This window comes from Micropterus salmoides, unplaced genomic scaffold (assembly GCF_014851395.1).
Source record: "Micropterus salmoides isolate LMB-PRFRI ecotype aquatic unplaced genomic scaffold, ASM1485139v1 Ms_hic_scaffold_20, whole genome shotgun sequence".
NCBI classification, from domain to species: Eukaryota; Metazoa; Chordata; class Actinopteri; order Centrarchiformes; family Centrarchidae; genus Micropterus; species Micropterus salmoides.
In genome coordinates, this window is record NW_024041151.1 from 18567432 (window position 1) to 18711610 (window position 144179).

General features: G+C 40.4%; 3 protein-coding genes across 7 annotated transcripts in view; 2 read left to right on the top strand and 1 right to left on the bottom strand.

The window, feature by feature from the left end:
• Nucleotides 1-236: 236 nt before the first annotated feature.
• Nucleotides 237-64521, top strand: LOC119914278 (rab GTPase-activating protein 1). The gene is given in 28 exon segments (XM_038733481.1): nt 237-371; nt 486-721; nt 2502-2531; nt 3791-4049; nt 4460-4673; nt 5808-5982; nt 10310-10470; nt 13586-13696; nt 15301-15367; nt 15453-15555; nt 16091-16112; nt 16114-16258; nt 16396-16564; nt 17583-17676; nt 19265-19415; nt 38072-38185; nt 40478-40552; nt 41124-41249; nt 41595-41738; nt 43278-43319; nt 43777-43905; nt 47410-47502; nt 48599-48709; nt 49104-49208; nt 50276-50359; nt 56066-56137; nt 59648-59845; nt 61536-64521. Coding segments are annotated over 27 exon segments (3270 nt in total). The 5' UTR covers nt 237-371; nt 486-568; the 3' UTR covers nt 61659-64521.
• Nucleotides 22361-32819, top strand: LOC119914282 (probable G-protein coupled receptor 21). Its single transcript, XM_038733488.1, has one exon. The coding sequence runs from the start codon at nt 27649-27651 to the stop codon at nt 28873-28875; it is 1227 nt and encodes a 408-aa protein (XP_038589416.1). The 5' UTR covers nt 22361-27648; the 3' UTR covers nt 28876-32819.
• An 11680-nt stretch (nt 64522-76201) lies between the features above and the next one.
• LOC119914280 (spermatid perinuclear RNA binding protein) overlaps nt 76202-144179 on the bottom strand; it is a 79287-nt gene continuing 11309 nt past the window's right edge. For 2 of the 5 annotated variants that reach the window (XM_038733484.1, XM_038733483.1), the window contains exons 2-19: nt 125627-125727; nt 107668-107861; nt 99966-100228; nt 98897-99065; nt 96364-96604; nt 93760-93872; nt 92782-92877; nt 92165-92276; nt 90762-90859; nt 89413-89518; nt 88496-88579; nt 87666-87874; nt 86247-86399; nt 85835-85969; nt 85140-85280; nt 84578-84707; nt 83879-83935; nt 76202-77021 (exon numbers count right to left, since the gene is read on the bottom strand). In XM_038733484.1, coding sequence (XP_038589412.1) covers nt 76927-77021; nt 83879-83935; nt 84578-84707; nt 85140-85280; nt 85835-85969; nt 86247-86399; nt 87666-87874; nt 88496-88579; nt 89413-89518; nt 90762-90859; nt 92165-92276; nt 92782-92877; nt 93760-93872; nt 96364-96604; nt 98897-99065; nt 99966-100228; nt 107668-107670 — 2205 coding nt within the window. In that variant the 5' untranslated portion in view covers nt 107671-107861; nt 125627-125727 and the 3' untranslated portion in view covers nt 76202-76926. Of the gene's footprint in view, nt 77022-79523; nt 80098-83878; nt 83936-84577; nt 84708-85139; nt 85281-85834; nt 85970-86246; nt 86400-87665; nt 87875-88495; nt 88580-89412; nt 89519-90761; nt 90860-92164; nt 92277-92781; nt 92878-93759; nt 93873-96363; nt 96605-98896; nt 99066-99965; nt 100229-107667; nt 107862-125626; nt 125728-144179 lie in introns of those variants that run through there. The other 3 variants (XM_038733485.1, XM_038733487.1, XM_038733486.1) reach the window with 3 other exon arrangements.

Below are 144179 nucleotides of genomic sequence, written 5' to 3' on the forward strand. Positions count from 1 at the left end.
GGACAATACTGACAGGAGACAGATGGGGGCTGTAGGAACAAGCTGGCTTGTTGCTTAATTCTTCACTTTCATATGCATGTTTCTGTTTCTAAGTGACACTTGCATCAACATGGCTTCACATTGCATCAAGCTATTTTGCAAATACCTCTCCTTTTATTCTGCTGAGATAGACACAATCCTCAGATGACCCACAGATGCCGTTTTCCTCTACTCCACTTTCTCTTGACTTAAGCTTTGCTTAACCTTTTGCACCCTCTATTTTCTCTTTATGCTCCCTTTGTCTGGCTTTTATAAAGCTGCCTCACAGTTTCCTTAAGGTGTTTAAAAGACCTCTAAAAGTGAATAATGAATGGCCTCACCATTTTTTAGGGGTAAGTTTCTAAGTAGCTGCGTTTCCAGTTGCCTTGAACAATGCTTTTCATGGATTTCATCACATCATGACTGTTTTTTGCTTCTTTTCTTTATTTATTTTTTTCTTTTTCTAGGTGATTTTGCTCATCATCTCCCACCACTTCCTCCTCCCGTCTTCCATTCATGAGCAGCGTGGCTGAGTTTAACAGCGGCAGCCATGGATGACAAGGGCTCGGTGGGGAAGATTAGCGTGTCTTCGGACTCAGTGTCCACTCTCAACAGTGAGGACTTTGTCCTTGTGTCCCGGCTAGGGGACGAGACACCCTCCTCCACTAACAATGGTAGTGATGATGAAAAGACAGGATTGAAGGTAAGGTTGGTTGGGTGTAGGTATGGATGGAAGCACAAGGGAGAGAAGGGAGACTTCAGAGAGCTGTGCTGGTCAAATCAGACTTTAGGTTCAGTGTCACTGGTCTATTGAGATTTTCAGTGATAACAAGCTCATGGGCATAAATTCTTTCCTAAGATGCTTCTTACTATGAATAACACAAGTATAGGCTAGTCACTACTGATAATACTGTAAAGCAATAATTCTTTTCAGAACACCAGTAGGATGACAGGCCATAGTGCGCTGCCTCCTGTCTGCACTCTTTTTTTGCAATAGTAATGACTTAGGAGAGTATCTCAGGACCCACAGTATGAATTACCAAAACATTTTGATGTTTATTTTATCTATACCTACTGTATTTGTCGTCAGTGTGTAACTTGTTAAATTTGCAGGTTAGGTGTCCCAGTCCATACATAGTCCATTGTTACCAGGTTGTGTTCATCACTCACATGTCAAGAGCTCTGGTCCATCTTTTAAAAAAGAATGCAGTCTCACACTCTAACAATAAGGCTAACAATTTATTGTTTTGCTTTTTCTACATTCTCACTCTACCTTCTTCTGATAGTTGTTTATAGGTGTGTGTTTTTTACCCTTTTAATTTGCTTCTTATGGCTAAGGAAGCCGTTAAAACCTTGTTAGCGTGTGCCCATCAACAGAAATTGAGAGCACGTTTTCACAGGCTTTGTTTCTAGTGAAGAACTTGCTCTCAGAATTACATTTATTTTCCGAGTTCTTCCCCTGTGAAATGTCACTATTATTGAAGTAGTATGGTTAGTGGAAAAAGAAAGGTGTCATCCTTGCAAATCAAGCAAGCATTTTTTTTGTGCGAGCTGAAAGTGTAAGACAAGCCAGCTCATATGTTTGTCATTCAGTGTCAGCAAGATGAATACTACCTAAAAAACATGTCCCATCTGCAGTCAGTCAGCATAAAGCATGTGCTATCGTACCCTGGTATGTCTGACATACAGTATGACCTATGCGATTCAATTCAGTGCTTCACTTAGCACCACTCAGCAGAAATTAGTTTACAAACAGTGTGGCGATGCAGCTGCGAGTGCTTTGGACTCATTGTCAGGGAAAATAATGGTGTTTTGTGACTACCCGGGTGTGTCTCCATAAAGAGAACCAAGACTTCCTGAGGAAAGACCTGTAGCTACCAGCCACCATCCCACGTGTGCCTAAGGGGTTCAAGTTCCTTTCCTCACCTCTCCTCTCCTGTCCTCTCTTCCCCTTCAGTGTCCTAGTTATCACATTTCTTTTTATTGAATTTACTTAAGTAGCTGTCTCACTTGTTCATTCTGTGTCTGTTAGTTTACATCATTACTGTACCCGTGTTTCTTTGTGGAGGAAGGAATTGTTGATTTGTATTTGTAAAGGTACCAGAAGATGGTGCCAGCAGAGCAAGGATGTTGCATATTCAGTTGATAGGAAGATGCAGATACACTTTTTTCCCCTGTCATTTGCTGCGCTTGGATATGAGAGAATATGGTTTTGCATATTTCATGAGTACAGAGTCTGTTAAAGGAAAACCGAGCAGTGGTATCAGTTTTGTGCAGCCTAGTGGCGGCCGTCTGTATGCTGTCCCACACACACCCACTGTTCTCAGTTTGTAGTGGTGAAATCACTCCATTTACTGACACCTGGTCATCCAGATATCATGTATTGGTTTTTCACCAACACACTCTCGTGCACATTTCCCTCCCAGTCAGCCCATCCAGTCAGAGAGGAGTCAGTGTGTCTAAACTTGTTGTTTGTTATGCAGGTGATTTCTGAGGAAGGGGTCAGCTTTAAGGTCAGTCTCTTCTCTCACTATCTCTCTCTCTCTCTCTCTCTCTCTCTCTCTCTCTCTCTCTCTCTCTCTCTCTCTGGACCTCTTTCTTGCTTGTACCTATTTTTCTCTCTTTCTATGATTGTGATTCCGTGGTGATTCTGTCTGTGATTATTTGTGCACTATGTATTTTTGCCGGCTGCTGTGATGCCCGTAGCCAGCCTCTTAAGTTTTGATGATGGTAGTGATAGACATTCTCTCATATAGGGCTGCAGTTGTACCTGACAACTGCCCAGGCATTTAGCATCTACTTGTAAATCACACGGCCCGCCACAGTTGAATGCGTAGTAGTGCAGTTATGTCAGATGTCTGAACCTAAATAGAGAATTGACTGGAGCTGCTCAACATCAGTCTTCAAATAATAATCTTTTTTCATTATGGCACTAGACCTATTGACACTATAGTTGTACTGTAGTATCCATCCTGCTTTAGGTACTTGTTTGAGTATAAGAGAAGTGAACAAATTATCATATGCCTCTACGGCACAAATATTATTTATGGCTGTCTATACATGGAGAGCCTTCTTGAATATTCCACCATCAATAATCACATATACCACAAAGGCTGATTTGTCTGTACCTATCCCTTATTGCTCAGAACAGCAGTGCCCTCTGCAGCTCAAGTCTGCTTTCCATTTCTTACCCAACATCAGGCTGTTGCCACAGCAAGCAGAAAATGGGGGCATTGCCTCTTTTTGTGGCATTCATGGTTTGCTCTTGGATTTTATTTGTTAGTTTTGGAATAAGCTCACATACTTAGTGTTGGCATGGCTCTTCTAATGTCTTGATGCAGGTATTTCACAACTCAAACTCACATACTTACTAATCACTAATATTGGATGAAGTTTAATGAAGATATATCGCTGACCACCAACATGAAACAAGGCATCTTTCCCCCCTTATACACACTTTATTTACCCACTGCGCATTTCTTCAAAGTGTAAGAGAAAAGAATTGTAATGTAGTTGATGTAGGCCTAAAGGTTAGCTTACATTTGACCCATATGTTATGGTAATCACTCAATGATTTTATTTTGTTTAAGTATTTGTTCTTGAGTTTTTTTAAATATGTTGCTTTTTTTGCTTCTATTTGTCCCTGCACCTTGATGTGGTTGTGTTCATGTCTGTTTCTATCTGTGTGTGTATGTGTGTTTGTTTATACTCCTGTGTGTGTGTGTGTGTGTGTGTGTGTGTGTGTGTGTGTGTGTGTGTGTGTGTGTGTCAGATTGTGGGGAATGGAAGTGAGCAGCAGCTCCAGAGGGAGTTAGAGGATGTCCTCATGGACCCATCGGTAGCTGACACTGGGCTCGGATCAGAAACAGGAATGGACAGCCTTGGTGCGGGCGACCATGGCCTTCTTCCCACTACAGCTTCACCTGTACCACTAGGCTCTGACCCTCTGAGCGCACCACCACCCAAGTTGGAGATGGTGCTTCCTGTTCAGATGGCTCAGGAGAGCGAGCTGAATGAGAGGTCGTACCGAGGTGAGCAATGATGTGACGTTTCTTATCCTCTTTTTTTGTGTCTTTCGAAGCTGACACAATGGCTCTTATCTTCTAAGACATAATATTACACCCAGACGTCTGAATCATACAGAATACCATAAATCTTTGCACTTCCCTCATTGCCTCTTTCTATCTTTGTAGCAGAGAACTCTTGCCGTTTTCTGTTCATTTACTTATCCCCTCTATGCATTTCTTGCATGCATTTCACTGATCTGCTTCACCTCATTTCACCTCATTTCTACTTTGCAGAAGACATCTCAAAAGAGGAATAATGTTGATGTACCATCATAAGATCATAATAGGAGTCATAAAATAATCAAATCATTTGGCTTTTCTTTCCTTTCCTCTACTCCTTTCCACTCCTCACCCAATCCATTGCCCCCTTACAGCAGATGAATCATCATCAGAGGGCAGTCCTTGCAGTCCCATCCCAGATGAGGACAGCGTTGTGTTCAGCCAGCTGACGTATCTGGGGTGTGCCTCAGTCAACGCCCCCCGCAGTGAGGTGGAGGCTCTCCGTATGATGAGTATCCTCAGAGGGCAGTGCCAAGTTCCCCTGGATGTCACACTGTCTGTGCCAGGCGTGTCAGAAGGCACTGTCAGGTAAGGGGAACATACAGTTGCTGGTCATATAATTAGAATATCATCAAAAGTTGATTTATTTCAGTAATTCCATTCAAAAAGTGAAACTTGTATAATGTATACATTCATTCCACACAGGCTGATATATTTCCAGTGTTCATTCCTTTTAATTTTGATGAATATAACTGACAACTAATGAAAACCTCAAAATCAGTAACTCAGAAAATTAGAATATTGTGAAAAGGTTCAATATTGTAGACACCTGGTGCCACACTCTAATCAGCTAATTAACTCAAAACACCTGCAAAGGCCTTTAAATGGTCTCTCAGTCTAGTTCTGTAGGCTACACAATCATAGTGTTTTCTGAGGTCCAAGGTCAACAGGAAGTTTTAGAGCACTTCATGCTTCCTGCGGCTGACCAACTTTATGGAGATGCAAATTTAATTTCCCAACAGGACTTGGCACCTGCACGCAGTGCCAAAGGTACCAGTACCTGGTTTAAGGTCCATGTTATCCCTGTTCTTAATTGGCCAGCAAACTCGCCTGACCTTAACCCTAACAATGTAGAAGAGCTGAAGGCCACTGTCAGAGCAACCTGGGCTCTCTTAACACCTGAACAGTGCCACAGACTGATCGTCTCCATGCCACGCCGCATTGCTGCAGTAATTCAGGCAAAAGGAGCCCCAACTAAGTATTGAGTGCTGTACATGCTCATACTTTTCATGTTCATACTTTTCAGTTGGCCAACATTTCTAAAAATCCTTTTTTTGTATTGGTCTTAAGTAATATTCTAATTTTCAGAGATACTGAATTTGGATTTTCATTAGTTGTCAGTTTTAATCATCACAATTAAATGAATAAACATTTGAATATATCAGTCTGTGTGTAATGAATGAATATAATATCCAAGTTTCACTTTTTGAATGGAATTATTGAAATAAATCAACTTTTTGATGATATTCTAATTATATGACCAGCACCTGTATGGATTATTAGTTCTAGTTCTACAGTGTACTGTTACCTACGTGTGTGTATATGGAAACGGTTACATGTCATACACACAGTTCCCAAACATGCATAACATATCTCATCTTGCAAAGGTGACTTGTAAGCTATCAGATTTTTATTCATTCATTTTTATTCATGTTCTAAAAGGTTGCTGGACCCCCACGGCAGTACGGAGATTGCCAACTACCCAATCTACAAGATTCTGTTCTGTGTGCGAGGCCATGATGGAACACCTGAGAGTGACTGCTTTGCTTTCACTGAGAGCCACTACAATGCTGAGATCTTCAGGATCCACGTGTTCCGCTGCCAAATCCAAGAAGCGGTGAGGAGTTAATCATTAATAGATTGATTACTGTTTATTTTATGTGTAACTACGTTTTCTGAAGATTAATTTGAAAGATAGTAGTATAAATTTCTGCACGAAATATATATATATATAGCTATAGCAATAGCCTAGTAATGATAATAGGCCTACTACTACTCCATTATAATAATAATAATGCCTGCAAGCTCACATTAGAAGTAGTCTGGTGCTACTGCCAATTATAACAATAGCCCCTAGTAATGATAAGCGTACCTACCTCTACTGATGATGATGATGATGATTATAATAATAATTAATAATAATAATAATCATAATAGTGTGGGCCTAAAATAATAGCCTAGCCTAGATCGATCGATCTATCTATCTGTCTATCTGTCTATGGTGGTGTAATAGGGGTGGCGCTGGGAAGGGGGGGGACGGGGACGGGGGGCCCAGCTGCAATAAACCAGCTTTGGGGGGGCCCAGCTTGCAAAGGTTGAGAACCCCTGCGTTAACACAAACTCACACATACAAAAAAACTGTAACAAGCAATGCAACTGCTGTTTAGACAGTCGACTAAAGGGGGAGCAAAAGCTCCCCTTATAAATCCTTTTCTTTTTGATTAACATGACACTCCACCCCTACACACATCTATTCTGTCCACTCATATACATATACTGTATGTGTACACACTGATATTGCCATCAGCATTCAGGTTGACCTTGTCTTAAATTGTTGATCTCCCTGTGGCATGTCCCTCTGGGTCCCTGTGTCAATGTGGGAGCTTCCTCAGTGGTCACCAAGTGAATATTTCATGCACTGCAGGCTGTGCTGCAATGCACATGTACACAAATACACGCAATGCCCCAAGCTAACTTATAGGAGAGAGGAAGTGTCATTACTTATATACAGTAGGTTCAGCCGAAATAAAAAAGAGAATCCATTCAGGAAACTGGGTTAAAGTGCTGCTTCAGTGTTCACTGAACTGATTTCTCCCTCATGGAGCACTCTCCTTCAATGTCACTAAGAGCCCCTGTACAGACAGTATTTTATCAGTCCCACATCAACCTACCATCCAATAGTACACATACACATACTGAGATAATTCCCAGTAGTAATGCAGTTCTTTACTTAGCAACCGGACATCTCTGTCTTCGGCTCCCTCTTCCCTCCCTCCTTCCTCTTGCACCCGCCCCTCTTTTCCTTCCAGACCCACAGCAACAAACCAATCTGCAAAGCCTCCAGTTTTTTTTTTTGGCATCTCATTTGCACAGTTAGTCTGGAGTGAGTCAGCCCATTGGTTGCTCTAGTTATGTTCCTCACAGTAGCCTCAAATCCACTGTAAATTACTCCCAAGACATCTTAAGCCACTGTATTTATTCATTAAGGAGTTTCACTTTATTTTGAAATATAGTTTTTGGACACCATAGCCATACTTAATAAATGCACATTTATTTACAAATTCTCCTCTTTTTAAAAATAAATGTTGTGATTCCATACCCAAATAAACCTCCTGATAAATGCTGAGGCAATCACAGCTGGACTAAAACAATTTACTTGTACAAACAATCAGCTGTATTTAATCAAATTGTGAAGAGCATCTGATACACTTAAAAAAAAAAACTTTTTATTTAAACATTTCAGTCATTTTACATACTAGCACTTTCTGACATAGGACTTCATAAATTCAGTGACAAGTAATCCAAAAAAAAAATTGGGAGGTGTTGGGGTGTGTCCACAGACAACTGCAGACCGTCATTCGCTCCATTGTGTAAACATTTTTCAGTCTCTGAACCCATTGAATTATGTTTAGTGGTTTATATGAATCATTCTTTACCCAGAATTTGAAAAATAAGACAATTTGGAAAAAAGAAACTATTAATATCCTTCTTCTACTGAAGTTATCACTGTTTTGTAATCATATGCTTTTTTGGACATTCTGCGTAATTTCTTTTTCTAAACAGACTTGTGGATTTTGGAGTGGAACTGTTCAAGCAAACCACCTCCTCAGTCCTACTTTGCCTTCTTTGTGCCAGACCTCCTAGTCAGGCCCCAAGGCTAGTTTCTAACAATTCCCAGTTTTCTGGTGTTGATACAGAGCCCTGCTGAGTCTTAATACCCGACACCTCCCCTTCCCTCCCATAAACTTGCTGCTCCCGTCCAGAGATGTTGTATATCTAGTGCGGTTTGATTCAAACCAGTACGGCTTCATTACATTAGTTTCACTCAAGCGATTTGGGGCTCCTAACACATTAAATCGCATGTTTAGGGAAACAAAAACAAATTGGGCACTGATAAATAAATCCAGATTGTTGCCGTGGCATCAGTTAAAAATATCTCAAAGCTTCATGTCAGTACGCAAGATGATGCTGCCAAGTAAGAAAAAGTAAGAATATCCTGAACGGGAAGTAAAAAATAACAATCTAACACAATACCTAACAAGTTCCAGATCCTTAAAGGCCACACTTTTTTTTGATAAAGGCTGATTCCAAATCCTGAACAACTTATGTAATTGCGTTTCATAAGAAATCTGAGGGTAAAAACAGTAACATTTAAACATTGTCTGTACAGTTTATTTGCATAAAAAGACAAAAATGGTTAAAACGTAATACTTCAACTTCAGTTACATTTTGATGACAGTACAACAACAACAAAAAAAAAACTTGTTACACTTGAAAAAATTTGAGTGGGATAAAACAACTTTCCTTGTAGATAGATATTGAAAAACATTTGTTTGACAACTTTTGTGGAATCAAGTTTTTCTAAATGTTAATACATTATTAACATTAACATTTAATACCTTATTTTGTCTTGACTGTAAGTTACAGTTTGGCCGAAGAACACACAAAACAAAAAAAGGCAGAATGTTTCTCTTCTTATAAGGGAAACACTCAAATATCAGCCTAAATTACCTGTCAGGACTGATACTTCTCCAGTACAGTATCTTCCACATCCAGATTGAACTCCTTCACACCACACAGAGAATAAAAGGCCATTGGCAGACATTTGAAACTGCTCCGATTTGACTCTAGCATTGATTAGAACAGAACAACTATTCTATTGTGTTATTTGTCATAATTTCGTCAATACAGGGGGTGACCCCCATCTAACTTTACTTGTTCCCCAACTCTTACATCCAGTCCCCCGTTGTTTCTCAATAAATAAACCCCCTAACATCCGTCTACTGCACAGAGAGCATAACAAAGGCTTTGTGTTGGAGAGGTTAGAAGCTGCTTCATGCTCTGGCCTTGAAAAAGCGAGTATTGTTATTTATTGATAACAGCAGTTTCCCCCACCATCTCTCAGTCACTAACCCCCAAGCTCTGCTGTTTACCCGAATTAGAGATGATCCAAAACCATTGTGCTGTGGGCCTCAAGTTGGGGGAGCGCTCTGTTTATTATCATACACACATGTCTGTGTAGCAATGATCAAAAATTAATTGAAATACTTTTTTTCTTGACTAAATCTAAAGCACCCAAATCAAAAGTCTTGTGAGTGAAAAATTACATTTTGTGAATGTAAATAAATCCTTTGCTCCTCTTTGGGGTTGGAGGTTTAGCAGATCCCTGCAGTCTCTGGAAGGAGTTGTCTCTGTTTAATGTTAATAGGAACAATACCTCCACTCTCTAATTCACAGGCAAGTATGAGTCAGTATGTTGATTAAAACTCAAAATGCTTAATGGGTTGGAGGGTCTTCTGTCAGTAGAGTAGTGGGTCATTAGGTAAGCGTTTTTATTACCCCATAGCACAAAATGGCAACACCAGATCTGCAGAGGTTTGATTGAGTTTTTAATCAATACTAATAGCTCAGTGATTACTTTGCCTGGTGTGGATATTTTTGGGTTCCAAAACTCTGTTTAATGGTCCACAAAACAATTCAGCTACAGAAGCTGCTAAACTTGCCAATGCCAAAAAACAAGTAACATACTACAGCATTTTACCAAACTGTCTATCTCTTCTAATGGGTTTCTACTTTAATTAGCTAACTGACTTGTCAATGTTGTCTGTGTCTATATCTTAAAGTACCGGGGGGAGGGAGGTGTGTTCATTTCAAGTGCTGTTGCAATTTCTACCATCTGTGAGTAGACTAAGGTTGTGAATGGCTGTTCAAACACAAATTAATAGCAGCTTGGAGGGAATGAGTTCCACTCGGAAAAGTAGTTGATGTGTTGAAAAAAAGAGTACTCTTGTTTTATTTCAAAATTACCTGTCAAATAACATTAACTCAAGCACTTTCTGCATCTGATTGGTTTTATAGTTATTAATTAATTATAATTTATAATTATAGTGACTTAATTTTGGTTATTGTGATAAAGTGTTTGTGTGTTTCCCATTCTCCTGCAGGTGAGTAGGATACTGTACAGCTTTGCCACAGCGTTTCGGCGGTCAGCTAAGAAGGCAGTTCTATCGTCTCAGCAGCCCGCTCCACTCACCCCTGACAGTGACTTGTTTACCTTCACCGTCAGCCTGGAAATCAAGGAGGATGATGGCAAGGGTACTTACAGGTGAGACGTACATTCACGCTTTATATATTTCAATGTTGGGAGATTGAAACCATCATTTATGATGCTTACACAGTTTTGTATGCTTTGAAAGCTGAATATGTAATACCATGTCTTGAAATACTTTGGAGTGTCACAGAAGTCAGGAAACATAGGGAACATTTTTCTGTGTATTGTGGCTTTTGTCGAGACAAATAATCTTCATGTATTGTAGATGTGGGCAGACTGTTCAGTCCGCATTCTGTATTAAACACCAGCTTTAACCGTCAAATCGAGCCCTTAATGAATGTCTTTCACAATGTATGTCATTGTGAAAAATATATAGAAACCTTGAACATCTTCATCTGTAACCATTTATTTGTGGCGGCGCCACCATTCCAACTAAATATGTAAGGAGCTTTGAATGAAAAGGGCCACCAAATGTCCTGAGGATCTTACCAAATTACCCGTGTCATGCACATTAAAAACAGGGACATGCAGACCTGGGGAATGAGTGTTGTTCAAATTAAGCACACTTTTGGATGACCCAGTTACAAAAGTCACAAACCTTTCCGGTGTTGACAGCTTATGGGGTTCATACTACTCACGAGGGAAGCATCATCTTATTGATTCATATACAAAAAGAATGTGTCAGTAAATCCATCCATCCATCCATCCATCCTCAACCGATTATCCTGCATACAGGGCCGCGGGTGTGTTAGTAAATAAAAATATCACTAAAGAGAATCACTGATGGAAAAAGAAGGACTGGGGAGCCCTTCCTGTCTCACAGTGGACTGATAATTTGACCACTTCTATTAATTACGATCTCACTCTTTTTCTCACGTTGATTAGAGAACACAACAGAAAGTTCCTGTGTTTGCTGCATTCAAACCCATCTTGTTTGACCTTTGCTTTATTTTGTTTTCCCTGAGTCACTTGCGTGTGTTCACAAATAGCCCTAGATATTTACTTGACTTATTTGGAAAACAAAACAAAAAAGACCAAATAAAAAATGCGAGGGGTTATTTTTAGCCAGCACAGATTTCCTCCTCATTAGCTCTTGGTTGATTATTTTTAGGATGCTGACTTCCAAGCAAACAGCTCCCACATGCAAGCACTCCTAGACTGTTGTTGTTTCCCTTGTGAATAAGCTATGGAGGGGCAGAAGTCATCTTATGTGGGGTGATGGCGCAATGGATTCAATCCCCCACTGTGACCCATCCACCATTGTGTTCCTGTACAAGACACTTAACCCTCGTTGCTCCAGAGGCGTGCGACCGCTAAATGAATAAATGTAAATGTAATGTGCATGTGTTCTCACTCGGTAAAAGAAATTGGAAGACTGTTAACTTACGTTTCAAGTCGCAGTGGATATTTTAAGCACGGACCAGGTAAAACAACAGTGAACACACAGAGTGTAGATGTTTGTTTCAGTTGTTTGATAGGCTACGTCATTAATATGCCGATGTGCGGCTCACCAGCTGCTGTGATAACAGATCACGGGTGAAAATATACGGAAAAAAGATGAGTTCTCTGTCTTTTAGGCGACTTTATAAAACATACTGATGATGGAGAAAATGGAGCAGACGGGGGGAGAGAGACAGAGAGAGGCGGGGCAAGCCGAGCGTTTACCTGAGGTGTAGGTGTGTGTGTCAGAGTGTGGGGAGAAGAGAATTCCGAGGCAGGTGCAAACCATACTTAAAAACATTAATAAAAATGTTCGTGGTTAAAACCTGCTTTCACAGGGTGGTATAATGTAAACATTTGAGATTTTTATTTGCTATGGGGTGGGGGTTTTACAATAACGATCGACATCATGATGTCTGTCAGTCTATCAGCCCATCCCTATAATGTATGTAGAATGATATCTGTAAAAAAAAATAAAGTAGAATATTTAAATCATCTTTGTATATAGAAGCCTGTTTGTCTGTAGTCAGAGGACATTACATTGTAAAACCATGACTCAGTCAGATAGTGTAGTTGACTAAGCTGGATCTGGCACATTAAATCCCTGCTCACAAAGTTTTTGTGATCTAAGCACTGCCTGAAACTATGGCAGGTTCCAAATGTTTGCAATAGATTTCAAATTGATTGATGTTTTTTTTTTTAACTCAAGAAACTCTACTTAAGGGTTTCTTCAGTGTTTCCTCAGGAATTTGTGTCAGTGAAGGTTTGGAGAATGTTGATTACTGTTCCTGTCTCAAAGCTCGTTCTTTTCCTGTTTGAAAATGGCTCTTACGCACACTTTTATTATGATAAATGGGTCTATTATGAACATGAGCCTTGGTCTTCTGGACTGGCTCTTATATTTCAGAACTCCTAATGGTTTGTCACTCTTCTACACCCCTCAGATCATCAAAACAATCCCTTTTAGCCATTCCACAGTCGTATGAAAACAATGGGTGATCGTGCCTTTTCAGTGGTGCCCCCGAGACTGTGTAATAAACTACCCCTGATTATCAGATCATCCCCCACCATCGAGAATTTTAAGTCTCATCTTAACATTCATTTTTTATTCTTTGGCATTTGAGTCTGTTTAGGGGAACCTTTGCTTAACTGTCTTGCAAGTGCCTTTTTGCCTATTGTATTGCTATATGTCATTAATGTTGTTTGGCCTGTTTTAATTTATCTGGTTTAATTGTTATTTATTCAACTGTAGAACTTTGTTCAGCACTTCGGTCAACTTTGGTTGTTTTTAAATTTGCTTTATTCCTTGACTTCATTTTTTCAGTCAGACTGATCTGAGCTGATTGACTGATTAGTGATACATCTGAGTAATCTTGTTGTCCAGCTGAAGAAACCCTCTAGTGCTTAAATTGGATGTGCTAGTTTGTGTGTAAACTGCAGGATTATTGTTTCTTTTCCAGTCCAGATAATTAAACAGGATAATTAAACTGGTTGTTTAATTAATCAATTAAATTATTCAATTAATTATTAATAATTAATTAATCAATTAAACAACCTGTCTTGTCAGCTTGTGGTCAAATAATACCTAAAATGTCTTTAATGTAATTCAGTTACTGTCTAATGATTTAAATGATATTTAAATCTGCCTTACTGTGTCACTGTCAAATGTATCACTGGGTTTTTCTCTTGCTGATAAAAAAATTTATGTTTCTTGTTTTCACATGTTCAGTGCTGTAGCAAAAGACAAGGACAAGCAGAGCTTCAAGCTGCGTGCAGGAATGGACAAGAAAATTGTAATTTATGTCCAGCAGACCTCCAACAAGGAACTGGCTATTGAGAGGTAAATAAAGCACAAACACAAGCACATGCAGTCACACACTCATTGCGCACACAGAAGACATCTTCAGAAAAGCTTAAGAGTAGCATCCACTAGTAAACTATAAAGTGCCATAGCATCACTTAATGTAAATTTTAGTTATTTAGTGTAAGGGTGCGTGTCCACCAAATGGTTTTTTTCTGACGCCAGCGTCTTTTTTTCAATTTATTCCAATGGGAGCGCTGTGTTTTTCCAAGCTGGTAAAAACTCCAGGAGCGCTGAGTGTTGAGCACTGAGTCTTGAGCACTGAGTTTTTTTTCTGGTCACTGAGAGTTGAAAAATGTTCAACTTTGGGAAAAACACTGCGCTCGTCACTATCACTTTTTACCCAGCCGTCCAATCACAGTGCAGGAGGGGCGGGACAAACACCGCACCGAGCACATCCGATCTTGAACGAAACGGTGTGCCTACTCGCCAAGACTTTTCCTCGCCGCAAAATCGCATGAATCCATGTGCACTCATGTTTCAGCCTTCTCTTTATTCAGAGCAAGGGCCAGAGCAAGTAGGCCTACATACTTTGTGGTGACATTTTTACATTCAATAAAATTAAGTAGCCTACCCTACTTGCAGCACATTGCCTCCATGGAAATTATGTATCATAGCAACCACAGCATCTTGAAAAAAACCCACTGCGCCTCCAAAACGCACCATAGCGTCCCAGCTAGGCGTTTTCAGAAGAGCAGGTGGCTGTTTTCAGCTGGCAAGAAACGCTTTGGTGGACACGGGGCCTTAGTGTATTAGGGTTCATTTAAACAGGCTGCTGGGTCCTTATGTTTAGTGCCCTTTTGAAGTTTCATATACCAAGAGAATCGTTTGGTATGTAGGCAGCACTACTTTCAGAAGATTTATTCTGCAGTACAACGACAGCCATATCTCTAAACATGATAAAAGCACGCAGGAACAATCTAGATTAATGTAACCAACTGAGGGAACAGAGGATGTCATTTTTTTGTCACTCTGGAATTGTCCTGTAAAAGGAAAATATTTAAGGAGAGAATCTGTCATGCATTTACTCAATTTGCTGCGGTTGAGATGTGTCTGCCTAAATGACGACCAGACATTCATGAGAAAGGAATCACTCAGATATATTTGATAAACACACACCGGCAAACATCTTTACATCCGCACGTCGGCTCAGCCCATGTCAGGTTTTAAGTGTTCCGGCACATTTGTGAGATGGTGATTGATGTGAGTCTGTCGCTGAGGCTCCCTTATTTTCCACGGTTTAATAAATCTGTTGAAATGTAAACATTCCTTCACTTTTTTTCATGGTGGTTTGTTATTGTTTGATGAACCCAGAGAAGGTAAGGATTGAAGTGCTGTGTTTAACATTCTCCATGTTCTGGTCTGTGTTAGAGGATCAGTCCAGGAAGCTATTTGCAGTCACATGTGATGGTTAAAAACTGGTTTTACTTTATAGGGAGATTTATTGTTCTGCATCTGGTTCGCGCTCTTGCTCTGTTCTTTATTCCCTCTCCCTTTTTTCTTACGTAATTCTATTAGTTTTCATTCTGCGTATGTATTTTCATGTTTATTGATGTGTGCTTTCTTGTATGTTTCCTCTCCAGGTGTTTCGGTCTCTTGCTCAGCCCAGGGAAAAATGTCAAGAACAGCGACATGCACCTGCTAGACCTGGTGGGGGACTGTTTTCATGTGTATGTGTGCGCTGTCGTGCAGTTGTGTGTGTTTGCTAACTTCTTCTCACTCGCGCCCCCTACAGGAGTCAATGGGAAAGAGCTCCGACGGGAAGTCATACATCATCACAGGAAGTTGGAACCCCAACACGCCTCAGTTCCAGGCTGTAAATGAGGAAACGCCCAAAGGTAACAGCCAAACATCTGTCGAAAATTCTAATAGAAATGAGTTTACAGTTATTATTTCCTTAGGCTAGTTGGTTGTTTATTGATTTGTGTTTTCCCACTAATGTTTGACACATGTCCAAACACTTTCCTCTGGTTGCACAAATCCTCGACTCAAGCTGTGAAAGAGCAAAATTATAGCTGCACTAAATAAGAATGGCAACTGTACTTTGCTGTTAAAAAATAATGTTGCATAGAACACATAAGCTACAATATTTGAGCAGACTGCAAATAAATATTGCTGGAAAATTGATGATGAATCACAGACAGCCACACTAATAGACCCAGGCTCTGTCTTTGTTCCATCTTTGTGCCTCATGCCGTTCATGCTACATCCACATTCAAACACAAAAAGTCTAATTCATTGTTCATTGTCACTCAGTTGTTCTCGTAAATAATTTTCAGTTTAAATATGTATTTGTTATAGGTGGGGTCATGAACTGAAGAGAACGAGTCACTTAGGGATAACATTTTAGCTGTTTTTTCTTTGTTTTTCTAGATAAATTCATGTACATGACGACAGGTGGACCTGGTGATTACAGAGGTTGAGGAGCCGGTCCGTTTTCTGCTGGAGACGAGGGTCAGAGTGTGCTCCCCAAATGACAGGCTGTTCTGGCCCTTCAGCAAGCGTAACTACACTGAGACCTTCTACCTTAAACTACGACAGGTATGTCAAGTCATGGCACAGTTTCCCATCCATGATTGAATCAACGCAAGCGATGGTGAATTGCTCTAAATATCAGCTGTGACCTGCAGTTTCTTAACACACTTTATCTGACGTCTTCTCAATGCATCTCTCCTCAGATGGAGCGTAAGGAGCGTAAGAGTCCTGCCTCTGACACACTGTATGAGGTGGTGAGTTTGGAAAGTGAGACTGAGAGAGAGAAACGGAAGACCACAGCTAGTCCCGGCATCCTGCCCACCGGGCCGGGTACCATGGTTCCTTCTCCACCTGAGGATGATGAAGAGGAAGGTGATTGGATGCTGTCTTACTTTTGTCACTCAGTATGAGATTTTTATTTTATTAAAGGCACAAGATATAGGGTAGCAAATAAATTATATTATGTAATTCATGATATAGCAAAAGGTATCATTTGTTATTGAAGCTATATAAAAATATTCTTTACAAAAATGACCACAGAAAACTACAGAAGAAGCCTGACTAGCAGAACCATATGAAAGTGGTTTGAACTTTTTGATCCTCTATATCATGTCAGACACAAGAACAGCCTTAAAAGCGGACACTGAGCTGGCAACATAATGTAACTTACGTTTTGCTGTTACTCTGGAGGGCTGAACAATTGTGGTATCCTCGGTCAGGACTGACCTCATTCAGAAGCATGCACCTCCTAAACACAACAATAAAAGTATCACTACCCAGCAGCATGAACTTAGACACAGTAAACAAGCATAAAACCCAGCTGAATTATGCTGCATACTTTCAGATATTTAGCGTTCAACATTTACAGCCCTGACTCCATGCTTTACATAGAAAATTAAGCCTCCACCCCCGTGGGGCTTTACCAGATATAGACTTGTGGTCCGCAGGAGTCAAAATCCCGTGGGAGGTCAGACACTGTGTTACAGAACTGTTTGTACTGTATCTGCACAGAGAACTTTGCTAGCAGTTGTGTGTGTATTTTTGTATTTTTTGTGTGAAGGTAGGAGTAAGTAGGTAATAGCAATGAGAATAAAAGGCAGAGAGCATAAATTAGGTAATTTTTGTACCCGCCTGTGTGCTAGTCTTTGATCTACTGGCCTTCTTGGTACAGTTTGGTCTCACTCTTGGACTGCATATCCATTGACTCCTCCTCTGTTGTTCTGAATATTTCTATACCATAGGTACATATAGATAGTACAGTTTTTCCACTGATAAGTATATAGTCATTTTTATTTACATGGAAATGGAGTATTTAAAGTGTAAATCTAAAGATGTAAGAAAGAAAAGGACAATAATGGATCTCACTTGTTTTTCACCTCTGTGTGTCCAGATAACGATGAGCCGTTACTCAGCGGGTCAGGTGACGTTTCCAAGGAGTGTGCAGAGAAGATTCTGGAGACCTGGGGAGACTTGTTATCTAAGTGGTAAGGCTTTGTTCCCTTGTTGTTCCTTTGTCCTTCTACTTTTATTGCTGTTGCAGTGAATGCACACACACACACACACACACACACACGCTTGTGGGGTTTAGCAGATGTACTGTATGTGAAAGAAAGGGCGGCAGGCAGGAGTTCTTGATAAGCAGCTTATTAAGATGGCTTCCCTCTCCCATTACTTCATTTGTTTTTAATCAAAAGCTTGTGATGAACTGAGTAGAAACTGCCTGGACTTTAATTAGCTGTAAGTTTAGGTCCACACACACACTGTCTTTCTTCATGTATATTCTTCAGGAGAATAGAATAATTTGGTTGAATTTGTATATATATATATATATATATATATATATATATGATTTGTTTTACCTTTATATATGTTCGTCTCAATATATCTAATTTCTTTCTTCATTACTTACTATATTTTGGTGCTTATAATGTCCTTTTTACAATACCAAAAATGTTGACCATTGGAAAACTGAATGTTTTGGAGGTATTTATGTCCCTCTGTAAAGATAATTCTTGAAGAGAGTAATCATAAGACTAGCCTGTCATAATGCCAGGCTTTGTGCAAATGATTGGTCATTTTTTGTGTGTGTTGTGCCATTGTGGGATGTAGTGCTCAGGGAGCACAGAAAGGCCAATCACAGAAAGCCCTTTAAATCTTATGCCCCTAAGGACCAGGCCTGGCATTACTTACGTCACATGCACGCACACAGCATGCACACAACACACACACACACACGTACACAGTATACTTTTGTTTCCCTTCTTGGTCTCAACAGAAAATGCCACTTATTGCATAACCTGATGCTCGGAACAAATAAACCAAAGAATCTCTGAAAATAGAGAGAGGGATAAATTAAGAAGGGGGGGTGGGGGGGTGAGAATCATCAGGGATTTTCTGTCAACTTCAGTCAGGCGACAGTTGGTAGGTAGATACAGCTGTGCCTCCAAGTTTACCTTCTCTCTCCATCTCTAATTCTGTCTTTGTTACTTGCTAGTGGGCCGGCAGATGCCTGAGTTCATTTCACACTGCGTACTGTGTAAATCACTCTCTGACATGGAGTGCTTCCCCAACAGCTTCAACATTTAAAATGTGAATATTAGGAAGGAAAGAATGCATTAAAATTTGCCTCTTGTATTGTTGCTGCTATTGTCTATTGTTTTCCAATCATGCTAAAAATAGTGCCAGGGTAAAATAAAGCAAAACTAATGTAGAAATGTGAGAGAAAAAAGTAGAGAGGTAAAGAGTGGTACACATTTTCTGTGCAAGAACAGCACATATTTTACATTCTGAAACATTCTGACTTTGAATGTATCCCTTGTTGGAAGTTGGACTGGCACCTTTGAAAGACTGCTATACATGTACAGGAAATCCTGTGGTGGTTGGTGATAAAACTCGCACTCATTGTCAGGATCTTAGCCCAGCAGAGGAAATATTGCAGATGCACTAATTGCATAATGAGGGCGTTATGAGCGTGCCATACTTTTACAATTGTTTGAATAAGCAGCACTAAATAATGTCACAATTAGTATGTCAACTACCATGGTTGATCCTTCCTCGCCTCCCTTCTCTCAGGCATATGAATTTATCAGTGCGTCCCAGACAGCTGCCAGCTTTGGTGCGGAGTGGCATTCCTGAGGCTCTCCGTGGGGAGGTGTGGCAGCTCCTGGCAGGCTGCCATAACAATGACCACCAGGTAGAAGAGTACCGCACGCTTATGACAAAGGTAAGAGCACACAAAAGGATTGTCTTTGTTAAAATCATCAGGACACACTAAATTCCCATGATCCCCTAATGTTGGTGGTGAATTGGAAAGCTGTCCTTCCACAAGATGATACATACAAAAGCTCCCCTAATTTTAGGATGCATCAGCCAGCTGTCCATCACCTTTGATGATTTCTTAATCTTTGTAGCCGTTTTAACTGATTGTTTTTACACTTTTGATCTCTTTAACTGAAACACATTTAATTCAAACCGATGTAATTTCTGTTTTTTTTTTGGTTTGTGCTGGCCTGAGCATGTGTTACTGTTATTGTCCTTGGCAACAGTTTGGTTAAGATTTACTTCTTTGAAAGTACACCTCTGGGGCCATTGATGGCACAGATAAGTTCTTCTCTCATGTGCTTCAAACATGTGATGGTAACCACTGCTGCTGCCCTGCAGTGCGTGCCAGCTGATTACTTTTGGTGTCATCCAAGTAAAAGGTTTATACATTTTATTCAAGAAGCCATTTGTCATGTGTTAATGGTTCTGTTAAAGCTAATAATCCGGAACTTTTTTGCCATCTTATAAACAAAGGAACTAATAATCTATGTAACTTCCTGTTTTTGAACATTAAATGTAGGCAATCATATTTTATGAGATTAGCTGTGTTTCTTTTAGCTGCAAAAGTCAAGAAAAATGTAACAAGAGTAAGAGACAAGTAATATCATGTGTGGAGTATTCAATCCAGTTTGCGAATTGAGCCTGGAACTTAATTATTATTATTTCGATAATGATAATTTCAAGGGGGGTATTTTTAACATTAGTTTTGTCATTTGCTAGTGCCTCTTCCTATGTGCCCTTTTCTGCAGACCTGTGTCAGAGAGTGTGAATGTTTGTCTGTTTGACCATGTGTGTAAGCACCAGAGGTGACTTAACCCTGCTGTAGATGGTTAGCTCCCCCTGTATGCTGAGAACAGTGTGTTAGTCTATGTCCTTTTTTTTTCTGGCCGCAGCTCTGTCCACTGTTCTTATGTAAAGGCAACATCCCCGGGCAGCAAACTGGGTCCCAGGTGGTGACAAGATGTTGGTCTTGCCCTTTCCTCCCTTCTCTGCTCCCACTCTCATTTTCTTCACCCTCCCTGACCAGAATTCTCTTCTTCTCTCCTCCCTCCCTTTCTCTTTTGCCATTTTTGCCTTTGTGCTTTTCTTTTATTTTGCCTTACATATCTGGCATGTGATGATTGCAACTTTGGATACTTCCAAGTTTAAAAAAAAGGATACACTCAGATAGAAGGTTTACACCAAATAAATAACTTTCACTCTGCCAACAATAGCAGCGGATCACAATGCTTCTGAATTGACCGCCTTTAGACAGAAAGTTGGAAAGGAATTTATTGCAGAAGCACCAAAGCATTCCAGGTTTGTACGTCAGCCAAAAAACACACAGAGAAAAGTGTGGAGAACACGTGCAACTAATCTGATACTGACAGATGATTTGCGTTTTTTTATTTAGTCTCTGTAGAGCAAGACTGGGCAAGGTAGCCAAGAACAGTTAAAGAGCAGAATGACTATAAATATGATGAGGAATGAGGAATGCATAGAGTAAGTTACATTGATTTTTTCCCACACTAGAAATAAGATGTGAAAAACAATGTGAATGCAAAATGTTGAAAAGAGTATTGACATGTATTGCATAACAGTACTTGGCACATTATATGTTTTAATTAAGAAAGAATTTTCTTGCACATGTTTGTATTGTTACTGGTACTAATTAACGCTCATCTTCTCATGTACTGATTCCTTATTATCCTTTTTAGCTCCTGTTGTAAAATGTATACATTGTGTACACAATGTGCTATACTCATATGCCAGCTCGTAATTTGTTTTCTGTGCTTTCTGTATTCAGCCTGTGACTGTGTGCATATCTTTGTGCTGTATTGCACTGTATACATATAGTGTCCTAACTAGTGCGCTCTTTTGTGCACTAATCCTGTCTGTGTTCATACCATATATCTGAATGCAGGGCATTGATTGAAGTGGAAACAGGACTAGGCCTTAGCCATTTAACCGATTCATTCATTATTGAGCCCTAATGAAGTCCTCAAAATAAAGATCCCTGCTGCCAAGTACTGGAAGAACCAGTCCAACTTTGAATGCTAACTAATTAACAATCGCATAGTAACTGATAAATTCGGCTGTTGTAGCCATGGCCCACATTTTGCATTAGCCCCATACTCTCAGTCACTGAGTTATTAAATTTGTCAAACAAATAATTGGTCTCAGCAGCATACTGGTCCAGGGCCAGCTGATTTTAATCAGGAGGATGTTACGAAATACAGCAGAGGACACATCAATATTGAGAGTTTCAGAAAGCTTGAGAGTTAGCTAGTTGCAACAGTAAGAGGAGCACAGCACAAGCAGATTAAATAGCTACGTGGGTGATGATTAACTGATTACTTACCTACTTTATTCAGTCATCTTGTCGTGGGTATGATGGAGTGATGAGGAAAGTAATATAGACAGATTGCTCTACGCTGGAAGGTAGTAACAACATAAAAATATGTCATTATAATTCTTCTCATGGCCTAGTACCAAATGTAAAGAGGCCTTGTGATTGGGCACCATTGTGCTAAACTATGTGGTCATGCACAGTTTGGGCATATTCACTGTTACTCTCCGTAAGAGGAGTAAACTGTTGATAATATAAACAAACAACATACACTGAATTACCAGCTTATTAGGTACACCTGTACAGTTGCATGACCCTTAATGGTGGTGTTGTATAATGAATTATGTTACTGCATGATTTAAAGATGATATTCAACCTCCATTTACTGCATGAGGGTGTTAGAGTGAGGGAATACAGTACAGAGTGTTATCATTTTTAGAACTGTCTCCTAAGGTGTGTATAAGAGCACACACACACACACACACACACACACACACACACACACACACACACACGCACCAGCTTCTTCGGAGAGCAAAAACAACATAACGATCTGTCTGCCTGCCTGTCTCTGTCTGACCCACAAAATGACCTGTCTGCCCACCTTGTGTCTGTCTTTATAATCATTTGTGTTTGTGTACACGTGACTCTGACTCTACCTAGACCTGTTTGTATTCCTGTCTACTTGTGTGTCTTCCTGCCTCTCTCTAACTGCCTGCTCATTTGTGTTTTGTCACAATGTCTGTAGGTTTATTTGTACATTGCTGTTCTAACCTCTGCTGGGCAGACAGTGAAATATTTTACTTTGAAGCCAGTTTCCCACATTAAAAAATATGCAGTGAATGCCAGAAGGTTCTGGCAGACAGACGACAGAAGGAAGTAACTTTCTACAGTAATGTGTTTGTTTGTCTGTGACTATGTTCTCACCACCCTTGCCTAAACTTGGTATTACTGTACTAGCATTAGGTTCATCGTAGAGACAAACCTCATTCATTCTCTCATATAAATGACAATGACAATATTAGCTGTCCATTTTCCATTCCTACCATGCATTCCTCTGATTAATAAATAAACTCAGCTGACCAGTTCTTTTTATGTTTTTGTTATATAACGCTGATATAAAAGTTGGCACAGTGTGACTGCTTATTTTTATATTTATATGAAAACAGAGCATAATTATCAGGATTATGAGCCTGCAGCTGGGTGGTGGTGGATGGTGGGTGTTAATTATAATCAGATGGATGTCAGCCAATGTGACAGTTGCAAGGTAAAGTATCATATTCTTTAAATAGTGAGTAGCTTAGCGTGTCAACAGAAAATCTATTCCATTTTTTGATGATTATACATGTTTTTAAGCAAAAATAAAAAAACATGAATTGCCACTTGATATTAAGCATTCATTGTATTCCATCACCACAGTAACAACAGCAATGTCAGTAAAGAGCAGTTAGTTAACTATTTAACCAATAATATGATTAGACATGAGAGAATATCAGCAGTATTAAGCTCTTTATCATTAATTATTGTAATTATCAGCTTGTTTCTTTCCCTTAAAATCAGATATGCTCTACACAAGTTTAGGACCATTGTGTTGTTGCCAGGTGCGTGTCAGCTACTGGATGCCTGGCCTTCAGAGGTTGACAAGCGATGAGGGGGCATTCGTTAGGCAGATACCAGGACTTAGTCATGCTCAGGTTGGCAACTGGGTGACAGTACATTATGCTTCCTTCTACCTCTTTCTCAAACCTCCATTTTCTTGTTGCTGTTTTTGTCCTTGCTATAGTGTGTTTCTTTCTCTCCTCCATCTCTTCCTCCTACAGTCTCATCTTTGATGAGCTCTGTGTTTCCTTTGACTCCCTTCCTCATCCCTTCCTCAATTTCCTCTCCTTCCTCCTCCAACCCTTTTTGTCGTACTGTCATCTATTTTTAGCTCCTCGTGTGGTGGGCAGAGGAGGTGCGTGAATGCATGGGAGTGTGTCTGGATTGCGGTGGAGAAAGGTGCAGGCTGTGTGTGTGTGTGTGTGGCTATGTGGGTATGTTTGGGTCTCCATCACGCTACACCAAATTGCCCTGCACGAGACAAACTCTGCAGTCTTCAGAAAGTCATTAGGATGAAAATGTAGAGCATGCAGCGCTACACACTGATGTTTCTAATTTTAGGACAGGATTCTGAGTAATTAAATGTAATCATCACATCATATAATCTAAAAATAACTCTAGCACAGGTTCAGGCGCTTTGCAGAAGGGCTGAAGGGGACTTGCTGGGGCTAACCTATTTAAGAAATAGTATAAAAAGTGTTCAGTTGAGTCCTAACCAGTTCTTTAGAGCTTAGCAGTAGAAAAAAACTGGCTCTTAATGTTGCCATGAGGAAGATTAAAAAATGTTTTGCGAGGTCATGCTACCTGGGTATAGCTGACTGTGACAAAGCAACTCTCATGCTAAGTGGAAGCGCAGCATCTGCTGATGCATGCAAAATCAGGAGCAGGTGCATATCTGTTAAAGGCTCTCAGGTAGGGCTGGACAATTAATTGAAAAGGTCACTTTGACCTACACTGTACATTTGCTGCCAGACTAACAACTGATTACTCACGTGCTTTCAGCGTCACTTTCTGCCACTCGCTCTCACATTCACTCATCCACTTGCTCATCCACTCACTTGCTATGCACACATATTACACTTCAGTTAAAAGACCTAACTCTGCTGCTCTTACAACAGCACCTGTCTCGTAGATGTCCTTTGATGAATGACGAAAGGAAGTTAGCAAAGCTCACAAAGTGGGCAGGTGAAAATCATTTGTTCCGCATTGATATTAAATAATTGAGTTAAAGTTTAGTAGGAGCAGTCATAATTCAGCAGCGGCGATTTGCAGAAATATATGAGAACCATGTCTCTTTAATATGCACGACAACATTAACTTATTAATTAACATTTAGATTGATGGATTTGTGAAATCTGTGAATAAATAAACCCAGCATTACTGTAGCATATTTACAGTACAAACCTTGTCAGTGAAATATGAGGGCAAAAATACCAACAACAAAATAATCGTTCAATAATTGTAATTAGGTGAAATGTAAAATGAATCGTGATTTTGATTTTAGGTGAAAGCTTGACTCTCTAGCCAAATGGACAGAAGGACATGTACACACATACACAAATACATGGACAAAGATAGTGTTCCAATGCAAACATTGTACAACATGAAAAGTATAAATGCAGTCTGAAAACGTTTGGATCTAGCTTGTACTGTGCTTACAGATAGTACATTGGACAAGAATATTTTTATGAGAAATGAAATAGTTGCCACTTAGTACTGTAGAGTTATAGAGAGACAGACATATGCACACACATTTGGAAAGAAAACAACAACAATAAAAAACACTTTTATATCGGAAAATACCCTAGGGGAATGGGGACAATTTGTGTAATTATACATTACATAAGTTATACAAGGTTTACACAGCACTAAAAAGTGTTTGTGAGCATTTCTTATTGTGCTGTTATTTAAATAATGTATTCATGTTGGTGGAATTGTTGTTAGTATTATATATAATGGTATTATTATTGTTAACGTTGTCCCCGTGACTTTCCTGCTGTGACTGGAAAAGTCCGGGAGGGGTTTCCGTAATGTTTTTGATCTTGACGTTTCCACATGATGTCATGTGATTGATGCCGTCCTCCACAAGTTTTAGCACAAATGCCTCAGGTATCCAGTTATTTGGGGTGGCGATGGTGCAATGGATAAGACTATGCCTTTGGTGTGAGCGACCCAGGTTCATATGAATATGACAGGTGCAGAGTAGTCTCAATTCTTACACATTGTACATTTTAGTCGCCAAATGTTAATTTTAGCATCATTACATTTTTATGTTATCTGAACTCGGCCGAACTTTCACCATGAATTGCGCCTAGAAGGCAGACCCAGTTGCTAATTACATAATTACTTGCTGTGTTAGTGAATCGGTTGCTAATTACACACAGCTGTGAGCCCAAATGAAATTATTTGTGCTGTGCTTTGATGTGTTGAAATCTTTCTCTCAGTTTCTTTAACTTTTATGTTGCTGCAGTTTGGTATTAGTAGATTACAAATGTGAAAATAACTAACTTAGTAAAAATCTATATTTTATTCAGTGTACGGTAGAGTGCCAGTATGAAAACAACCCAGAGAGCCAGTGAAAATGTGGTTAAGGCTTCCTTAATAAACACACAAGTAGAGAACATGTAAAACATCTGTTAATAACTGCGCATTTAACACCGTCCAACAAAGTTCTGCCCTGTTTCTGTGCTTTTTATTTATAGGAACAGATAATTCCACACACATAAAAGCTGATTAAACCATACCGCACATACTGTATGTTTAGTAGTTTCAACATACTAGGATGCACGCAGCTATAGGGGGACCTTTTGTCCTGTACTGTATGTCCTTGGTTTACAATCAGATAAGTAATAGGAATGTTTCCTGTAAACTGTACCCAGGCAAGCAGTTATTATTTCGCTAGAAACAAATACAATAACTTTCTGCACTGTAGAAAAGACAATGTCCGCATTCTTACAGCTCAAAATGTCCTATCCCTTGGGAATGAGATGAGAGGCTACTGAGATGGTTACAGTCGTAAGTCAGTTTTACAGGAGCTGTCTTAGAACTGATTGTTACTAATTTTAACAGTGTGATTGAGTATGTTTAACAGTATATTTGAATCCTGGGGTGACTATGAGAAACACCAGCAAAAAAAAAGAAAATGAGGAGGGATGTGAGGGCGGGGAAGGAGGCAGCCTCGTGCCCTTGCGATGGATCATTGGTTGGAGCCAGGGAAGGGGAGGGGCCTCAGAGCCACTGTTTCTGTAGAGAGAGAGGCAGAGAGAAAGAGGGAGAGAGACAGCAAAGGAGGATACATGAACAAGGGGGGTTCTCCCAGCATCGGTATGCCTGCCTACCTCATTTCTACTCCAACACAGTTGCTGCTCCTCTGGATTGAAATATCAGCTGAGGTGTGTTTGTATTTGTGTGTTTTTGAATATCATTCACCCCGCACACTGCCTTCATCCTCTAAGCTCACGGCAGCCTGCTGTGATCTTACTGCGAAGGACCAGACAGAAACTGAGCAAGAGGACATGGAAGAGTGGTGAAACGGGCCGAAGGAGAGGCAAGAAACAAGGACAAAGAAGAAGAAACTGGAAAGAGAAGCAGGAGGACAGAACAAAAAGGACAAATAAGCGCTTAATGTCTCCTTCCCTCATTACACAATGATGTCTTTTCACTGGAAGCCGTGTTGTGACTCTGTGGACTAAAGACAGATAAGAGAGAGCTTCAGTCTGCTTTCTGCAGCTACAGCAGATGTTGAAGGCATCTCTGACTTTATAGGGAGCGGAGGTATTTCAAGCATAGATTGGGCTGGAATTCCTTTAAACAAAGTCACACATCTTTTTATTTTTTCCTTTTTGTGCCTTCAGCGTGGAACTTTGCTTTACTGGGAAAAAAAGAAGAAGAAAAGGAATACACAGGTTCCTTTTCGTGCGTAATTCTGTTTTTACCCTGGTGGTTTTGTATCTTTTCATAAAACCACAACTGCCTACACTGAGGACAAACCCAGGGGGGGCTTGCTCACTGTTCTGTCTTTTCTATCCCTCCTGTATTTGAAATGGCAGATGGCAACAGTCTCATCATGGAATCGCAGCATGGGGATTTTTGTTTGGACTGAAACCATACAGCTGCTTTCAGAACTAGCCAGCTACCTGACAAAATAGTGGGTTCTTTGGTTCATCGTACCCTTGAAGGGCCCCTCAGACACGTATTCCTGCCCAAGATGATGAATTCCTCCCTGGATCCACTGAACCAAAGCTCTGCTGACCCCACAAACTTATCTACTCCCTTCTGCCTGCTTGAGATAGGCTATTCCCAAATTTTCTCCACCTGCCTCCTTGAAGTCTCTATCATACTTCTCCTCACTGTTCTCATTATTTCTGGCAACCTGGTGGTGATTTTTGTGTTTCACTGTGCCCCCCTGCTCAGCCAGCACACCACCAGTGCTTTCATCCAGACTATGGCGTATGCTGATCTGCTGGTGGGGGTCAGCTGCCTGTTCCCCTCCCTGTCCCTCCTCCATCACCTCCAGGGCCTCGACCCTAAACTCACCTGCCAGGTGTTCGGTTACATGGTATCCGTTTTGAAATCAGTTTCAATGGCATCGTTGGCATGTGTGAGCGTAGACCGCTACATTGCCATCACACAACCTCTGACTTACGCGTCCCTAGTGACACCTTGCCGAGTGCGCTGCTGCATCGTTCTAATATGGTTGTACTCTGCTCTGGTGTTTCTCCCATCTTTTCTCGGGTGGGGGAAGCCTGGTTACCACGGCGATGTGGTGGAGTGGTGCGCAGTTGAGTGGAGGACTCGTCCGGCTTTCACAACTTTTATTGTTGCAATGCTCTACGCCCCGGCTGCTCTCACTGTCTGCTTCACCTACGCCAACATCTTCAAAATCTGCCGACAGCACACCAGGGAGATCAGCGAGCGGCATGCACGTTACAGACCCCAACAGCTGCAGGGCCCGGGATTGACAGTGGGATCTGTGGTCAAGGACAACAGTGCAATAGAGCAAGGGCAGTTGCCCCACATGTCCCAACCACAAAAATCCCAGCCCCAGCATCAGCAGCCCACATCAACATACCCAGACAAGCGATATGCTATGGTACTATTCCGCATTACAAGTGTATTTTATATCCTATGGTTGCCCTACATTCTCTACTTTCTGTTGGAGAGCGGAGGGATCTACCACCATCCTGCAGCCTCATTCCTAACCACGTGGCTGGCCATCAGCAACAGCTTCTGTAACTGTCTCATCTACAGCCTCTCCAATTCTGCCTTCAGGAAAGGTCTCAAACGCCTCTGCTCCTTCTGTTTACAGCGCAGTGGCGGTGGCTTTGGGGTTAGGAACACCAAAAAGGCTTTTGTTGGTTCTGTTGAAAAAGGATGTGCAGGGTATGGATATGGTCACGGGCAAATTGGAATTGGCACAACATGTCATGTGTAGGGCACTCGTAGAGGAAACCCTTGTCCCACATTGGCGTTGGAACTTTTTAAAAGATGCCTCATATGATTGCTGTAAGAGGTCTCCTCTTTTAAGCTAAAATGTGCTGTAAAGAGATGGAAGGAGGCGTTGATCTGCCGCAGCCGCTGCTTCTGTTGCATTTGGAGGTTACACAAGCGCCCTCTCTGCACACGCCACAGCCGGCAAAGAGAGAGAAAGGCCTAAATAACCCTGCAAGGTGTTCTAAAACAGTCAAAGAAACCCAGCTCATTGTGTGTGGACTGGGGTGATAAATGGAAGGGGTTGAAAAAGGAGAAGAAAAAGGCGTCTGATAATCTCTGGACGTGAACTCTTTTGAGGTTGAACATTTTTATCTATTAGTTTTCTTTTATAAGAAGCCATTCCTTAAGTTATTTTGCCAAAACAATAAAACTTTGTTCTGAAAAACTGTATGCGCAGTATGTGAAACAATGTGACCTCTGTTGCCCGATTATTATCACAGTATGAGTTAAATGCACAGCTGACTGCTGTGTTTTAGTAATGTCGTGCTGTGGTAAACTGCCAATAGCAAGCTCTTCTGAATATGTTTTTACGCGCTCTACCCCCCCCTCGGTATTTGAATACTGAAAGTGATGCAACAGTGTGTTTGTGTGTCGTGTATTTGTTGTGTCTCTTGATATTGACTGATTGTCAGTCAGAAAGAAATTATGTAGGTGCAGTACACATGTCATTTTATAGTTTGTTTGCATTGACTGAACAAATTATGGCTTGTCAGCGTCCAGATCTATTCATAAACTTTAAAATTTTTAATTATTTATTGATGTTGTACAAGACAAAATGTTATGTATTTAACTAAGTCGTGGGTTCACACATTGATATATGGTATGAGATGTTACCCAGCTTTGGTGTACGACTGTTAACCTGACAAAAAGCAAACGTAATTGTGATTTTTTTGTTTGTTTTTTTACAACAACATTACATTGTACGTTTTGTTGTTTTGATTATACAACTAAACCATTTTCATAACTGTGTCCAATATAAAGCAAGACCAAGAAAGGATGTATTTTTACACATTATTGGGCGGATTTATTTTAAGGCTTTTGGTCGTAACGGTAAAAATGTTAAGCAGTTAGATGAATGACCCTTTAACTGTGATCCTTACCCCTTGTCTTTGGAATTTGCTGAGAGGAATAGTCTTAATGAGAAGTCATGAATGCGTGATAGTGGAAAATACACATTTACACATTCTTGCAAATGATAACCTTGTTACAAACCTAGCTGTATGCTGTATTCTGGCAGTATTATTGTGACTGCATTTCGGGAGTAGGACTTGTGCACGCACACAAACACGAACACACACAAACGAACACACACAAACACACACACACATCGACACAGGAGGATCACATGTAAACAGAACAGACAAATAGCCCATTCACTCTCCCAGCAGGCCAACCTCCATTAAGAGGGACTGACCCCTGAACTCCCTGGGAATTGCAGTTACATATGTGTGTGTATATATGCGTCTGTGTGCATGCATGTGTTGTAGTCTGTTTCTGTCATCTTGTCCCCATGTGTAGTTGCGTGGGTTCTTTTCACTCTTAACTTGATATTTAATACAAACTAAACAAGACCAATAATAAGCGGAATTGAATCGAAGTGTAAATACTGCGTCATAAACTCAGAAGTTGTGAAAAATCATCTATTTTGAACCATGGAGAATTGTGTTAATTCATTTAGGTGCAGATAATCTAGCTTTATATCCTTTTATCTAATCTACCAAAGAGAACAGCAAATATATTTTTTTCTAAATATTTAGTAAGAAGCGAGGGGGTTTTGCACAAAGTTTGTTTAGGTCCACTGCACTGTGTCGGCTCAGTGATGCCTTATGTGCATTAATGACTGGTTCTCAGTTTATAGTGATATACTGTTGCCTTGATATACAAATGAAAATGAACTGTTGGGAAAGTATTTTCCTCTTACGTTTAGGGAGGGCTCAATTTATAGACACACGACTGTTTTTAGAGGGAAAAGCACTTACTGGAAATTGAATGCATGTGCAGAGATGAAAATGCACATTAGCCAGCCTTGATTCCACATTCATTACAAAAATAACCTGAACCCCATTTGTTGCATAACGTAATTAAAAGATTTGACTATTAAATCAGCCACTCGTCAAAAATGAATGATTTCCAATTATTGTTCCTGTCTTCTGTAAAGCTGAAAATAGTGGAAATAGGAGCGAAAACATGGCTCAAAACTGTTTTTTTGTTGTTGTTGCATGTATTTGTTTGCGTGTGTGTAGGTGTGGATGAGTGTGTGTGCAGGCATGTTAGGATGTGACCATTGGCTGAATTAGACTGTTGACGGTGTTCTAGCAAGGGTGCTAACAGAGCTATCACCTTTGATTGATTTATTAGCTGCACATCACTCTCCTTGAGTATACTGTATTTTGTGAGTGTATGTGAGTGGGTTGTACAATAATGGTAGACGGATTCACATGTTGTCTTTAAGTATTTTAGCTGTCCTCTGTGAAACTTTGCCAAATATTGTAATCTTTCCTGTTTTGTTCAGAAATGGCGTATTGAATGTTGTCAAACTACAGAAATTTATTTTTGTGAAATTACTTACTCTCTGTTTTTTCTCTCGTGAGGTGATAAAATGTTGCGGATTCTAAGTAGGTTTAGTAGCATGCTTACCTATTGAAATGATTGAAACAGTGTCTTTATGAAAATGGATTTTAATTTATTTTGCCAGCTCACCAGAAAAGTATATTATTTCCCACAACAGTTAATGGTACAGTTCCTCAGAAATGTGTAAGATTTAGGACTTTTAAGTGTCATGGGAAATATGCCTAAACATGCTCACATTAGCGTTCACACACATTCCCCTTTTTCCTGTGGGAAAACAATTCTCATGTTCTCAAGGGGAACGACACTCTGGTGGTGGCTGTATGGAGGTACAGTGCCATGTTGGATAGGATTAGAGAAAACAAGACTGAATATGGTCACTAGGGTTTGATTTAGGAAACCATTTGTAGATTAAATGCAGCCTTGTCAGTCACATACTGTTTATGTGGTTCAGTGTAAATAAAAGTGTATAAATTGAACACATGAAGTTTTTAATTATAATTGGGGCATTATTTAAAATAACCTATAAAGTCCAATTTGATGCACAGATTTGTATCTTGAATATATTATTGTGTCAGTTCAGGAAAAAAAAAGTAGTATAGTAGTAGTATTTTACACCAAAAGAATACTGGTTGACTATTTTATCTCAGAGTAGAGATTGTACAGTACCCTGAACAAGCAGTCCACCCTCACTGTTATATTGCACTTTAACACACACACACACACACACACACACACACACACACACACACACACACACAAACCCCACACACAGTGGTATTTTATTATCTGTCTTTTAGTCTGTTTTAGCTTTTGTTCTTTGTGTTTTCGTAAGGCTTGAAATAGGCCATACCAGACCCCCACTTAATGGCTGACTCATGACCCAGCTCTTCTTCTTATTTACACATTAAAATGAGACTGACCACTGTAACAACTTGGTTAGGAAATGTCCCAAAAGATGCTCTGCATCTGTTTTTGTCCACAATGAATGCTGAAAATTGCTCACAGTGAACGATGGTGCATTTGTGAATTGGATATTGAAAAATGTATGCCGTTACCAAATTACATCATGTCATATTTCATACGTCAGGGGTGTTGAATTTGGTTTTTGTAAGATGTCTGTTTTTATAGATGGAGAATGTTGCAATAATGGAAATGGTCAAACATGTTTAATTTTGCTGTCATGAAAGTCAGTCTCTGAGACTAATAAGATCTTTTTTTATTACATAATGCTTTGTAGGTGACAAGCCTATATGGTATTGTAAGATGTACATGTTGTGTATCTGTACTGAGCAAATAAATGTAATGTGATCTCAATGTATTCAAAATTCCTCGTTGAATTACTTTGCTGCAAACAGCTGCATGGATTTTTAATATCTGTCTTTCATTAGTTATCACTACTGACATGCTGTGTAAGTGATGACAAATATTACTAAGAAAATACAGAACCTTTTACACAGTTATATTTAGTGCGGTGGAAGCCTTGGCCAAGATCAAATAGCATAGTTGATAATAGTTGACAATTTGCAGTGCTAACATGCTGTAAATGGACTGCAAAACAGCAGTACCATATTTGTGCAAGCAGTTGGTCTGTTGAATTTGCATGCTGGCAAAGCTACAGTGGGAAATGTTAGTGGACTCAATTGGAAAATAATACCATAAGAGAAGGCAGGCCATTTGAGTTTTGGCAGTGCGTGCAGTATGTGGTGTTGTCTTTGTGATTTATATTTCTTCGTCCTGTGTCTGTCATCTCTGTTCTGGTCAGATACATATTTTGCCTGCCCTCCATGTGCCGAAGCAGTACCAGTGCGCAAACGGCACAAAAAGTAGGGCATGAGACAGATGATTAAGATTTAATGATGCTAAGGTGACGAAACAGCGCTACAGGTAGCTTGAGCATGTGCTCTGTTGGGTACAGATTATTGTAAAGGAAAGACTGAAAGAATCACTGGGTATGACTGAGTAGAATTTGCTTTATTAAAAAAGGGGGTAAAAATTGCAGTTGGCTACTTCTGTGTTTTTTATGAAAACATCTGCCAATGCTCTACTAATTAATTTCAAAACATTACAGTTACTACAAAGTGTAGCCCTCAGGGTTGTTTAGGTTGGGGAGCAAGGTTTGTATCAAGTCTGATAAATATCACTTTATGTTCTCATGGTATCTCAGCACGGAGCAGAGAAAGAATAACAGAATGACATGTCTGCTATTGTGTTGAGTCAGAGAAAATCAGGAACATAAACAATAGAGGGCTAGCTTGTCAGTCTTCCCACGGTAGCCCTACTCCGGTACTTTATTCCTGTATTTAGACACACAAAAAATGTGTTTTATTCCTTGATTTCCATTCAGCTTATAGATATATAGATACAGCTATTTGATGTCCCTTGTCACTGACAGTAGACAGAGTGTGTTAGGATACTTCAACAGAAACCGCATTTTTGTTTAAACATTTTACACAACATGTTTTATACTAAATATGTAGTTTAATGTAATATGTTTATTTAGATAGACACACACTGTTGAAATTCTGAAGCCTGACTAGAAGTAACACATTTAACTGTATTTTGGCAAAGCCATTACAGAAAAAGTTTGATATTTTTTGGAAATACACTTATTCACTTCCTTGTCGGGAGTCAGTTAAGAAGATTGATACCACTCTCATGTCCCTGTGTTAAGTATGGAGCTAGTGTGATTAGCCTAGCTTAGCATAAATGCTGGAAACAGGGGGAAGCAGCCAGCCTGTTTCTGTCACAATTTGTCTACCAGCACATCTAAAAATAGGGATGCACCGATCTGACTTTTTCAGTCCCGATACCAATACCTGGGCTTACCCGAACTAATAAGCTGTTTTCCTCACTGTGAGGAAAAGACTGGGACTCATTCTTTTATGTGTAAGGCAACATCAGGCTTAATTAAAAACTTTATGTTTATACCCTTTTTTTCGTGTATGGATTAAGCAAATGAGATTTTTAAAAGTGTTAAATAATGAGCTTTAGAGGTTTTGTTGGACAAAACCAGGCTTGATGCTTCCAGTCTTCATGCTAAGCTAGGCTAACCGCCCCTTGGCTCTTACTTACATTAGTGTAATATTGAGATTCTCATTTAACTCACAGCAAGAAAGTGATTGTGAGTGTCACTTACAGCTATTATTTATTTATGTTGTCACTCTTGTCTTTCATTGTCTCCTTTATACATTTACATAGAGATACACTATCAATAGCATTGTCTTTCTCCTCCCTCTCTTTTTGTCTTTCTATAGCGCTTGAACTTGCTCCCACACTTCCATCCACTTCAACGACACATCGGATGTGTTTTTTCTCCTCTCTCACGCTACCCTCATTACAAACCTTACTTTAACTGAATAGACAGACAGACAGAAAGGAAGCTAATTGGCCATTATGTCAGAGGTCTTTGTACGCGCTCTCAGCACTTAAGATAAGTATGGCTAAGTGGTGCTTGTATAAACATGGATCCTTATCATTCACTGAGAGACTGTAGCCCAGTGTAATGGGCCCTTCACACTGGACGCAGAAACTCCACCCCTGTGCTTTAAAACCCATTGATACCAATGGCTTTTGCTGTGGATGAACAGATTTCTGGAGTTCCTGTGTGTACCTTTTCAGTGGGCTTGTGGCTAAATTTCTACTTTGTTGATTTTTTCTGATGTGTTTTATGGTGAAACCCTTCCATGTCTGTTTGGAAAAAGCGAAGTCACCAGCCAGGAACAGAATATTCAAGTAAAATCATTCAGTGTTAGTCAAGTCAAGTTAAATTAGTGTAATTTATAGGACTGCAACTTACAATTAGTTTTATTATTGATTAATCTGCTAATAATTCAATGAAACGATTTATCATTTGGTCTATGAAATGTAAATGTACACCCCAAGGTCTTGTTATGTTATACCGAAAGTCCAAATCCCAAAGATACTGTTCTGAAGTAAAAGAGAAGCAGCAAATCCTCTAATGAAAGAAGCTGCAACCAGGGAAATTGTTGCACTTTAGAGTATTTTTTGATTGATAAATGACAGAAAAGAGAAAATGATTATCAAAATTGTCGCCTATTATTTTTCTGTTGATCGGCTCATCCGTTAATCAACTAATAGTTTCAGCTCTAATAAATTAGAACTGTACAGAGTCTGTGTTACCAACCAAGCGTAAACATAACGACTGAGGAACAGATCCTACATTATCTGACCAGAACAATCAACATTACTCAAACTTCCCTAAGCATCTAGTCAAGTTGGCTGTGCCTACACACACACACACACACACACACACACACACACACACACACACACACACACACACACACACACACATACACGTACACACACACACTTACGTACACACAGTAACTATGACTTAAAGGGTGTGGTGGAAGTTGTGGAATGGACTTTTAAAAAAGCCCCCTGTTGTCGGTCTCTGGTCCCCATTAGCTCACTTTGTTTTAGTATCCCTTTCTTCCTGCATTTATTCTATACTTGCATTATTTTTGTTTCACTCTCTTCCTCTGTGGAAGTTGGAACAGAAACCTTGGGAAAAAGGAGATGGAGGAACTTGATGGGTCCAATAACAGAGAAACCAAGAAGGTATAATTAGCTACAAAGAGAACAAGAGCGATGTAAAAAATAAAAAAAGCATTGTTGATCAACATTAAGAGATTTCTCAGGGAGATATATTGCTATTTATCATCTACTTTGACCATGAGGTTGCTGTGTGGTTTTGCTAGTTGGGATTTTAAGCACCTCCAAGGATTAATGTTAAAAGTGCCTTTGAGCAAGGCACGGCATGCAGAAAAACTCAGTGTGTAGTGAAAACATTTCCTACATGGATCAATGGAGTATCACATTAATTTGCTCACTGAACATGAACTTGGGGAGGCATTGTTGTTACTTTCTGCTGACTGAACGGAAACCCTTCTTTCTTTCGGGCTGTCTCATTATCCACTGATCCCGGCTACCAGATTTCTGCCGACAAAGTTAAATGAAAGCCCCATTTTGTAGTACGACACCCAACATACAGACGAAACTTCAGAGACACTTCACCTCTAAATACTGTATGAAGATATCTTTTAAATGTGTATTCGATTTATCATCTGATGGCCAGGGTGTCTTAGAGCAGCATTACTTATTTAAAGGCTGTTTGTTCCAAATATACTGATATAATATACTCAATATTGAAATGAGGGGTAATTAATTTAGCTAGTTTACACTCTAGTGTGTGTTTGGTATTTTCACTGTGTGGTGCTCTGTAATCACAGCAGAGGGATATCCCAGAGAAGTATGTTGCCCCTGGCTTTTGTATATACTGTATGCAGTCGAGGTTGCTAGTCTCTGTACTTGTGTCAGTGTACCCTGACCTTAAACAATCTCCTCTGACCTTGTGCCCTCATATTTATTTGTATTAGCCATGCTAGCGGCTTAGCTCGGTGGATGGCAAGGTATTTTTGTCGGCGGGTCAGGTCACCGTTTTGGTCCACACTGAAATTTCTCAACAACTACTGGATGCGGTGTACAAACATTCATGTCTTGTTCGGGATGAATTGCAATCTTTCTGATGATCACTCAAATCACAAATGTTAATTTGTCCATAACATATTTGGTCTGTGACCAAATATCTGCAAACAAATGACATTCCCATCAGCCTCAGCTGTACCTTGTGTAAGATGGCACACACATCATAAACATTATACATGCTTAGCATCAGCATGTTACCATCGTCATTGTGAGTATGTTAGCATGCTGACGTTAGCATTTAGCTCAAAGCATCGTGAATGTGTAAGTACAGTCTCGCAAAGCTGCTTGCACGGTTAAAGACTCTTTGTCATGTTTATTTTCCTGCCAGTGGCACCATTTAGCCCAAATAAAATCACTTAAATTTTAACATGCGCAAAAAAGTCTCCTGCTCACTAGCCTAGTCATTTGTCTATCTGGCTCTGACACAAAATGTCCTGAGAGCTGTTACAGTTCAGATTGGTGATGGTAGATGGTGTGACAATGAAAGCCAAACACCCTATTATCAGCTTGGTGTTGTACAATACAGTATTTCAGTCTCAGTGTCTCAATCTTCAGTGTATAAGAGACCGGGTAATGGCATAACTGTCAGTATTGTATTTGAATCACAGAAAGTTGATAAGTAATAGGAATGTCTCTGTGTTTGTGTTACGTGATGTATTTGGCCTGTTTTCCTTTCCTCCGTTATTTTTATTTTATTTGTCACAGCTGTGTAATTACTGTTAGCAACTATTGTTTGCATTATTTATCCAAGCTTTGGCAAGATAAGAATTACTTGTCATGTTCTAAATAGATTAAAATTTGACCTGAAACGAACAGAGACTGACAAAAAGAGAGTCGTGGAGATGTGTACACTCTGTACTGTAGAAGAGAACACTCTGTGCTACCAGTCATTCATCCTGCCCCTTACTGATGGTCACCACATGCTGAGGAACACTGACCACTGCTGGGCCTCTGTGGAATTTCTTCTCAGATTCTGAAGTGAATCTCCCTCTCTGTCTTCTCACCCGTCTTTACCTTGCTTATTTACCTTACCCTCCCCCTTGTTTGATCCTCAGGAGTCCCCTCAGGACAGTGCCATCACCAGGGACATTAACAGGACATTCCCAGCTCATGACTACTTCAAAGACACTGGAGGAGATGGGCAAGACTCCCTCTACAAGATCTGCAAGGTGGGACACACACGCAAGAGGGTTGTTTAAACTACACCTTTAAAGTCAAGAGCATTATGCAGCCAGTGAAAAATAAAAATGGTTCAGCGCAGTGCACAAAGCTTCATCAACAGCTATAGCTGACTGTGTGCTGCAAGGGGTTGTAAGTCTTTTATGCTATAGAGCAACTGCAGAAACAAATTTGCAGAGTGTATTCCCTTCCTCTGGTCTCCACTCTGTCCCGCATGGTCTGCATTAATAATTTAATTTACAATTAATTAATATAAATTCATATGCATCTTTACTGAAACTTGCCGCAGTTTATTTATTTAACAGATTTGCTTTGCAACCTTGATTGGGAATTTTAAGTCCACACAATATCTGACTTGCAAAAATAAATTTATAAGCTGGCAATGTTTCAGAACTAGACCTTAATCAGACAAATGCCTGATTTGCCATGCAAGTTGTGTGGGAGTTTCTTTGCAACTTTTGACCTATTCGTCCCCCTTTGACGCCCCTGTTCAAATCCACACAATACACAAATGCAATTCAAAATACTTCTGTAAAATATTTGGAAACATGAAAACAAATGACTGATAAAAACATTTGAGAGTTCACAGTGAAGAACTGATAACTTATTACCGTTCAACCTCATGATTACTGTTTAGTGTAAGACATAAACAATAGGTCTTTTTGGTAGCAGTGGTGATCATTGCTAGAAGAACCTGGAAATGAAAGCAATTTGCTTGTGCACATCAGAACTTTATTGGCAAGTAGTAATTTACACATACAAGGAATCTGCTATAGTGATTAGGTGCTGCATATAGACATAAACATACAGTTGACATAAATAAAGGTAAAAATATAGAAATGTGGAATAAACAGATGTGCAACTATGTGCATTACTCCTGGTGTTTCCCCTCATACGGTGTAATTACTGTGTAAATGACTTGCTTTACAGTAGGTCCGATGATAAAGTTTGTAGAGCAGTAGCAAGAGTCAAAGCTAAAGGGAACCGATCATTAATTAACTGAACAGCCACTTCTGGGTGGTTCAGCGAGTTCAGTCTGTCTAGAAAAGCAACAAAAGTTTCAAATCGAACAAACACATACACTAGTATAATCCATCCTCCTGCACAGTTGGCTCTCATACACCGGCATGCACGCACACACACCTGGCAACTTGTCACACAATACTTATTGATCATGAAGTGCCAGTGCTTTCTTTCTCATGAGAATCAACATGTATATACTGTATATAGTTGATGTTCAGACATTTCACCTTATCATTCCATAATTTCACGAGTGGTGATCTGCCTGCGGTTTGCTCACAGTATATATATGTTTTTTTTCATTTTCATTTCATATATTATGTATAACTCAGGTGAAGGCATCCATCTCTTCTCAGACAAACATCTCCTCAGGTCTGCTTGAATAATTCAGTGGGCCCTCCCTTTCCTCCGTGTGCGGATTGATCCACACTTTGTTTGACGTGCACTCGTTATTTGTGTTTCTAGCTCAGTAGGCCACTACAGCCTTTTTTGCAAACTCTCTCCCTTGCTCCCTCCCCTCATATACCCTCATACTCCATTTCCTCTATACCAACATCTCTTCGACCCTTTCCTTTTCCTCCTTCCCTCAGCTAACTCTTTACTTTACTACTGTTACGCTAGTAACGGGGCACTTCATGTTAAAGTCAGGTGTGTTTAACATACAGCGTACAGTGCAACAACTTCTAAAAAGGTAAAAATGACTAGACATTTCTCTGAACAGCTTGTACAACTTCAAGTGCTCTGCAGTCTGCTGTGAGATCAAAAACTTAATATTTATGCACATTTTATTTGACTGATAGAATGACGACTGAACAATGGTAGTCTCTTTTTTGTTTGTGTAATTTCTCAACTTAACTTAAATTCGTCGTCTGTTTATTTTAACGCTGAGCCTTATAGTGTAGCTTGAGCCATGTGGACATCTTTCTCACTAATTGTCAAAGACAAGTTCAGTATTTACTGACACCAAACTTGCCATGGGCTAGTTGGCCAACTCCAAATGAAAAACACATTTTTATTATTTTTTCAACCCACAACTTTTTTACTTCTGTTCCCCGTCGGCTGTTCATCTCTCCTTCACATTACATTTCCTCAACAGAAATCTTGAATCAGTTACAGGCTTCAGCTTCAAGGAAACATTTAGATACCTATCATACAATAATTAGACAAGCACCACCCCAGGTTTATCCTTCATTTCCCTCGTCAGTTTTTGAATTCACTGTGAAACTGATTTACTAACCGTGTGACTCTGTCCTCTCCTTCAGGCTTATTCTGTTTACGATGAGGAGATTGGCTACTGCCAGGGGCAGTCCTTCTTGGCTGCTGTGCTGCTGCTGCACGTGAGTTCACACATCAGCAGGGTCCAGCAAAAATCCTAGCTCTTCAAACTATTTCAAGAGCTGAGGGGGACTGTTTTGTTTTCATTTGACATGACTATCTTTTTGACATTCTGCAATGCTGGAAGATTGGCCTGCCTTATTTGAATGTCTGGGAGCCTTATCTGCAGTATATTATGTAGTGTATGATGTGATGTGCATGATGTACTGTTACTGCACAAAAAAACTGTTCCAGATGCACAGTGACATCTGTGAGACATTGACATTTTATTTTTTATAAATTATGCACAATATGTTCATGTCTATCTGTCACCTGAGACTGACTTGCACTTCAGGGATGTGTCAACACTGCCACCTAGCAGACAAACTGTGTCAATGTCAATGGACACTTAAAAACAGAGAAACATTTTAAGGAGTTATTTAACAAGGTCATGTAGCATAAACCTAGAGATATTTGTATGGGAAAGCTGTTAAGTTAAAGGGTTGTCATATTAGCCTCATCTGAAACCTGTATCATTAGGATATGAATTGCCATGGGGTACTGATTACTAAATCTCATAATCTTCTTCTTCAGATGCCGGAGGAGCAAGCTTTCAGTGTGCTGGTCAAGATCATGTTTGATTACGGGCTCAGGGACCTTTTCAAGCAGAACTTTGAAGATCTGCATTGCAAGTTCTTCCAACTCGAAAGACTTATGCAGGTATGTGTGTTGCATTTGCATCTGAAGTGCTTTTTCTGAATGTACACTATAGCAGTTGTCTTCACTGTTTGCATACAATTGGGCTATTCACTAACTAGTGCTACTTTTTGTTCTCCCCATTATCTTGTTAAACTGTTCTACATCAATGTGTCCTCCTCACCTTCTTCTTTCCCCCAAATACTTTTTCTGTGTTTAACTTCTTTCTTCATTACATTATTATTTACCCTCTTTCTTTTCCTTTCACTTCATTCCCTCTATTTGTTTACCTCCTTGTCTTCCTATCTGTTAATTCATTCTCTCTTTCTCCCCTCTGTCTGTCATTTGCTTTCTGTCTGTCTTAAACAGGAATATATACCAGATCTGTACAACCATTTCCTGAATGTGGGTCTGGAAGCTCATATGTACGCCTCTCAGTGGTTCCTCACCCTCTTCACAGCCAAGTTCCCTCTTTACATGGTCTTCCATATCATTGACCTGCTACTGTGTGAGGTTGGTGATAAAGGACACAAACATAAAGACACTGCGCAACTTTACTGGCTGCAATTCACACATTATTTTGTATTGTTTGTGTTACACGTTGTATTTTCAATTCATTTATATTTTTATATTTAAGTACATACGAAATCCCATACTGACAAAGAGAAAACCTTTTTAGATATGTAAACAATGATAAGCAGGGAGGCACCGTTCCGATACTGATATCGGATATCGACCCGATACTAACTCAAATAGCTGGATCGGGTATTGTGACAAGGGAGCCGATGTATTCAATTTAGTTATGCACATACTACGGTAGACCTGAACATTTTGGAGAGCTAACATAGTATGGAGGGAGCTAAAAACAAGGGGTCAGCAGTTTGGAGGTATTTCACGCTTGATCAAGCCTGATGTTGCCTTACACATAAAAGTATAAGGGTCCCAGTCTCTTCCTCACAGTGAGGAATACAGCTTTTTAATTTTACACTGGTATCGGATTGGTAATCAGCATTAGCCGATACCCAAAGCCCAGGAATTGGTATTGGCATCTGGACTGAAAAAGTTGGATCCGTACATCCCTAATGACAAGTAATGACGCTGAATACAGAAGTTTTGATCATCTATGTAATTTCTCTAGAAGTTGACTGGCGAATTAGACAAATAGACAAATTCAAAAAGTATGATATAAAAGACGTTTCGAACAATGAACTCTCTTCCAGGCCTGTTTGTAAAATAAAGTATCCACTTGAAGGATTCAGCATGGGGGAAATAATGTATTGTCTGATGAGACAAAAATAATTTTTGGCCTGTATGTGAAGCTCTACATCTAGTGAAAACCACATCCCATTCATCACCTGATTAATCCCACTGCTGTGGTGATGCATGGCACTGTGATTCTGTAATGATGCATCACAGCAGCAGAAACTGGGTGACTGTTCAAGATTTAAGATGGTGGATAGAACCAAATGCAGAGAAAAAAAATGCTTCATATCATACGTACTGTCTGACAAAGGTGAAGACTGACCTTTTACGATGGTGGTCCAAGCCAAGACAACTAGAGAGTCTCTGGGTGTCTTTTAGTTAGCCAGCCAAATCCTGAACCTCTGCGGAGAGATGTTAAGTTTGCATTGCTCTGTGATTTTATGTGGCCTGCCACTTCCTGTCTGAGTTTCTCTTGTTCCCAATTGCTTCCACGTTGTTCTTATACCACTAACAGTTGACCATGGAATATTTCGTATTGAGGAAATTTCATGAATGGACTTATTGCACAGGTGGCACCCTATCACAATACCACGCTCCTGAGAGCGACCCAGTCTTTCACACATGTTTCTAGAAGCAGTCTGCATGCCTAGGTGCTTGATTTTATACAAATGTGGCCACAGAGGTGATTGTAACATGTGAATTCAATGATTCGGAAGGGTGTCCTAATACATTTGGCAATAAAGTATATATAAAAAAATTTAACACTTATACACCCATATTATTTGTTAAATTCTTAACAATTTAATCCCTCAATACACCATAAATCTGAAAATCTGTCTTTATTTTCAGGGCATCAGTGTGATCTTCAATGTAGCCTTGGCACTTCTGAAGGTAAGGTATCCCATGCAAGTATGAAAACACACACATACAGACAAACAAACACAAACACATACAAACGCAACTGACAACTATAGCTCCAAGTAGAAACAGAAATGCGCAAAAGAAAATCAAACCATGGAAAGATTTTATAGATGTGCACATGAGAGCAGGTGCAGATGTGTGTAGTGCCACCCCACTGTTCTGTGCCGAAAACAGTTCACAAACGTTTTGTTGTAGCAGAATTTGACCTCAAAAGTACTTCTTCTTATCTTAATCTTATGTTTAAACTGGTTTCTCACAAAGTGGTTATTTATCATATCTAGTCTGTTTTCACAATTCAGAAAATTGTCTCAATCCGTGAGGATCACTTGGTGTCCTGTTGCAAAAAAGGAAATAAATGTATGTCCAACAGGCTAGTCTAGCTTGTGTACCTAATGCCCTTTTGTGTTCCCATCCCTCTTTTCCTCAGACATCAAAGGACGATCTGATCCAAACAGACTTCGAGGGGGCGCTTAAATTCTTTCGTGTCCCAGTTCCGAAGAGGTACCGTTCGGAGGAAAATGCAAAGAAACTCATGGAGCTGGCCTGTAGCATGAAGGTGAGTTCAGAGTAAAAAAAAAAAAAGAATATTGAAAAGTCAATTCAGTTCACAATGAACACGGACTCTGCGTTCATTTCAAAATGTAAGTGCTTTATGTGGTAAAGTTAATGGTCTTCAAAATCTCCAGGAAACCTCAAATAGTGTTTATATGATATGAATATTAGAAACCCATGAAAACCAGTGTATTTTCTAATAATCAGATGATCTAGTTAAATATAATGGATCAAATGAATGGATAAAACCCACTGGAGTCCAGCAGCCAAGCACCACTAGGGGCCGCTTTTACACTTTAAATCAAGTTAAACAGACAATGTACACACAAGCACCTCTCTCTTTCTGTCTCTGCCTTTTAAAAACACACACACACTCACACCTGTGTCCTGACCTGTTTTGAACAGCCTGCCCTAGTTTAGAGGGCCTGACTTTGAAGGTAACTTTGGGCAGAGATATTTATTAGCACAAACTCTGTAAGCTTTTTTTGTTCTCAGTAAGTCCGGTGGCCACATAGAAGGACACACAATGAGCCACCCCAGCAGAGAAACATCCAGTGAGACTAAATCAGAGGCAAATGGACTTTCTGCGCCGTCTTGAAGATGTTTAAATACTAATTTTTGTGGCAACATAAATCATGATTTTGGGCCGTTGGGGTTCAAAACCACTATAAATAATATTTTTTTCTTTTATGTGCTGCTTTTGATATGTGTATATGCTTTATGTAATTGTTATGCGTAGCTATGTGTTAAGGGGTTCGTCGTACACATTTGAATAAAACACCTTCATGCAGTTACATAGAAGCATAATGACCCATTATGTACTGCGTACTGCTTTAAAAAGTTATTTCTAGTGCATTATTTGGCGAGGGAAAATTCCAAGAAGTCATTTGTTAAATTGACCTCAGGGAGTACTGCATTGTTGGACCTGGAAATTAAATCTGAGTCAAGGTAGGCTAATCTGAAGCTTGGATGTTGCTATAGGGGGATTAACTGACCAGATTACCGCTGCCCTCATTGACTGTTGATCCTGTCTTCTGATTGGAGAATAAATCTTTCTGGGTTGACAGGTGCTCCAGCGTTATTGCCCATTTTAGCTCAGATTTGCCAAATATCACTGTGCTTTTTTAAAAGGGATTTATATTTTGGATTATTACATTTGAGTGACCTACCTGGGGATGTATCCATGTACATTTTGATGCTTAGTAAAAAAAGCACAAAAGTTACATGGGTATTTACAGTGGTTAAGGTCAAATATCCTGGTCCTTGACCTTTTGAAAATTTGACTCCTTCTTCCCTTATGTCACCAACACCATGGGATATTTTGGGGCATTTTTTTAGACTTTTTATGGAAGGACACTGGAAAGAACAAGGAAATGAGGGAGAGAGATAGGGGTGAACTCGGGGTCGCTGCAGTAAGCACTTAGCCTTGTACATGGGGTGCGTGCTCTACCAGTTGAACTAACCGCTCCCCACCCATGGTAGAATTAGCACAAATCCGTAAAAGTAGAGTCCAGACGATTGTGATTTGTCTCAAGAAGAGCAACGAAAAATGTTGTTGTAAATTTAAGGAATCGGTAAATGGTGTCCATCCATCCATCCATCGATCGTCAACCGCTTATCCTGCGTACAGGGTCGCGGGGGGCTGGAGCCAATCCCAGCCTACATCGGGCAAAAGGCAGGGTACACCCTGGACAGGTCGCCAGTCCATCGCAGTTGGTAAATGGTGTATCTAGATTATAACGACTGTAATAGTAACAGTAATAGTAGTGCCTGCTTGAGCTCTAAAAGTCTCTGTGGTACTTCTTCACTTGGTAATTGTGGTCAAAGGTCATTAAATTTTAAATATTTGTTAAGTGAATAAAGGCAAACAGACATAAACTACAGTCAGGTCAAACACATTTATTCAGGAGACAATCTCGGGGTCAAACTAGGGTCATTTATGTTGCCTCGGTGTAGCTGTTACACCTACTTTCTCTTCGTGTCTGCCAACCTTTTGACTTCTAAAGCTAATATGTGCAAATTTCCCAGAGAATTAAAATGACAAGCATAAACTTTTTTATTGTTTACTTGTGTGTTTTAGTTTTCAGCCCTTCATGTTTACCTCAGAGCTCTCCATTGTCTCTCTAGTACATATGAGCATGAATGCATAGGTATTTGTATACAGTGAACAGCTCCATAACAGTTACAGCTGTCCCGCTGCTGTGTTTTGTAAGATCTTCAGACAGTTGCTTTTTGTTGTGCAGAAACGGCAGCAATGAAGAAAGCTTCTAATAGGTTTGTTTTTTTGTGTTTTGGTTCAGAAGAGCAGAGAATGATCACCTGAGAGAGAGCACAGGTGGTTTTACAATATGCCTCTTCTAGTTGCTAGTGTAGTTTACCTTTAATTAGCTAGTTTATAATTGATCCAAGACACGTAAGATGAGAAATATTTCATGTCTATCAATTATGGCTGTGCTTGAGAAAGCAGAGGCTGCTCTGTGTCCCTAATTGCTTCTCTAAGCATTAATTTCTAGAGACCCAGCTGTCTGTCAAGAAAGCAGGAAGAAAAGAATGAGAAAGGAGATGGATGAGGCAACTCCTGCCCTGAATGACCTCTTGTTCTCTTTCTCCCTGTTGTCAGTCTCCTATTTACAGAGCAGAACTCCAAGACCGCGCGCGCGCACACACACACACACACACACACACACACACACACTTAGGGCAGGACAACATATGGGCCATGGTGTCCCAGTTCTGCCAACATCATTAGGTGATGAGTGCTGGGATAATTTGGATCATCTGATATACTGTAGTATAATACTAAACCTGGGATTGTAACATGTACATGGAGGCACACACGCAAAAACAACGGCACATTGATATTGCAGCCTTAACTAGGTGCATTAAAATCCACAGAATGGACAAGCGAGTCTTAGTTTGTACACACTGTTGGTTCTCTTTCATGCTTAAAATCAGGCACATAGTGTTCGTTGTATGGTAGCTGTCTGTTAAAAAGCCCAATGTAAGGCAGCAGGTGGGCAGTGAAAGGCCTTTTGATGATTTTGCCTAAATATAGAATGTGTGTGTGTGCGAACTGCAACTGTAGGCATGTGTGACTGTAAGTGTGTGCTTAACAAATTACATTTTGTATAAATCTAAAAAATAACTTTTTAAAATTCAACAAAACAGTAAGATGGCATGATTTACCCTGGACTGCGTGGAGAGTGATATCCCAGCGATTCAGCCTGTAAACTCTGCATATGTTCCATTACATGTTATTCAAATGCTGTACTGGACTAAAGAACGCAACAGTCCAGCAAAGATAAATCCTATGTCCATGTTTGCGAAAGATTGGGAAGACTCTTCTCTGGCAGCCACCTTTATGACACAAGCCAAAGACTATTGTGCAAGTTTATATTTCTGTTTTTTTCATCATGTGTATAATTGCAATTATTAGTGTAATTACTCATGTGTGTGTGAAACAGTTCATGTGTATCAAACATTTGCTTTTCTGCTCACTGCCCATCAGATAAGCCAGAAAAAGCTGAAGAAATTTGAGAAGGAGTACCACACCATACGGGAGCAGCAGGAGCAACAGGAGGCCCCCATTGAGAGATATGAGGTAGACATATTTCCATGCGCACTATGAAGCATAAAATGACTTCTCTATTAACTTAACATAACCTTGATAAAGTTAGATGTACTTAAAAAAAAAACATGTTACTCTAACTTGGTTCTTTAAATCTGTGTTCTCGTTGCAGCGTGTCTTTAAAGAGCTGCGCCGAGTTGAAAGATAAATAAAGGCTATTATTTGTCTTCATTTACCACCATATTCTCCCAGAGTTTCCACTGAACAGAATAAATCTTTCTATTCATTTTTTTTTTTTTTTACTGTAGACCTTGACAGTCCTTGTTTGTGAAAGAAAAACGACATAGCACCAAAAAAGCCATTAATTGTACATGCCATAAGTCATCTCAAGGGTAGTGGGTTGGTTGTGTACAGCACAAGATCATAAACAGTGACTGAACTTCTGCTTTGTTTGCTTCTAACAAGCGAATACCATCTTAACATGTTTGTATTATTGCTATTTGAGAAGACTGCCATACAGTCAACCATTAAGCATCAAACGATCATAGTAATATGATCATTATAATACCACAACTGCAATTCTGCACCTAGGGGTGGATTTAAGACATTTCCAATGAGTCTGCTCCATGTATCCTATTTTTTAGCAAGCACATCAAACTTATTCTCACAGAATGTTTCCGTGAAAAGCATTATATGCAATAACAGACTTGTGCGGAAGTCACCATGCAAGGCAGTTACCAAACTTACCAAAAATGCCTCTTAAGTAAGAAAATGTTCCACCACTTTCAAAACCTGTGTTTGGAAGAATGGAAGATTTTGTAATATCTGTACTTTATCCTCTTAACTCATCTGCTTACTCTAGAAACTCCTGAGGTTGAAAGGGATGCTTACACATTAATTCACAACTCTTCATGATTAACTCCTTTTCCCTGCTCTGCTATCTCTTCACTTTCCTTCCTCTTTTGTGTTTTCTCACTTCTCTCTGTTCATAAACTCTTCTATTTTGCTGTCCCACTCACATTTTTTTTGTCTTTATCTGTCTCGCTCTGGTGTTCTGGCACTCTGGTGACACGTTGTGTCACTTCTCTTTCTTCTTCTCTCTCTGTCTCTCTCTATGCCCTCCTTCCAGCGGGAGAACCGTCGTTTGCAAGAGGCTAACATGCGTTTGGAGCAGGAGAATGACGACCTGGCACATGAACTTGTCAGCAGCAAGATAGCCCTGCGCAAAGACCTTGACAACGTAAGCCAAAGACAATTAATATATTTGTGTAATTTCATGGTCGTATGTGTATACAGATGTTTATGAAAATGTGTCATCACTTCTTTAAAGACACTTAACAGAAGGAAGTATGTGTGGCAATAATTGTGCAAGAACTGAAAAAACATGCGGGAGAGTGAAAATGCAAAACACATAAATTTTTTATTATATTTGCACAGAACCTTGATTTACACAGCATGGCATTAGTGTTTGTGTTTGGGAAGCAGGGAATGCACATTTGTGCAGATCATCATTTGACTTACCTTGCAAAGCAAGACGGTATAGAGAAAACTAAGAAGAGAACAGAACATGTCTAAGACTTTCAATTACCTCATCAACATTGGGTTATTTTGTCGTGTCTGTGTTTGTGTGTCAGGCTGAGGAGAAGGCAGACGCCCTGAATAAAGAGTTGCTGCTGACTAAACAGAAACTGGTGGACTCTGAGGATGAGAAGAGACGACTGGAGGAAGAGTCTGCACAGGTTAGAGCCAACACCAAGGCGCTCTTGTCTGGATTTAAACTGTGCGTGTGTGGAGGAAAAACTTCTCCTAGGCGCAGCTGATAAATAAAATCATTTATTTATTTTTTCTTTAAATCACATGTGGCACGCAGTAACAGTTAGTAGGAGAGAGGAAAAGCGTGAGCACTATTGCAACACAAATTCTAAGGTGATGAATTATTGTGAAAGGATGCTGCTTAAATCTCCTGTCCTGGGGTCAATAATGGGACTAGCAGGAAATATGCGGTAACATTAACATGACAGGCTTGGACTGAGCTGTCTTTCTTTTGGACAGAGCCAAGAGTCTGCAGGTTTTTATTCAGTTCAAACCAAACAGTGCCACAGCCAAATCTTACTGATGATGTCTCTTCCTGTGGATGGTGTATTAATTAGTTTAATCACCTGCTGTTGTTTTTTTCAGTGGGAATAAGAACCTGCAGACTCATGGCACGTTGGCTTGTCTTTAGCTAATTATAATATTTTTTACAAGCTATAATTTATGTATTTTTGAAGTAGCAGTAGTTAACTGAGGTAGTGAAGCTGTATATATACTTATGCGTTAAGGGGTTATGCCGTACCTATGCCTGTTACATGTGTAGGCCTCCGAGGCGAAGTGTCCGCTTCCAAAGAATTTACCTACACGTTGGGGAAGGACAGCCAGTAGTCTTTTCCTTTTTAAGGATCAAACATTGACCCTACACAGTCAAACCTCCCAGTGTCAAAGAATGTCAGTTCATCTTTGATGTTGATTTTCTTGAGTCCAGTGAATTGGAGGACAGACCTGCTGCCCCCTGTTCTCTTGTGTGTTCAGTGCTATTCTCCAAATGTCTCCTGTCTTCGTGAGTGTGTAGTTGTAGCTGTGAGTGATTTATGTGCTTGCTTAGAGGTTGCGTAGAAGGCATGACTTTGCCTTGAGCTTCCAATCTGCCAATACCTTCTTTACATGTCATGGCAATCACACGGTCTCTGGGGCCTCTGACTCTGCTTCTGTCCACAGTATATGCCCTGCAACAGCAACAGTATGAATGTGTGTGTTTTTGTTTCCACAGCTGAAGGAGATGTGCAGACGAGAGCTCGATAAGTCTGAATCAGAGATTAAGAAGAACGGCTCCATTATTGGAGAATATAAGCAGGTAAGTACTTTATAGCTGAAACATGTGCTTTATTTGTGCAAAAATCACTTGAAGACTTAAAGGAAGAAGTATAGATTCCTTCCTGTTTGCATATACAGCGCTATAATATCATGAAGTGTGTCTCTTTTAGAGAAGTGACCCCAGTTTCCTTTTAACGTTTTTTGAAGACTTTATTTGTGATTTTAGAGGTTTAGATCCAACATCATAACCCCGTCTGCTGCTGAACTCTCCCCCTTTTCGACAAGCCTAGACAACTCCCCAAGGCTCTGTGAGCCTGTGGTGATCAATACACCATCCAATACAGATAAAAAAAATCTAACTATACAATGACATCTTCGTATTCATTCCATAATATAAAAAAGTATGTTATCTGCTATCCCAATACCATTAACTGACAGCAAATCATTTTAGAGCATCAAAACGTTTTTATTTGTAGACCAAATAAAAGAGTGCTTCTCACAGAACAACACATTAAAAACAATAATTGAAAGCAAAGGGCAAACCATACAGGTGAATAAAAGATATTAAAATGGAGCTTAAAATTGAATCAAATGGATAGATGAAGAACTAAAGAATAGATAAAAAAATATATAACAATGTCTCAGCCAGCCATATGTCCTTATGCATGTCCTTCCAAAGTCTTAGGACCCTCATGTAACAAGCTCTGTCTCCCTGACTGCACACCGATCCATATGGAGGTAAACGGTTTGAAATATAGCAAGGAGCCAGGCCATTAAGAGCCTTAAAGGTAATCACTAAAATCTTTAAATCAATCCTAAAACCTACTGGGAGCCTCTCAGTTCTGGTTAAAAGCCTATGAGCTGAGGGGACAGCCGCTGTTGTTTTCCAGCAGCAGGACATTAACTGGACACTTACATTTTTTTAAAGAGTTTCAGAATTTATTCTAGATGCTTTAAAATGTAAAGTAGATGTAAGGAAAGACACTCACCGATCATAGAAGCATAGAACACAGAGGAGCGTAAAACTTTCAGTAATTCTGTGGGCCCACGTTTGAGTGTGACCTGTTAAAAAAGATTTAATGACATTTAATAGTTTGCTTGATTAACGACTCACCATGACCAAAAGGACTGGATAAAAATTCTTAAGCAAAAGCTGCCAGCAGTTGCCGGTCTCTGCATAGCGGCTGGTAATGACCTGAAGGTTTGTTGCTTTATTAGTTTAACATAATAAAAAAGTGATTTTTGTTTTGACAAAACCATTGAACGTCTCTTGTTCTGATCCTTTCATATGTTAAACTGTTTTTATTATTATTAAGATACTCCCTCACACTCTGCTCAAGCAGCATCACCAATCTACAGTGGTTGTTAATTTTGTTTGATGGAGTTGTCATATTTTTGTTCCTTAAAGGTAGTTTTGTCTGTTTTGGTGCAGTTTATGTGCCTCATCCTGAGCTCTGGATGTTTGAGGGAGTGAGCCTTTGAGCAACTCCTCTCCACTTACCTTTCCTTATTTGGCTTGTCTTTTCAGATCTAATCTCTGATCAAGCCATTACCGTGGCAAGACTAGCTATAAATATTTTAAAATAATATAAGAGCAATCTGTTTGTGAAGCAGAAACATCTAATTTTACGAACTGTCCCTAAGCTGAACCCAAAGCCTTTGATGACTGAGCCTGTAAGAATATTTTCAGTTCCTGTCTTTTTGAATTCCTCTTAAGGTGATTTTCATCCTCTCAGATCTCATCCTGTCACTTAATGCTTAAATATAAACCTACCCAGATCAAGTACTATTACCATCAGCACATTATGCAACAACCCAGCTCCTATCACTCCCTGTGGGGGAAGACAGAAATAGCATGAGGACTAATTTAGAAACAGACCTTAACTTCACCTGAGTCTAAAAATATTGGCAGCACATTGGAATTGACAGCAGATCTGAAAACGGAAGACTTAATAACAGAGGATTTGACGTTTGTTTTTCTTTGTATGTGTTACGAGTGAAAACAGCCTTTGGATTGCCAGCATGCAGCTGAGAACTGTGCTGAGCAGAGCTAAGTGTGAAAATGGGGCTTTGACAAAAATAGTTATTTTTGTGACAGGGAGGAAGGGGGTGATAGATGGAGAGAGGGAGAAAATGAACACAAGTCTGTGGGAGAGAAAGCAGAGGGAGGACAGCAGCATTCAATCCTCTGGGACTGACAAGTTGAGGAATGCCTCAAAATAGCCTTGGTTGTTTTCCAGCCCATATAACTCAAAGTATTCCTAAAATAGCATTTTTCTATTTCCCCGGCTTTGAATATGACGTTTCTTTTTGTGGGATTAGGGCCAAAAAAGCTTTGTGTGCTAATTGCCCCTCCAGCCCACAAGGATAGACAAACGTCTGTTAATGGTGAAACTAAAAACAGTGTTGAGTGGTGTATTGTAGGACCAGAGCCAGTGTAGATACAAGTACCCGGCTAACGTGCACTAGATGCATGTTAGCCAGGTACTTGCCAGGTACAGCAACAAGTGCCAGTGCTCGTGTCTCTGAGGCACTGTTAGCGTTATATTCATTCCTTACATTTCTTACCTTTTTAAAATATTTTGACCCTGGACACCAAATTATTCAGAACATTCCTTGATTGAGCATCGCATCCTAATTGTCTTCTTCTAATTCATTGTATATAAACAAAGAGAGCAGCCAAATACAGAATGTCCTGATGGGGAGTATGGTCTATGTGAGCAGAAAAATGTAATCTTATAAATTAATATTAAGTGTGGTAATGCATTTGAAAGGTTACATTTAAAATGTGCAAGGATATGTTTGTACGTGACCAGAGCATAACAATCAGATGATGTGCTTGTGCTTACATGTGCTTACAATATGCCCACTAAGTTAAGTATTCCCTAAAGCAGCAGTAGAGAATTCTTTTAAAAATTACTTTTTGCCATATTTGCTGAAACTGTCAGTAGAACATGAGACAGATAATCTGTGGGGGGGAAAATCAGGTTCCACTGGCTCCTGTTACTGCTCCTAATGCCATTTATAAGAATCTATCTCTCCCTGAACAAAACAACCAATCAGAGCCAGGAGAATTGGCATTATGCCGCTGCCTGCCCGCTGAGATTTGCATGCACCTCCATGTAGCCTACTGCTTAAAAATGCTATTATAATAATATTCTTTGTGGGGTTCATCAATGGTGATAAATAATTTAAAGTATGTACTTTATGATCGTTTAGAGTTGTCAATATTTTATTACACTTAGTAGAAGCAGCATTCCTTGACATTCAGGAAAAATGTACGGTAATAACCGCATTTGTTCAATGTGCACAGCAAAGTGTCTGTGAAGGACCTTAACAGGTGGATGCATAATTTGGCAGAACAAGCTACCTGCTGAGATTTGCATGCACCTTGTTTCTCAGCATAAATGAGCGTTACCTCCCGCAAGGTGCATGCAATTCTAAGCGGGCATGCAGAATTTGGCATAAAACTGGCTCCTTCTGCTGCCGTAGGAACTTGTGGGTGTGGCGGGCGGGGCTCGCAGAGTGATACGAGGAGCAGAGAGAGGCGTGGAAGGTTTTGCATTGTATGTTAAATTGTTGCCGGCTGCTTTAAGCATGCTGCATATTGTATACATGGATTATTGACAACAAAACCAAAATTGCCCAGCAGTAAAGTTACAGCAGGACCAGATGATTTATTGAGTGAAAACATTTAAAATAAATAAGATTAAGATTGTTTGTGGAACAAAATAGAATATGAAAAAGATGAAAACAACAAATGTCCTGTGGGTCTTGAGCCTGAACAGAAACACACAGAAAAACTATTATGTGACACAATAGCATAAGACAAGCATGACACAGCCTGCTTACAGATGGCTGTTGACTGAAATTCCAGCAGAACACACTGTCCTGTCCACCACGTCCTTCCCAACTCTTTAAAATTATGGAACTGACTGGAGACGGAGTGGTCCCTACGCACAAAGCCACCAGCTCAAGTTAAAGATGTACAGTAAGCCGTGGGTTAGCACTAGTTAAAAGGAAGCAGGAAGAGTAAAAGAGCAAGGGGCAGCTGCGAGATCAAGACAGATAAATTATCAGTACTGATGAAGGAAAGGTAGATAAAAGAGAGGATAACGGGAGAAAAAGATTAAAGACATGTAAGAAGAGAAAGATGCATATTTGCTCGGCTAAAGATACACAGATGTATGGATTGGTCTGAAGCAGCAGGAGGAGGAAGAGATATATGCATGAGAGCAGGAACAGATAGATAGTCTGAGTACAGAGAGGTGGGTTGACCCAGTGTTCCCATCAGGATGACTCACGTCACATCGATCTCTTAGTTTGCCGGCAAGCTACAGAACAAGTGTGTGTGTGTGTGGGTGTGTATGTGTATGTGTGTGTGTGTGTGTGTGTGCGTGCTTGCTTGAACGTCTGTTAGCATGTTTGTAGCTATGGGTTACAGGTGGAGAAGGTGGAGAAGGAGGAAAAGGGGGAACAAAAAGAGTTTGTGTAATGTGTAAGGATGCACTATGCATACTCGTGTGTATGTCTGGTGATCCCCACTGGGAAAACAGGACCTTATGACACCACTAATGGACACACTAGTTAAAAGGAAGCAGGAAGAGTAAAAGAGCAAGGGGCAGCTGCGAGATCAAGACAGATAAATTATCAGTACTGATGAAGGAAAGGTAGATAAAAGAGAGGATAACGGGAGAAAAAGATTAAAGACATGTAAGAAGAGAAAGATGCATATTTGCTCGGCTAAAGATACACAGATGTATGGATTGGTCTGAAGCAGCAGGAGGAGGAAGAGATATATGCATGAGAGCAGGAACAGATAGATAGTCTGAGTACAGAGAGGTGGGTTGACCCAGTGTTCCCATCAGGATGACTCACGTCACATCGATCTCTTAGTTTGCCGGCAAGCTACAGAACAAGTGTGTGTGTGTGTGGGTGTGTATGTGTATGTGTGTGTGTGTGTGTGTGCGTGCTTGCTTGAACGTCTGTTAGCATGTTTGTAGCTATGGGTTACAGGTGGAGAAGGTGGAGAAGGAGGAAAAGGGGGAACAAAAAGAGTTTGTGTAATGTGTAAGGATGCACTATGCATACTCGTGTGTATGTCTGGTGATCCCCACTGGGAAAACAGGACCTTATGACACCACTAATGGACTTAAAGTAAGTGTAAGAGGATAAAGTCTGCCACAGAGACTGATTTACTGAGAGCCACAAACAAGGAGAAACAAGGTTGTGAACAGTGGTATGGAGAGGACCTAATTGCATGGGTAGAGTTTTTGTTTAAATTTGTTGACGTTACACATGTGTGTTTATCCCATTATATCCTGGTTCTACTGGGGTGGAAGGAAATGGAGGATGGTTTTGAGTTTTTTTTGACTGATGTTTTCATGGAATAGAAAACCTGCAACCTTAGTAGAACCAATGTTCAAAACCAACTTCCTGACTTCTGACTTCTTCATGGGATAACACAAGTTCATTCAAACGCATTGAAGACAGTGGTCTGGCCTAGTTCCAGCAAGACAATAAAGTATAAACAAGCTACTGCATCTGCTTTGTGTTGTTTTTGTTTTTAGCTTACACAGTGGCAGCTCTTTACACACAAAAGCTGCACAGTACTGCCAACTGAGTGTCACAATAGATGTCTCAGTAGAAATTAATTGGACTTTGGGTGAATTGTCAATGGCTGTCTAAAAGCACCGTAACAGAACAAACTTTCTGAACAACTGTTCTCTGTCTCTGGTTCATGTAGATCTGCTCCCAGCTGAGTGAACGACTGGAGAAACAACAGACAGCCAACCGAGGAGAACTGGAGAAAATCCGGGTGAATTTTACACACAAAAACACGCCCACATACCTCAAAACACCGCTGTGTGCACTCAAACACATTCTGCAGATTTACAGCTATGAGTATAAGTGGTGCAGAGATGTGCTGTGTGAATGTATATGTGTTTCTTTTACACAGGTAATAGTTGAAGGATGAATGATGTGAACTACAGCTCAAATGATTGTCGGTGACTGACGCATTACCCCTGGCTGTTGTGTTGCTTTTGCGCTTGCAGGTTGATTATTTAAACCCACAGTCATGTTAGACCATGATGATGCTGGGTAGCAATGCTGTCATAAATGAGGTCGTCTAGAACTTAGTTTAAAAATAATTTGTTACACTTTTTTCTCCTTTACCCAACATGATAATAAACAAGGTCACAAGCAACAAGTTACACATAGACACCACACATGTGCGAGCTGTAGCAGTTCAGCCGACTGTAGCGCATGTAGAGGTAGGCAGTGTGTCCTGGGCCAGAAATGTATATAAGTATGATCTCTATAATAATTGGTCGGGTTTATAGGACATGGTCACGAAACAGTATTAGAGGGGCACAATCCAGTTGTCTTTAATCTCTCACTCACTGAGTTTGCAGGTATGTTTGGACCTATGTTGCCATCGCATTGTCTTGACTGGCACTGAAATGGAAGCTTTTGGGGAAGGATGAAGAGTTAGGCCAAGGAGCCAGGGCCAGACATTTCACTTCCAGCACTTGCATGCTTGGCTCGTGAACTGTTTGGGTAGACTGTAGCTGGGAGAAAGGCCATTTTGGCAGAGAGCTCGTGAGGACTGCCCAAGGACTCACAGAAGGACAGACAAAAGGTTTATTGCACCTAGCACGTGTCCTGTAAAGGGTGTAGCAGCTCCTCTGTGTGTCTGCAAGTCTGTCATCTTGTTTGTTCTTGTTCTTCTTTTTATTATTCACTAATAATGGTGCAGCAAAGGCAATAAAACTGTCAGAAAATCGCAATTATAGCTGATGTAGGGCAACAGTGATGTGCAATGAGTAAAATGTAACTAAGTTACAATAGTGTTAATTGAAAAGAAATGTTTAAATAATATACTGAGATACTTATTCAGTAACTCTGTATTGAAAGTGACGACAGAAACAATTTCTGCTTGGGCACTCTGCTGCTTCATTAATGGTCTCATCCACTTCTGCAGTGATAAGCCATTATGTATAATTACTACTCAGCTTTAAACCAAGTTGACAGTATAATCCAAATTAAATGTAATATTCACTTTTGCGGGAACATTTCTTGCCCCCACACAACCTTGACTATGAACTGAGGGGCTGTGGACAACGCTGCTTGTTACTGCTCTAGTCTGTCTATAGTCTATCTAAAGGAGCCACCCTAGTAAACAGGACCCAGGTGATTCTTCCCAACCTGCGTTGCCATTAGGAAGTTTGGTAGCCATGAGCAAGTGAAGTAGGAACCCCCAACTATCTTTTCTGCATATGTCTCTGTGCTGCAGAAGCATCATTGTTGTTAGTCTGAGTATTTTTCCATCTTCAAACACCTCCAGTGTAGCTTAGCTCGTCTGGCACAGAAAGATAGGTACTTCAATGAATTAACACTAGAAAACTGAGAAAGTAAAAGTACCTGAATAGGGTGTTGCCTAGCTGCACAGTTAGCATGGCTCAGTTCGCAGTGATTTTCTCATGCTGCTTGCACAGATGTTCTATTCCCAATAATAGCTCATCACATACAAGGGCACCCAAAAAGAGCTCTTTGACTAAAGTGCTGGGTGAAGTGCGGCCCTGACACAAAAAGGAAAGTATAGTTGGCTTGTATGGCTACTCCACTAATGAGCTGCCATGCTTCAGTAACGACAGAGAACAGTCTCTCAGTAAAAATATCTCTACTGCAAAAAGATAGATTGGGCGCATCACAGAATGTCATGGTTGAAGATTTGTATTTAGAGATTAGCTGTTTGGTTTTTGTGTGTGCACACAACAACAGTTGGCGTTTCTGCTGGTCCATTTTATTTTTGGCCACACTGACAATTGTCTTTAAAAGGTGCAAAAATAGCATCAACCAAAAGATATCAAGGAGTCCGCACACTCTTTCCTTTCTCTCACACAGATCTTTGTCAGAGCTCTGATGCTTCGACTTCTTTTCATGGACTTTCTAGGTTGAAAGAGGCTTTAATTTTATTTTCTCACTCACACATCGCATTTCTACGGAAATGAGACGGGAGAAGAAAACAAACAAACTAATCTGTGTTCTCGTATTACTAATTTGTGCTCTCGATTTAATAATTTGTGCTCTCGATTTAATAATTTGTGCTCTCGATTTAATAATTTATGCTCTCAAATAAGTAATTTGTGCTCTTAGTTTAATAATTTGTGTACTTGGTTTAATAATTCGTGCTCCCGAATTTTTAATTTGTGCTCTAATTTAATATAATTCTCATCTTGAGACAGCCACTTTCAAGCTCTACCTTTCTCGCCACTCAAACATGAAAAATACACAGTAGCTGCTCTCAAAATTACAACACACCTTCATGCATGTTGAGGTTCATTACTTTCACATTCTATGTTCTCATGTCAGTGAATAATTGGTTTATCATTAATTAATAACTGCAGCGACCACACAGCACTAGTAATTGTATTAATTATATATAGGGACAGTACGGTGCTGCATCTTATATATATATATATATATATATTTTTTTTTTTTTTAAAAGCAAGACCCTCATTAATAATAATTAGCAATATTTCTTTAGACCCTCCCCTTGACTTGGAAAAAAATGTTAATATCCCAACATAATATATTTACAATGTAGCAAACGTAACAATTTCTCTTGACCAATTCTGTCGCTGTGATAGGAGAATTAATATCTAAATAATTAATGAAGTTGCTGGTGCCACATGTGTTAATTAATACATATACATGTAAATAAATTGATATTTCAGTGACATGTGAACAGAATAGATAGGATTTATTACTCTAACGCAGCACTTTCTCAGGAAAGTTGTAGAGCAAAGTGAAAGAGGTTGAACTCAACAAACATGAATGGTGGAGTCATTTATGAGAGGTCTGTGTGTGCGGCTCCTCTAAATAAGGCCACACAAATTGTGGCCTTTGTCTCAGAGAAGTAATGTGGTGAAACAATTTAAAGGTTCAGATGTTGTCCTGTTGAGGCCACAGCTACTGTATAGTTTTCATTTAGAAGTGTCTTTGTGTGGGTGACAAGAGAGCAAGCGACGGAGCTTGAAAGCAGCTGTCTTGTGGCAAAAACAATATCAAATCAAGAAACACAAAATATTAAATCCAAAGCATGAATTAAACTGAAAGATCTGTACATTTCTTTCTATCTGTAAAGTCCATTATTTCCATCAAACTCTGACTAAACAAGAGCTTGGTTTCAAGTGTATCAGTTTTTGTCCCACAATTTATCTAACCTGGAATCCTTCTTTCATTTTGCCTCAAGCTTAAAGGTATACGAGCGACTGGTGTAAGATCTCAGTTAGTAGCTTGTTTTCTCTTGTGCCTCCTCTAGTCCAAAGTGGAAGGCTGTGAGAAGTGCAGTAGTCTTTTCAACAAAGAGGGTCGTGTGCGGGCTGTGACCACAGCGCCTGCTGGGGGGTCTGAGGAGACCGATGAGGAGAAGGAGGGTTTGAAGAACCAGCTGAGAGAGATGGAGCTGGAACTAGCCCAGACCAAACTGCAGCTGGTGGAGGCGGAGTGCAAAATCCAGGTACATTAACACATAGTCCAAATCAAACCACAAAGTGTGAAAGCTTAAGGGATGTGGATGTCCAGTCAGTGTTGATGGTAAATGTAGTAGTAAATGTAGTGAAGCAATAAATTCCTCAGTGCATGCTATATCGACTGAGAAAGCTGAGTTCTCTTGCTTGGTGAACCATTCAGGCAGTGCTTACAGGTACTGGGACGCATTGTGCACAAGCTTCTGACGCCCATGCCCATCCAGCGGGCCTCTACAGCTCTGAGCAAGCTAGCTGCTGGGTGCTAGTTACTCAGCGTTGTCGAGCAAATGAATTCCTGCATTTTACCATTTCTTTTTCGCTAATAGCTATGTCATTACATGCAGCAACACACACACACACACACACACACACACACACATACCGGCAGAATGGGCTTCTGTATGACAATAAAGCTAACGATAGCTGAGCTAACGCTGCATAGAGTTATATAGAGTTCCACAATAAGCAACATGAAAAAAATAATTTCCAGCATCCAGCCTACTGCTCTTGTTAATTAGTTGCCTTCAAATGAGGCTTAAGGTTCACACAGTTTCTCTTGACTGTCCCTCAAGAGAATAAGTCCATGATCAACCCAGCCTGCTGGCCTATAACGTTAGCGATTACTTTGTTGGCCAAAACATAGCGTTAGGTGACCCTGGAATTCCAGAGGTGGAATCTGGAAATCCGGAAATCCAAGCCGAAGTGCCGCCAACCACGTCAAATGACTTTCTCTGTCAATATAGCATGAGGAATTGATTGCTTCAATAGACTGCACTTAACATCAATACTTAATGGACATCTACATAAAAAGTGCTAAATTTTTCCTTTAAGATAAACATACACGACTGTTGCCACGTTGTTTTACTCTGATGCTGGAAGAGCTTGTGAGTCATGACTGATCTGTTGAGTTGTACTAGAACAATATAACTTGAATCATACTACTTCTGCTCCTGTCACGACCCGTGCAGCCAATGTAAAAGCCATTAAACAAACAGACCTTGAGTCGCAGAGAGTCTGCTGCACTGCCCTTTGTTGCGGTGACACATTCAACTTTTTTCTGCTTTAAGGACGTATCCAAGGCTTTATAAAAGGGGTCTGAAATTCTGGTATGTGAATTTAGAATGGATCATTTCTAGTCGTGTAGGTGGGGGATGCTTTGGGGCATCCGCTTTTTAATATCTCGGCTACCTGCTTTTATGTTACAGTGTGTGTCTCCTGCACAGCAGTTAAGGGGGAGGTTATATTTCTACTCCGATGACTTTATCAACCGTTGACGAGCACCACAAGAAGGTGCTAGGGCAGCAGAGGCTCCACTAATCAGAGCACAAAATTTGCTATTAACAAGAAATGGTTAATGAACGTGGGAGCATTATTGGTGAGCTCTACTTAGTGACACTGCTGTGATTAAAAGTGTCTGAAGCAGCATTAAGGTATGATCGAATTAGAAAAGAGGCAGTTGAAGGATTTCAGACATAATGTATATGTGAGCACAGTTGCTATAACTAACGGTGAGTTTGGAAATATTTGAGATTTAGAAAAATCAGAGTTTTAGTTTCTTAGAAAGAGGCTAGAGTGTGGTGAGTCTGAAGACAAACGGGCCCAGACCAGAAGACAGGTACATAAAAACTATTTGTGATCAAAGTTCAATGTGATAGTTCTTCTCTTTCCTCTTTAAATCAGGACCTGGAGCACCACCTGGGTCTGGCCCTCAACGAGGTACAGGCTGCCAAGAAGACCTGGTTCAACCGAACGCTCAGTTCCATCAAGACCGTTACTGGGACCCAGGGCAAGGAGACCACTTAACCTGATAACCCCATCACCCAGTTTTACCCAGACCATGTCTGGAGTGCAGTGCAACTCACCACGCTGAAACCTCTGGACGCCTAACTTAACCCACCAGGCCATAATTTTAACACGAACATTGACTGTTAAATCCCAGGATGACCATTACTACCTACTGTGTTACTTCTTGTTCTTATTATCAAAAATGTCCTCGTATTTCCCCCTTCCCTCCTCCCTGATCCAATCGCCACCATCCACTTCTCCCCCAGTCCAACCCAAATGACTACAGCCAACTGTGCTGATGAGAAGGGGTTGAAAACCACAAGATGAAGTACAACAGTACCACTTTCCCCAGAGAAACAATGTGCTTCCACTGGTCACAGAAAGAAAAGCCTATAAAAAGAGAAATGCTTCATTTATTTCTGTCTTTGTACTGCTGATATTAAAGACCCGCAGAAGGAAGGTAGGACATCTGAACATTAACTGTCCGGACGGGATAGAGAAGAAAACACTCCGTCCTTCCTCACTGTTCTGCGTGCTCCCCTCTAAACTACTGGCACAAACCAACCAGTCCCTGTAAAATGTTTGTTTTAGGTACGAGAGCTAATAGACGCCTTTTCAAAACTGAGCTTTTTCTAATTTACGTTGAACAATATCTTTCTTTTTCTATGTATGTACATGAATGTGCTTATGTAAAGAGGATATGTGTGTGTGTGAGAGAGAGAGAGTGTGCATGTTTTTTTTGTTTTGCATTGAATGTGAGGTGTGTGTGAAAAATAAGTTTTTGAATGCATAATTGACTGAAAATGTTATATCCATGTATAAAAGAAAGAAGGAGACAGTGTGTGGAAGTCCATGGGAAAGAAAAAGCACTAAGGTTATGAGTGTGTGCATGTAAGGAAATAGTTCCTGATTGTCTAGTTTCCTTTAATGTGTACAACAAATGTGTATGAGTGATGCTAAAGAAAAGTTTTGCTGACAAAGCCTTTTATCTGAAGGTCGATAAAGATGAAACTAATGGATATGAATATATAATTTACAGTAAGAACAGAAGCATAATAGCTGTTGTGATGGCTGTGACCAACAGCAGCATTACTCCTATCAAGTTGCAGACATTAAACATGCTTGAGGTTTGTTTGGTTTGGATGTCCCAGCACAAAGAAACAAAGAAAGCTCCAAACCATGCAAACCTCTGCATGTATTATACAGTATGTTTATGTATGTTAGAACACTGTTTAACCCAGAGTGTTGCAATGCTTGTTACAAAGTCAAAATGGAAAACACACACAGAACATTCACCTTCTTCCTTCCCTGGCGCTAGATGTGATCTTTGACCTTTGACCTTGACTGCCAGGGTCATGTTTCATACTAAGTTGAGCAGGCCTTTTCGCAGTTCATTCAGACCTTTGGGATCTCTTTTAGCACTATAAACACTGAATTACACTGTTAATTTTATATACAGTCGGAGGGAAACGGAAGCAATGCAGTCAGCAGCAAAAAAAAAACATGCCTTGTCAGCAAGAGAGGTCAGACGACAATGGCCAGAAATGTTTTTTAAAATGAACAGGAAGGACAGGGATAAGTGCAACATAGTGTCCCAGCAGAGTGCAGAAGGGCATAACTTGTTTAATCTTGGCTTGACTTTAATTTGCGCTGTTGATGGTAGTGTCAGAGTTGACATTAAAAAAAGCTTCTATCCCGTGTTGAGTCAAAGGTAGAGTATTGCAGTGTAATGGTGAGTGTTTTCTTGGCTTAGGATAGGGTCTGTTAATATCACTGGAATGCCACGGTGTACAGGGCATTGTTACACTCCAGGTGTGTCGCTTCATGGCTGTGTGACAGAGCGCTCATCATCTCAAGGCGGACCGGTAACATGACAGAGACTTGTGTTTATTCTGGCTGCCTGCACTCGACTCAATAGAGCACCTATGGGGACGAGGTGGAACAGGATAACCACAGCACAAGCACATCGCAGCTTCCAAAAAAAAATAAAAAACCCATGCAGGAATTGATCGACTTTATCGAACCAGCTTGGAGCACCTTGATGAATTCATGCCTCTAAGAATACAATGTGCCAGGGGTGGGGAAGCAGATGTTAAAAATACTGAAGTGGCCACAGTGTATACACATACACGGTTGTGAATGTAGCAGCAGAAAAGTCACACAAAGACACTTGTAAACTTCTGGAAGTGTAACTGTGCACCTAAGTGTGGATCAATGTCACAGTAGTTCAAAACAATGTCATCAGAGGTCAAACTGGTCTCTAAATCAGTCCAGAGGGGAAGGGGGGGGGGGGGGGGGGGTGTTGAAAAGTGCTCGCGTGTGTGTGTGTGTGTGTGTGTTTGTTTTCATATTTATCTGACTAAAAAAGGGCACTCAACAATATCCCAAGACTATTCCAATTTTACTAATCACATTAGACTGGAGCAAAAAAATAAAAATAAAACAGAACCGTTACTGTAAATAACGTTTAACTTGAAGGTTGACTCTGATTGGCCGGAATCTGATGATGTCAGAGGGAAAGTCCAGATGAGGTCGAAAGAAAACAAAGGGCCATACCTCTGAAGGCTTTGGGTTGAAAATAACAAACATTCAAAAATTGATATTGAGTTTTTGTTTATGATTTTCTACTCTGTAACTATAACTAATGTTGCCTACTTGTACCTACCTGCTGCCGTGCTACAGTTTAATCCACAACGATGTTTTCTGTTTTTAATGTTTATTTTGCGCCGAGCTTCTCAGTCAGACTGCTGTTTGTTTAATTAAATGCCAAAACGTAGCTTTATCATCCAACAACAAAAACATTATCAACGTGTGGAAATTGTAGTAGTGTAGGATGCATTGTGTATACTTCATGAATTTCAATATAAAGAAATCAACACAACAAACTATGTCTGCCTCTTTCTTTCGTGTGTGTTTGTCTGCAATAAAGGTTGCTGCTTTTCTCTTTTTGACATTGTAAATTGAATATGTTTGGGTTTTGGACTGCTGGTCAGACAAAATAAAACATTTAAAGACATCACTTTGGGCTCTGATTGAACTTCAAACACAAGTTAATTAATAAGGGTCTGGAGAAAGAGGGTAGCCTCACATCACTACACTTGAAAGATCATTTGAGAGTGTCAGACATATGGAAGCAAGATGTGGGAGAGGTTATTGGATGTGAGGCGTCTCAGTTTCTATAGATCATTTAAACTGTCAGCGTCTGAATGTCTATAGATCTGCTCTGAGCTGAAATAACTAAACAGTAAAGCGGCCCTGAGAAATCCAATGTTATTAGACTATGACTCTGAGCACGAACTAACAGCAAGATCCAAGTTATAGGAGTCTAAATATTAAATTTTGCTGTGAGGATTTAAACACAAAAACACTTTGTGTCTTTTGGTGCTAAGTCATAATCTCCATCTACATCCAGCAATAAACACATCAGATGTCTCATCAAAAATAAGACAATTCTAATGTACCTTAGCTGGAAATAAAAACTATCGTCTGCTTTCCCACGTCAACACCTTCCCTCTATAACAAGAAGGGGAGCACTGAATGTTTCTTCACCCACCTCAAGATGTCACCTGAAATATTAAAAACTATAAAACTTATCTGTCTCCTGAGTTTAAACCCAGCTTCTATTAAAAAAAAAAATCTCTAAAGCCAAACATACTGTTTTCTCTCCGTTTCCTCGCCAACATTTCGTTTTGCAGCTAAAAAAGAAGGGAAATATAAAAGAGGCTGTTATAATGAGACTTCTCTAACTCACCTCTTGGGAACACTTCTCTGGGCTTCCCGAGAGAGTTTTGAACATGAAAATGAACCCGTTTTCTTCTACCTAATTATGTCTCGTGAAAAACCTCTATCTGTCATCCACTTGAACAAGCCTTTTTCCTCGAGCTGGATGGAAATCTCCTCATCACTTTAACTTATATTGGCTCCAGTTCAAACTCTTATTTCCTTACTCAGAGAACATCCCCTTATAACATATGGCTTCACTGTTATCTGTGTCAGGGGATGAGCTATTTTCTGCCTAGGCCACTGGTGTATAAAATGTACAGTGTGCACTGATTGTGCTGGAGGTCTCACATGTATCATTTGGAGTGTTTATAACTAATAGCGTGGGCCCATAAAATTATCGCCTTTAGTGATGACGGCCGTTGGGATCTTGGCTCTGCGTCTGCCACTGCGGCTGCAGATTGCAAAGCAGCGGGCATGACGAGTCGGAAACCCGGTACCTGCAGCGGCTGGAGGTAACGAGCGTCAGCATTATGCAATCAATTTGACACCATCCCCCCTCCTTTTTTCTGTCCTGCGTTACAGAGCTATAAATACAACCAGCAAGGCAGCAACAGAGTAAATTGGAAAGGTGGAATGCTGATGGGACGGGCGTCTTCGGTTGCTGCTCGGCTCAGTCGTTAGTGATTTGTGAGTCAGGGATGAAACTCTTGTGTTATAGGGGCGGCGTGGAGCTATTTGGAACCTCGAGCCTCACAACAACCTCCTGAACTCCTGTCACCTGATCTCCTGACTGCAGACACACACGCACACACACACTCACACACACACTGGAACTCTACTTGGGCTAAGTTTAACATCAGCTGTGAAAGGCTAACTAAGCACATAAAGTAGGTGTACGTTTGATTTACATTTTAAAGGGTAAGTTCACAATTTTTCAAGTCTGTCTTAAAACAATATTCACATGCCCTTATGTAGCAGGAAACAGCTTCTGGTTGCTGTAAGTGTCCCTACTTTCCATAATAAAGAGATTTCTTCCAAATACAGTTCTAGTCTAAGAGATGGGTACAAAATCCAGTCCTAGCTCTTTGTAAAAATGACTTCGACAAATCAGGTGGATGTCTTCCAAAGTTAAATTTCCCACTTCGCAGATAGGTGTGGGCGACATGGCCAAAATCTTTTATATCATAGTAATGGTTAATGTCATGATACAGTCATTTTTCTGTAAATTCAATTAAGAAATGGTTTTTAAAAACCCTACCTCATCACATTTGATGATTTTCTTCTTTTATTTGGAACTTCCATACAAACAAAAACAACTCCTCCTCCTCTTCCATGTTTTCTTGTCACTCTTCTTCGGCGGTTGGCAAATCAGCTTAGAGGTGCATTACCGCCACCAACTGACACTCTTGCGTCCAGAGATCACACAAGAATCCAGCCCTGATTTGCCACGCACCGTGCCTTGAACATGTAGCAGAGACACTAAGGGATAGCTCCCCTGGTGGCAACGGTATTGCTAAATCTGTAGCAGTGGACACAATTCTCCCGTCGCTTGACACCATCATTAACCCTTATTCGCAGACAGTGTTTTCTTGCTGAGTTGAAGTGAAGGAATAGTAAATGAACCAGTATGGAAAGTGGGGACAATTACAGTGACCCAAGGAACATTAAATCCAAGGCAGTTGCACTTGATTGAAAGTACTTTAAGACGTTTCGCCTCTCATCCAGGAGGCTTCTTCAGTTCTAACTGACTCGAAGTCCCTGGTGTTTAACCCCAGTGGGGTCGTTATCATGGTGATGGATACCACTGGCTCGTTAGTGCTCCTAGCTGTCCTAACAACACTTGTTGTGGGCATTGGAGACACCTGAAGATGAAAGACCGTTGCTGTCATCTCACATGAGGCCAGACATGAGTGTTTGTTCACTCAGCAGGGATGATTACAGTGATCAAAAATGTTTTCAATGCACATGTGGGAGTATTGCTTTAAGATAGACATGAAAAAATGTAAACCTATGTAACCTATTGATTAATTTACCAGTTTATTTTCTCGATTAATTGATAAATCATTTGGTCTGTGTTTGTCAGAAAATAGTGGAAAATGCCAATCAAGTTCATCTTCAAATGTAATTTTTTCTCTGACCAAAAGCCCAAAACCCAATGACAGAATTTTCTATCACAGAGGAGTGAGAAAACCAGAAAAGATTCACATTTGAGGACCTGGAAAAACAAAATGTTTGCCATTTATGCAAATGGAAATTATGAAATGTTAAACTGACTAACCGGAAAGACTGAACCACTTGTTCCACCACAGTTTCTCTTTTCTCTTTTTCTCTTTTGCTCACACAGAATCACTTACCTTTCCTTTTGCCGTCTTAACTCACTTCTGGAGGACCGTGTGCAAATTTTGGGATGTTTAAAACGGCCCTTTGAGGTGAAATCGTGAGCGTTGAATCTTGTTAGTCTCGTTGCTGTTATCTCATTTGTTCAGGAGAGGAGTGTGAACAAAGTAGAGCCTCCACCTGTTCAGCTCTGTTGTTTTGGGTGTTTTTTTCTCCTCTTTTTAATCATGGACGGAATACTTATTTTAGCACTCATAATAAACTTCATATTTTGATACACACAACAGTTTTATACTGTACAAATTATTCCACCTGGCTGCCTTGGTTTAATACCAATTTCCACTAAACCTCATTTCAAATCAGTGCTGTTGTGTTTAAGGTCATAGACATGTCAAAAGCAGAGTGGACGGAGGGTGCAGTAATCTGATCCAGATGGGATCAGACAGTGAAAGCAGGTGTATAATCTGGGTGCAGAGAAGTGTTACAGTCAGAGTTTGTACAGATAAAAATCAGTTATCCAGACTTCAAACACTAGCTCGCCTGGTAAAAGATTAATTAGTGTGGATTTAAATGTTTTGTAGTAAAGAGAAGAAGGTAGAGCAACCAGGGCTATGTCAAACTACGCAGTGTGTAGAGGAGCAAGACTTAATTTCCCCAAAACTGACTTTCATGATTAATTAGAGCCAACTAAGTTCTTCCATTCAGCACAATTGAGGTTCTTAAAATGTGCCCGGTGGAGTTTTCTTGTAAACAAACAAAAACTATGTTCACAGTCAGGGTTCCTTGCCAAAACAACAAAATGTTTAGTGTTACTTTTGAAAAAATAAAGAAATTTAATAAACAATACCACGAAAAAAGCTGACAACCTAACTGTCACCCTGAAAGGAGTGCCCCACAGACAACCTATGCTTTTTCATATCAAACACTCATCTCCCGCAGGCTTGACAGCTTTAGAGCAGCGTTGTAGACAAACTAACAAACAGTAGTCAGCTTTATCCACTGCTGCTAGCAGCATTGCAGTCTAATGTGGAAAAAGTACCAAAATGTCTATAGAAGCAACCACAAACATTACTTCAGGTAAGCACACTTCTCTGCTGTATGTTCATTATGCTCCAAACACTGACATATTCGCCCAAATAAACTAAAATTATGACACTGTTTTGGTAGAGCATATGTGTATTGGTTTGTATTATATTTTAGTATTGTTGTTACCTATAAACAGGCGCTGATGTCCTGTGTCAGAAGGGAAGGAATGAGCCCTGTCAAATCAATATGATTTGTGAGCATATCACAGCTTCCTGTTACAAGCTGAAATATAATATCTGTCACCCTAAGACGTTGTCAGCAATCCAAGGTCATTTATTACCCTTACAGTGTATAAATCTGGACCATGCAAACAGATGCCACTGGTATACTGTGTCTTATTGGTTTTCTAGATTAGTGTGTGCATAACTTTGAGATCAGAGAATATTGTGACAGCGAGAAGAGGCACACAGCCATGTTTTATCATCAAACTGAGATCTGATATTTTTGTTAAACAGCCTCCGTTCATTTCAAATGAAGGGCAAATCTCTGTGGATAAAATGATGATGATTTATCCTCTGCTAGCCTCTTCTATGCACTGAATTCTCTTTATTGTTAAAACGTATTTTACTTATGATGGGTGTTGTATTGAGGATTTATCATGTTGATGGGAGTTGGCATGTAAACAGCATTATTTTCAGATTTTTGACACTATCTACATTGCTCTTATTTTTGTCACTTTCTAGGAAACAAAAAAAAGCCTTTCAGCATCCATAAATAAGTGAACTGAGCTGCCACATTTGACACAATCCACTGATATCTGGTAAGCAGGGTTTAATTTGACAGGATAACTGTCATCGGCTGGAGATGTTAATACCCATCCTCTCTGTCTCGTTTGCTTTCTCTCAGAAAAAAGCAACATTTTTATTCAGGTGCGCTTTTTCTGTACACAAATGCACACTCATTGCTTTGCAGGATGATTGCTGGCTATGGTGTGTGCTGGTGGTGTGACTGCTGGAGATGTCACTGGATACTCAGACTCAGCCGTCAGCAGTGCTGCTCTAAATTTGATTGACAGATCATATAATACTGGAGTGCCATGTGCTGAAACTCTTCTTAGACAAACCTGCCAATTATCGCCCATAAACTTGACTCTGTGATTACAGTGTGACATAACGACACAAGTATTATCACTATTAGGTATCAGAATGTAGCCTTAACGATGTGGACATTTTAAAGTGGAACTATAATAAAAACATGTGTTTTTATTGAACCAAACCAAAATATTGGGCTCAAGAAGACATTTGAGAATGGTGCACTCTAAATTAAAGGACTCATCACTAAGACTTTTTTAAAATACAAAATCAGTTCATTAGCAGGCACCAATCTGCACTGTTAGTAGTATTTAAGTGTTATTCTGACAGAGTTTTTGGATAGCATACTAATGAAGACTACTGTACACTTAATGATTTCTGTATTTCTACATTTGTATGTGAATATGCCATTTTATATTTTTTAGCAGTGGCTATAGGGATAGTAATATCAGTTGGTCCACCACTTTGGTCCAGAAATTTCTCAACAACTACTCGATGGATCACCTTGAAATGTCGTATGCGTTATTTTGTTCAACAAATCAGATTTCAGATTCAGATGAGATGAGATTTTCGACAACTCTCACTTGAAGCACACCAGCTTTGCGTCAAGTCCTGCCCCATACTCTGCCTCCGATTGGCTAACTCTAACCCCGCCCTAACTTAACCTTAACCAACGGAGGCAACAAGTACTAGTTAATCAGAGACAGAGTTAAAAATCTGGTGGGAAAAAAACCCAATACATTTTCTACAGACATTCATGTTCTTGTTAGGAGAAACTATTCCTAGGTTTTTAATCTTGCGCCATCATTAGGTCAAATTTTGTATTTGTTTAATGACTAATACCTGCAAAACAGGAAATTCACATGAACCTCAGCTGTACTTTGTGTAGCGCCAATTAGCAAATGTTAGCATGCTAACACACTAATCTATAAGATGGTGAAAAGGGTTACAACATTATACCTTCTTAACATCAGCATGTCACTGTAGCATTGTCATTGTGAGCATGTTAGCATACTGACATTAAGTACAGACTCTTTAAACTGTGCATCATTTGTCCTGTGCCTACACAACCTAATATTAGTTTATCATTAGGAGAAATTGCAATTTCTGCCCCTTTTTGCTATGTTCTTGCCCTCAGTTTTCTTAAAAACAAGAAATGTAAAATATTTGTACTTGTAGAAGTAAGTCAGTCTTAGGTGCTGTCTTTTCCTGATACAATCTTGTTTTCTTGTCCTTTGTATCATGTACAATAAACACCAAGTAAAAGCCACTTTTCATTCCTTCGCTGATTATACATTCACTCAGTCAGTTCATCAGTTTTCAGGAACCAGTAAAAAAAAAACATACATAAAGATACAAGACACGTATAAATCATATAGATTCTTTTTCCAATTTATTTTCAGTTCGTCAAGCATAGATTATGTCAAAAACAGTGACAACCACAGATCACTGCTGTGAATGTTGCTACTAATCAAAACGATTCATTTCACGATTATTGGCCTCAGTTCAGCACTGAGGATGAAGTCATCATTACATTTCACAAAATCTTGCTTTGTAATTTCAAGGATCAAGCAGATTCTGTAGACAGATACAACTTCATAGTTTCATAGGCAGCATCATAAACCAGTTTCCTTTTAATCCCCTTTTTGTCAAAAAAAAAAAAAAAAATTATATTCACAGGAAAAAGTAAACACTCATCACTCATAAGACGCTACTTTTTTCAGAAACATTATAAATTAAAAGTGAAAAAGGGGAAAAAATATGAATTTTAACAGGGTGGATGCACCCAAAACAACTCTCACACACAAGTAGCTCAAAAGATATATAGATGTATATATATGTATGTATCCATATATATTCTGTATATATGCTTCTCTACAAAAAAGCAAGTTTACTCTTTCTATGAGTAAATACATTCTACTCTACAATTACTATAACAACAGTGTACATTCCCAACCAAAATGCTTTGATCATTTATCAGGAGGATATTGGACTTAAACAGTCAGTGGACCAAGACCAGGAACTATGCAACAACATGCTCAATGTGACTGCAATATCGTGTGTGTGCGTGCGTGCATATGCATGTGAAACAGCTTCCCATCACCCTCCAATTTATATGCTTGCCAGGCAAACACACAGATGCACACATTTCCTCCACGACACACATGTGCACACATACCCGAAGAAAATGATCCGATCGGAAGTTAATCTGGTTAACTTTGCCTCGGCAGTCGAAATGTGAACCCGGATCCATTTCTGCTGCTCTGCAGAGCTCAGGACGACTCGCGAGCAGACTCTCTACGGCTCTGCTTCCAGACATATTTCGCACGACTCCCAGACTTAAACCGCAACTTTCTGTGCTAATGCAAGAATGAGCAAGACAGTTTTCCTTCAGAGGCTGGATTTACACTCAGGAGAGGTTTCACCTGACATTTCATAACTGTCTAGACGGTGAATATCAAATCACAAACTGTATGGTTTCTCACTTCTGAGACTACCTGGATGATCAGATTTGTGCAACAAAGGCCTGAGAGTCTTTGGTGTCTGGATAAGCCCGGTTCCCAAAAGCATCACTGTGTCATCGCTTTCCTTTTTGACCTTTGACCAGGCAGGGGGATGAAGAGGTGCCTTAGGGAAACTGGGCTCGAACGGTCTCCAAATAAAAAGTCTAAAAACCTGACGTTGCCTGGCAACGAAAGCACTCAGAACCCTTTAACTATTGAGCATATTGCAGCATCTAAAATGCGCAAAGCTCCTGCATTTGGTGCCAAAAAAGTTTCTGATGACAGCACTCCTCCCTCTTTCCTCCTGACAGCAAAGCCCGAGTTGTTCAGATTACTGCTGTTTGACCAAAAAGCAAACTTAAAAATAAAATCCATTATATACAGTGCTACAGAAAGCTTAAAGCACCAAGCAAACACATGGGGGAGAGATTGGGATGCATTTTCTCAGCTATACATGGCTCAAATCCTAAAGTACAAACAAGGCCTAACCACTCGTGTCTCTCTCACTACAGTACAATCTCATGTGTATTATACAAATCAAACAAAAAAGAATGCAATGCTGTCTCAATGTGCTCTGCTGTTGTTGTTGGTGAATGCTGAAATATTTACATATATGATTACGTGTGTTTGCGTGTGTGTGTTTGTCCATTTGCATACACGTGTGTGTGGCAGGTGGCCCTGAGAACAAAGTGTGGGTGTATTGCTCGTGTGTGTTTTGTGCTTCTTAGATTTACAGGTGTAGCTTTTGTATGCCCATCAAGAGGCAGCGTTTGTGCAGGGAGGGTGTGTGTGTTTACAATGGCTGCCACCGTTTTCTTGTTTGTGATGTCTTGGAGACATTTCTGGGGAACACTGGAGCAGGAAGAACATCCATCAGAAAACTCAATGGGACCCCAGTCCAGCACAAACAACCATAACTCTTTAGAAAAGTTATCCACGTGGACATTATGTCCAAGCCTTCAAACATGGCTACCGAGAGTGTTTCTTAAGGGGGAAAAACACACCAGAGGAGTGTTTTCTATTTGACATTTGTGTGTGGTGGTATTGTCATCTTCCTCATGGTGCAGTAGAATGGGAAACAACTGCTCCCTTTTTATTTCTCCATGTTCTGAATAAAGCTTTTTTATATGGAGAGTGACAGGAACAGCATTAGTTTGATTCTTCTCTTTGTTTCTTTCTGTAAATCGTCACTAAATACATATTTTTAAGGAACAAGAAATTTGGATATTTTTTCGTTTCCATGCATAATCACTATTAGACCACAAACAATTTGGATACTTAGGAGTATATGTTTTTAAATAAAACCTCAGCTTGATTCCTCTTTTAAATCTCATCTTGTGGTTACATTTATAAGAAACATGGGGCTTTCAGAGAGTTCCAAACATTTCACTGTAAACCTGAAAAAGAAACACACGTGGGACGTCTGCCTAACCAGGAGGCAACGACTCCCCAGACTGTACAGTCCCAGACCGCCTGTGCCCATTTTAGACAGACCGTGTTTCCCTGAGCTCTGCCACCCTTGCTCTGAACGCTGTCGTCCAGCCAGCAGACCAAGAGGACAGGGTCAGTAGTCAGGGTGACTCCTCCTGCGTATCTGTTCAGTCCGAGGGGAAATGAAAAGGTTGCTCACTGAGGTATGACTGTCTGCCTTATTGCCATATTAATGTGGGCCATCTGGACAGAGAGGACGGGGGCGAGAGAGAGAGAGAGAGAGAGAGAGAGAGAGAGAGAGAGAGAGAGAGAGAGAGAGAGAGAGAGAGAGAGAGGGCAGAGGGGAAATTAGGAAAAAATCTTAGCTAATAGAGAGGGTCTGTTTCCCCACAGTCAGGCTCCCAAGTTATTCACCTCCACCTGAATTCCACAACTGAAAAGTCAGGGTAAAGCAGTGCACAGACTTTTAGAGACGACTAGATGAGCTCTGAGAATTGATGGAGAAACCACAGTAAAAAGCTTAGAATAGCTATGCAGCAAAACCCACAAAAAGATCCATAGTCACTAAACATGACTAACGTGATATTATACAGGAGGTGATTTTTTTTTTAAGAAGCAGGATCTAGTTTCTACAAGACATCTTAGTATCTTAATGCTGCTGCACGTCACAGAAGTAAGATGGTCCTGGCACTAATTTACTCTGTTCTCTACTGTAGATCCCAGCCTGAAATGGCATTATATAAAAAACAAAGATTAGCAGATGAAATACCTCCATCCATCCATCCATCCATCGTCAACCGCTTATCCTGCGTACAGGGTCGCGGGGGGCTGGAGCCAATCCCAGCTGACATCAGGCGAAAGGCAGAGTACACCCTGGACAGGTTGCCAGTCCATCGCAGGGCCCCAGTTAAACTTAAAATTGCCAAATCCTCTTTACTGTCTGCTCAGTGGTGTCACAAAATCCAACTCAAATTTGACAAATTGTTTTGAAAAATGGGCTCTGGGGCATTAGTGAGATTGTGTCTTTCTCAGACGCAGTTTTTGTTGAATCAAAGCCGGCACAAACACAGGAGATCAAACTGCTGCCCAGATCAAGGCGAGCGTGAGGAGAATCAAAGCCGTTTTGATGCACATTCTGTTTGATTTTACCTCTGCTGACTGATACCTCATCTCTATTAAAGGCTAAAAAACAAATAAATAACTGATGAAGAGCTTTCAGAAGCCTGTATGCACTATAGAAAGTTGGAGAAACCCCACACAATGCTGAGTGTGATTGCCAACTTACTGTGTACAGTGTTGTGACACCTGTCCGGTTCCAACAATAGCCAAAATTAGATCCAAATATACGATGTAAATAAAGCACTTTATATTAATGGAATATCTCTGCTCTCAGTCTAGACTATCTACTTAAATGTAATATGCACAACACAATCACTAAATAGTTAACTACTAATAAGTAATACACATGTAATTTAAGACAAAAACAAAACTCCTTTCTTCTACTACTATTATCTCAGGAGTTCAGTAAGAGGTGAACTGTAGACCTTATGACCAGCTGGCTGACAGCTGAGGCCAGTGCAGAAGTGCCTTAAAAAATGCAGAAATGCTAATTTCTACATTAAAAGGTTAAAAGCTAATTTTGCTTCCTCAAATGTGTACAATTCAAGGTCTCACTTCTTAAGATTTTCACACGGCTATACCTTTAATTAGTTAGCCAACCGTTTGTGCTGTGTTTTTCCCAGTGTGTAACAAGGCCCTTTGACAAAGATGTTTCTGCCACAGTAGAGGATTGCTAAAGGAGGTTAGAGGGAAGGAGTGTTAATGTGTGTGTTTGCAGAAAGGAGGAGTCGAAATGGGTGTGAGTGAGCTGTGCTTTTGGTCCCTAAAGCGAGCGGGACAGAGCGGACGATTGTTGATGGGTGTGTACGTTAACATGTATGGATAGTGGAGGGAGGAGTGCGTACTTCAGAGTATACACAACATACAGTACTGTATTTGTAACAACAGTATTCCCTGCCAGCAGTGAGACTATAGAAAATGTGCTTTCTGGCAGGAGTAGTGTGTATGAGTATATATATATATATATATATATATATATATATATATATATGTGTGTGTGTGTGTGTGTGCGCGCGCATACAGGTGTGATTAGGTTATGAGTGTGTTCAGTAGTGGGCACCTCTGGTCCGGGCCACGTAAACAAACCTCGGGCAGCAGAGAGCGTGCTCAGAAAGGCTCAGAAAGACATCAAAGATAGAGGAAACGATTGAAGGAAAGAGAGGAAGGAAGGAAGGAAAGAAGGAAGGAAGCATTATAATTCTAACATCACAGGTTAATAGGAATACCAAAGATAATATTACATCTCCTAGAACTAGCTTCAATTGCTTAGTGTATATAAAATTGGAAGAAAGCTATACTGTGATATTACAGAGTACATTTCACTTTATAATTCTAAAATAATTTATACCAACAATAGTTATATTTTATAGAATATTTACATAAATACATCATCATATAGTAATATTATTGTCAACACATCGTTATAGAAACATAGACCATACATATATGTGTATATAGTCATGTTATAGCCACACGTACACACACACATACAATATGAATATACAATCAAAATGAGCTATTGCAATGCTGTGTTGGGTAAAACTCCATCGGACATTCACATCTTCTCAAGTAAGTAAGCTCAAAGAGAGGAGTTCATGTGTATTGCTATAAGAAAGACCAAAGTTTAGCTCAGCCTCTCGCAGTCGCAGCTGAGCGTTTCTCGTAAAATCCGAGTATTGCTTCGTGTAAAGTTACTCTCCTCTGAAGTGATAATCTGGGCAGAGAGTAGAGAAAACACACACACACAGAGAGAGAGAGAGAGAGAGAGAGAGAGAGAGAGAGAGAGAGAGAGAGAGAGAGAGAGAGAGAGAGAGAGAGAGAGAGAGAGAGAGAGAGAGAGAGAGAGAGAGAGAGAGAGAGAGAGAGAGACTTTGAGCCTCTCGTGTCAGCAGGTCAGATCTGCAGAGAGTTTTTCAGTTTTGGATCTGTGAGTCCATCACCTGGATAGAAAGGCAGCCCGCTTTAGACGGACAGAAAAACAGGTGTGTCCTGTGTGTACAGACAGGTAAGTGTGAAGAGCCCATCCAACGACCTGCTGCCTGCTGCCTGCTGCCTCTAGAAGTCAGAGAAGAGATCCTGGGGACCCAGATGAATGATAAAAGGAGCGATGGTCCGCGGCTGGTAGAAAGGATTGTCAATGAAAAGACCACCTGCAGAGAGAAGAGAGACAAAGAGAGCAGGACTAATTACTAAAAGTATCGAAAAATCAATGTGATGCTTCTATACATTCAACTTTCTTCAGTTTTTTGACAAATATTTAATGCGTCTCTAAGATAGAGTGACAATTCCATAGGGCCAAAGAAATCCACTAATGTTTTTTAGGACAAGGTTTCAGCCACTTGAAGGATGAAAAAATCCTTGAGGTACTATTACCTGGGTGGCATTAATACATAAACTATATGCTATTATTTGCTTTCTTACCGAGAGTTGAATGAAAACATAATATTATCATCCAGACTTTCCATAGGCTATTGTAACATTGCTATTTTGGCTTATTCTCTTCACGAGACAGCTATTACAGGTCTGTCCGTCCTGGAAAAGGGCCCCCTCCATTGTTGTTCTTCCTGAGGTTTCTGCCATTTTAAAAAAGGGTTTAAGGGTAAAATGGAGCATGAGAGCGACAGGCTGATTGGTGTGGTGTCAGTAATAATGCAGGTGTTGTACTGAACACCTGAGTCAAATGGCAAAGCTTTCAAGTTACATTAATCTTTGTTCCAACCCTCCCCTATGTTCGTGAGTTTTGCGTAGTGAACAAAAGAATCAGGTTGCGGACACAAGCAGCCAATTTAGGGGGGATTATTTATCACATATGGCTTGGGAACGCCTCGGAATCCCCCAGGAAGAGCTGGAAAACTTTGCTGAGTCGGCTCTGGATAAGTGGCAGAAAACGGATGGATGAAATTCAATAGACATGACAAGATTGATAAGTCTCATATCTGTCATTAAATATGAAGCTGGAGCCACGAGACTGTCAGTGTAGCTTAACATAAAAACTGGCTCTGTCCAAAGGTAAAAAAATGTTTAAAAAAATCCTCCTATCAGCACTTCTCTGCACTGTCCGCGAGATGTAACGTTGACAGAGACAGGCTAGCTGCTCCCCCGTTTCCTGGCTTTTATGCTAAGCTACGCTAACCGACTGTAGCTTCACATTTAACGTACAAATGTGGTATCAATCTCCTCGTCTAACACTCAGCAAGAAAGCGAGAAAGCTTATTTCTCAAAATGCTGAACTATTTAATATTTTAGAGCTATTCCAGCCATGAACATACAGTAGGAGCAGAATAAAAAGCAAAAACATGAAATCAAAGATTTTGTGCAGTGGTAGGAGGAGGCTAGCAGCAACCATGTTAAGACTGAGATTCAGACACTCGTAAGGCAGTTTTGAAAGAACACACTCTCTCCGGGGTTTGAGCTCTTTGTGCACTAAAAATTAATTCAACCTTGAAAAGTAGAAAAACAGAAAATATAAACAGAATGCAACAACTGGAATTAATCTTCAGTCATGTGAGAGTAAAGCTTTGGTGATGTCAAACAAATATCATTTGAAAGGTTTCACAATAACTCAATGGATCTCAACCAACCATTGGACAAGATATAGGGTCCTCTCATCCAATGGCTGTGCCTCATTGCTGTAACCATGGAGACGTCGTCAGGGGGTTATCTCTCGCTGGCTGGATGATCAAGACGTGGTGAAGGGCCAGCATAACTCTGTGTTGACTGTCACTGACCTTTGATTAGTATGTTGATGGAATAAAGTGGAGAATCTCTCTTTTTTTTGCCACGTTCCTCTTAGTCTTTTATTTATAATACCTGTGAGCTTAGGTCACTCTTAACGGCAGATCTTTAAATCTTTATTGGAAACACAGACTGAGTTTATAGGGATAGCTTTGGGCCCAAGTTTCACTGGCTCAGTTGCTGCTGATCCTTGTTTGAAGGCAAAAACATGCAAAAACAACAAATACAGCAATGACACTGAAATAATGAAACAATAACAACACAGTGACAGTGAGATTTCAATTCATGAGTATTGCTGCTTTTAACTGACAATTATGTGCACCACGGTTAATGTTTGGGGTTGACATGTTAAAAGCTCTGTGACATTGACGTCTGTGAAGCCAAATAAGAATAAGATGGGGATTTAGGTTTAGCCTATGTTGAAGTAATGTGTTTTATTTTATGCCAACTGAAGCTACAATGTACAGGGCTCCAAAATAGCTGCTGCAAAAAGGTATAAAAGCTACTGTATGTATAAAAGCTTTTCCTTATACTTCAGGTGATAGCTCTGATAGCTGTGGGAACCCTGCCAAATATTAATCCACGTCAGGTAATGAGATCGTGCAGCTGAATGCAAGATGCAGGATCTGACAAGAGCTTTCTAAATTCATCCTTTGTCTTCTTGCCTTTCTCTCTGAATATCTATAAGCCGAGGGTCAAAAGGATGTAACGAGACGCACTGAGGTACGTGGAAAGATTGGAATTCAATCTGTGTGCATGTATGAGGGTGGAATATTAAAGCTAAATGTAAGTTTAGGTCACAGTATCATTTCCAAGTTGAATGGTGAATAAATGGGTAAATCAGACACATAACTGCTCTAAAATGTGCATCAAGTTACCAGCTGAAAGCCTTTAAACCAGATATACACCAGGCAGTGTTTAAGCTTTTATAGGAGATAAACTTTATTAATTTTTTAACATTATTATTTATTTATTCCTATACATCCGTCACACAGCTCACATTATAATTTCCTTTTTTACAGAGAATGTGTGTATTGTGTGTATCATATTGCAAAGGCAATCCTCGTCCTACAAAGAATAAACACAACAACAAAAGGCTGATATAGACTCAGAGAATGAGGTCACAATCCACAGTACAAATCCTTCAAGTTTTTGTTTATCCCGTAAGAACTTAAACCTGCAGCATCTTTTCATATTCATAAACGTTTTTTGTTTTTTTTGGAAACAGTAAGAAAACAAAACAAAACAAAAAGCACTTTAACAAATCTTCAGCTCAAGTCCTTAATCCTCTCCACCGTCATTGATATTGTAGAAAAACATAACAGACCGAGATTCCCTTCTAGAAAAAGACTGTACGTTTTGGAAAAAGCGTTTGGTATGTATATAAAAGCGTTTGGTAGGTATTTCTCCTGTGCTAAAAGAAGTGGTAGTGGGAGACGGGGTAGGCGGGCACTTTCATGACAGGCAACAGAAGCATTCTCTTGGGCAAACCTAGAGGGGAGACATGAGAAGAGCACAGCTCTGCATGAGTCCAGGGCAAAAAATTAAAATTAAAGATTTTCTATCCTCACTACACTTCACACTACGCTACATCTAGGCCCAGCAAACACCTCTCGCACCACACAGTCAAGGCTCCTGAAGGGGTTAGAGGAATCGATAATTAAAGACATGAAAATAAATGGCTGAAGAGTTAGTTAAGATTCATTTAGGTTGATTGCAACTTGGGTCTCTAGTCATAGCAAGCTTTCACATCCATTGTGAAAACACTGTTCTCATCAAGTTAACTGCTGAGATCTGGCAACATGATGGGTGATATCGCTACAACAAACACACAAGCAGGTTGAACTCAAGCCATTTAGCCAGGTTATGTACCACTTCTTTGGAGGCAAAACTAAGTCAGTAACAATCCCACTATTCACATAAATGTGACTAATCTGGGGTTTTGTTTATTTAAGTGACGTTAATACATTGCCATTGTCTAACATTGCTATGGTAGCCAGCAAAATAATTGGCACTCAACAGCTTTCCTTGGCAGACATCTACAAAAGACAGGTTATACGTTAGGCTTGGACTGTCACAGCCAGCTCTGACCACCCTCTTTTGGAGGAATTTGTTCTTGTTCTGAAGATACAGATTACCCAAAATAAAAACTAACAGATACAAATTTTCCTTTGCACCCACAGCAATTAATGGCCTAAATTTGCACTGAGCTTCAGCTGCTGCTCAGAAGCATCCTACAGTGTTGAGGCAACCATTTCAACTTTTTGAGTACTTTTAGATGAACAAATAGATGTTATATATGGTAACGGCTATTCTTATCGTTGTTCACATCTCATGTATGTTTGTTTTAACCCTATTGCAAATCAAATTTCCCCTGGTGGGACGATAAAGAATTGAACTGCCAGATCTCAGCAATTAACCGGGTGAGTACAATGTTATCATTACAGAGAGGAATGATGGCCAAAACTACAAGTTTAGGACGCATGGTAGAACAACCACAAGTAGAATAATACTAACAAGGAGACGCTTGAGGAGAAGTTGTTGTTTGTACTGTTCTGGAATAATGAGCTTCTGGAATAATGTCTATGCTCTAATATCTAATGTTCTGTGTTCTATGATCTAATGTTCTGTGTTTTACAGTACAATATAATGCCCTGCATTTAATTCAATTCAGAGGGGTTTTATCGGCATGGGAAACAGACATTTACATAGCCAAAGCAAATGTAAAATAAAAACAACAACAAAAATGGACATAAACAGAAGTATTGTGATTTTGCTGTTTATATATAAATCTGGTTTATTTTTATGATATAATGATGTAATATTCTGCGCTCCACCCAGTGTCCTAGTGAGCCCAGCAGTTTTCTAGAATGCATTTGCCAACAAGAAAGCCCAAAGCAGCGACGGGTGCCAGAGTGCAGAGGAAGAGCAGGAAACAGAATGAAATGTTGTCCAAAAGATAAAGTAGTAGTTCCCAATGTTTTCATGTGCCTTTTTTCTGCCTTCTGATTGAAATGTAAGCCTGAATGGGGCCAACCACCAATTTTCTTAAACCAATTTGGACACTTTTTTCTCTTATTTTGGCAAGTAAACGTCAGTAATAGTGGATTTAATATTTACAATGTCAAGTGTAAAACACAAGGAATCTCCTTCCTGACTTGCAGCCCCACAATCTGTCTCTCATTTTTATTCTTCTCGTCTTCTGCAGCTCAGCATCATAAGTCAACTGGATGTAAAAGGAATTTGATTTCCACCTTAAAGCTGGGGTAGGCAACGTTGGAGAACTAGCAAGAAACAGCTACATTTTTTAAGGAAAAATCCCACCTCCTCCCTACAGGCCTCCCGCCGAAAACCACTCCCCCAAAACACCTTTTCATGAGCAGTGAGTGCACGGATCAGCCATGCTTACTTCAGTCCCGTAACAGCCACAGATACCGGATTTGTTTTTCATTCTTGTGTCAGAGCATTTGATTTATTGATTACTCTCAGGAGGTAAAATAAAAGAATTTCAAGATATAGAACAAAAATGCCCTCACAACCCTGTTTCCAGATTAAGTGGTTGACGATGGATGGATGGATAGATGGATGGATAACAAAAATGCTTCTGAAATAAATGTCCTACACCAGCTTTAAGCCACCTTGACAACAAGTGTACCTGATATTTTGTATATATTTGTGTTTGGCCTCAAATTTCCTGCTGGCCACATGTTGGGAACCACTGAGGAAGAAGCCAAGCTTAACAAAGACAACAACCTCTGCAGCAAGGCCTCAACATACACACGCTGTGCTGAAGCAAATTCAGAGGATGAATCATTTCAGAACCTGTGAGTATAATTCTAGTGTTCATGTCGATCTTTTATTTTCCAAATAACATGAATTGAACCTGACCTCCTACCTACTCGTGGGAGGTTACAGCTCAGGTTATAGCTCAGGGTCAGCTGAACTCACAACGTTCACCCACGGAGATACGTGACATGTACTGTATGTATTTGCTGTAGAGTAATGGGGCAGAGCTGCACACAGTGCACAATAATTTATGCCCCCCCAGAAGACACAGGACATTTAATGGCCTATTTATTTACCATTCGCCAGGAAAGAGGCTGCCTACTGTATGCCTTATCAAATATTTTGAATGCCATGGCAATTTAATAACTTTATGAATAGTCACTGAATTCTGCAAGTTATATGTAAACAGAAACTACCACTGAATTCTGAGCATTTCATTAAGCGCGGCAATCCCAATAACAAGCGTGTGGATGCCAGGGACTGAATTGAAACACCCCAAAACAAATGGAGATCCCCAGCTCCACCATAAACAGGAAAACTAAGGCGCACTTCATATTCAGGGCTGTTGGGATCTCAGGGGGGTACTAATCGTCTGCCTGGGGCCCAGGCCCAGTTGCTCCTAGCACATAAGACCCATTCAACTCCAAGCTGTTGGATGGACAGAGGCCTCCCAACGCTACATGTGTGCACACACTACACAAGGCTGAGTCTGTTAAGGTAAATATGATTGTGTGTGACAGAGGGACGCATGGATACCTTTGGTGTTAAAGGTCAGGTACTATACATTTTAGCCTAGTAACTTCTATAATTCCTGTGTGTGAGAGAGAGCCCAATGACCACTTTCAGCAGTGAGGACATTAAACCCCTTAGCAGCAGTAACCTGACAGGAGCAGCACTGCAGGGGCAACACTGTCCTGCCACCCTGTCTTAAATAACAGCGGGTAAAGTGAGGAACTCGCACTATGCGCCCTGCTAATCTGAACAGATATGAAGATGACGGCAGCAAAGGCAGTGTGTTGATATAAGTCCAGAAGAGCTTGTGTAGTTAGTTAGAGATGGCTATGTTAGGACTGCAGGTGGAAATGGGTGTGTGTCAGCTCTTTACGGACAGAGTAGCAGTCCAACCATAAGAGATGAGGGAGCAAGTGGCAACAAGCAGAGTAAGTGGTGAGCGGACAGTTAGCCAAAGTACAGACAGATTTGCTTAAAGCACACAAAAAAGAGGTTTAAGCTTTTTAATTGTGACTAAAATTCAGTGGCAAACCCTAAAACTTGGATAAGAATGGGATTGGGTTTTAAAGTAATTTTTAGAAAAGGGGAGAAATTGAAGCAAAAGGAGGTGGAGGAGAGAGGGTTGGATACATAACTACTACCTACGGAAAAGTGATTAATTTACCCACTGATGGTCCTGTATGTTGTTAGGGAAGTGTATGGTTAAGAGAGGAGAGAAGGTGGAAGAAGGGAAGAACAAACAAGAAGCACGTACCGTATGCAGGAGCAGCTGCCGCAGCTGGGTTGTAGCCATACGGTGTCCCAAAGCCTGCTGGGGAAGAGGTTACAGGGTTGAATTCAGTTGCGCACTTGTTTAATTCCAGCCTGCACTTTCCAACATCTTCAGTAAATTCAGATGAGTGTTTTTGCCATCCTGCAGCTGACAGCAATTCTGATCAAACATTCACAGATAATCTTTGGGCCTTTTTCCTACATGATTCTCTGTTAACACTGTTGATCATTGAGCTCACAAACTGCTATGCATCAATGTAACTGTCCTGTCACTGAAGGGTATTTCTGAAAGCTTGTGATATTTCCAATACAACTGCAGGTAAAAAAAAAACAACGTATGGTTATTGTATACAGAAAACTGAGAAAACTGAGAAAACAGCCTAAAGCAGAAGACAATATGAGTACTGTAAGGTCAACAGTAAAATAAGTAATATTAATTGGACCAGTGACTGCAGAAAAATATCATGTTCAGTAAAACCTCATGTGAGGATACATCTTACTTTTGACATATGTATGTATTATGGTACAGTTGTTCTAGTCTAACTGTATCATTTCATAGGCTAGTAAAATTTTCCATGAAAAATAATAAAATGAAAACCACCCACATCACCCACTCACAAAAAAAATCTTATTGCCCAAGTAAAAACAACAAAACCACACACACAAACATCCTCTCACAAACCTGGTGTGACGTATCCAGGTGCGGCTGCACTGACGAAGGCTCCTCTTGCGAGGGCTGCTCTTCCTCTGCCTCTGGCTACCTGAGCTGCTACTGCTGAGGCTGCTGCTGCTGCAGCCAGAGCTCCTTTAGTCTGAACACAGACACACATATTACATGCAAGCGTGTTTTCACAATGCAATGCACGCAGTGTTTAGATCCACAGATATACAGACATGTGCCTGCATAAATGTGGAGCACAGAAATGAGGCGTTAAAACACACACACACTTATCCAAGACTGTGTGCTAATGCATTATGGGCCTCATTGTTCACGAATATGTTAGGCTAATCAGTGGTGATGTGATGAGTCACTTGGTATACACAGTGCCATTGATAACTGATGGGTGAACAAGTTGTCCCACAGCTCTACAGAGGTGATACTGATAAGAAATTTAGTTTAAACGTAGTCTTTAAAGCTGTAACAGATTACTTTGATTATGTGTTGTTGTGTATAAATGCATGTGTCCCATAATGAAGCAGTGCCCTCTGTGTCTGGCATGTACTGTATGAGTGTGTCTTCTTACCTGAGGCAGTATCTTCTTTTTCTTGTTTGCAGCTGCGTTGGGACCAGAGAAGAGTTTTTCCAGAGCTGCTAGAGCAGCACTGGCCTTTGCTACTTTTTTGTTGGGGCCTGCCCCACGAAACTTCTGCCCATCGACCTCCACCTGACATGCCCACACACAGATTCACACACGGGATAAATGAGAAATACAAATCAAAACATGTTTTATGATTTGAGAACACTAATGAGTATTTTTTTTCACAATAGACTTTGTATTCTAGTTATTGCTGTAGTCCTTTCTATTAGAGGTTTCACATTTTATGTTACAGCTGTGACAAAACTATGAATCGCACAGTAATGTTGCCCAAGACCCATGTGTTTATCAGTCATCAGTAACTCAGCCAGCGAGTCTGGCTGAACAGGACAGCTTGTTTAGTGATGCCCTGCTGTCAGGCAGGCCTGCTAATCAATCAGCAGAGTGATGGAGCAGCCAGGCATGTCGGAAAACAACACACCCCACAGAGAACAGCCTGCTCCTGGAATCAGGTTGACTGATTGACTCTACCGGTGATCAGCCTGTCTGAGTGTGTGTGTGGCTTAGCCTCTGTATGTGTCTCCCCCTGTCTAAAGCGGACGCGCGTGTGTACATGGGGAATCATTTAAATTACAGTTACATTACAATCTTTTACCAGAGTCAGTCTGTGCGTGCACTCTCACCTCCATAACAAAGCGTTTGTCGTGGCTGCCTCCACTTTCAGAGATGAGTTCGTATTTGAGGCCTCGTCTCTTTTCGTTCAGCTCCATGACGGGGTTCTTCCCACTTGCCGTTAGTATTGGACCCTGAGTTCGCACCTGAGGAGTGAGGATATTGTTAAAGGAGTTTAAAAGCATCTTCAAAGCTTTATTAGAAAGCACACAGGGGACCGTAAACCTGGGTTTTATGATGTGCATGAGCAAGAGCATGACTGTAAACAAGGTAAAGATTTAACTAAGTTTGGATTCCTTTAATGGCCTTAAATCAGAGTGACTGTTACATTTTAATCACTTATATCACTCTAAATTTCCCACACTCAAGCATCTGAACTGGGTATAAGCATTTGTGTGTCAGTACACGTTCCTCAGTCCCCACCTCCAGTGTATTGGAACTGTCCGTAGAGTGTGTTGGGTTATTGCTGCCGTGTGATGACGTCTCATTCTTCCCCTCACCGTCCGACTTCTCGTCTGAACTCATGGGGTCCAGGTCCGAGTCAAAACCTGTAGGGTATCCCATCGCCTGCAGAACCTAGAAAGGGAAGATGATGATGAAGTACAGTATTTAATAGTACTGATATAAATATAAACATCATATGCTAACATTATGACAGTTCTGAACAGGAAAGCAGCAAAAATATTAACAACCTGTATTTTGCTGCTCTTGTGCAGACCTTAATAGAAATATTTATTTTTGGTGTGAACATTGTCTTACTACTGTACATGTACACAATCTAGATGATGCCTTCATGATTACTGATTATCACAGTCTCACAAAAACATAATTTGAATCAACAATTGATGAGACCAAAGACTAACCTAAACACAGAATAAATCTAAAATCCCAAACTTTCGACGTTACGTATGTAAATTATAATTAGGATGGCAGAGGATCCAGAGGTGCCCTTGGAATGCGGTCTAACAGAGGTTTGTAAACGGCTTTCTCGCCTCAGAAAATGGATTTGCTACATTGTTGAAATAATACACTAAATGACATGAAATAGATTTTGCAATCTGAAGAAAATGTCCTTAATAATGTCCCTATTATGTTATGACTCTGTTTTGAACAAAATGTAATGGGCATAAAGGTAGAGAGCTGCCAGGGCAATAAGCATGAAAAGCATGGACAGGAAATCCAACCACATCGGAAAATGTGCCAGTCTGATAGCCCGCGCCCATGTTGATGACACATAAATAAAATAACTATATTCTAACCAAAAAAATCTTTCTTAAGTCTTTTGTAACTCACACACTGGTTACAATAAAGCCCTTGAAATACACTGGCTGCATAGAGTCGCACGGGTCTAGTATCCTCGACTGCACACAGAGCAGCAGTGTAATTCAGTCCAATATGCAGGCAGGAGAGAAAAGAAGAAAGGTTTTTGAACCAAATGTGTGACTGTGTTACAGCTTCTGAACCAGTCACCACAGTGAACGAAGACTGTGCGAGAGAGTACAGGAGAGGGAGAGAAACTGAGAAAGAGAAGGGGAGATCAAAAGGTGAGTGTGTGAGAGAAAGAAAGTGAGTGAGGAGGAGAATGGAAAAGGGGGAGAGACAGGGAGAAAGAGCCTTTTATGGGAATGGAGCGGATAGCGGATTATCCCAGCTCTGTGCTCTGGAGAGCCTCTTTGTTCACAACCACTTTGGGATTACATGGATTTGTCCACCTCCATCCCCACACACACACACACACACACACACACACACACACACACACACACACGGCTCAGATCAGGATCTGATCTCCTGTCAGTTGCACATCCATACAACACACTTTTCCTCCATTTGCCCTATTACCTTGACGGCGACATGGAGTTTGGCGGTCTTCTTGGAGGAACCAGATGCTTCGTAAATGGTTCCATCCAGATCCACAGACATGGTGAAGACAGGAGCGTGAACCGGGCCCGACTGGGACAGCAGGCGATACTGCAGCCCCGGCCGGATCTGGTTCAACCTCATAAGGGCGTTCATTGGCTGGTTGGAGTCTATGGCTTTACTGTCTAGCACTAATGCAAAAAAAAAAGTGAAGAAAAAAGGTTTCAGTAGAAAGTAGAGCAGATTAGGATAAATTTTGTAAGGGTTTGTAAGGGATGTAACAATTATCCAGCTGGAATTGGACAGACTGGGCCAATTCAGAGATGCTGTAGGTAATAAATCATATTTTCTAAAGGATTTCAGCACTCTTGCCATTTGTATTCATGATGAATAAAGGTGCCTCTCTTTTTTCTTTCTCTTTCAATCACTTTCCTCCTGTTTGTCAGAATCTAAAACAGCTCTCTGTCTCCATTAGTCGTGGTTCATCCTTTGCTTGTATGAAGAAAGAGCTAGGAATGGTTGGGTGGCCTACGAAAACGTTAGCAATCAATACTATTGATTTTACTCCAAGGGATGGAAGGAAGGTTGAGGATGAGAGCAGCAGACAGGGAAGAAGACAGAAAGAAAAGAGAGACAAGGGAAAGAGAAGCAAGGCTAACGCTTCTCTAAGCGTTGTCCCGCTTTGTTTTCAGTGGTCTGATTAAAAATGAAGACAATGCAAAGCTAAATAAAACTTCTGTAATGTGGTATTTATTCTTATCCCTACTAATCACATAATAACACTCCACAACCATTATTCTTCCTTTTTGTACCTTTCCTAAGATTCCTCTTCATCTTCTTGATGAGGTCCTTATCATCCATCGGTCCATCCTCGTATGGCCGCTTCAGACCTAAGCCTGGAGAGAAAGCAGGAGTGACAGACCCAGAGAGAAACACAACGAGGGTCACTAATAAATCATTACAACAGGAGATGTTTATATGAACCCACACAAAGGCACTTGTGTATATTTAGAAAGAAAGGGAGGCAAAGTCTCATGAAAACAAGCAATAGCCTATGTGAGAACAAGCATAAAGATGGATAAACTCACAGACAAGATAAATAGAACAGACAGGCAGACCAGCAAACAGTCAAACAATGAGGAAGACATATAAGCTCCATTCCTACATGCACCTCAATCTGTAAATGCTCTGGCAAGTTTCCATGTCAGCGTCATGAGGTCTCAAAAGGCTTGAGTCAATTCTCCATGAAAGTCGCTTTGAAAACATGCCAACTTTCTCTTGAGTGAACAAAAGCAGAAACAATCCTGCATAAACCACGCACAAGTTCACGACATTTCACCAAGGCCACCGTGTTTTTGGTACAAGGCTGAAAAAGGAAATTTTACAGCAAAAAAAGCCGGAAAAATATTAAACAACATTTCTCATCCTTGAACATACATTTGTGATGCTTCATTCACATGACAGCAACACTGACGGTGTTGTCAGTGCTTGTGTGAAGAAAAACACTTATTACATCCAGAAAGGTCAAGTCCTGCGCGAATAGACAGAGAAGCTTCCACACACAGATTAACAGAGACAGAGTGAAAAACGGGTACACTGAAAGCCTGAATAGACAGATAATCAAGCAGAGACAGAAAGACAGGTGTCAGGGGGAATAAATGGGACAGCAGACAGTGACACACAGGCTGAGGTAGAGAGAGCAAACGGGCAGGCAGACAGGTACACACACCTTCTTTATCAGACCAAGGGTATTTCTGTGATGGCTTATTTGAGGGAAGGGGCTCCATCTCCAACACCTTGTAGATCTGTCCGAATGCCATGAGTCTGAGAGCACGCTGTTGAACACACACACACACACACACACACACAGGAAAAGAGAGTCAAATGATTTGCTTTTCTTCTAATTTCGTATTGCACTTAAGTTAAATCTTACATTTCACATGATTCAAATTGATGGCACTTTTCTTAGACCTTCCCTGCCTCCTGAGTGCCCACTTCTTTAAAACCCCACACTTTCAGTTTGCAACGCAGGCTTCCTGTTGAAAAAACGTCTCAAGTCCAAGCTGAGGAAATTTGGGAATTCTAAATGTAGCTCCACACATTATCATGAAACATTTAACTCAATAGCTGATTCATTTAAATTAAAGTCACAACACAGACCGATGCAAAGAAAGCATGGTTACTATACGTGAATGCCCTGTAGTTTGTGACTTTGTTTCCCCTCAGTCATGCCTAAATTCTGTTATAGAGTTTTCATTAAATTTGAAGTGAAGCTTGAGTTATCTTGCAACACACAGCATCAAATCTGTACTAAACGATAACCGTAGTAGACATGCTTTTTAATTTATTTCCCTCTTAATATCACTAACATCAGCCTATATACTAACGAGTATGTCCTACTGTACACATGCTCATTCTACACACACACAGTCAGAAAAATCATCCGAATCGCACACGGTGGCTGTGCTAATATAAAACTATTAGGGAGGTAGAGTGTCTCAGATATTCATGAGGCTTGGTCTAGCTCATTGACAGAAACGCTCCCTCTCCCCTATCTGCTCTTGTATCTGCTCCAATGCAATTATCCCCATTGACATTCCAGCCTCGTTCAGGCTGCCTTCAAAGGAAATGGACAGCAGGATTCACTAAGCCATGCGGCTCAGTTGAGAGTGTGTGTGTATGTATGTGTGGGTGTGTGTGAAGAAGGACATGACAGCACTGTCCTCAGGGTGTCAGAGATGGATTTATGGCTTGCAATGGCAGTCGTTTCCCACACCAATCATTAAAATGCAGCACCGCACATGCGCCTCTTTCTGGAGACACTCCCACCAGTGTGTGTGTGTGTGTGTGTGTGTGTGTGTGTGTGTGTGTGTGTGTGTGTGTGTGTGTGTGTGTGTGTGTGTGTGTGTGTGTGCATGCAAATTGTGTGGTTGGAGTGGTGATGGGGTCTTTCTGTCTGGTAATAGGCTTGTTGCTTACTGATTCCCACAGGGCAAGTACAGCTGCGTGATAACAACAGTGTCTTTTAGCTGACGTGCATGTGGGTGTGTGTGTGTGTGTGTGTGTGTGTGTATATACCTGGGCGCTGTAGGTAATAGCCTCAGCCTGCTGGTCGGTCATGTTGGCTAGTGTGTTTGTTGGCTCTTTCTCACATGGGTCGTGTAAACCTGGACCACCTAGGGGAAGTGACAGAAGATGACACACACACACAACAACACAGTCAGCTGTTGTGTGTCAGTGTTATGTACTGACACTGCCGCTTGGCAACATTTAATTAGGCTTCACTATCAGGAAATAAGCAAGAGTGAAAATCCTGACTAATATAACGGACAGCAGTGGCAATAGGAATATGTAACTGGTCAAACTGGCTGTGAGCTCTTCAAAACAGTCACTTAATTTAAAAGGCAAAAATCCCCAAACTGTAATTGTGCCACACTTGTCTTAAATTTGATTACTGTAGGTGAATAAATATTCTCCTGCCAGTGTCACACACATTTTCCCCCAAATATATTAAAATTGAGAAGTTTTTATTTAACACTATAAAGTAGGACATTAATAACTATCACTCAAGAAGGACATCATTGGCTTTGAATCCAAAATAAATTTCTTTGATTAAAGGTGGGGTAAGTGATTTTAATCCAAAACACATCTTTTTGCCAGATTCAGCAAATATCTCCTCACGGTACGCTCGCTGCCCGTTTTGTATGTGCGCTGCAAAAAAATCTGGTGTTTGTACACAGCCCTGGGTCTGTAAATGGGAAAAAAGCAAAATGGCTCAGACCGATTCACACAACATTATTCCACCTGTTCAGCAATGATTTGTGTGTCAGGTAACGTTAAATTACTTGCCCCAACATTCAGCTTACTTTCTAGTTTGCCACGAAATGCTCTTCTTGTGACATTATCTATAGGAGCAGGAGAGTTGTGAGTATTGCAGTCTGGAGTTGGTGTGCTTGCCCTGGGAAACCGCCTCACCCTCTCGGCATGTTAGCTTCTCAGCAGCAACTGTAGCGTTAGTATGCTAACCCACAACTTAGCTGTTAGTTACATTACTTGCTGTGTCGTTGTTCACTCTATAGCGTGGTATTTGCCACAGTATTGGATTGCTCCAGAATCACATACCCCGCCTTTTATTAAAATGAAACTAAGCTTTCACATACTTTTGAATAATTGGATTTTTTCCAAAGGTTGCATAACATTTTGTAAAGAAACCCTTCAGCTGTTCCTAATTAAGATGCTCTCGTAATGATGACTTTCCTCAGACAGCTTTGCTCTGTTGGGTCATTGATAATGTCTTGACCTCTCTCAGATAAACAGCTCAAAAATGTGCCACAGTGTATCTGCTCATCTACACAAATCTGACATGTTCCCTAGCTACCCTCACCAGCACTGCCAAGAATTTGCATGGAAACACACACGCTCCTTTAATGATCCTTTAATCTTTGTAGCTGTATATTCATGCATCCACCAAGGCTCCGTACCTGGTAGCAGTATGCCTGAGGCCAGACACTCCATGACTCGACGCAGGGCTTCTCCAGCCCCGAGAGGTCTGTTGCAGGTGGCAATTGCCTTCTCGCAGATAAGCTCTAAGGGCTGCCAGAACACACACACACACACACACACACACACGCATAAACACAGGTGAAGATGCAACTGTAAGGAAAATGATTTGCTGTATCAATAAAAAGGTATTTTCCCCTTTACGCAATACCTACAGTATGTAAAAGTAAACTAACAAAGAAATTAAACTCGTGGAGTGTGAACTGACACTAGCAAATCTAAAACAATAATCAATCAGTCTGTTAATTAAATGTTGTATTTACATAACACATTTAGTGGTGGTCTCGCTAAACATAATTCATCTTTCTTGCTAATAAAACAGCATGTCTGTCAATCAGATCTTAATGAGAATTAATGTGAAAGATTTTATGGTGACTCTGTATCAGCATTCTTAAGCAGTATGTGACACAGTTAATTTATGGATGACTCAATTCCTCAAATTTTAACAGAAATATGAACCTCCCATTACAGCATGGAGATGGAGGGCATTTCGTTAACATTAACAGTCAAATGCATGTAATTAGAGCAAAAGACTCACCCATCCCTTGAGAGGTTCCCAGATGGGGTGTCTATTGCACATGTCTCTGAGTATCCTGAGAACGATAACGCAGGACTTGAGCCCGTTCACTCGAGCCTGAGAGAGCAATAGAGGGAAGGAGAGGGGAGAAGAAGGAAAGATGGAGAGGTGTGAGAAGGAAGATTAAACAGAAAGAGGGAGGAAGGGAACAAATTGAGCGCAGTAGGAGTGGTATTTGTGCAAACACACACAGATAACAGCCTGCTTTACACCACAAAGCCACATAATGAAGTGATTGTATCTGTCTAACCCTCTGCATGAGCCCCCCACAGAGAATGAATATCATGAGTTATGCTGCTTAAGACACTAAACATTTTGAATGTAGTTAACTAAACATGTAATTTTCTTCAATTCTCTACATTCTGAATTTGTACATTGAATTTTTTTTCGTCAGTAAGGTGAGTGAGTTGGGAGATAGATGGGGAAGGGTATGGGAGGGGAATCAGAGGGAAGCATGGACATACTGTACAGAGCAGGCAGGTTCACATAATAGCCAAAAAGAAAAACAAGTATCAACCATTGCTTTTGTAGCCTTACGATTCCTCTTACATTCATGTTTTTCCCAGTTACATATACAGTGAGTTGAGTGCAACATTGAATGTAACTGATGTGTAATATTTGCCAATTTTTGTCCGTGATGTTATAAAACAACATCCTGCAAAGTGAACTGGAGATGAGAGAGCATGTTATATATTTATATGTTGCCGTATTAATTCTAAGATTATTTGTAATAATTGAACAAATGTAAGTAAATGTAACAAATGAATTCAAATGTATATGAGAATTTTTTTTAAATTTCTGTCTATTCTTGATTAATCCAAACTGACCGGGCACAATAAGCACCACAGTATTAGCTGACAGTGAGTGTATTCCCTCTGGGTGAATCGTCAGGCTACAATAAGCACCGGGCAGGAAGACAGGAAGTGAGTGGGTGCCGACCTGGAACCACTTGGCGTGTCGCAGCGCTGCCAGGGCCAACAGACATCTGTGTCTATCCAGCACCTCCCCCTCCTCCTCCTCAGCCTCCACTCTCTGCGCAGCAGCACCCAACACTGCCACAAAACAATAACAACCCAATATAGAGAACGTGAAACACACACACGTCATGTCTGAGTGTGTGTGTTTGAATTTTTTTGCGCATGGGAATGTATGCAGACACACTAGAAAAATTGTGTGTGAATGCACACATACACACACACATGCATGGATATTTTGGTACATACAAGGTGCTTTTCATGCCATAAAGCTGTTTCTCCTTGTAGAAAGTGCAGACTCTCTACAGTTCACAGATCTGTGATGAATGCCCGTAAAAACGTCCTCACTCTAAACGATGTGTCATTTTCAACACTGTGATCAGTCTAACATGTGTCAACTGCATCACATGTTGACATCATTAGCACACAGTAATACAGGATGCACTGTCCTTCGTACACATATGTGTTGAAAATTACACACACTATTTAACAGTGATTTAGTAGTTTACATCCATCAAGTCAGTGACAAATCAGTGAAAGGGAGAGCAGCCGAGGTCACAAGGGAAGAGACAACTTTGTGGGATGGAGAGCCCCCCCACAGACATACACCAAACAAATACCTAAGGAGTGTTTGATTTAATGTGTGGGCATTTTTGGGACACACACATTTCCCTGTGCCCAGCGAGGCAAATCAATCTCTCCTTTATGTATTTGAAGAGGGTTTTATTTATTTTGATCCAGTCTGCACCAGGCAGGAGTCAAAATAGGAGTTTATTTTTCTTCTGGGTTACTTAAGGTGCACTTGATTTCACAGACTCATAGAGAACTGGTGCAGAGAAAGGCAATTCAACACCCTGTCTGGGCAAACACAGAATCAAGCGCTCCTAAAGTATAACTGAAAAGAAAAAAATAAAATAATCTAAGATAGTTTGATCCAGTCTCAGACAAACACAACACAGGAGGGATCAAGGCAGGGTTTAGTCAGAGCATCGTGGTTGGTAAAAGAGGTGCATTCTTGCGCTTTTATATGTGAGCATTTGATTGATGCTGCCCAACACAAAATGGTTGAGTTACTACACTCTCAGCCATTCTGCTACCTGACAATCAAAATCCTTGATATGTAAGGCGAGCTGAATCAAACGCAGGTGTGTATGAATGAGTTCGGTTACATGGGGTTTTCAAAGAGGGTTTATTGTGTGCAGGACCTACTGGGAGTGACATAAAACACGCTAAAGACCCTTTGGGTCTCTATGAAAACAACAAGGTAAATATTTTCTTATCACTCTCCCATAAAAAGAAGAAGAAAAACCTTCCTCCAAGAGGTATTAAGATGGAATGTCAAAAGGGTGTAATGTGTGGTAGCAGCAAGGAGAACATCTATCTCACATTATCCCTGAACTCATCTGGCCGTTATTACAGCATAGCTCTTCCTGACTGATGCATGCAGTGGTGTCTATTTGTGTTTCCCTGTGATGTACAATGGTGTATCTCAAGGTCTGTCAGAGTGATCTCAGCTGCATGTGGGGCCGCTCTGCTGCAAGTGGATCATTATAGTCTTTCTCCTCTCCGCTTGTCCTCCCACTGTTCTCTCAAATGCTCTGCTCGCCGCTCCCTCACTCATTATCTCCTTTTGTGTTGTCTGATTTAAAAAATTCCCTTGGCTATCGCGTCTCCTCTAATTTACTGTCACAGCACCCTCCCTCCCTCTGTGACCGCAAAGAGCAGTGAGCGGTGTCTGAGCACGCATGCATGCAATATGTCTGCACAGACACAAGTACAACTTATATTCAATAAAATAGCCAGAGCTTACTGAAACATTCTGCACACATGGGAACCCTAAAGCATAAAAAAAGTTTCAGTCTCAACCTTTAAAGATGTGACCCTATTAGACAGACTGGACCACATCCCTCAGCCTCCATGGGTGCCTGATGAAACCTGAGCTATTAGACATCCAGTGTGACAGGTACCTTTATCCGTCAGGTTCGATATAAGGTTTGTGTGTGCATGGCTTCTCCTCTGTGTGGTTGCATGCCTGTGTGCTCTTCTTGGTGTGTGAGAGAGAAATAAAAAAAATATGAGCGGTCTCCTCCATCTCACCGTGGCACATGGCATGATGTACGGCTAACCTCCGTGCTATCTCTCATCTCTCTCCGAGACCTGAGTGCCTAGTTGGACAGGAGCCACGGGATGGATGGGCAGCTTGCTACTGCTTGGCTATTGATTTCGCTGGCCTGCTGGCCTTGCTCTCCCGTCCCACCTCCCACAACCAATTATAACCACTTCCTGTTACCCATGAAAATGGGGGCATAGGGAGGGAAGATTGTCATTAGTCTGAACGCCTGTTCCTGTGTGTTTCAGCTCCTATATGTGTCCTGTACCTGTCATGTCTTGTGTCAGCTTTAATTAATGAGATCAAACCTCTTATATGAGGGAAATAAAAACAAATGCGTTCTAAAACGTATACAAACACAACATACATTACAATTGTGTGTGTGTGTGTGTGTGTGGCTGTGGACTGAGAAAGAGGGAAAAACTACAACTTGTGCGTCTCCTATCTCTGTGTTCCTACCTTGCCCATTCTTCTTCTCCTGCTCTTCCTCTTTGTCCTCCACCTCCTCCCCCTCCTCCTCCCCTATTTCCTCCCCATTCTCGAACTCCTCCTCTTCCTCCTCCTCTTCGTCATCGTCTTCTCTCATGGCTGGTGAGGTGAGGGTAATCGTCAGTGTGAGTTTGGGCTCTGTTGTAGTTCGTACCAAGATGGCTGCCTCGGGCAAGGAGCTTGTGACCTCATATTTTTCTTCTGTCAGCTTCTGTCATGCGTCAAAGAGACATAACGGGATGGTCAGAGGCCAAGGTCACAACACGACAAAGAACAGATGAAAAAGGAGGAGAAGCTAAATATATCTGAGCCCACTGCTGCTCCCTGACGCTGCAACATCATCACCAGGTATGACAGGAGAAATATAAATGAAAAACATTTAGAGAAACTGATTAGCCTTGCAGGTCCCTTATCGCTTGATATTTCCAAAAAGGGGCTATTTTGGGCCCAGGATGCTTCTGATAACCTGAACCAAGGCAGCATTTTGAAATGTGAGATATCTGACTTGCTAGGCTACACATCACTACAGACAAAAACACAAGACTTGTTTTAAAAAGTTCTCATGTGTATCAATCACAAGAACAACAACATGCAAATGCATAAAGGACACAGAATTTCTTGTGTGAACAAAAACTAGAATTTTAAAGTCAAACTTGCAAAAAACAAAACAAAACAAAACGGGGAAAGGGGAAAAAAAGGTGAAGATTCTGCATCTCGTAATGATGAAAGGATAAGTAAGCCTGTATCCTTCAACATACACCAGTATACAACATTGGACAGAGGTTATTTAATGGCCATAATATTTTAAAACAGGCTAATTAGGTCAAATTATATTAACATAAAAAATGAATATAACATTTTATCATAAAATAAGCATTACAGCTGTGAGACGCATTCGATAAAAAAATGGATGATGATGAAAGATGATGTAATCATGTGAAGTATAAAAGCTGGTGCAAGCTGTACATTGTAAATGATCTTGTGTGTGTGTTTATGTGTCGGCCTCTATTGTTTCCCAGTGTCACATATCCATTTGTGAAATTGTCTGCCTGTATGTACACTGTGCCTCAATCAGCCCCCATTCTGAAGGAATCAATTACTGCTGACCTCTGTGGTGAGGACTGACAATTACTGATGATAATGAATTCAAGTCAGTACACACAACGGCCACATTTGTAACTTGATACACACGTGCATTCAAGCACACGTGCCGACACGTAAAAGATTTACGGGATAGCAACAACATTCATTCAACAGCAACAAAAAGCTTTTGCCACAACAACCTGCAGGCAAATAACCTGTACACACAGATTCACAAAAGCATTTAATGTCATGACTGACTGTAAATACTGAATAAGTCAAAGATTTGAACTAAAACACAGTGTAAGTCAAGGAGTAGCCCAGAGGAAGCATTTGTGCGATGTTTTGCGAGTACAGTATGTGTGTAGATGTCTAGCATAGGCTGCTCTTGCTTGATTTGCACGTTTGTGTGCTTGCATTATTTATATTGTTGGGCAAAACATCTGTAATCCAGTCACATATTGGGTACTCAGCTCTAATGTGGGGGGCAAAAAACTCCTCCCAAGGTTTCTCATTTATATTAGAGTTGGGACTTGGTTAAAGCTAGGATTAAGGGTTAGGAACAGTATGTGGCAGTTAGAGTTAGAGTTAGATTAAGCTTCCAGGGAATGAACACAAGTCAATGCAACGTCCTCCGAAGTGGCAAAAACAAGTGTGTGTATGTATGTGTGTTTTCTGCGTGTGTGGGAAGGGAGGTAATCTCATGTCTTGGACCAGTGACCAGAGATTCTGATTTTCTCATCAAAGCCAAATGGGATGTAGATGGGCCCTTTGCAACTCACTGCTCACTTAAGCAATGTCTGACACACACACACACACACACACACACACACACACACACACACACTTCCTTCCTGCCATTCTCTATCTTACACCACTTAACTGCTAAAGAGAACGAGCAGACAAGAGGCACAGGGACAGAATTTATTAATTGAGTAATTTCTGCACTAGCTGGCCAGGTTTTTACCACATTAGTAGCTGTTGCTAAATACCTCCCCTAGATGAAAATTATATCCTGCATATTTGTGTGGTCTTTAGAACGTCAGGAGATTGACTATACCATGACTTGTTAATGATGAAACATGACACTGGGATACTAACACCAGAGTATTAATCACACATGACTCAAGCATACTAAAACACCTCTCAAGTTCTGACTTTACGATATTACTGTCACTTGCCTGCTTATGCCAACACTCTCGATGCGAGAGTGTTGGCAAATTCAAGCTCACACAATGTGAACGCTTATCCAAATAGCTTAATTTCTGACATCAGAGAGGACTGTGCAATAAAAATAGAACTTTCTTGGATTAAATTTGGCAGACTATGATATCGCTGAAAGTGAGTGTGTGAGAGAAAACAAAAGACAGAAACTAATAAGCATGCAGCTGTATGTATGTGTGTGGGTCCGTGAGTGTCTAACCTCTATCTGTGTGGGTAAATTGTGACAGACAGTGTCCAGCAGTGTCTGTGTGGGTTTGTCTCTACACATCAGCACGAGCTCCAGGTCCATGTCGCCTTTGATCAGGAGGCCTTTGGCCACCAGGCCGATCCTCATCACTCCACACAGCACGCCACCACTGCTGGGCTCTCTGTTTAAAAGAATAATAAACGATAGGGAACATTCGCATTTTATGTGTTTTTTTAACAGTACACACTTCAATGTTACCACCTCCCTTTTTTTCAATAAAATCTATGTTTGATCTAAGGCCGTTAACAACATATTAAAGAACTTTAAAAGCAATATTAGGCTGTATTCACACCAAATCAGGCGTTGCGCGGATTCACCAGCTTTCTCGCTACCACCCCTCCCTCTCTTCGTTCACTCTCCCTCTCTCTCTCTCAAACGAATGGACACAAACCAAAGGAAGCTTCTTCGTATAGAGCGCAGACTGCAAGCCAGACACAGACATAGAAAAATTACAAAATTAACCAAGCGAGGATACATCTGGGAGAGTATCATTGTTTGGTCCATGAACTCTGCCTGGATAGCTCCCGGTTTCAGCTATATTTCAGGCTGACTGTGGAGCATTTTGACTCTGATTGCCGGCTTACTTGATTGGGCACTGGAGACTGACATCGGGTTGCGTAAAGTTGATTCCGTTTCAACTTTTCGTTGCAGGCCTGCTAGTTAAGATGCAAAATAAGATCTGACAAGGCAATTTAAGACCTTAATGAGAAGTAGTGAACCCTTAATAAAAAGATTCATGAAGATAGCCGACCATGGGGAATGGTGCCCAGAGATTGTCAAGTGGTTAAGTTAATTTCCTCTGGAGCCAAACATGCTCCTACTGTTTCATCTAACTCTCTCTGCGAGAAAGTGAATAAGCATATTTACAAAATCTCAAACTGTTCCTTTAAAATTTTTGGTCAGACAAAATAAGCAAGAGGACATTGCCTCCTATGTCATGTTAAAAGGCAAGAAAATTATAGAGAATAAAAAACACACACAACATTAGTTGCAGCTCCACTGTGCGTCATTGCTAGCATACCTGTAGCTGTCACTGGAATCCTCAGTTTTGTCACTGGGCTCATCGCCAGGATCATCCTCCTCTGTGCTGTCTGCTGGTTGGCTGTTGGCCTGGCTGTTTATGTCGCTGCTTTTCTGGTCCAGCCAATCAGAGACATGTTTGAGGGCGCACTCGACAGTGGACACCAGCGTCTGCACTGCTTCCAGCTCCTGGGAGGAGGGGTAGATGGTGGAGTGTTTCGCCATGACGTGGCGGTCATCGTTACTGAAGGAACGGAAGGACCTCTGGAAGAAGGTAAAGGAGAATGAAAAAATAAATAGAAATCAAATTTAGTACATTCTGATTAAAAGTGACAGGAAACACTAAGGCACCTAAAAGGCATACCTGTACACAAACACACACAAACACACTCCCCCTGTCTTTGTCTACAGCAAGGGCACCATTGGAGGGCGGTTTTCAACAACAGATTGCGCTTTAATCCATCAAATCGAGCTTTGGTCAGCCTGTCTGAGACTGACTGACAAAAAAAAAAGAAAAAAGAAAGCCCACACATGTTTGCGTCAATGCAAACATCAATGCACCACAACTTAACAGCAAAAAACAAATTCAAGACAAAGACACAAGGCGCATCCTGCTACTTACCGTCCCACAAAGCACGACTACGCATGGCATTTTATGTGTGTTGCTTTAACGGGAAAGATTTCAGTTCTTAACTCAGAGACAGCTCCTGACCCTGACATGCATGCACACACAAATACACATTTACTATCAAAAATTCATCTGACCTCTGACCATCTCCACCTGTTCTAATTCAATCAGATATTCAGGCTGTGGGAATCTACAGTTCATCTGCTCCTTGTGACTCTGGGAGGTATAAGGAGGGAAACCATGGAAGGAAGAGGCAAGTGGAAGGCATCTGACGAGGGGTTGCACAGAGGAGAATAAACGACAGAAAATATAAGGGGCATGCCACATGAGCCAAGAAGGAAGAGAATAGAGGACAGCAGAGGCAAGAGCTCTGGGAACGGTACAGAATCCTTAAAAGACAGAAAATGGTTGTAGGAGGGGAGGCTGAATTCAAACATAAATGGAACAGAGAGATGAAGGAGAGGAGCAGGTGTAACTGAGGCTTTTGTGATTCCCACTCTGCCATTAATACCACCCAGATGGGTCCCTGTGCTTATGCACAGTCATATGAAAACACCTTGTAAATTGTACGTCAGCTTTTTTTTGTGTCACAGCATTTCAGTGAGTGTTTTTTAATGTGGCTAAATGTTAAATGGAAAACACTTAGTTATGTGAAAGATTCCTGTATTTAAACATCTGACCATTAAGTATTAATTAACTAATATAATCTAAATGTAAAACTGATACAACGGGGAACTTAAGTGGCAATGTAGCGTGCATTATAATCTATTATCAAAGCACATTATCTCATTAATTCATCAGTGCTTATATATGGCTAGCAGCAACACCACTTCTGTTGCACTCTTAATTTTAGTTATCTTTTCTATCTGCATTACTTTTGTTTTTTATATACACATGAGAATAATATCAACCAGAATTGTTAAGTCACTACAGCTTTGATGTTTTTTTCTTTTTCACTGGCCTTTCACTGTAGTTTAGTTTTGCTTTGGCTGGCTTTTTATCTCTTTCTTTGCTTTCTCTTTTTTTTCTGTCTCTTTTTTCCTCTCCATCTTTATTTTTTGGGAAATATAGGTCTAAACATTTTACAGTATATCTTGGTAAGGTGAATCTGAAGGATGAGGTTCATTTTTAAACATTAGAGGTTATCACACCACGCTGGGGAGCCTGAGGTACGTAACCCAGTTCAACATGAGGAGGCTGCTCTCAACAAGCTGCTTATCTCAAAGACCCACATTTCCCTTCCCATTCACTACACACATCTACTCATAGAGAACCACACACCAGGCATGCTAACCATCATGCACACACACACACACACACACACACACACACACACACACACACACACACAGGACAGATGACCTTTTCGGAGAAGTATGGATAGTGTCGTTTGAGAGCTACTATCAACCTACTTGAAATCCAAGGACCAAACTGCACACATGTGCGCAAAAAGCGCGCACACACACACACACACACACACACACACACACACACTTCATCCCCATTCCTAATTGAACTGGTGACATTCTCTTTCATCAGAGTGAGTGAGATAAAGCCATTAACAGAATGGAGGACAAGCACTGCACAATAACTGCAGCCTCCCAGCCTGTGTAGCTCAGTATGTAGAGTGAGGCACAAACATTTGGCAGGGTTACACACTCCGTTCCCACTGGAACAGCGATTCTCCAACACTTTGGCACCTGGCACAAAAGCATGCGGCAGTGACATGGAGCGAATTTAGATACCTTGAAAGAATATGCAAGTATTAGAATTTCTATGCAATCAGGTTTCCTAACATTAACATGTCTTATTTTGATCACAGTTGACATGCATGGCTTTGTTTGACATTTGCAGCAATTCAATACTTTTATGTGACTTGAAATGCTGTTCTCAAAAGATCTGTCCGTCAAAAATATTATGCCTTGTTCCTTTAGAGGGATTACAACAGGGTTTGGGATAGGCAACAGATTCAACATTTACTTGATTGCCAGAAAATGAATCAACAATACTTTTCATTGACTAATAAATAACTGAAATACGAAGATTTCCCAATTGCATTATCTTTGGGTTTTGGACTGTTGGTCAAACAAAACAAAATAAATGTGTTGACGCATTTTACACTAATTTGTGACTGAAAAATGAACAGTCAGATTAATAGATATTAAAAATACGTGTTACTGAACACTGGGTTTCTTTTCTGGGCTATGAGCCACTTTCACAAGTCTTCAAGTGATGTTTTATCTTTTATCTTTAATGAGAAAATGTTATCTTTTGGCTTAAGCAGAAAAAAGGTGATAACTGTGTAACTGTGAGTGTGTGTACTTATATGTATGTGTACCTACATGCACATCTGCAATAATGTGTGTATCTTTATACTTGTGTGCCTTCTCAGAGCATTGTTTAACAGACCAACAGTCGCAGATTTTATGAGCCGTTGCTAATGGGAGCTTCTGCAGCCATAAACCACATTGCAAAGAGAGTGTCGATGTATCTGTGTGTGTGTCTGTACTACTCGACCATGGGGGAGTTGTTGCCCAGCCGCTCTGTTCACCATGTAAATCAGAGCAGTTAAGGCGGACTCACAGACAGGAATCGAGCGCCTAGGCCAGCATGTGCTCAGATAATGTTGCAGAGACAAGTGACACTATAAGTAAGCTACAGTACTGTAGCCAAGACAGGAATTGACGCAGGATTTCACAGTTTCACACTAATTTGAGAGAAATGGTGAGGGAAAAAGTCATGGTAACGTAATGTTTTTTGTAACATTTTTCAAATTCAATTATTATTTTTTTCTTTTTTCATAAAAATAATTTTAGATTATTGCACAATATGGTACAACATTACCTACAGGTGGGTAGATTATGTTTTTTTAAAGAAAAATAACCTAACAAAAGAAAAGATGAAAAAAAATGACATTCCAGTATGTCGGTATAAGTAATATTATTTAATGCTGCAAGTTCTCTGCGTTGAAACAGCTTAAGTTGCTTTTATGCCCTTGTTATACACACACACACACACACACACACACACACACACACACACACACACACACACACAGTCAATTATAGACAACACCTTGGTTGTCCTTGAATCCACACTGACCGGCACGTAACCTAGAGGTCAATCACACACCTGTCCAAGTGTGGGCGTATGAGCGAAAGCAAAAATAAATCATAAATGATGGTTAAGCCACAAAGGATCTCCATCCAGATGCCTGTAACAACCCCCAGTGTCACTAATACAAAATCAGTGTCCAATTTCGGCACATTGACCTAAAGCTGATCCTTGGAGGAGAAAATTAAGTTGAGGTATCTTACAGGGCCAAAGTAAATGCTGCTGTGTCTCCAAATATAATATATCACGCTCAAATAAAGTTTTAATATCATAGTTTATTGGCTGTAGCAAAGTAGCACAAAATACTCTTCTTCTGTTTTGTTTAAAACCAATTATTAGAAATCAACTTGGAGAGTGCAATATTATTATTGAACAATGGCCAAATGAATAAAAAGAACTACAGGTTTATCCTTTAAGATCTCACAGGATAAAGGGTCCCATAAAATTGTGATTTACTGCCTTGCTGGTTGACACATTTACTCCAAATAAAAAAAAGATTTTTTTAACTTCCTGCTAGGCTGTTTAATCTCTACGTATCATAAATGTTATTAGTAATCATGTTTTAGTGATGGGACTGTGTTGTACTAAGTAACTGTTTTTTGTTTTTTTATCTCTGTGTAATAAGAATATGGACACAGGCCTGTGTACAAACAAGGTCAGACAGTGTATTTTCAGAGTTATAGCATAAATTTAGCACCAAAGCAAATGATTTCACTAAGGCTCAGATATCCAAAACAACTGATAACTTTGTGAAGAGCCAAATATGAATTGCACAGAATCGGTGAAAAATCTGAAATCTGCGATTCCTCTCCTCTACCATGCAATCAGAAACAGACACATGCAACTGTTAAATCGCAGCTGTCTGCATTGTGTGTGTGTGAATATACCTTCATATGCCATTGTTGCATAGTGCTTTTAGTCCACACACTTGCCAATTACACTCCATTTCATGCTCCAGTGAGGCCTACCGGCTGGCAGGCCCATGTTACATAACCACATTACACAGCATTTACAACTCGCTGTGTACTAAACCAACGTGCACACACACCAACAGAAGAAAAGCCTGTACACATCATGGCAAAAATACAACTAATGTGATAATACACACAAACTAAACATGAAAATCCAGAGTGACACGCACATAAAACCCATACAATCAATTACACAGTGTCTTCCCCACACACACATACACACAGCCATTACTTCCATCACCCTCTATCACCCCCATTCTGTCCTTAATGCCCTGCAGTAAAACCATTTCAGTTCAAGGTGTTGCGGTTAGACACGCAACCAGTCAGTAGTGGCTACTTCACTTTAAAAGCAGCAGAATCCAATGACTTTCCCCTCCATCGCCACCTGTCTCTTCTAGTCTCTTCCTGCCTCATCCTGTCTCCCTGTGGCCATCTGCTATAAATTACATGACCCAAAGCCAAGGAGAAGACTCACTGGAACAATATCAGCTGGGATTGGAGTGATGCTCTATAGCCGTATCTTTGTTTTTTTATTAGCTATAGCCTATTATTTTTAGAGTGCCATTTAGAAACATTGCCCCATATGTGTGTGTGCTTAAACAGCGGAGGTGTTTGTGCGCTCTTATTTTTAATAAGTCATGAGCCTAAAGTGTGTGCTGAGAGCTTGGATGACAGCACACACTACGAGGTATTGTGAAGAGAGAATGAGAGATGAGGGAGGGGAGAGGATGGCAGAGGAGTGGAGAAAGCCTTTCGAAAGTAAACAAACACGCTCGACCAAAAAACCTGGAGATCGACAGACAAGGATGCTGGGAGAGAAAAAACAAACTGGATTTTAATATTTTTAGACAGCCGCAGATACAAAGGTTTGTTTGTAATAAAGCTGACAACACAGGCCAAAACACCTTCACTGTAAAATTACACCAAAACCAGGCAAACCTATTTAACAAGTGGTGTTGTGTCCATAGACTGTATATAAAAAGGTGGTCACACCTATTTAGTCCTACATTAAACCAAGCAAAGTTGAAGGAGAAAAGAATATTCAAAAACTTCAAAAACCCATCAAAAAATAGGCTAGGAGTGATGGGACAAGCAACACACAAACAAAAAAACTCAGCGCCGTCTCTGTAACATCCAGCAGCCTACGGGAGATTGCATTAAAAATTTATTCTGTGATTTATCTGCACTCTGCTTGGCCCGCCACACTCTGCTCTCCTGGTTTATTGTGTTCTCTCTCTCTGTCTGTCTGTCTGTCTGTCTGTCAGTCTGTCTCTCTCACTGTCTTTCAAATTACCATATGGACGCAGTCACACACATGCATGCACGTCATAGCCGGGCATAACATGCCCATCAAAAATATACATGCAATATCACATTCATGGCTGCACGATGTAGCAGCAAAAACAACAAAAAGGCTGTCCATGTCAAGCCGGACGTCTCAAGTCTCCTGATAAACACTGGATAAAAATGGATACATAGAAAACTAGAAACATATAATGCAGGGCAATGTATCGAAACCCTTTGCAAAACGCCCAGTCTGTCTTGTTTCAGCAGGAACGACATTCATCTAAAGTCTGGTGTCATCAATCAAGCTTATAAACCAGCCTACTCTGCACTAAAAGAAGATACTTTTTTTGTCTATGCCCTTTGCCCCCTTTAATGTGTCGGCATTGTTTAAGAGGTTTATTGCCTGCCTATAAAATTGTTTCTGGGCATACTACTACAGCACTGAGAATGGACAAGTCTGCATGGGGAAAATACCAGAATACAATAAAATAACCATATGGAAGAAAAGGAAATTAATTATGTTTTCCCGCTTCAACAAAAGCTTTTAAAACCTTAGAGATTTTTGTTTTTAAGGCAACTCGGTTATGTTTTCTATTAATTGTACATTAGAGACATTGAAAAATACCGTGGGCATGTGTATTCAGTGAATGCAGAAAGCTCAGAGGTATGTCGATAGAAAAGCTGTTTTGTGCGGTTTAAATGGGGTGACACCCTCGCCAAGGTCACCCACAGTATTTGCTGCATTACCATAGCTCAAGACAGTACTGTGACTGACACACACACACACACACACACACAGGTCTCATTATCCTTGGTTATTTATGAACCTCAGCACCTTCTTCAGCAACATCTTGTTTTCTCTCAATCATTCATTTTTCTTCTTCTCGCCTCTCCTACAAACCACTCTTCCACTCTCTTCATTTTGGTTCCTCCTTCCTGCTTGTTCTGGTTTTTAATAATTCATCATCTGCTCTGCTCTCCCCTCAGGGGGAAAGCTCCCACTGTCACAGGCTAAGACCATTAATCAATCCCTCGTCTCTCTCTACCTTTACCCTTCCCAGCTCTCAAACTCCCTTCTCTCCCCCCAGTTTCTGCACTCTACAATATTTTGCGCTTTTCATCTCTCCCGTGTCTGTCCATCATTTATGTTTTTATGGTCTTATCTGCCCCCGCTTGTCATTCTCTCTCTCTCCGCTGCTCTCTTTGATCTTTCGAGCCGCCCTCTCCTCCTAAACAACACAGTGGTTTTTTTTCTGTGATGTGAAAAGGAACAAATGCATTGCCTTTGGATCGAAATATCAACAAATGCATCATTTAGAAAACCTAATGAACGGCCAACAGTGTTAATCTCCACTCTACTTCCTTTTACAATCACCTTCCATGTCTGTCTTCTTCTGTTACCTTTGTCTTCTCCTTCTCCTCTTTCCCCAATGGAAACACATAGCCTATGGAGGTATATGCATCTCCTGTTTATTCCCTAAGACGCAAAGCTATACACCACTGTCTGCACTAGCTATTATCAGGTATCTATCTTTGACACACACACACACACACACACACACACACACAATCTGTTGTCATGTCTAGAACGAGTTATCAGATTCAACTCTTACACCCTCCAGTCTGGGGATTTCCTTACTCTTTAGTGGATAATCCACCAGCATCCAACTGCACAATCACACTACAGACAGACAGTGTATTACCATGCCTGCAGGAGGAGTGGTTGCACGTTTCCTTCCTTGTGACGCCCACTTCTGGAGTTGCTGGGCGCGGGTTGGGGGGGCGGGGGCAGGGGTGCAGAGGCAAGGTTACCGGTCAGGATGTTGCTGTCACGCTGTTTCCGCTCCTCATGTGCTCCTCTGTCACCCTGGCCACCACTCTACGAGAGGTTGCACTTCTAACAGATGAAGAAACACAGAGAAGACGGGGGGGGGGTAGAAGGGGGAAAGATTGATCAGTGACTCAACAACTACAGGAGGAAGTGTCAAGGGAAAATTGCAATGCCGCTTCTTCTTTTCTAGATTAAAAAACAGAAAAACGGAAGACATGTCGATTTAATAAATACATAAACAACCATCACACTTAAACTGCATGTGTTGTCTAACCCTGCAGAACCCAATTCCACCCATACCTCGATTTTCCCCTTTAACACTCCCTTCTCTCTCTACGTACACGTACGTACACGTGCACACACACACACACACACACACACACACACACACGTCCACAGGCCATTCATTTTTCATGAGCTGGCAGGGTTCTGAGGGAGGGGGTTGAAATATACAAACATGTACTTGTTTTCATAAACTGGGTTGCACACTTAAGCCTAACACACCCTCCCCCATTCACACACACGCAAACACAAACACAAACACACACACACACACACACACACACACACACATAAAAATTCCTCATACTATATGAATACTCATGAACCATCGTACTACAGAGTGCCCCTTCCAATAAATTGAGAGACAGTAATGGTTCTGACCTGGCCTTTATTCCTTTCAGTGAGCAAAAAACAGGGGTGACAGTAAAGCAATACTGAAAAAAAGGCTTGATAAGAACTCAAAATACACAGAATAAAACCAGAAAAAATTCAATATCAGTAAACCAATTCACCTTTATGTCTTTCTTTGTAACTACAACCTTGAACTTAAATGAAAGTTACTGGTGACTTCTACCTTCAGCTCATCTTAGGGCTCCGTAAAATAAAGTATACTGGTGTGGCTATGAAAAACAGGCCAGTTTTATCAGTGCGGAGCAAGCCGAGGTGAACAGATACACAACGTTCCTATTCACAACATGAAATGTCAACAGTATCACCACTGACAGTACACAGACTCATCTGGTCACACTCAAACCAGAGAATGGACATTTACAGAGCTGGGCTTGCCTGCTCAAACAAGAGTATATAAGATGATTTCGCAGAGGTCTTCCAGATTCAGGAGTTGGCTGTTCAAGCAGGTGTGACAAAATGCTATAGTATTCATTTCTTTAATGAAAACTGTGCCAAAATCCTTCCATGAAAACAGTGAGATGATGACGAGACGAAAACAAAGGACAAGACAACAAATTCTTTAAAGAGTAATTTTTTTATAGTATCCCAGATAAACTCACTTCAGTACTAAAACACCGCCCACTCTGTTTACTGGCCTGGCGTGGGAACACATTTTGACAAATAACTGTAGGTCTCAATTAAACGCCCGCTTTAGCTGCTTCTAAGCTGCTTAGATCGTTAATAGGCTACATATTAATGTTTAAACGTATGATCAATATGTCAGTATGGGCATGCTACACATCGTTAGATTGGTTAGATTCTCCACAATTTAATCGTTCAGTTCATTTAAAAGAAATAACAAGCATTACCGGTGTAACCGCATAGTGCAAGAGATGAAAAGAAAAAAAAAGTGCCAACTCACGTTACCTTTGAAGCCTCCTTAAGTCCGAATGTGTCCGTAACTTGATTATTTATATTCCTTTAGTCTGTAAGCGTCCACTCATCAAAACAATCAAAACAGCTTTTCATAAAAATTAATCCAAGTTATGAATCCTTTTGATTTCAGTTTTGTGGAAGCAAGGAAGGCCGGTCCCAAATATAGTCAGGGTCAATTCACTGATTTTAGCAAATAAAAGCCTGGGCTATTAATCAAAGTTTTACGGTAAACAAACTACATAAACTTTTGGACTTTTTCTAAAACAATCAGTAAATATAAATATCAGCGCTGCAACTAATGATAATTTTCATTATTGATTAATGAACTAGTTGTTTTTGAAAAATAAAGTTTCCCAGCGCCTAAGGAAATGTCTTCAAATGTCTTGTTTTGACCACCAGTCTTAGACCCAAAGATATTCAGTTTACAATAATATAAAACATATAAGCAGCAAATTCTCAAGTTGGGGAAGCTAGAAGAAAAATGTCTGCTATCTTTGCTTTAAAAAAATCCTGAAATGATTAATCCATTATCAAAATGTACACTATGGTGCCAAAGAAACCCATAATCTGAGAAATTAGATTAAATGGTACTGCACTGATATGGGAAACAATACAATATTATATTGCAAAGAGCACGATTAGGACCTGCTCTATAGGAAACGTCCCTTGAGATCACTTCTGTTGTGATTTGGCACTATATAAAATTGATCTGAATGAATATTCATTGGGCAGAATCCAAGAGAAAGTACATACGCATCTATTAAAGTCTATTATAGACAGCAAACAGTATCTTTATGCTGTTGTACCTTGCCAGACTACCACTGGCAGTTTTCCTTTTTTGATAAATAAACAGAGTCTCTTGAGTATCAAGTCACCTTGAGGCTACATACATCCAGGGTTTTATCTGGATGCTGTCAGGGGACAGAAAAGAGAAACTAGGGATGCACTGAAAAGAAAATTCTTGGCCAAAGCCGAATATAATGAAAAATTGAAAAATTGAGAATGCCGAATACTGAACACCGAACAAGTACATTCACATTTTTTCCATTTATTTTGCCATTTTTTTTTACCATTGCATAAATTAAATAGTCAAAATGTGATTTTTTCTCAGTGTTTCCCACAGGATTTGGAGAGACTATGGTTGGTGGGTCCGAGGCCCAAGAGGGTCCGGTAAAGTACATGTGTCCATTTACTTTTAATGGACACATGTACAATTTGTTTTATACTTTCTGTGAAAACAATCCAAAAATCTTATTTCCATACTGTACAGACACCTTTTTTTGAAAACCGGGCGCTGTCACATGTGTATCCTCCTCACGCTAAATTCATCAAGTCCGACCCAATTTGATAAATAATGTTGTATGTGGTTCTCGTATTGCGCAACATGAAGACTTCATAGCCTCTCTTCAGGTAGGACTCTCATACTGCAACACTTGTCTTTGTAAAGAAAGAAAATGACAGGATAAAGTCACTAACCTGCCTGTCAGCTCACTCTGGTCCATTTCAGTGGATTTACCATAAAGACTCGAATACGTGTGCAATCCAAATTTAGGTGCGGCTAGCTTAATCGCCTTCTCACAAACGAGTGACAGAAACACTCAAAGCAGATCAGCAAGTTTGTTGCCTTTTCTAAGAAGTTAGCCACAGATGGTGTGGATGTGCTAGGAGACAATTCAGCAGAACAGTGTCTGCAAACGGCGATTTTTGCGTCTTTCTCTGACACTTTAAGATGCTTTCACACTGCTGTCAAAATGTAATTGTTTGGTAAAATTTAATCGGCCTTTTGGCTTATTAGGCGGAACACTTGAAAGTGCTTTTTTTTTGCTATTTTCGGACAATTAATTTCGGTGGCCGAACATTTGATGCATCCCTAAGATAAACACACGTGATAGTTGGTCTCTCCTGGAATAGACCTGCCAGGGGATTGGACTGTGGTGATGCTGCAGCCTCTTAGTGAAAGCTCACTGGGATCCAGGGAGAACAAGAACAAGAGAGGGAAAGGGGGAGAGGAAAAGAGATGCAGTGAGTAGTTGCAGAGAAGAGAGAAAACTGGAGAGAATGGGAAATAAGCATTAACAAGAGCCAGTGCGACGACGAGAGCGGGCAATAGAGGAAAAGAGCGAAACTATAAGGAGAATATAAAGTGGTGCACGGGGACAGAAGGGAATCGGATAAACAGCAACAACAGATATTAAGCTGGCCCCTCGGGCAAACAGACTTCACCAGAGGCTGCTCCTCATTTTCTCTCCAGCTCTCCCCTCTCTAAGCCCCTGGCAGCTGGCCGGCCACAGTGACAATTACCTCCTCAACACACCTGGCAGCGACAGTGTCTGTGTCTACGCGCTTGTGTTTTGCCAGTTACCTTACAGCCAACAATCCTTGCTGGAGGGGGGTAAGCTCTCTTCCAACATGGCTTGGCCACTTAGGATTGTATGGACATGATTAGAGTGCATGCACACAAACACAGACACAGACACAAACACCCCGCCAAGAAGCATAATAGCAACGTGCCAGCCCCCATTCGATTCTCATTATCAGAGCAATTCAACGATAAACACCATTTCCCTTCCTTGGTTTCTCTCTCATGGCACTTTCCTTTCTTTATATAAAATCAAGTGATAATAAATGAAAAATACACCATAAATTGTGTTTTGAAAATATAATGAAACAAAATGCTTATGTTGTTTGAATCAAAGCTCACATGAAGCCCTGGATATTCAGAACAACAATATGTGGCCTACAGTATGCCCACTCTCCCCTGTCTCCCACTGGGACTCAGGGTGACTAAGGGGCCCATGTTTTCACACGCATGGCTGCATGTTGCCTGTACAAACTGTATCTGCCTGTTTGCTCATAAACCCTCTTGTGGCTTTGTCTTCCTTGAGCTCACACTGACCAATTATGACATTTCTCTCTGCATCCACCCTCCATCTCCATTTTTCCTCTTCTCTCTTATTAACAACATCCTGGTGGGTCATTAATGTGTGATTGTATGTTTTTCTCTAGAGAAGGAGAGGAGAAAAGGGGGCAGAATGGTACAACTCTTGCCTCATTAACGCTGGTGGTGGATCATGGCTTTACCATGTGCACACACAAACACAGACATGTCCGAAGACACCATTGCTGTCCCCTCAGTGTAGTTCCATAGTTACTGAATATATTTCTCTTAGATGTTTACGCATAAGGGAAAGACACACACACACACACACACACACACACACACACATCTGTGCTGTGTCCTTCCTGTGCCAGCAGTTGGTGATTATATCCCGTTTTCTCTACAGAGATGAAAGGAATCAGGCAGAGGATAAGAAACGAGGGACGGGAACTGATTGAAAGATGAAGGAGAGACAGCAGAGCTGGGGAATTTGCTGAGATGACTCTGAGCAGCAATTTACACCTTTCTCATCTGATAACCATCAAATAAGATGAGCAGAGGCAGAGTGAAGGGAGACAGAGGATTGACAAAAGCCAGAGAGAGTGTGCTAATTAGTGTTGGAGGAGCTTATTTTCACAACGTATTCCCTTCAGAGTTATAATATTGTTATTAGATTATCAGCCTTTTTAATCATTCTTCTTTTGAAATGTTGTGGACTACTATTTAATAGTTTTACAGCAGGATACCAAGATTCAAGAAATACTGTCATTCTTTCACCAGTGAAAGAATCTCCGATGGATGGTTGGTTATGTGCCTGAATAGCTGGAGGAGATATCTCACATTATATCCACAAATAAATTGGGCTGGCACTTGTTACAATTATGAATTATAAAAACCTCAGTGTTTTACAGTCACAAAATGAGTATCTTTTTTATATCAGGGAGTTTTAGAGAACCCCAAAACTAATGATCTACTATAAAAACCATCTGTAGTGTGATTATAACCGAGAGAGCCTTGGGCCCTGTCCCAGGAAAAAGCTTCCTGCCACAGTTTTGGGAATAAGATATCATCTTTAACAAAGTCTAGGCAGGGCACAGATTTACTTTATACAAGCTTACATCAATCTACTGTTTTACTTCCACCTTGCTTTTATATCATCTCTGTAAAGCACTTTGGTAACCTTGTTGTTTTTTAAATTGTGCTATATAAATATTGGATTGGATTGCTCGTCATTGCTACCCCTTTATTTCTTTTGTTGCAGGTTTTTACTTACTTTTTTTGTGGAAGGCACACTGTGCAATTGTTCTCTTGTTATTATACAGTGTGTTTTCAAGCCTTTGTCTTAAGTAACTGTTAAAGAGGTGGTATTATGCTTTTTGGCTTTTTCCCTCTGCTTTATTGAGTTGTATACCTTTTTTGTTTATGTAATAGGTTTGCAAAGTGAAAAAGCCACCCCAAAGGGAGTTCCCATCTCCCACAGAAGACAAATTAATAACTCACCACTCTGAATCTCTTGCTCCAGTCCATGTTGGGGAACATATACAGCTGAACCGAAGCCATGTTTACCGGCTTCTCACGACCTGCCTTACTCTGCTTCTGATTGGCTAGTAGTCCTTAACTAGCAACACCCAACAAAGATCCTGTAGTGGTAAGATGCATCACTCTTTAGCTAAAACGAAGCGTTCAACACACAGGGGGAAAAGAGGAGCTGCAGCAATGTGCAGTATGACAAAAATATGGTGTTTTTTGAAAATGAAACCATGTAAACCTGTTCTGGTACAAACCCTAAATAAGATTTTGAACCTGAAAATGAGCATAATATGACCTCTTTAACACCTCTAGCACGGGAGCTTTTGACTGCCAGGTAGGAGGATTTTTAGGCCCCATCCACACTACTGCGTTTTTTTTTTGTTTTAAAACAGACCTTTTGCTACGATTGCACCTCCCGTCCAAACTAAAAAGGCAAAAACAAAAGTTTGAAAATGCTGCAGACCCCGTTTTTTGTTTTGAAAATCTGGAGGGCATTTTAGTGAAGACAGGCCAAAACGGAGGACTATAGAAATGATGATGCAGAAGCTCACGTTTGGCTCTCTGATTGGGTTTCAAGTCATACAAAGTAGAAACACGATGCTACTGACAGAGTTTTTGACAGGGTATTTTTATTAAAATATTTTGTACTGTGCAAATAACACTTATAGCCTACACTTGTACTGTGTATATCGCCATATTTACTTTGCGACGATTCCCAGTCTGTTTTCCGCCGCCACAGCCACTTTTAACTCCCATGTTACATTCAGTAACAGTCCCAGCTCGTTATTGGTCCATGCAAAATAAAATCTGGTGTGGTTCTTAGTCTGTAGTACTTTATTCTTTCTGTAACTGCAGAATAGACCATCTGCTTCATGTTTACACCGGCACGCGCATGCCCAGTGTATGTGAATGGCCACTAGATGTGCAATTTCAGTCGAGATCAACTCTGATACGCAGCTAAAACGCTGGTGTGTACGGAGATCATTTTCGTTTTAACAGCAACAATGAGAGAGAAGAGAAGAACTTGAATTCAGAAGGTGGTCGCATTTTTCTGTGGCATTACGAGCACTGGCCAGGGGTAGCTTAGCATGTTAACTTCAGTAGATATCTCTGCAACACAATACACTTAATGTCAGAACTATTACTTCTTCACATTCTGTTGATAATGTTGTAAACTAAAACTCTGGCCACATCTCACACATTGTACCTTTAAATGCACAACTCGAGCTTCTATTAATGTTTATACATACACCATATTGATTGTTCTGCCATGTTTTTGGCAGATGATAAAGCGAAGAAGGTGCTTGTGTAGTGTAAAAAGAAAAGCAGGTGCTGAGAGACCCTTCATGAGTTAACGGGCTAAAGTACGTCTCATGTACTTGCTGCTCTGCATGTTAGTTCCAGCTCTTGCCCCGCTGTCACATGTCACGTTCTTCTTTTTCTAAACCAACATCTGTACAGACGTCTCTATGCACTCCAGGGAAGCACACCTTCTATAAAGCTAATCTTTGCAAAGAAATGAGCAGGTGTAAATATGGGCGACCTTTGTGGCACTGTGTGTTATTCTGAAGTTATTTTAGACTGTTGATTTTTCTCTCACATAACTATTCATAGGTAAGGTATTTTAGATCTCATGAATGCTTTGCTTACCAATGCTATTTCTGACCCATCATGTTTAAACATTCATTATATGCCTGAAAGGCTGTTTGAGATACCTCTGTGTTAGATTAGTACTGATTTGTGTGTGGCTGGCTCCAGGGTTATTGGTGCCATAATGTTTGTATCTGGAAAACATCTGCAAAAAGTGTGTGGGAATGACTTGGACAAACGCGCGCGCGCGCGCACACACACACACACACACACACACACACACACACACACACACACACACACACACACACATAATAAAAAAAAAACTCTTAGGACCAGGGGGAGCCTAATAAACAGAATGGATGCAGAATCACGCTCACATATACCTCTCTCTAACCACCTCGGTTGTGAAGAAGCATGCATTGCATGAACAGGTGCTATCTGACTGAGATGTCTGTTTGCCCAGTTATTTCTCTATTGGAGTGAGACAGCAGCACAGAGAGAGACAGAAACAAATGGAATGACAAGCGGTCAGAGACACAGAAAATGTGACAGGAAGAGAGAGGCGCACTGAGACAGAAATGGAAAGAGAGTGAAGGTTAATTTTTCCCTGCAAAGGAGATAGCAGAGAAAAGCTACCACATGTTCAAAGGAGACGGCAGACAGCAGTGTAATCTCTATTCTTCTTGAAAATGTAAAAATACACTGAATTTAGATGAAAATGAAGATTCTCTACAAACTCCCAAGTATTGTCTTTCCATTTCTGTTTCCCACATAAACTTGTCCCATTTCCTCATATGTCTATTTCCGCTATTTCTGTTTTTAATCCTTTTTTGTGCTGCCAACTGTAAATCCAGAATAGCAGACTTCAATTGACTAGACTGCAAACAGTCTTTCTAAAATAGAAGTAGTAATTATTTTAGTGTAATCTGGGCTGGATAAAGCAAGACTGAGGGTATAACTATGTGCAAAAAAATATCTCACAGTTTTGCTGACAGTCAGTAAGTATGACCTATGACTTTTAAAACACATAAAAAAGTTGCTACCATTTGCACACAGAGAGCAGCAAAGACTACCTGACAGCTGTAGGGTTTGTGTGAATATTATAACAACTATTACAAATATGTCAACAAAACAATGAATTACATTTAGATAAACACAGAACAACCTGATTAACTACCAACGTAAATCATTAACAATGTGACACCAAACAGACCAGTTATACAACCTTAGATTGTGAGGGCTTTTCCTTCTCATAACAAACTGATTTCTTCTTCAGAAATAAACAATGATTTCTTTCTTAGATACGACAGTTTTATACATACCTTTCAAGAATTAAGTAAGTATTTCCTTTGCAGATAAGAAGACATGTGAAGAAGAAGACAGTAACCAGGGTGTGAAAATGGCCAGAATATCATGAGCTGGACAGATTTAGTCTAAGAAAAAGTCTCAAGTTAGGAAACCTTGAGAGACAAACAGAGGACGCTTCAAATGGAGACCTAAGATACACTGTCCTCCTTATGGTTTTAGGGACAGAGACAAAGCTTGGTCTCTATACTATCTATTTGGTGTCTATGTGTAGACCCTTTATCCAGATCTGAAGAACCTGTGAGGGAAGTTCCAACTACCACTACTGTGGCAGCTGGAGTCAGAATGCCCTGCACCCGAAGGAAGAGCTTGTATTTCACTAAGAGTAGAGAGACATGGCCAGATAAGCTGCTCGCTGACTGGTGAGGTTGTCTTAGCTGTAGCTCACTGTGAGGTTTTACTGGCTGACATAGCAGAGGAGACCGTGCCGGATTGCCTTCTCCAGACTTGCAGAAATAACCAGCAAGTCATTTAAATACAGGAGCAATGTCTTGCCAATAGCTGTGACAGGGCCACTACCAAAAACTTGAACTTGTGTATCCATGTACGCACGGGCCATTTAAGTCGATGGAAACAAACCAATCCCATGTGAGCAAGGACGTACGAAAACATCACAGCACAATGCAAAGAAAACAGGTTCGTGCAAGTCTGTTGAACATACACCCTATATAGTAGAGAGTATGATCAGGAGGTAGTGACATGCTTTAGATATTGCCTGCATTATGTCTCATTAATGCAGGACTATGCAGCAGGCTTTACACATGCTGAAAGGATATTAGAACAAAGAACTCCAGGGACATGGTGTCAGGTATGTCTTTTATTTCCTGTTACTTCTTCGCTGCATCTCTCTCAAAGCCAAAACTGGTGTATACAGCACACTGTATACAAGTTATACTCTTTTGTAGCAAACTTTGCTATCTTTCTCTCCGTCTTTGCCTCCCTCTCCTTTTCTCCAATGTGTTCCCTTCTGTCCATTTCTCCACAATACTGTTAATTTTGAGCACTTGGCACTGAGTGGCAGCTGTGACAACAGGCAGAACAATGTTGTCAGTCCATTAAACTATTACACAATAATTTAAGACTGCTTTTAGTTTTATAAAACTAGACTTTTGAAACATTTATTGACATGCGTTTCATTTATTTATATTTACAGGAATCTCGGGAACAATCAAATTCAATCTGACCACATATTCTGAAGACAAATACGGATACAGTGTTTCACGAATAAGTGAACGTAATTTTCCTTAATATCACAGCTGACACACCGACTCCCCAACACACACACACACACACACACACACACACACAAAAGCAATTACCTCTCCTACTGACTACCACACTGATTTCCCCACTGATCTCAACTTATGGACCTGGTCTGTTCCAATTTATTTAGCTCTCTTACTTCTCTTATGTTTCCCTGCTATTTTATTAACTCCTTCAGTATTGTTTGTCATCTGTATTTGTTTATGTTTGTTTATTGTTTCCTTTTATTTTATTTACACATTTATTTAAAAATACAGATAAAATAGCGCATAAAACATTCTGCTAAAATTGCTTTCTTAGCAGCCATTCTGGTAACCAAATTATATTTGAGCTGTTGTTTTAAAATGCACAGCATACCTTATATACACCATTATATTTTAATGAACATTTTAATCTGTAAGCTCTACCACTAACAGTTAAATTCAGCAATCAGATGAACATGTTTTTCACTTCATTTCTCTTTTGTCCTCTTTATATTTGTAGGCATAGGCTTTCCCGTGAAATACACTATAATTATATATATAATAAACTGTAGTTCTGTCTTGACTGGGTCCAGGTACGGGCCAGGGGAGGTCAGAGCATAGAGTATTGATGAGATAGCGGAAAGCAGAGAAAACGCTGATGTTGCTTCTGGGAGGGAAATAGATAACATTGACAGGGGAGTGTAACTCCCCTTGGTCAATTATTAAAATGAAGAAAAGCTGTATGTGTGCGCAGTTCCTGCTGATGGTGGGTCAGACTGGAGAGACTTGAGGTCACAGACTAACAAGGATAGATGAATGTGCACATCTATCTATCTATCCATCCATCCATCCATCTGTTTGTGCAGCTACATCATCTTAAATTTTGCTTAGCATTAGTCATCTCAGGTACACCCCTGATCTCTCCTTGCCTACCTTGCTCTCCTTACCTTACTTTTAACTACAAACTTGACTACCATACACACACACACACACACACACAATTGAATACTGTCCTGCGTCAGTGTGGGGAATAAATAGACTATCACTATGCCAGAACTGAAGCATGCTGCAACTGTGTGTGTATGTGTGTGTGTGTGTGTGTGTGTGTGTGTGTGTGTGTGTGTGTGTGTGTGTGTGTGTGTGTGTGTGTGTGTGTGTGTGTGCGCGCGCACTGGTAGGCTCCTGCTGTGCTGATTTCAGCAGGAACAGATGGTCCTGCCAGGGCTTTGCTGAGGCTCCACAGTCCATAGTCTGTGAGAAGACTTGTGAATGTGCGTAGAGTGTGTGTCCTGATGATTTCCTCCTCTGTTTTCTACCTTTAATATACGGCACACTTCCTGGTCCACTACCTATTTTACATACCACCGTACATACACACAGACAAACTGACACCGACTGTTGCAGTGTAAGTGATATCTTAGTGGTCTTTGGCCCATTTGTCTGTTCCATTGACACTTAGCAGCTTAATCCTGCTTGAAAGGCTCTTCACTGCTAAGCTCATGTTTGCCAACACACAAAGCTGTCACCCCCCCCCCCCTCCCCGCTTTCTGTGTGTGTGTTTGTCCGAGCATGTTGGTGCATATGTAAGTAGTTATAAAAACACATTCGCATCAACGCCAGCTGTCAAATTTAAGTAAAAAGAAGCAGTGTGGGTTTTTGCTGCATCCTAGTGACACCATTATTTTCGTAATAAATAACCCAAACAAATAGGCAGCACTGACACAGAGCAAATTATCAAATTAGATTTTGAAGCAGTGTTATATAGAAAAAGGTATGAAATTCATGCTGGCTCAATTAATTAATTCTTACATTATTTAAATTCTAAGAGCTGCAGAGATGAATCAACAGGTAAATACATCTACAAAGTGTGGAGAACACAAATTAGAGGAGTCCAATAAATTGAGTAGTTGACCTAAAACCCTCCCATTTTTGAAGCATATACTGTATGTTATGGGTTGCGAGTGAATGAGGACAATGCGTCTGTCCAGATGTGGACTAATTCCCTAATGGGCTTCTACTCCACCACACACACTCGCAGGCAAGCTGGCAAACAAACAGACACACACAGACACACACAGACACACACATCTCAATTCTGTAGAGTAATTCAGTTTATTCAAGCGAAGCTGTTTGGTGGGACTCTGAGCCGGGGCTTTAATAACAGCTGAATGCAAAAAGTACACACACTGTTCTAAAGTACACACGCACACACACACACACACACACAGCGAGCTCCAGTAGTTGGTTGTGACCTGACATGTACAAAGACACCCCTGTTTCAAACATCACTAAAGACGCCCTCTATGTTTTCCTTACAGCTGCAGCAATTGGTGCTGGTTTGTGGGCACACTTGTGTGTAGGCGTAGGTCCCTAAAATCACTACTTACAAATGCGCTGAACAGGAGCTAAAATGTTTAACACTAACGTATTCTGCAGGAGACACACACACACACACACACACACACACACACACACACACACACACACTGCTTAGTATAGTAGTGATGTGTCTCTATTTATCGCTGTCTGTCCATTTTCATTAATAATAGGAGAGGTGGTGTGATGGGTTGAGGCAGATGAACAGATTAGCGAGATGTATTACAAAAGCCAAATCACACTGAAGGATCAAGTATTTTTAAGAAATTAATTTCACAGGATGGCCTCCCGATGACATAATCTTATATTTTGAGCATTAATAAACATAGAACAACTTCAGTGATTTGGGAGAGTGCGTCCTGTCATTCTGTCTCTTCCTGCTTGACAGTGTTTTTCCAATTTTCACTCTCTTTAGCTGTTGCCTCGCCTGTCTGCTTCACTGTTCAAAGAGTGGAGAAAATCTCTAGAATGCAGATTGCTTCCTCCTTCAGCAGAAATGTTTTCTTCTGTACTCAAATACAAATTTTGTTTCAAATACAGCTAACTAGTAATAGAATAGCATTTAAATGAGTTCCCAAGTAAACACACATCTAGTGTTGTTAATTGTCCACATTGATTCACAGATAGAGAAAGTAAACATGTTTGTGTACTCATTCTTTCTGACAGAAGTATTCATAAAATGTATATGCTACATTAGGCAGTTTAATTTTCTCTACCAACCCCCAGACTTCTTCATCTGCGCTGCTTTAGCAAGGGCTGATCAGTGACTCCATTCATTCCAGGTCTATTTGGGCAGTGTGCTCGATATGGTCGTTTCATTACACACTTCCTTCCTGTCTGTCTCTCTGACTCAGGGGAGAAGACGGAGGGACCAAGTGGGGTGGGGGGGGGTTAAGGAGCAGGAGGAGAGAGAGAGAGAGGAGGAAGGGCAGGATTGATGGGGGTGTACAGTGGTAGAGAGGGAGAAAAACGTGTAAGGGAGGTTAGAAACAAGAGAATAAGAGAGGAAAGAAACAAACTGAGAGATAGTTTACCGTATGCAGTGAAGAGAGGTTTACTGTATGTGGTGAAGAGAGGGAGATAAGTGCAGTATGATGGATGTGTGTGTGTGTGGGGGGGGGGATGAGAGATCAGGAAGAGACAAAACAGGATGACATAAAGGAGTGAGAGACGGTGAAAATGACAGGATGTGACTGATTCAGATAAGAATAATGGAGCCATAAGGTGGGATGTGCAAGGCTAAAGAAAGGGAATGGGGGGGGGGAGAAGGGAGAAATTGTGAAGAATAAAAACTGCAAGGAGAAAAACAGCAGAAGAAAGTGGGAAACTGAGAAGGACAACAACTGGGTGAATCGAAAAAGGTGGGAGCAGGAAGGAAGGAAGTGTAGGCGGGGGGATGAAAGAACAAGGGAGAGGGTGTGAAGGGAATGAGGCTGTTAGAAAAGAAAGAAGGGATGAAGAGAAGTGAAGGCATGGCTGATATGTCTTTTTCACAAAAATATACTGTTTACATTAGTACTAACCTAAACTTTACCTAGCCACAAGTACAGGACTTGTCGTTAATAACTAACAATTGAATATTATGCATTCACAAAACTGTACCTTCTGCATTTTGAGCATCTTGACAAAGCCACATCCATAAAAACCACATACTAAGATTTACAAAGTAAAAGGATAATGCTAAAAAAAAAACACAACAAAAAAAACATACTTTGCAAGATACAAGTCAATAAGGAGAAGGTTGAAATTACCTATGTCAGATGAGGCTACGTGCCCAGAAACACCTCTTGGTAGCCCACATGGTCACATACACATATGTGTGTTGAAGCCCTTCTGTAGCGGAGCAATGACAACTCACTCTGTTTATCAGTACAGGACTCTCTTTTTCAAGTTCCAACTTCTTATGACATTATTCTGCCTCCTCACTTCATCTTCACCTTCTTTTTTTCAATAGCATTTCTGCATCAGTGTCTTTTGTGTGTTTAATGTCTAAAAGTTCAAGTGGAACAGTCATGGCCACTAACAAGCAAGACAGCAAGAAAGAAAGTGCAGAAAACTGAGGGGGAAAAAGCAATTCATCCTCAACTCCATCCCCAGGTTTACTGTTTCTCAGTAATTAGGTCACGTATTTTACATCAGTGCTTAATTGAGCTCAAACCAAAACAACACTGTGACTCACACAAACTGCATCTCCTCTGCTTTTGGATTCTGGCATGCTAGTGTATGTGTGTACGTTTGTGTGCAAGAAAAGCATTAGATTGCAACGAGGCATGAGACAAAGGAGGGAAAAGAGAGTGAGAAAGAGATTCAGCCACAACTTTTCCCCTTGGGATTGGTCGCCATGGCTACGGAAGCATTTTTCAGATGAATGTGGGACAAACACAAGAAATAGTGAGAGAGACACACACAGAGACAGAGAGATTACATGGTGTCACTGAGATACCGTCAAGTGTACGTAAATGTAGGTGTATGGAGGTAGATGTCATGTAGATGGTAGATAAAATTTAACATATCAGTGTCTCAATGTATTCCAAATGGATTAACTGACTCCGATCCTAAACATTCAGGAAGCGAAACAAAAACACAACTGCCATGCATAGCACTGCAGCTAGGTAACAGCAAGACACTCGATATCCAACAGGAAACACATAAGGCGGCAGGAAAAAAGCAGTGACCCAATACACACTCTATGAACTCTAATGGAAAACAGAGAACAATCAGTATCAACAGACTATAACATCTCATCTTACAACCAGACAATCAGACTCCATCTATATTTCAAAAGCCGCGGAAAACTGTGACAATGGGCCGTCATCAGCCAAGATTAGTGGAGGGCATCTTTAATGAGGAGGAGGGCACAAAGGCATCGTGTTTCCACTTTGGCAGGCTAACTGCGGTATCACCTGAGGGCAATTTGTCCGAATTCTGTAACAAACCTTGAGGAAGAGCATTAAATTCAGTATTCTTGAACATCTCATTATCTAACCAAGAAAGTGAATTGAACTAAAATTCAACTTTTGAATTATTGTTTGCCTTTTTAATGGACACAGTGTCATCTGTTATGTTTGCAGCATGTCAGTGTGGGATGTAATTGACAAGCAGCCACAAGCATTATTAAAGAAAGATAGGCTAACTATTAACTAATTAATAACTACATAACTCCCTTTCACTTCGGTTTGAACGACTGATTTTGGAGAACTCTCAATCTTGCCGTGACTTTGAGATACTTCGCTTGCGTCAGCAGTTTGTTGATGTCTTACTATATGTTTCTGGAAACAGTAAGTGGACAAAAACTGTGCTCACCAAAAGAAACGACTGTCTAAATTTTCTCAGCAATAGGTTTGTCAATATTTGCATAAAGTTCAGCCACTGTTACTGGTGATGAATTATTTATGGAGACTAAAGAAAAGAGACTTGTAAGGGCTGGTTGTGCTTGACAGTGCTGCCATGGACCTACCAAATTTGTGTGTGTGTGTGTGTGTGTGTGTGTGTGTGTGTTCGGGGGGTTGAGTGAGTGTCAATGGGAGAGCATGTGAGCGAGAGAGAGCGAGAGCGAGAGAGAGAGAGAGATGCGCTCTGCTGCGCTCACCGGCAAAGTCACTGCTTTCTCAAGGACACTGCGGCTAAGGGGCAAGAAAGAGAGAAGGAATGACACACAAGAAGAAGAAGCATGAATAAGGCAGAACAGGATAAGATGAAGAAATAAACAGAGAAAACAAAAGTGCTTTAGGCAGCAGATGAGAAAAGTGTGGGAAAAAAGAGGGAAAGATGGAAAGAAGGGGGGCTTTATGTGAAAAATATTTCTGGTTGGATAAATACAACGAGTATGTATGCCAGTAACCAGAAAACATAGCTTGGCTTGTTACCTGTTAAACATAACACAGACTAGAGCGACAACTACAGATGATTGTCACTATCAATTAATGCATTAATGCGTGGATTATTAGTTTAATCAATTTATCATTTAGTGTAAAACGTGTTCAGTATGGTGAAAAATGTCCATCACAGTTTACCAGAAATCAAAGTGACATCTTAAGCTGACATAAAACACAGAAAAGCAGCAAACCCGGCTAATGCGTGATATTTTGGCTTTAATGATTAATATCATATCAAAGTTGTTGTCCATCAACGTTTGCTTGGATTTCCTGTGATTCTATGATTCATCGACTAATCGTTCCAACAGCACTAAGACAACTTAAATCAACTTAACATAAGAGAGTCCACTGAGCAGCAGCATACATGTTATACTTATGTTATGCACACTGTGGAGCAAAGCAGAGGAGCAGCCTATTCATGCCCGGTTCAGTCTTACCAGCGATCCACTAAAACCTCTACAGTAATCAATTATTTACACATAAACACACACCCGCAGACCCCAAAACACTCCCACTGAGATGATAGTGTGGAAGGCCGCTGGGTGAATTGCATAAAAGCTACTTTACATACATAAGTAGGCAGTTTACCAAAGCAGTCGGTGAACTCGGCAACCACTCGGACCACAGCCCCCAGACCAACTGTGATCACAAAAATGTGTCTGACCTCAAAATATCCTCAATGTACATTAACACTGAAGACTAGACCACAGGATGAACATGGGGCTTTTGTTCATTCAGAGAATACATATAGGTGAGCAGATACAGTAGGAGGGAATGAGATATAAAAGGCAAACAGAAGATTTTAACAGCTTTCTCTTTTCGGCCTCCAAAGGCTTTGAGGTCAGCATGTGAAAATTGATGGCATGTTGTTTATATATAGGAGCAAAAAAGGCCGATGTGTGCTGCCATTGTTGCTGCTCAGAAGACACGTATGTCTGAAAATAGCTCTCAACATTTTACTCCCCTTCCATTTATTAGTCTCAAAATATGATGTCTTGCTTGATGGTTTTCTTGGGAAGTTGTAGCACGAAGTAGAGAGAAATTGCAGACATAAAAAAAACATTGGCTTCTCATGAACATGATAATCTTGACTCTCTCCACATGAACTCTGGCTGAATGAAGCTGCAAATACCTTAACACATCTACATGCGCACAGGCACAGACAAACACACTCAGTCTGGGGCTCAGCAGGGGTGTGAGCCAACCTCTCAGCTACAGGGCTTCTCTTGTTTTCTGTCTGATTGGGCTGCTATGTAAACGGTAAGCCACCAACCCTGCAGCAGCCCTTTCGCGTACAGAGCAAGACAGAGCGCAGGATAGAATATACAGAGATATATCGACAGAGATATAAGAATGGATTCCATTCTTCATTCCACTCACCTCCCTCTGTCCTCCTATCTCTTTATCTGCCCACTTTTCTTTCAGAGTCAGCCACTGTGTCTGTCTGGAGTCACGGTGTCAGAGCAGGCAGGGTTCAGCACCTGAGAAGACGCAAGGTCAAAGGTTGGTTAACATCAGGACGACAGCACTTAAGGATCATGTTCAGCTTGACTTAAGTCACACGTTGAGCAGCTGACATCAAAAGGGGGGGTATGTAAAAAAGAGGTACAAATGAAGATATGCTTGTGTAGTTAAATAGTCAAATCATGTGTTACCTTGCATGTTCACTCAAACACAAGCATGTATGCTATCTATCTATAAGAAAAACCAAGAGAGAGAGCAGGGAAGACAGACAGACAGTGAAAGACGAGAGGTTGGCACTCTGTGCATCTTTTATGTCTGTGCGTTAAGAGTAATTATTTTGCACTGGGGTATGACTGATTCACTTATGAGCACAGCAGACCTGCCTAGTGATATGTAGGGATGGGGAACAGGAAAAAACCTTGAATAGGAAGCATGGATGAAAGAGAGGAATAAAAAAAGACATGGTAAAAAGGGAGAGAAGCTGAAGTAAACTAAAGAGCATTTGTGGAATACACAGAGGCATACAAACACTCACTGACCAGACAATCAGGACACTGCCCCTGCCTGTATGTGTTGCTACATAAACACATGCATGCAACATTAATTCCACTTGGGCTTGTCTTCTCCCAACATAAGCCACTTTCCAAGGTTTATAATGCACTGCTTTTATATTCCCAGAAGGGCACAGGAAAGTTGCTTACTGTAATTAATTGTTATGAAAGTGTGATGTATAACCATACCGCAATAAGCACCTGTGGGTTTTCACCTTCAAACTACCTTTATAGACTGACTACATCTATTCTCAATTAAAACCTACTTTTCATAACTACCATAGTCATTGTCATTTGAGACTTAACTGTGAAACAAAGCTACAGGGAGTGTTGGGTTTGTGTGCTATCTTTTATTAGCTAAAGCATATTTTGGCACTTGTAATAAATGAACCAGATGAATCTAGCTGGGTTTAATTTGTACTATTGTAAATCAATGGGAACAACTTTGATTGCTGGACTACTGGGAAATATCATATATCTGCTTTACCGTTTAGGGGAATTAAGAAATCTCAGTGAAACAGCAATAATCCTATCAGACAATACACAGTACACTGTACGGTGTATAAAATACAACCCTCTGAGATACTGTGTAACGCACCCTCCTACAGATACAGTCCCTTAGCCAAGAAAATCAAGGCAGAACAAATGTACAGTATTTGCTTTGTCTTGCTTTGAGAAGCGGTCACACCTTGTGTAAGAGAGCATAACTGAGACGGGTGTTGGTTGGTGTAATGGATGTAATGTCATGGTTCTGCAAGACAAACTGGTTACCAGGTGCATTCTGATCGCAGCTCTATTCACAACTCTGACTCGCACACACATCAGACTTACAGTACACTACAAATGGCACACACACACAAACACAAACTCACTCACCACACAATCGTCCTGTAGAACTTTATGGCATGCATCATTAAAATCTTATCAAGATAAAGTAAATCTTATTTCTTCAAATACTCTCTTGTAAACTTTGTATTTATTTACATGTATTTGAGTGACGTCTAGACAGCCACCGACGCATCCCATTTAATCACACCATTTTTTATTTTGTATTCTTTGTTCAGAAAAACTGAGCTGGCAAACAAGATGTGACAAGAAAGGGTGAGTATAAGAAATTAAGGTTAGTGAGAGTTGTAGAATATGTTATCATTTGTCTTATTTAAGCGTATATGTCTTATAATAAAGAAGAATACACTATTTGGCATTTTGCGTCCTGCACAGTGACTCAAAACTATGACTTGTACAGTTATATCAATGTGAGTTCTTGAACAGCTAAGCTAGAAGTTCAAGAGGACAGTGTTTTTCATCATTACCATTTTTCAAGCAAAAGGATTTACCATCATTAAAACATGTTAGTCAGCAATCTGTTGGAGTAATTACAGTTTGATACACATATTACAAATGTTATAATTTTCAATATCCAATTGACATATGAATCAGAGCACAAACAAAACTGCTGAAAAAAGCCACACTGAATTGAGAGATGTTAATATTATATCAAAGATAATCTTTATCTAGTTATTTTTCACAGAAAACCTGGTAGATGTATTAGGCAATGGTAAAATATGGCATGTAGATTAGGCATGTAAGCCATTTTTTACACCTCTAACAGGCGTGGTGAATCAGTTTAAAGATGGAGAAAAAAAACTTAGCACAAATAAACATTTCTTCACTCTCTAGCAGGAGACATACTGTCAGATAGCGGTCTCCAGTGAGTGACATGTGTTCAGAATAGAGCGCTCATGAGAGAGTGAAATAAACCTTCAGTCGACAGCATCCCTTAATTTGGTTATCCTTCACATCTCATTTGTAAACCATTACTGATGATGGGAAATAAGAAGCTAGGTGTCAAACTGCGACGCAATGGAGCATAAACGGAGACATAATTTCATGCTACAGTAGGTGGTAAAAGAACCTTACTCAGCGCATAAAACAACCTGTAAGAAATTTAGCTTATTAGTGACAGATTGTCAATGATGCTAATAGTCATTTTGCAATCAGGGAAAAGCGCAGCCACTCGCATATCGCCTTAATACACCCGAAAAAAGGCAGAGGGACAGCGGCTATAGAGAGACAGGGAGAACAGACAGAACTGGAAACTCAGGTAAACTCCCACTGCAACGTTCATCAGTTAGACCGCAGTAAGTAACTTTACTGTAACTAGTGATAGTGGATGGCTCTTCCTCTGGGTTGTTGTGACCGTTTTGTTGCAGTGTTTTATGTTATGTGGGTCACGCTGGTATTGGTGCTTTCGGACCAAACGCGAAGCGAGCGTTCAGGGCAGTGAGTTTACATACAAAGTCAATGCAAAGACGCGTAGAGCCGCGATTTCCTGTCAGGCGGCGGTGCGGCGACGCGAAGGCAACGTGAAGAAATTCACGAGTTGAATATTTTCAATTCAAGCGAGAAATTCGCATGACGCTGAGTCGCGATAGCCTATCGACGTTGAGATTGTCCGTACGTCACCAACAGCTTCAGAGCGTTGTGTGGAGAGGGCAAGGCAGAGCGGGCGATTGAAAATCTGCTGACTGGCTGAGAGCTGCTAAACTTGGGCTAGATGAACAGGAAGCAGCGCTCCAGCTTTCGGACAAATAAACCCCCATGGTCGGACTGCTCGCAACTACGCCGTTTGCTCGAGGGAGGAGCTCAGAGTAAACTGCTTTTATTAAATAAGCTTTTTACTTTAGTTTATAGGATTACAACGTTGATTTATCTTCACTCGAGCTTCTCAGCAGCTAGCTTCTGTGCACATCCGGTTCCAGTGTTGTTAGCGTCGTTTGGCACTACTTGAAAAGAAAGCAAGGAGGTTGAACTACCTGGTGAGTTAAGAAAACATGTGTATGTAACTTTAGTCCAGCTATCGTTGTACTTTACTGTGACCAAGTTAGCATAGCATAGCCCTGATCGATCCGAACTCCATTCAGAAAACAAACATTTTAGAAGTTGTTGTCCTGCTGTCTTGGTGACAGTCCTGACAAAGTATGAATTCATGTTGTAGTTATTTCAGCATCAGTTTGATCTGTTTATTGCTATTTAATCACAGCAAAATGTTTACTTTGGGTTCATACAGCTGTAGTAATGGCAAGTTGTGTTTATTAACGTTATCGCGTTAAAATCGCCTTCTCGCGTTGTGTGTGAACACTTGCAGCGAATGTACTCAGGTGAGGAAAGCGTCGCGAGGCGAAAATTCGCGTTTGGTCTGAATGCGGCATTACAGCGACTGAGAGGTGGAGAAGCTGTCTACCTGAGTATTGGTAAAACCACAATAAACCTAAACTGAACGTTACAAAGCAAAAAGCAGCAGGTCCGAGCTACTGTAGCGTTAGCTGGCTGCTACTGGCTGCATCACTATAGGCTAACTTTAGTAAACAAATTGCTCCACATTTGCTTTACTGTTAGATCCTTTCTTACAGGCTAAATCAACAGTGGTACACAAGATAGTAACATGGTTTGCATTAGTTGGTGAAGAAATGTGGAAAGCATATAACTTTGCACTAGATAACATTAGCAACTGCTCAGCGTTAGCCGGTGAGCTAACGTGACTTTCTCTGTGTTTCTCCAGCTTTACTAATGCTCACTTTGTTCTTACTCAGCATCATCTGAACCTGTTTGGTCTGATGGGCTTCAGCACATAAACCTTTACTGTTGTTTTGTATCCTTACCTGGAGCCTGTGTTTTTCTGTGAGCTGGTTGTTTTATGGTGTTAGTGGACTGCATGTCGTTAGCTGCCGTGTTGTTGGTACTGTGCTCCAGGCCTTATTATTATCATGGACTAATCAGAAAATGTTGCTTATTCAGTATTTAGTTTAGTCATAATCATAATCTTATTCAGATTATTTTATTAATATTGCAGTCAGTGAAAATGTGGTCACTGAGATTTTCTTTAGCTTTGAGCCTAAGTGAGATTGACTTGTCATGGGAAGCACATTAAGTGATCTCACTGTGAAACACCAGTGTGCTTTTATAAAAAATTAAAATTCCAAAATTTGTTTTGCTATTCAATTTGTGAAAGAAAATTAAAAAAAGACAATCCCTTTTTAATATGCATACACTCTAATAGTAATTGTGATATGAGAGAGTATCCCTAACCTCATTCTCAAATTTAAAAATATTGCATGTAATCCTAATCCTGATAATCTGTCATAAATCATTTTCATTACAGTGAAGCTCTTGCATACACAATTTGTATGCGTTTAAAAACATCTAAATTAATTCAGTTTAAAGACTTCTGAGAGCAGTGCATGTATGTGTAGCGTGTGTGTGTGTGTGTGTGTGTGTGTGTGTGTGTGCATGTGTGTGTGTGTGCATGTGTGTGTGTGTGTGTGCGTGTGTGTGTGTGCGTGTTAAGAGTCCGTGCATTTAGGTAAGCGGACAATTAAAAAAGTCAACAGATATAAAAACCTACAGAGGCGTACCACCAAATGCTGTACAGAAAGACAGCTACCACCAGCCAAAGAGGAACAAGGCCCTCTTATAACCCACAAATGCACACCTTTGCACTAGCGCACACACACACCAATTGGAGGAAGCCCAAGACTTGGTTCTCTGTTTCTACATGGAAAACAACTAGAGGGTGAAGGGTAAAATGGGTTGCGGCAGGATGGAGTGGGGTGGGGGACAAAATGAATACGTGGATAGGAATAAGACAGGAGGCTTAAGAGTAGATGTGAGGATAGAAAGTCCTGGTTTGTGTACAAAAGACATTGATTAAAATCCACGTTTGCATGCCAGAGCCATGACAGGTTATAGAACGCAGCATTGAAATAAGATGACTGATGCAAGCCTAATGCACAGTAAAAGAGGTAGAGCGTGAGGTTGGGAGGAGCAACACGGATGGGGAAGTGGAGACAGAGTAAGAGGTGCCAGCGACGTTCCAGGTTCAGACTGTTGTTCCTCAATCTAGTGGGTCAGGAAGTTTTGCTCCTTCCACTCAACAATACAAACAATTTAAGCATATATAGACACACCCATTGCAGACTAAATTTACTGCTGACTGCATTTCTTTATTCCCAGAAGCAAGTGAACCAAATAGCCTTTCTGTTGTAAAAGAAATAATCTAGTGACCAGTTCAACTGAATCACAAATTTTGAGTTTGAGAATAGGCCACTTATCTATTCTACCATGCATTAAAAATGAATAGGCTTAAAATGATTAGACTATACTTCAGGTTTGATGCTAGAACCATTGTAGAGAATTTCTATGAACACTTGTGTTAACACACACATACACGGACACACTCGGCTTTTATGTTGAGTTAAATAAAACCTCCAGATTCTCTAAAAGCCCAAAGCCCAATTAGAAAAAGAACAACTTTAATTTAAAAAGGAAGACAATTTAATGCTTTTGCAGCATTGTATCTTTCCACTATTGATCAAAGGGTATCTTTTCCCTTTGTTCTGCAACAAAGAAGTAAAAAAAAAAAGATAATGGCATCTGTAAATGTGGTGCTGCAACTTTTTGCTTTGCTAAAAAGGCCCACGGACAGCCATCTCAATTCTGTAGAGTAATTCAGTTTATTCAAGCGAAGCTGTTTGGTGGGACTCTGAGCCGGGGCTTTAATAACAGCTGAATGCAAAAGGTACACACACTGTTCTGAAGTACACACGCACACACACACACAGCGAACTCCAGTAGTTGGTTGTGACCTGACATGTACAAAGACACCCCTGTTTCAAACATCACTAAAGACGCCCTCTATGTTTTCCTTACAGCTGCAGCAATTGGTGCTGGTTTGTGGGCACACTTGTGTGTAGGCGTAGGTCCCTAAAATCACTACTTACAAATGCGCTGAACAGGAGCTAAAATGTTTAACACTAACGTATTCTGCAGGAGACACACACACACACACACACACACACAGCTATTAAGAGTGCAAAATGCCATTCACACAAGTGCAGCGTAGGAGACATGACCTGCATTGAGCTGCCAAAACAGTTGACACACCAAGGATATTTGAATGTGTCCTTTTTTTTAAATTTCAAATTTTTGGCTCACAGCACACTATAAGGTAGGGCTGTGCCAGATAGAAAAATATCACATCATTATTTTTCTAAGTTGAAACAATATCTCACAGGTTGTTTTGTATCCATGGAAATTAAACTAATGACATCTTCCTTAAGTCTTTTATGTTATAAATCCCCCATTTATGTGGCTTCTCCATTCAAGTACAGTGTTTTAACTAGAGCTATGTGATGATATGCTAATGAATCAATTACCTGATTGAAAATTAATCATCAACTTGGTTGTTAATTGATTAAATCTATCCTAGCAAAAATGTGCAAGCATTAATTGGTTCCAGCTTCTCAGTTGTGAGAATTTGCTGCTTTTCTTTGTCTTATAATAAATTTTTTATTTTATTTTGCATAGTTGGCCGACATAACAAGCAATTTAAAGACGTCATCTTCAAATGATGACTCGATAATGAAAATGATTGTTAGATACATTTGGTTTTCGCCACGCAAATCCTTCATTATTGTATCAATGCATCATTTTAGGATAACTGAATTATCTTTATGATTTAAGACAGTATTACAATTGCATAAAAATGCAACAATACTATTGCAGTATTTCTGTGGTTCTAGCTATATTGTCTAGGCCAACTGGAAAGATGCTATAGCAAGGTGCATGAATGTTAGCTACAGACGGCTAAATTAAGCTTGTTAAAAGGTATTAAATTCTATATTTTATACAATTTCCATCACATCGTCTTGGTAGATTACTCTGAACATTTGCATTGAAGATACAGTATACTCTATAGTACTACTGCAACAAAGCACACAAAACAGGAACAAATCGGAAAACTGAGGCTCCTATCTGATCCATAAATAGTAAGATCGGACATAAGAGCATAATAAAACTCTCTCTCACACACACAGGCATAAGATAAAGGCAAAATATGAACATATGGCTGTCTTTCACTGAAACATTGGGCTTATATGGTCTATTTGACGTCACAGCTACTCTGCGGCTGTTTAGTATCTCCCCTGTGAAGTGTTTCATTTTATTTAATTAGGCATGCAAGTGTATGCGACCAATGGATGCATTTCACAGTGTTTTTTTCCGGGCTTATGGACTGTGCTGAAATGAGTAAATGCCGGGCTTGCCCAGATCTATAATTTCAGCCTGACAACTGACAGAGCGCTCAAACAGAACACGAAAAAGGGCAGACAGACAGAAAGAGGAATAAGGAAGGGAAGTCTTGACTCCTTGTTTTTCTCTCGCCCACTCTCGTATCAACACACACAAGCTCACCAAATGAGAAAGAGTGACTAAGTCTCGCCCTAGGCTTCATACAGTAGCTCTTAACAAATCCAAGCCTTGCCCAATCATTTCCCTTCTCTCTAGGTTGCCATAGCTACAGCCTGCCTCCTTGTCTGTACTTTGGGAAGGGTGAGACTTTACCACTGTACGTGTGTGTGTGTGTGTGTGTGCGCATGTGTGTGTAATGTGTGGTAACCCTAACAGATGGAATTTAACACTTCCTATCTGTCAACCTTACATTTGCACTCCCATTGGACGTCTGAGGCAGGAAGGTGTGATATAGCAGAGAGGTGAGCCACACTCAGAGAAGGGGGTCTTTGAGAACTGTAGTGTGGTCTTCCCATTCAGCACAGACACCATGTCTGAACACCAACAACCTGGCTTTTAGGGACAGAGTATGGACTGTGCTCCCATGTTTCCGTGTATGAAAAAAAGTATTCTTCAGTATCAGCAGCTAGAGTAGAGTTGGTCTGATCTGCTTCTGAGATTAGGAGGTAAATTATTTAATGTAACATTAGTACATTGGCAACATGGTCTACTTAGATAACCGTTTCTCAAGTAAAAATCTCAAACATTTCCACATTTTCTCAAATATAAAAAAAATTTAAAACTGGAAACAAGACATTTTGGTACAACAAACTTTTGAGGTTTGCCACCTACTGTACTCTTGAATGTGATAACTGTGTGTTGCTTTTCTCTGCTTATATAAATCTTGTGGTTTTACACTGTTGATCGGAAAAAACAAGCAATTTGAAGACTTCACCTTGGGTTCCGATTGTAAACAGCAATTTTATTTAATTTTCTATGGACAATGACAGTAACAGTAATTGTTAGTTGTAGCCCTCCTAATAATATCAAATATTTATTCTCTTTCTTATCACATACAGTATGATGGCCTCTTTCTGTTGGAGTGTGTATTTGTTATGCACCGATGATTCACTTGTGATAATCTACAGAGATACAGTGATTTACTATTTACCAAATAAATATAGTCAATCTGTGCAGGGAGATTATGCAAATACTTTAGATAATTGATTATGCCACTTAAATACAGCAACAGAGTACAGCACTGTTTGTGAAGCTATCACAAGTAAGTGGAGATGCTGAGAAAATGACTGTGTGTGTGTGTGTGTGTGTGTGTGTGTGTGTGTGTGTGTGTGTGTGTGTGTGTGTGTGTGTGTGTGTGTGTGTGTGTATGCACATGCTCAAGGTGCACATGTATCTTCAGAAGGGTACTTTTCAATGCACTACACCAGATGTTACCTCACAAGCACAGGTGTGCGTATGTGTGTGCTTGTTTGCTATCAGGTAGATGACAAGAATGATAAACACTTGAGGATCAACATATCACTAAAACTCCCACCACCTGCCCGCCAGCACAACAGACAAATATAAACACAACCTTCTCTTACTCTGCTATTTCTTTATCTCCCTGAATCACTCCACTTTCCTCTCTATTCGCGCTCTCTGCAGTCCTGCCATCCATCATCATTAGGAGGCGAATAGATGACCTGTCTACACCCGCAACCACTCTCTGTCCCTTTACGCTCTGGAGAGAGGAGAGGAGAGGAAAGGAGGAGAGGATGAGAGGAGGAGGAAAGGAGACTTTGGCTGAGTGTGAAATCACTCACCTATTTACTATATACTGCTCTAAATTTACTTTCCACCATTAAATAATGAAAGCAGTGTCCATGGCATGTAGGCCTACACTACTTTCTGCTAACAGCATCTATAATTTTATAGATTTATGATTACAAATCTATAAAATTAGAAATGCAAAATGTCCCGTTCTGCGACTCTACACCTGTCAGTGATCTCTTGGTTATCATACTATGTATTTGCACTGAAATGCAAATTCTGACACATTGCTCTTTCTCTAGTTGTGCTATGACAGAGATTAGTCACAAAACGCCAAGTTAACAAATGAAGTCAGATCTCAAGTGCATAATTAAGAAGTGCTTTGGAAATAATATTTAAAAGCTTTTGTTTACGTGCATAATTGTCTGCAATATTGCTAAAATTATGTGATAACACTGAACCATCAAACCAGTATCTTGTACCAAACCAAGCAGGGAGTTGATGAAACCTTTACATCCCTTTAGGAGTACAAAAGAATAAAAGCCAATACAGACATAAAAAGGGAGGAAGAAACACAGGATGGTACGAGAGGAAAGGATGGGAACAACTAAGATGAAGGAGAGGAAGATCGGAAGGAAGCAAACGAATGAGGGGAGGACGAGCAGAGGACAAAGTATTGTCTCCTGTATATTTAAAAATAACTCTGCTGCTGCCTGGTGGAGGAGCTAACTGGGTCAGAGAATTCCCACAGAGAGAGAGAGAGAGAGAGAGAGAGAGAGGGGTGGGTATCACATCAATTCAGTCCGTGGTATCAGTGTGAAGCAGAAGTCAGTCTCTGTCTTCACCTTAGGCTGTTAAGGCACATCCACTCCATGCATTTGTTCATCTGTCTATCCATCCATCCATCCATCCATCCTCTTAATCGTCCCCATCCCACCCTCCCACATTTTTTCATCTCCCCCTTTCCTCCATCTCAAGTTCCTTTGTTTAATCCCTTCTCTTTTCCTTCCTCTGATATTAAACAGCCTCTGCTATATCACATTCACTTGCCGGCCTCTCTCACATTCTGCTCCCGAGTTCCTCTCTGTCAATTAACCCATACTCTCGGTCGGTTTCTCTTTCTCTCTTTTCTCTCACTGTAAATACACGTTTCTAAAACATCCCACTAAATCGGTGAATGAAACTTGGTGTGTAATACATTGCCAGTTCATTTATTAATAACACAGCATTTAATAATCCAGCAGTTAAGCAATATGACACATTTTGAAGCGGTGATAATAATGGAGAACCTGAGTGATAGACCTTTTAGGAATAAGAAGAATGAAAACGCAAGTTATTACGACGCACAAAATCAGTCCTGAATGCCTTATGCCGTGTAATAATCCCTGGTTAATGTGATATTGCAAACATTATCTGGCAATTTACTGGGCCTCCAAAAACATGAGTTAATTTATAAACTAATTTACAGCAATATTGTTGTCAAGTTCATCAATTATATTGTCCATGCTTTTTGGTCACACACAGCTCTGCAAAACGTCCCATGTAATTAGGTATGGGGATCGTTCATTTTTATTAATATTGATACCCTTATTGAGACTGCTTAATGATACGATTCTTTATCGATACTATTATTTAGTGATGGTTATTTGGTAAGACCAGACCCAACGGGCATGAGGTAGGCCTGCACGGTATGAGGAAAATATTCAATGTGCGATAACATTGTTATATATTGAGATGACATATCACTTGCAATTAAATAAACATATTGAAGTGTACATATTAACTGCCTTTTTTCTTTTTTTTTTATTTAATATTTTAAATACAACTAAATGTTGTTTCTAGACAACAGCAAAGTAACTCAATAACTTTATCTGACATCACAAGTAGTGAGTGACGTTTAGAAAGAATAACATCAGTCTGTATCAGTCCCTCCTCCTCTCTCGCTGGCTGCAGGTAACGTTACCAGGTCAAAGGAGGAACGGCTGGTTTGTCTCAGCCAGCAGTTGAGTTTTTAAGACTATAGACCAGTCTGTGCTCCAGACAGACAGCTTTCTATGTAGCTTGTTTTTAACATTTGGCTAATGCCAAGCTAGTGTTAGCTGTGCTTGTATAAAACATACAGGATGAGATACTGAGGACAGAGATGATTAAATTAACCATTTCTACATGTTTAACGTTACCTTACAGACAGGTGTATTGATTAACTATTGTCATTTTACTTGCAAAGGTTTTATTGCATGTACTTACAGTAACGAGCGTAGCTGTCATCAACTAACGTTAGCAGTAGTTTGGAGCTAACTTCACCCTCACCGTTATTCTACCGTGACGGCGCAGCCTCTCGCTCTGCTGCCGTTGTGTGTGTGTGTAGGAGCCAACAGAGAGCAGGCAGAGACTGCAGCCTGATGATTTTCTTATCCATTGCGTTTCAAATTAAATCACATTTGACTCTCGAGACATAACGTTACATCATAGCCCGCAAGTCTTGATAGCAGTATTGATAAGGTCAAACCTTATTGATTTTCGGGTTTTGAGAAATTTTGGAACTGGGTCCTTTGGAACCGGGTCTCGATCCCCATCCCTACATGTAATGCTTTTTTCCTTGGTCTCTTGACTTCTCTTCTGGAGTGTTACCCAGTTTTATTAATTCATATTATTTATGCATTATGTCCATTCACATTTTCTTTGATTGTTCAGCAGCAATCCTATTTCTGTCCACACTTTGTCCCATCCCCATCCATCAAATCCATGCTACTTCTTTCTCAGTTTGTGCATGTCTATGATAGCATAGCATAGCAAGGAGGAGCATTTGGAAACTGTTTAGCTAACTGTGAAAATAATATCATCTTTAAACTTTTCCTTCTTCCTTCTTCTTTTTTCGTACCCACTGTACCTGCTTAGCTGCTACCTCTCTCTGATGTTTATGCAGCTACTGTGGGTTAAAGATCTGAGGATTAAGGATTATTTGTTTACATAACTGTACAAAACCAACCATTTTTAAATTTTCAAGATATTTTCAGATGGACTACTCTAAATTACAAAGATACTGTTTTTAATCTATGAAATGTAATCAAATCCACCAAATACTGTCTGCTGTGTTTCTGTTTTTTTACTGTTGCCCCAGCCAACACCGCGGCTACAAGAGTAACCCATAAAGCATACAATGTGCGTTGGTCAGCAGTTCTGAGTAGTAATTAAAATCTTTATTGACCAAGAATGCTGTAAGCATACTAAATATTTAGCAGACTATTTATCAAGCTACTGTACATACTGCACTAGCGGTGTGTGTGTTAGCCAGAGCCATACATCTAGAAGACAAATTAATATAGGAGCGCTCTTGCACTGGGTGATTTCCCACCTGTGTATTTTCTCCTTCTCAAGTAGTCAGAACACAACAATTCTTTTGGCAAAGGCAAGCAATAATGTGAAAAGGGGGTATGCAAATAACTTGAAGTGAAGGTCGATCTACTGCAGAATAATTAAGCTAACCTTTACTTCGTTGTTCTTTTTACTTGCCATGTTTCTGCTAATTCATAATTTTTCTTGTTAACTATAAGTAGATTAGCTAATCTCCAATATACATCCATACATGCAAGTGCCTGGACGGAGGTAAATTTACTTAAAATGAGTCCAGAGCTTAAAATGATTAAGAACTCAAGGCCTCGATGGATTAACCTGCAGGGCTGGTCCGAAGTGGGCAGGGGCTGCTTCTTGGCTTGCTGACTAGGGGCTACAGAAATAGCCTGAGCTGACTACAGCATATGTAATGCACTGCAGCAGTCCTCCAAGGTTCCATGATTTTGCATCTAAACCACCTGCTGTATTTGTGTGGTGCAAAAGAACAGCTTCATGTGTTTGCACATGTGATGGTGACAAGGGTGGCACACGGTAAGGGTACGTTAACATTCGTGCAGAAGAGAGGAAGAGAAACACTCTGTGGTACACTGCAGTCTTTTAAACTGAGGGCCCAAAGAATACATTTAGTCCATCCGAATGAACATAAAACATAATATTATCCTTGTCATGTGGAGGCCTTTAGCTGGAGACACACTGCTTTACAGTGTTGCTACAGTAGATCTTTGACAGCAAATAACTTATCAGGGTCACTGAGAGAAAGTACTATGTAGCTAGGTTTCTATAAGCCTTCTATGTGTATTGGCATAAGTGGAAAACTGAAAAACGGTGGACTGTGTATTGGCTGTGGTGTGTAAACAATTCAGTGTGAGCGCCATAAATAATTTTAGCTTAGGGTCTTTTAATGCACTTGAATACTGTACTGTAGCACTGCCCCATATGCTATTTTTTGACTGACATGCAATATGCCATAACTGCTGACATCTGCAATCTGTACCCCACAAAGTACAGAACATGTGTTTGTACATGTGTATCCAGTTCGGTTAATTTCAACACCTACATTACAACTAAGTGATTTAAAGCACAACAATTTAGCAAACTGCTACTGTATGTTTCTGGCAGAAAACAATGGTGTGCATTGATTCATATCCACTAACTGAAAAGTATAAAGTCCATAAGCATTAAAACAATAAACCCATTTTATGACCAAGATGCAAACAAACCTAAAATCATCCTTCTTTACGGAGACTTTGCTCTTTAAGAAACATGTTGCTTAGATAATTCAACACACCTTACTGAACTCTAAATACACATCACTTACAGGCCTGTGTGCGTCCATTTACCTGAAAATACACACAAATTAGAATACAGCCTGCACATAATCCACAGATAAATAAGTCTGACTAGAACTACACAGAGTGAGAAAATGTAATTCTGTCCTCTGTGATAACAGCCCTATTCATTCAGCAGTGCTGAAATGACCACATGGTTTGAATGAGGCTTGTATTACACAGGAGGCAGGATGGTTAACCTCAAAAGAAAAGGAAACAGAAACCTCCCATTTAGCATGGATTTATGGTAACAGTGACATGTGTATATGTTACAGAGAACAAATGTGTATCTAACGACAGTGTTTTTTGTCTCCCAACACATACATGTGTTGAGCCTGTCTGACTTTAACAAATTAACAACAACTAATGCATATTACACAAAATGGCAAGTTACATTACTAAACTGATGGCCACTGTGTAAATGATGCTTTGCAAGAAAATAAGTTCCTTTACCAGAGTCTTCTGACCAGTTGTAGTTGGCTTGTGTAAGTGTCCACAGCAAACTTAATCTTCAAAGTTAAAATAATGATATTCAACTGTTTCATCTGGTGTGGCATGGTTACAGAGGAAACCAGCCAATTAAATGATGGACACACAGAAGCTAGTACACAGTATGAAGGCTCCACTCAGAGGCTACAGTACATCTGGCAGGGTACCACTCATTTTATGCCAATACAGACTTTTGAACTGCCATTACAACCACAAAACACACAGTGGAGTTGGATAAAGGTAGTGCCACTAATTACATGGAGATTCAGCGAAAGGTCACTAATCAGTGCTGTAGTGATCAAATTACCATGAATAATGCAGAGTGATGACAATAATTGATACAACTATATTATCACGCCATCAATGATTAACAATCTAAAAAAAAGTTTTTAAATCTTCATTGCTTGTGCTTCACTGAGGGTCAAGCCCCCTACTCTTTGACCTCTCCCAAAGGACATCAGGCTGGAAGCAGGATGCATATGAATAAAACACTAAAGTGAAGCCACATACTAATAACCCATAACACAGGAGAGTAGTAGTAGAGACTAGTTTTGTGACTTTAAGTCAGTGAAGTGATCAGACGCCACATACTGTACTATACAGGTGAGCCCTGCTCCACAAAGAGGATGCTGCACCTCTCTGCTACAGCCCAAGATGCTCTGTTCCTTTGCCAATACAGAGTGCAGCCATTTCTTTAACTCCCATCTCTGATGACTACATTGTGCTAGACCGTTAAAACCATAAAAATGCATAGCAGTGATTCGCCAATGTGGGATGCAACCTATCTTCAAATCAAGATCCTGGTCCTGTCAAAGAACTGTATGAAATATATCAAGTGTCCTCGCTAGGACAGGATAAATATGGCATGCACCTGCTAATCGGATGTGTCTGCGCTGATCTCTTTTTCAAGCACAATAAAATTAATTTATAAATTGAATCATTAATTGATAACTCTCCCCTCAAGTTTGCTGGTTGTTTGGGTTGTTCCATTGTCCTTAGCAGTAACACAACTTGCGTTTTGGCAACATGAAACACAGGTCTCAAAGGAGATGTTTCCATCAGTCTGACGGCTGCACAGCTCTGCTGGTGAAGGGAAGTTGTTCAGACAACCCATTTCCACACTTGATATTTTGCTATTTCCCCTGACGTGCCATGAAAGTTGTCTGCTGCTCCGAGTTAGGTTTCTTGTCATCATTAAGCGACCTATAGTATTACGGATGGTGGTGCATTCCAGCAGAAATAAAAGCTGGCATAGATTCCCAATTAACTACTGCATCCATCTGCATCACAAAATATTGAGTTTTTCATATTTATTTCAAAATGTCAAAGCCCTCACCTGCTTGCTGATGAAGATAATGGGTCTCTGCATCTGATGCTGAGTTTTTGTTGTAAAGAGTCAAATATTCAAACTCACTCACAAAAGTCAGGAAACTCATGAATAACAGTCATAGTCAGAGTTATGGAATCTAAATCCGTGTTGCAGCACCACACAAAAGTAGCCCTGAGTAGGGTGGAAATGCACAGATTAAGGTCTGAGCCATGTGGAAAATAGGTCTAACACTACAGCAGAGAGAAGCATGACACACTACAAACAGCCTACCTTTAACAAAAAAAATCAAGTTACCCCTAGTCCAACACTGTGTATTAACATGACAGGACAACCGGCCAGTCCATGCACCAGCCAATGAAACAGCAACCATTATAATGGCTAAGTAATGAAAGTGTTTCTGATATCAATCCCCTGGTACAAAAGCAATTCAAACAAATCAGTTCTCCCATCTGAATAAAACAGAAAATTTCAGCACCATGGAGAGCAAACATCCCTAACTAAATGTGATATACAGCAAAGCTCTCTAGAGTAAAACTGATGAGATCAAAGTTGGTCAAGGAGAGCAAATAACAACTAGCTACACATCATTGTGCATGGCAAGTCTCAGCACCCATTAAATGCACATTTTGATCAAATAGTCCATGTTATGAGTTACAAAATACAGTATATTACAACCCACAGCATATCATTACATCACTCTTAACAAAAAAGACTCTTCTCACAAGATGCAAGTACTCAGAGGAACGTTTTAGGGAGCAACAGCACCATTTTCCACGAACTGCAGCGGCAGTAGATTATAAGGCAATGCAAGACCTATTTCTCTTTGATTAAAGGGTATGAGTCACTATCATGGTCTTATTGTTCCCTTTCCCACTTGCTGCTCGTTCAAACTGTGGCACCAAATCATATCAGCCCTGTTTAGCAGCTCTACACTGGCTGCTTTTTTAGATTTTAAATTTACTGATAACTATAAAAGCCCCTAGTGACATATCAGACCTCTTTTTATCACTAATGAGCTGAGGCACAGTTCGGGCCTCTCAGCGGAGCCTGGCTGCTTGTTCCACAGAATGCGATGGTAACACTGTTCCCTTGCTGTCAGAGCTCAGAGGCAACATGCAACTTCCTGCAAGAGGAGCTCATACTACCAAGATCATGACATGATATCAGAGCAATGTGACTGGGTCTGCTGAGACTGGGTACAGAAAGAAGTGTTGCAGTGACGCTAGAAGACACTGTTCAGCCTTCTTGAGGTGTCGTGTCTCTAACTCAGTGAGTCATTTTCTAAAGGAAGGTGCCCACTTGGTAACCACAATGTCATGCCCACACTCACACTGCCTGAAAGCAAGAACAAGTACTGCAAGCGGTTAGTGGCACTGCCAGTTAGGTTTGCAGCGATGTGAAAAGCCAGTGAGTTGGACCAACATTTCTTTGTCCCAGCATAAGATACATAGCATAGTATAGCATAGTACCTGTGTGTTGGTCACACAACAACGTTTTTGTAGAGTGCAGCAAATGCTTTATATTTTTCTTAAAATGCTTAACATTTACAATATTATCGTTCTTGTTACTTTATTAATTATTTACGCATGTGTTTAATACTGTATTCATGTGGCTCTTACTCTCCCCAACTACACATAAACCCACAGCTGAGTGCAAAAACATTTGAGACACATCCACTGGGGCACTATTGAAAGTTGTCACAAAAAAGTGGGAAACCACTAAGCTACATTAGGCTAACTAAAAATATGAAGTACAACATTACAAGAAAAAGACCTGAAACACATTTTACATCACAAGCTGATGAAAAATAGCCATGTAGAGTTCTGAAGGTGGATTTTATTTTAAACCTAACCCCTGCTTTTAAAAGTGTAAAACTGTTTCATGTACTTTTTCAATATTTTTTCCAGCATTCTTACAAATGTAGCACATGCCATATGCTGATAATCTCTGGCTTTTTAATTCAAGCAAAAACATAGACATAAAAATCTTTGCACTTCTGTACATCTCTTGCTCTCCTCTCCTATTTTTCCCTTTCACAGCTAAACACACACACACACACACACACACACAGGCAGCTGGCTGAGTGGTGGCTGTGCGTACGCAAGTCAGGCTGACACTGATGTGTGTGCTGGTGTGAGACGATGATGTGACTCCAAAAGATCTTGGGGGAAATATGGTGAAGCTTTCCTGCAACTGCTATGTGTCTGCTCACAGGCATGTGTGTGTGTGTGTGTGTGTGGAAGAGTGTGCTGCTCTGCTTTTTATCCCTAGCCTCTTAGCAAGCACAACAAACACGGATGGATACACCTCAGTAGCTCTGAGGCATGTGACTCAAGTATGTGCATCTACTGTACATTAATATCTTTGATTCTACTGTATGTATTATACAGTATTCTCTGCATGTCCATGAAGTCACAGACATACACATGGAAATCCTCATTTTATCAGTTTGTCATTTGAACTGTATACTACATATTGTTTTTACCATATTTAAAGGATAAAATCTGTAGCTTTTGCATGTTTCATCTCATTGTTGATGTACAGGGCTAAAGTCATTGATACTTGATTAAGTAATGAAA

Coding starts and splice junctions, on each gene's coding strand:
- LOC119914282 (XM_038733488.1), top strand. CDS start 27,649: ATGATGAATTCCTCCCTGGATCCACTGAACCAAAGCTCTGCTGACCCC.